The sequence below is a fragment of the Hippoglossus stenolepis genome, chromosome 3 (genome assembly GCF_022539355.2).
Source record: "Hippoglossus stenolepis isolate QCI-W04-F060 chromosome 3, HSTE1.2, whole genome shotgun sequence".
In the NCBI taxonomy this organism is placed as follows: Eukaryota; Metazoa; Chordata; class Actinopteri; order Pleuronectiformes; family Pleuronectidae; genus Hippoglossus; species Hippoglossus stenolepis.
The window spans coordinates 24,481,576-24,625,754 of record NC_061485.1 but is presented as its reverse complement, the minus strand read 5'-3'; the positions used below and the strand labels follow the sequence as shown (position 1 = coordinate 24,625,754).

General features: G+C 41.4%; 6 protein-coding genes across 13 annotated transcripts in view; all 6 read left to right on the top strand.

The window, feature by feature from the left end:
* The window catches only part of lrrn1 (leucine rich repeat neuronal 1), a 14,253-nt gene extending 11,569 nt beyond the window's left edge, over window positions 1–2,684 (top strand). The window contains exon 2 of the mRNA XM_035148445.1: window positions 1–2,684. This exon is cut by the window's left edge and continues 471 nt beyond it. Within this exon, the coding sequence (XP_035004336.1) occupies window positions 1–1,844 (1,844 nt within the window). The 3' untranslated portion in view covers window positions 1,845–2,684.
* Window positions 2,685–16,506: 13,822 nt separating this feature from the next.
* On the top strand, window positions 16,507–19,840 carry setmar (SET domain and mariner transposase fusion gene). Its single transcript, XM_035153342.1, has 2 exons — window positions 16,507–16,677; window positions 19,022–19,840. Exons 1-2 carry the CDS (start codon window positions 16,546–16,548, stop codon window positions 19,817–19,819), a joined length of 930 nt encoding a protein of 309 aa, XP_035009233.1. The 5' UTR covers window positions 16,507–16,545; the 3' UTR covers window positions 19,820–19,840.
* A 9,886-nt stretch (window positions 19,841–29,726) lies between these two features.
* itpr1b (inositol 1,4,5-trisphosphate receptor, type 1b) lies at window positions 29,727–117,808 on the top strand. 8 transcript variants are annotated; one of them, XM_035152059.1, is made up of 64 exons: window positions 29,727–29,905; window positions 31,070–31,183; window positions 34,510–34,580; window positions 45,723–45,838; window positions 46,294–46,380; window positions 47,146–47,304; window positions 48,654–48,752; window positions 49,287–49,370; window positions 49,559–49,705; window positions 49,810–49,914; window positions 50,111–50,155; window positions 50,278–50,307; window positions 50,844–50,998; window positions 54,926–55,025; window positions 55,110–55,270; window positions 55,416–55,557; window positions 55,651–55,809; window positions 55,901–56,073; window positions 56,488–56,607; window positions 56,690–56,881; window positions 57,450–57,701; window positions 57,845–57,986; window positions 58,080–58,233; window positions 59,430–59,623; window positions 59,706–59,844; window positions 59,925–59,979; window positions 60,069–60,234; window positions 60,361–60,528; window positions 60,668–60,739; window positions 60,823–60,960; window positions 61,075–61,200; window positions 61,992–62,192; window positions 62,292–62,543; window positions 63,212–63,337; window positions 63,512–63,640; window positions 63,738–63,755; window positions 64,245–64,271; window positions 64,588–64,708; window positions 64,819–65,003; window positions 68,154–68,302; window positions 68,900–69,011; window positions 70,242–70,277; window positions 76,336–76,371; window positions 77,343–77,390; window positions 78,143–78,272; window positions 80,696–80,880; window positions 88,201–88,384; window positions 88,751–89,013; window positions 89,661–89,861; window positions 92,270–92,380; window positions 92,860–92,955; window positions 93,029–93,163; window positions 93,676–93,783; window positions 94,134–94,365; window positions 97,916–98,038; window positions 104,029–104,204; window positions 105,361–105,525; window positions 105,889–106,078; window positions 106,579–106,668; window positions 107,577–107,725; window positions 108,444–108,609; window positions 109,540–109,700; window positions 114,762–114,923; window positions 116,228–117,808. In XM_035152059.1, the coding sequence occupies exons 2-64, from the start codon at window positions 31,092–31,094 to the stop codon at window positions 116,312–116,314; spliced, it is 8,397 nt and encodes a 2,798-aa protein (XP_035007950.1). In that variant the 5' UTR covers window positions 29,727–29,905; window positions 31,070–31,091; the 3' UTR covers window positions 116,315–117,808. The 8 variants fall into 8 exon arrangements, with proteins under 8 accessions (XP_035007950.1, XP_035007952.1, XP_035007953.1 ...); XM_035152061.1 differs by lacking the exon at window positions 50,278–50,307; XM_035152062.1 differs by lacking the exon at window positions 70,242–70,277.
* Window positions 117,809–120,218: 2,410 nt separating this feature from the next.
* bhlhe40 (basic helix-loop-helix family, member e40) lies at window positions 120,219–123,823 on the top strand. Its single transcript, XM_035152210.2, has 5 exons — window positions 120,219–120,677; window positions 120,789–120,852; window positions 120,949–121,056; window positions 121,440–121,563; window positions 121,693–123,823. Exons 1-5 carry the CDS (start codon window positions 120,601–120,603, stop codon window positions 122,544–122,546), a joined length of 1,227 nt encoding a protein of 408 aa, XP_035008101.1. The 5' UTR covers window positions 120,219–120,600; the 3' UTR covers window positions 122,547–123,823.
* A 6,362-nt stretch (window positions 123,824–130,185) lies between these two features.
* Window positions 130,186–134,547, top strand: LOC118104872 (N-acylethanolamine-hydrolyzing acid amidase). The gene is made up of 11 exons (XM_035152142.2): window positions 130,186–130,431; window positions 131,453–131,617; window positions 131,745–131,868; window positions 132,258–132,348; window positions 132,437–132,522; window positions 132,629–132,801; window positions 133,254–133,316; window positions 133,395–133,461; window positions 133,564–133,592; window positions 133,851–133,920; window positions 134,347–134,547. Exons 1-11 carry the CDS (start codon window positions 130,247–130,249, stop codon window positions 134,365–134,367), a joined length of 1,074 nt encoding a protein of 357 aa, XP_035008033.1. The 5' UTR covers window positions 130,186–130,246; the 3' UTR covers window positions 134,368–134,547.
* A 1,477-nt stretch (window positions 134,548–136,024) lies between these two features.
* Window positions 136,025–143,488, top strand: arl8bb (ADP-ribosylation factor-like 8Bb). The gene is made up of 7 exons (XM_035152143.2): window positions 136,025–136,246; window positions 138,556–138,636; window positions 138,851–138,924; window positions 139,179–139,272; window positions 140,207–140,274; window positions 140,531–140,601; window positions 141,568–143,488. The coding sequence occupies exons 1-7, from the start codon at window positions 136,124–136,126 to the stop codon at window positions 141,615–141,617; spliced, it is 561 nt and encodes a 186-aa protein (XP_035008034.1). The 5' UTR covers window positions 136,025–136,123; the 3' UTR covers window positions 141,618–143,488.
* The last annotated feature ends 691 nt before the right edge of the window (window positions 143,489–144,179 follow it).

The following is a 144,179-nucleotide window of genomic DNA, read 5'->3' as shown; positions in this document are numbered from 1 at the left end:
CCCAGAACAACTTCAGCAACATTCGGGATGTTGGCCTCAACAATATGACCCAGCTCACCACACTTCACCTGGAAGAGAATCAGATAAGAGAAATGCCAGATTACTGTCTGCAGGATCTCAGCAACCTACAGGAGCTCTACATCAACCACAATCAGATCAACACCATCTCTGCCAATGCCTTTTCTGGGCTCCACAACCTGCTCAGGCTTCACCTCAACTCCAACAAGCTGAAAACCATTATCAGCCAGTGGTTTGAATCTACGCCCAATCTAGAGATCCTCATGATCGGGGAGAACCCTGTTGTTGGAATAATGGAATTTAATTTTAAGCCCCTGGGAAATCTAAGAAGCTTGGTTTTGGCTGGAATGGATTTGACAGACATCCCCGGAAATGCCTTTGTTGGACTTGACAATCTTGAGAGCCTCTCTTTCTATGACAATAAATTGATCAGAGTTCCTCAGAGAGCTCTTCAGAAGTTACCTAACCTCAAGTTCTTGGATTTGAATAAAAACCCAGTGCACAAGATTCAGGAAGGGGATTTCAAGAACATGCTGAGGCTGAAGGAGCTGGGAATAAACAACATGGGAGAACTGGTTTCTATTGATCGTTATGCTTTGGACAACCTTCCTGAACTCACTAAGCTGGAGGCTACAAACAACCCTAAGTTCTCCTACATCAACCATCTGGCCTTTCGTGATGTGTCTGCCTTGGAGAGTCTAATGCTCAACAACAATGCACTTAACGCCCTCTATCAGTCAACAGTGGATTCCCTCCCTAACATACGTGAGATCAGCATTCACACTAACCCTCTTCGCTGTGACTGCGTTATCCAGTGGATGAGCTCCAACAAGACCACCGTCCGCTTTATGGAACCTCTGGCCATGTTGTGTGCCACGCCAACCGAGGTCAGGGGTATGCGTGTGAGGGAGGTGCTGCAGAAGAACTTAGCAAACCAGTGCTTGCCCATGATTTCTCATGACACCTTCCCAAGCCACCTCAATTTGGACATTGGCATGACCGTGGACTTGGACTGCAGAGCCATGTCCCAGCCTGAGCCTGAAATCTACTGGGTGACTCCTATGGGGAACAAGGTAATGATGGACACCCCATCTGACAAGTACAGCCTCAGCAGTGAAGGGACATTGAGAATTTCTCAGATCCAAGTAGAAGACTCTGGCCGATACACCTGTGTGGCTCAAAACTCAGAGGGAGCTGACACAAGAGTGATAGCGATACGGGTAAATGGCACTCTTTTAGACAGCACTCAGCTCATGAAGATCTACGTCAAACAGACAGAATCCCACTCAATCCTTGTTTCCTGGAAAATAAACTCAAACGTAATGACCTCCAACCTCAAGTGGTCATCCGCCACCATGAAAATAGACAACCCACATATCACTTACACTGCCAAAGTACCTGTGGATGTCCATGAGTACAACCTTACGCATTTACAACCAGCAACTGAGTACGAAGTGTGCCTCACGGTCTCCAACATTCATCAACAAATGCAGAAGGCTTGTGTGAATGTGACGACAAAGCAAGCAGCCTTTGCTGTTGAAATATCTGACCAAGGAACCAACACTGCTCTTGCAGCTGTCATGGGAACAATGTTTGCAATCGTCAGTCTGGCCTCTCTGGGCATGTACATTGCTAAGAGGTGGAAAAGGAAAAACTATCACCATTCGCTGAAAAAATACATGCAGAAAACCTCCTCAATACCGCTAAATGAGTTATACCCTCCTCTCATCAACTTGTGGGAGGCGGACAGTGAGAAGGAAAAAGAGGGCTCCTCGGAGACCAAATCCAGCCAGGTGGACACCACACGCAGCTATTACATGTGGTGAAACCTACTAACCATCCAGTCGGAGATACAGAGACATTTTTATTTCAGGAGCACAAATACATATATACATATTTGCTTCTTTGTGAAAACGTGGACTGAGTAGTTTTTTTCTTTCTTGTTTCCACTTTTCAACGGTTCTCTCAGACTTTCTCTTTGAAGCGAAAAAAACGAACCAACGTTTTTAGATCTTAAGTTTAGCACATTGTCTTTTTACCTTTTGCTCATTTTGACACACAATATGGCAGCTTTGTTTAGCTTCCTGGACTTAGTAGTCACTGTGCTTTATTTTTAGTACTTGTTTTGATGAACACAGCATGAGCATTGTCACAGATTCAGTTTGCGTGAGCAGAGGAGAAGCTGAAATCTGACCCATTTTTGACATGTTTTCTCTGGCAGAACTGTTAGAGACTGCAATCTTTCTTTCTCTTGTAAAACAGTTTCACTGTTGACTGTTGTGCACTGAAATATATATATATACGAATTTGTCTATCAACTGGAATATAAGCTGACAAAGTAAGTTTAGACTTGATATACTGTCTATTGAATAATGTTAGCAATTCTTCTGTAATGTTGTATCAGCTATAATTTAATTTATGTACATTAAATAACAGTATGTTTGATTTAGACTTTAAGTTTGCAGAGCAACTACTGTAAACCAGCAATAGAAATATGAATGTTATAAACTAGGTAGATGTAAAGCTTTTTAAATTTCTTAAATATTTCTTTTCTTATTTTGCTAGAATATGTCTACAATCACTGGTTTTGTTGTGGTTTCCACACACAAACATGTTGTTTATTGAAAAGCAAGTTCAATAAAATCTTCTTTACTCATATTTTTTAACCATGATTTCAACACCAAGTGTTATTTTGTCAAACATACATGTTATACTGTATATTTAATGGAGGTACTTGGGAGAAACAGATATTTACAGATTAACAGCAAAGGTTTAAAAGCTTAAATTGTTCGTGCATCTCATATTAACCTTTAGCATTAACGTTTTATTATTTTTAGAAGTGATGACAGAGGCAGAGAGAGAATAAGAGATGCAGACTTCAGTGTGTTTGCCTCTGCAAAGCAATTATCAGTGAATAATTTAAATTCTTGTCCTGGCAGAATATAATTACTGTACAAGTTGCCTAAAAGTAAATACAGTACATTCGAAAACAAAGAAATTAGTCAGTCTACACCAAGACGCCGGATATTATAGTGGCTGCATTTTTGTTCAGTGTCTCTTTTTATTGTACTAAGCATAACTCTGCATCTCCACAGCTTTAGAAAGGAAGCAACACAGGGACTGTAATGCATCTGAGGCAAGATTGAAGGAGATGGTGATTATAGATAATGGACTGTTACAACAAGTACAGACTGCAGCGTTATTTAGCACCAAGCAACCCTGCTGTAGTCATTTAAATGTCATATATTCTCTTCTGTATTGAATTTACAGCCCAGTCTATTGCTGCAAAATTAGTCATCATCGTGTCTGTTTGACTTTCATTTGATGTAAGATCTGTAACTTTTTTGCAACTGTCACTACAGTGACATTAAACAATCCCCTGTTCTTTTCTAAAGAAACTAGTGAGAAGGTAATGTGTTGAGTTACCGTCTCTGCATAGGGCCATAACTCCACCGCAATGCAAATCCAAATCTCAGTGGCTCGCTGTCTATAAAAGTGGATTTCCAGTGGGAGCCCAGAAACTCTGTTTGTTTCTGAAGTATGACTGACAGCTTTGAGCTTTGTGGTGCAATCAAACCATCTCCGTGGAGTCTCCCCTGACAACAGGCCCGCTCCCCTGTCTGCTCTCTCTGCCCCTCTTTTCCTCAATTATTGCAGGGATGGAGACAAATATTCTTCAGCGCAAAGGAAACACTGGCCAGTTCATCAGCCATTCGAAACTTTGCCTCCGTGTGTAGAAGCTGTTTTAACAGCATTATCCAGTGTTATCAGTGAGCTGTAATCAAATTAAGAGTTTTGTAAAGTAATAGATTTTGAATATGTGGGCGTTATAAGGACCTGATATCTGGGCAGAAAAGGAGAAAAATGCAAATTTGTAAATTCTATTTTTAATTTGAAGAAGGGTAGACAGAGCCTTCCAGAGCACTTATAATAAGTGTATAAACACTGAAGCATTTTTATAGCACACTATAATGCAGATTTAACTGTTTATTCATGTATTTGTTTAATATCGTAAAAGCATCCACAATATGTAAATAAATGTAAATACATGATTGGCAATATAATACAACACATTCCTTATCACATTTTAAATGGATATATATGAATTGATAACACCATAAATATGTGTTATTTATTTGTTTATGTATTTATCATTTCCACCAAACATTTTCCATCGGCTGATGAAGGCCAGGACGTGCCGCTGATATCTCCGGACTAAATCCAGAAGTGGATCTTGAGTTAAGAGTTCTGGATACAAAACTAATCATTTCAAACCTGTGTGTTTTTTTCGTGGATATAAATGCTTTATAGTATGTGTGATATAACGTTATATAAGTTTGTGTGTTATGTGTTATCAATCATTCATGTACTTTGTTTGGACCTGCTAGTTAAATACATTAGTAAAACCCATAATAGTTGCTGAAAGCCATATTATAGTCTGTTAATAAGCTGTATGTGCATAAATTGCTTGTAAATGCTAAAGGTTGATATGTTGCCCATACACACAATATATCTGGGATAAAGTCCCTTCATTCTAATATTATCCCCCTAATGCCGATCATAACATTGATTTAACCCTCTCTCTGTCTGCTGCGTTCCTTCATGTACGGAGATGTCAGTAGATGCTGCAAGAGAAATGTCAGTGAATGTCACTGTCTCTTCAGGGAGACCTGTGTGCTGCGCTGAGGATGATGGACGGAGGAGGGCAAACCAGCTGTCATCTGTCGGCATTTGTTCAACTTACACATTGAAACTGATCCTCTGCGTCTTTTTTATCTGCACCGAGCGAACAAACCTTTATACCAACTCAGCGTGCAGCCTAGTAACAGACCGGAAATCAGCTCATTGGGACAGCTATCAATGAAAGCTTTTCAAAGCGTGTGCCGGAGCCTGCACCGTGTCCCATCCCAGTGGCTTGTTTCCATGACAACCCCTCCCTCCATCCACCTGCAGGTGCTGGCAGCCAAGTGAGAGAAGTCCCCCGAGCCTGAAATACCACTGACAAGGTCAACACCCTGCAGGTGGGAAAGCACAAAAACATCATGTGCGCTTTCAAAGGTGTGGAGCGAAAAAAGCTCCGTCTTTGCAGTAAAGGTGAAGTAGAAAGGCACAGAGGGCGTCTCTGCCGGGCTCCGTTTTCCTGTGTCAGGTAAAAAGGCAGCTGAAGAGAGGAAGTGTAATGTAAGAAAAAAAAATTTCTCTCCATTTCAAGGATTAGATGTGTTTAATTTTTTTTTATTATTATCTTAACTGACAGATAGGAGACGAGGTCAGCTTTCAAGCAAGCAAACACTGACAAAGACCCACATTGAGTTTGGGTCGAGTAAGTTTCTCAGCTGACGTTCCACTGATGGGGTGTTGGGGTTGTGAGCTGCCTCTTGCTGCCCTCTACTCACTCACCTCCATTAATCAAAATTTAATCTTAGCCCAGAGGGCAGAAGGCAAGGCTGAGCCAGGCCCTGAAGCTGAGCAGCCACTTAAAGCCTAAAAGATTGAGTGCCTGCTTTAAACGAAGTGGATCAACTGAAAAGGCTAAATCGAAAACGCAAATGGACATGGACACCAATATTCTGATATCAACCAGTTTAAGTCTGAATAAGACAATGCTATGTAAACAGCATCTTCTAATAACCTCAATCTGATTAAGGTCATACTTGGAATAAGCAATTATCAAATTAAGACGTGGAGCATTACCACATTAGTTGCATCATGTAGACATGTATTATCATATCGTGTCTTAATTGTATAAAAATGTCTGAATGGAGTTTTCACAGCATTTTGCAACATCTTCACAAGACAGTTACCAACTGTTTGACGACTCACGTCCTGCTCCTGCATAAACCAGATGCAACAATAAAAAGAAGAAGTTGTAACTTTTGCAAATTTAGAAGGAAAACTCCCCAAATGGTTTATGATAGCATCGTACATTACAGTGTTTCAGGTTGGGGTTTTAAAATGTAGTGGCGTTGTAGCGTATAGAAGTGAGTCGTAATAAGACTATGATCTGTAGGTAAACAAGAATAAAATGAAATATTTTACTAGCAACTCATATAAAGACGATAATCGATAAATAACATCTTGTCATAATAGCTCTCTCTTGATTTCAGACAGAGGCAACAAAAGAATAAAGTTTTTTAAGGACTCAGGGTGAATTTTCTCAGAAAATGCAGGGGATGTAACATTTGTGCTCCTCCTGAGTGCCTCAATGCTCCCAATCCCCTACAGCACTAACAGTACAAACACCAGCTAAAATTATTTTAGATATGGAGTTAACACCAGAGAAGAATCCCAGCGCAGCACAAACTCCACGCAAGCACAAAAAACAGTTTTATCTCATGAAGCGTGTCACTGTTTTGACCAATGCCCAGGATATTCCCTCCTGAGCATGTGAGTATGCTGACTGTCGTTGGTTTAATGACCAGTGGAGTCGTGAATTATACATCAGGTGATGAGAACATGCTGAATATTTTCGCAGGTGTCTGGAGATCACTGGCTCTGGTTTTCACTTGCACTTCCAAAATAAAAGTTAATATTTTATCTATTGGCTCTATTATCTAATTATTAATAAGCATAATGGATGAAGTTAAAGTCTAAGTCTCACGTCTAAAAGTACGACCTGATTGAGGCGTAATCTACTAAGCAGTGATTTACGCCTCAATCAGGTTCTTGTAATGTGATGTAAATGAGAATGTACTGCCAAACAACACGTTTAATTTCCAGAGTTAGATTTAGCTGAAGAGAATATTGACAGTGTCAGTGCAGAACAACACATTGACATGTTAAGTGCTGTTGTTTATAACCAACCAGTGTGTTTCTGGAGCGAGAGTTTCCTGCCAGCAACCGATCCATAAGTAAGACAGTGGTAAATACCTCAGTAACAGGTTAAAGCTACTGTAATTGAAACTGCTGGAACTGTATTTACAGAGCTTTATTTCTCATAAGAAAAAATCTGAAAGTAATCAAAAGATTTGAAATCAATATAAACCCTTTCATATGTTATTAGATCAATAGATATTGGCCTCTTTATTATTACATAAAAAGTAATAAAGTTGTCCATTAGTCTCTTATCTTAGTTACGGTTTCCCACATATTGCTTCTCATAAATCCTGAACAAATCCACCTTCGTATCGCGCAGTGAGCACCGGAGTGAAATGCTCGCACTGGAATAAACGCTCGCAATTAAATTCTGAAAATAAAACCAGCAACTGCAAGTGAAACAGGTATAGCTGTTCAGTATGACTCCTACTCCAGTGAGAGGGAAAATGAAATGTGTTAGTTTTCCAACGTCTCCACACATGACACGCATCACCAGCTGCGCCTCACTCAGTCAGTGACAGACAGCCAACTTGACATTTTCTTCCTCTTCTTCTTTATCGACAGATGCTCTTTTCTCTCAGGCAGCACGCTGGGTTCATTTGCTCTATTGTTATTTTCTGTTTGATTCAACAATGTTTTCCTGCTGAGGGTCACAGTTAACAAGACTTTCCCTCTGCACATATTCCTTGTTGTGTATTTACTGTATTTCTTCAGCATGTTAGACTAATACGCTAAACATTCCAGTTCTTCCTTTGAATTTAAGACTGTACTTTAAAAAAAGATACAAGAGCCCCCTTCAAAGCTGAAGCGGTTTGCAGCTAAGTACATGCAACTGGAACGAGAAAAGCTGAAATCCTTCCTCTCCCGTCTGCGCTCGGCTTTTGATGGCTCCGAGTCCCTGGCTCCTACAGCAGCCTGGATCTGAGCAATGAGGTGAGGAGCTCCACTCTAACAGAAAACCAGGTTCAAGATCACATTGATGTTTCTTTATGCAAGCATGAGAAGACGAGCGTTACCAAAGTTGTCACGGCTTCTTGTTGGATGCAGCGATCACGCTCGGTTATTTTGGTTGTTGTTGGGGAAGATGTGAGTGGGACTTCACAGCTCTTCCTTCCCTGCAGAGAGATGCAGCACCTGTGAGCCTGTTCTCTCATTAGTACATAACTCTCACACATACAAAGTTTCATACCAGCAAAGAGCTTGATCCCCACCAAACAGCTGATGAATGATGTCATGCAGAAGAAGTTGAGGTTGAGTCGGTATCTTCTCATTGGCAGATTTCGGGCCTGTTTGTTATATCTCATCTCAAGTAATCTGATTACAAGTGGACACCTTGCAAGAGGCATTGAGGACACATTGGAGGTGGTCCAGGACACATGGGGTCACATGCTTTTCGGTGTGTAAACGCAAATGTGTCATGAGCCATTGACACACACACACACACACACACACACACACACACAAATTCATTGACAATGGTTTGTTTTCTTTCATCTCCTCTGCGTTTGGGCCTCTCGTCCACATGCAAATGGCATTTTAAGTTACTAAAGATATTTTTACAAATACCTTTTAAACTGCATATTTTCAAAAAGACTGGTTTCTGTGTTCATATAAAACAGAGCGTTTAGGAACTGATGACTGAACTGATTAGGTTTTTGCTAACAGACATGAAGCACATGTGTATTTGCATATAGAGAAGGTAGGTGAAATGCGATCCCTTATATATTTAACATATATGGAGTGCATTCTAAAGCCGGGTGAGAACTGATGAAATAAAAGATCAGATCACTCAAGACATATGTTGATTATTCCATTATGTTTGCTCTTTGTTAGAGAGTTTATTATTTGAAGGCATACAAACCCTTTCCTGGAAAGGCAAACTCAACTCTGCATCATTCAAAGCTACGTGCATACGGCACCTTCATCATTTTCATATTAGCTTTTCTATCAGAATGCAAATAGACAATTCCAGGAACAGTCGTTGAACAGCGGAACGAGCAGGAAATTGATGGTAAAACAAATGCAGTCTCTGCAGTATGAGAGCTATGAGGACACGAGTTCCATCAAAACAGGAGAAATGTCTTATTGAAGCCCTCCTCTGTGTTCTCTGCACAATCTGTAGAACATGATTCAGAGTTCAAGAGGGTTGGATGAATTTTCATGAATACATGTGGCTAAGTTGTTATTTTAGCATTTATTGTTATAAAATTTGTATTTGAATAATGTGGAATACAAGCACCAGCAGAGGAGGAGGTCAATTTCCCTTGTTTTTGTTTGATTTCTTCTCATCTGAATAGAGCAGGTGCACTAAGTGAAAAACAACAATACAAGTTTAGAAACATAATGTATTTCAGTACCGTTAATCATCTCTTAAACACATAATGAATTGTTGGCCGGATCGTTCCGGTGTTTTCTCCCAGGGCCCAATTAGAGAGCTGTGCTTTTTGCCTGCAGCGTTCTGTAAGTGTGAATGTGTGTTAAGTCTCAGCGCTGACACAGAAGCTTGAAGCTCATTTCCTCCTTCTCTGACAAAGCTACACTCCTGTCTTTATTCAAGCAGGAATATATTATTATTATATATATTACATGCTCTGCAGCAATTAAAGTCAACCTCCGTGGTAATAATTGTTTAAATTCAGAAACAAATTATACAAGTGCACAGAATAATCAGAAGACAGCTTTAATAAGCGTATACACACTGTGCACGATGGGAAAACATATTTTACAGACAACACAACGCTCTGTCATGAAGGTGAAACAATAATGGGACAATACAATCAAAGGTGGCCGCACTCCACTACTTTATTGATTGCCTGTTCATCAGAACACTTCACTTATATTGATTGCTCGGTTGTGTGTGTGTGTGTGTGTGTGTGTGTGTGTGTGTGTGTGTGTGTGTGTGTGTGTGTGTGTGTGTGTGTGTGTGTGTGTGTGTGTGTGCGCGCGTGTGTGTTTGTGACCCTATGCTGCTTCTGACTTTTCCTCAAGCACAGTGGTGACATTAGTAGCAGGTCAGAGAAGGTCAACCATCTGTTGACTTTTACATAAGAACATTAGAGACGACGAGTGTGAGGTCCCTGTTTACTTATTTCATTTGGAACAAGATGTGTAACATTCATGGAATACCAAATATATCTCCAAAGTTCTTGAGGGCTGAGACTAGACAAGATCTGGCGTTTCCAAGTTTAGAGTTCTGACTGGATTGGTTAAGACGACAGATACAGTGGTACATTTACATTTGCATCTTATTTGCATCTTGAAGTATCTTAACAACCCTTTCATAGACTAAACTTACATTGTCACCTATTAACTACACTTCTGGTCTTACTGACCATTCTAAGCGGTTTACAAGCCACACTCACCCATTCACACACACATTCACAGGGCCACTATGTGCTGCACTTATTCTGTCCTCCACCATTCACACACTGTCAGCACAGCCATCAGGGGCAATTTAGGGTTCAGTATAGCCGAGGGACACTTCAGCTCTTGGACCAGTTAGTGGACGACCCGCTCTACCTCCGCAACCGTTCACTACATTGTGTCTGATGGACAATTTTGAAAAAAGAAAAGCATTTTCCATTTGCCGTGATAATGACACAACAACATTAAAAACTGTTCATTGCAGTGTCGGTTGCAGTCATTCTCCATTGTGATTGGTGCCAATTGACTTCTCATAGACAGACTATTTCATGTGTGTAGCTGCTGGGGGCATGGAGCCAGTGTGCATGCATGATTACTGATGAGGGAATGAAGATGAACAGTGAGCGCGCACAATGTTTCCTGTTTCCACGACTGACAGTTACAGAAATAACAAGACACTGCAGTGAGGAAATGAGAAACAGACATAAATCAGATGAAGTGAAACCTGTGCCTTTGTTCCTCTGTGACCCAGGGATCAGCTAATCCTTCAGTTGAATATGTCCTCTGCTGTTCATAAGCCATGAATGACAGGTTGTCGTATAGGCTACAGCAACACTGGACCTGAGTTAACCGTCGAACATGAAAATGTTGTTAAATAGTGATTAAACAGCACCGGCTGAGGTTGTGACCCAGTGGATAGATTGTCTGAGGTAAGACGCTTTTGTCTCTCCACACTACAAGGGCCTGGCTGTCAAAGTGTCCACTGGTTATTACCCCCCATTTAAAACACAGACACTGACCCGCCTGAGTTGGCTAAGTGGAAACAGACAAAGGGTATCGATTGGATTGGAAGAATGGAGCCTCTTGAGAGATTCAACATCTTTTCAGGGAGCACGCCTGGCTGACTTGATTTGTGAAAGCTCTGCATCGGCTGCTGGAGGTTATTCACACTGATGTAATTCTCTTTTACTCAGTAAAGCATTGTAAGACTTGTGTTAGTGCTTGTTATTCTAGTGGGAGGGAAATGAAACTGTGATGTAACACATGTGAGTACTGCAGAGTCATTTGACACGAGAATTAATACTGATTGTACCTTTCACCGCTGAAGACAAAAGCCAGATGTTAGTGTTTTTTCTTTTTGGTGAAATGGACCTCAGTTGGCCAAATACAACATTATGTCTGCCAACAGCTTTGTGTGGAAATACGTGTGTGGAAAAGTGGTTTTCGGGCATTTAGAGTCTTGTGCATGACAGAATTGAGGGTGAAAGACCACCAACGCGTGCAAGAACACTGGTTTATACCTGGAGTAACACTTCAATCCAAATACTGGCAGAAATTGCAACATGAGGGATTTACATTCAACAGGGAAGCACTGAAGAAAGATGGCCATAGCCCAGAGATATACTTGCCTTTAACTATGTGTTTGTGAGTTCATGATGAAGTATCAGTTGTCATGTCTTTAGAAAAGATGCAATAAGTACATAAACAGTTTTAAGGTAAGCTAATAGACCAAGTCCATAATTCCCCACATCTCAATGTTCCATTGCCATTGCACAGTGACCAACATGCAAGTCAAAATGTCTGGTGACAGATCAGTACAATTCTAGAAGTTGATGTGGAAAGATTATATGAAAACAAGTCTGAGATGGCAGAAAAATCCTAGAAAGGTGTGCGGGTGGTGCCGATGGCATGTTGTGTCCACCAGTCCTCAGTCACCTCAGCTGGAATCCTGTCCATCACCATCACAGACTGTAAATAATGATGAGCAATGCGCTGCAGGGATCAAGGTAGCGAGGTCTCACTGATACACACGCTCGACCAATCGTGAGCTAGTCTCAGCTGTCAATCATGACGTTTCACCCCGTAAAAAGCAAACTTACTGGAAAACCAAGCACTTGGACAAATAAGTGATAAGAAGTAGCCTACCTAAAATGAAAGAAACATATTTTATTTCACGAGTATTTTGCCCTTTTAGTTTTGTCCGTGTCCCATTCGCTAACATGGATGAGGCAAGATTTATTACCTTTACTGCAACCAGCCACCAGGTGTCAAGCAAGACGATTGAACCTCACTTCTGTGAAACTGTCATGTCGTCCATTTTTATATACGGTTCGAAATAATATGGTGTCACCACGTTCATTGTTTACTTCATTTAAATGCAGTAGTTCTATATGGTCTGAATGCTCTGGAGTGCACTCTAGAGGTATCCTCCAGTAACGCATGTCATTGGCAAATATGAGAACAATTACATTCACCACTTAGTTGGCTATGGCAATGTATTAATAAACAGCAAGGATATATCTGGCCTATAACGTTTCTTTAGTGCTCGCTGAGATCAGCACATTCCACCATCATGTTGAATGTGAATCCATCATGCACCTTCATCTCTGCATGCAAAGTTTGTTTAATATTAACATACATTGTATTCTTTTACCTTAATAATTAATATCATAAAATAATACATTAAAGCAGTCAGTTTATGAACCCATAGGTTCATGCATATTTTTCCTTGTTGCATTTAGTCTCATTTAAAATAAGATCAGTGCGTTTTGATGGGAGCTAAAGTTATAAATTATAAACAAGTTCATTCCCAGAATTCCCAGGATAGAGTGCTTGGAAAGGACAGAAAATATCTATTCTTCGAGAAAAACACGAATCCCTCGTGAAAGGTCTTGACTAACTTGTCTCTTCGCAGATTCATATCAAACATTCATGTTTTAGTAACAAACTAAATATGTTGCGTGCCTCAGGGGGCTGATGAAACCCCTCGACTCCTCATTTAATTGCTTTGCAAAATCTTGTTGAAAGTATCACACTGTCACCACGGTTGCCTGGCAGCGGGGCACCCAGGGGCCTCGTGGGATGACTGCTGCCCAATGTGGGCTGAGGTCATCCAGCTGTGGGGGAAAACACAGTTTGTGTGAAGTGAAAGTGTTAATTTGTTTGTCCATCTGTCTGATAGTCAGCAAGATTACGTTAAAACTGCTGGATGGATTAGCACAAAACTTGCTGGAAGGATTCGGTATGGGTCAGGAAAGAACCTATTGAGTTTTGATTTGAAGGATCATGGGGCTGATCCAGGAACATTGTGAGACACAGCGTCTTTCCACATTTTTGTTATTTTCTCAAAGAATAATCAATCAATTCAATCAAATTTTATTTGTAAAGAATGTTTAGTGGACTGATATTCATGAGTGTGCGTTGGTGCAAATCCAAATATAAGTCTGGATCTAATGAATTTAAATCTGGTTACATGAGGGGACTGTTGGGCCTTGGTGGAGGGATGCATATTACTGCGTGTTATTTTGTGATTGAATTTCTTTTTCCACCAGGATTTTAACACAAAACCTTCAAGTTTTCCTTTTGCTCCTCTGTTTCTTCCTCCGTCTTTGATGGCCTTTGATGAACTCAGTGGAGCAGCCACAAAAAGACACTTTGAAATCTCCGGGGTCAGCTCATCATAATTATGCCTACTCGAGCTGACAAAGGCAGATGAGGGAGAGCTTTGAAATTTCCTTTGTTCTCCAGAGTCAGACCAGACAAGAGTGCATCCAGTGGGCTACGGCTCAGGCTCCCTCACAAGCTGGGGGAAGCATCGCAGCCAATTTGAGGCCAAGTCAATCAGCGCAGTGGTAGAGGGAGCGCTGGACTGTTGTTGATCATCTCCCCAGAGAACATGCTCTATCATGCCCCTGGTTCATTAACTCACCAACCAATTGTAGTCCAGCATCAAAGTTCAGCTGTGTGTGTGTGTGTGTGTGTGTGTGTGTGTGTGTGTGTGTGTGTGTGTGTGTGTGTGTGTGTGTGTGTGTGTGTGTGTGTGTGTGTGTGTTCTCATTAAAGCCAAAGGATCCCTGACAACAGTGCCCATTAAAGACCCCCAGCAACCTGCTTCTTCTGGAGCAAGGGAAGCTGTTTAACTCTTTTGTCAGCCAACACAATGAGAACCACAGTGTCAGGTCATATTATGGTCTCCATGACAGACCATATGTTTAATTATTTCATTAGGGAACAGACTGAAAATGAACTCGGAATATTAAAATGTTGCTTTAACAAAAACATGTTGTAAATATGTTGAATAATAATACTGATCATTGATGTCTTTATCAATATATGAACTGTTCTCAGTCTGTGGATATGTTGCCTGGAGCCTGCTATCTTTTGAGTCTCTTGACTGGCATGTTTATTTTTAGCAATACTAATAGGGCGACCCAAAGGATGGCAGTGTTGGTCTGTCAGGTCGCTCCCTCACTTTGTTCTGTCAGAGATTAATAAAGCTTCCAAAGGGTATTTTCAGAAGTTCTTTAAAAATGGATGGAGCAAATTTTCATTCTCAAACAAGGCTCAGGTTCAAAATGTGTTCTTTCATTTCTTGACACTGTCTTTTAATTTCCAACCCACAAAATATCAGGGGGCTCAAACAAATATTTGATATAGTTTCTTACTATTTACTGCAAGGGAAATCTTCGGTGTCTACAGTGCCTGACACATTATTATATTGTGGTTGTCTTGTGTATTTGTAATAATTATAAGATTAATATATAAGATAGCATTTGTCACTTTTTAACATCCGTTATTTTACGACAAAACATTATTTTACAAATGTTAAAATGAATGAATTCACAACAACAGCCGTCCACATTATATGTATTAACCATTTATTCAATACAATCTATTTATTTTTGTTTTAAACAAATAAAGTTCACTTTAAAGTGTGAAGCACTTTGTAATGGCTGTTTTGAAAGGTGCTACATCAACAAATATATAATTATTATTACTGTTGTTATTATTATTAGTGTTGTTGTTGTTGTTGTTGTTGTTGTTGTTATTTGTATTATCATTATCTCTGAAGTACTGATTGTGGAACCCAACAAAGAGGTTGAGTCACTCTGTTCAGCATTAACCTCTGTTGTTGTCGTATCAGTCACCTGTCAGTCAGTGTATTGTCAAATGCTTGTATCAGTTCTCTAACAACATCCTCGTATGTGTCAGTATCCAATCTGAAATCTGAATGCAGGACTGACAACATTCATTTTGCCCACAGACAAAGGTGAAGGCTCAAAGGGAAACTCTTGGTCACTTGTGTGCAGCAGTGAAATGTCAGCTGACAATTTGACCTCCCCCCATCTGCCTCAGAGAGCCACCAGAGAATAATCCATAATCACACATGACAACAGTGAAGCGCCACAGAAAGGTTGGACCTGGAGACTACACATCTCACTGAAAAGAAGTTTGACATTCTGACAAAAATACTTATTTATACAGAGGATGAATCATACAGCAGCTTTTGCTGATAGTAGACGTCATTTCAAGGAACACAGATAAATAGTGAGACTTCAGTGAGATGAGGCCATGAGCCCATGACTCCTCTATGAAGTCTTTACCCCTGGTGGCCATGTTTGTCTGGACTGCTATGAACTGTCAGGAACCCGCAGGCTAATCACATGTCCTTGTTTTCAATGCTGTTCAGCCATGTGGGAATTAAGGGCTTCATTATCTTCTTCCACTGTGGAGTCAAATGAGAGCTACAATCACTCCCTCTAACCTGGCCCGCCATCTGCAGGCTATATGACAAAACTGCAGATGTCTGAGTCGACGCCACTGGGTGTTACACCACTACTTGGGCTGCTTAGAGGTGATAATGGTGGACAAGGAGCGATGTGAGGATTATTATTGGGAAAGGAGAGGAATTTTATAACAAATGTGACAGCAAATAAATAAAGTCATGACAGCTCCCCAAAAGTGAAACCAAATTATCTTGGTCTGAGATATTTTTGGCTTCATTTCTGGATTTTGTGAGGAAGTGGAGATCCATCTTCATTTACAGCTTTTGTTTCTGCTAAGTAATGGTTTCATATTTTATCTTCAACATGGATCAGACAAAGCAGTTATGTCATACTGTGCTGTATTCATCCTTAAACAAGCTCCTGTCCACTTTCTCCACTTTCACTAAACCCGATGGTCAAACCATCACCTCACCTGGAGACCTTTTTCATTGTTGACGATTTGACATGTGACAGAAGGAAAAGCATTTGTATAAATAATAGAAATAAAGAAGCTGGATTTCTTTCAACTGCTTCAGTTACTGGGTGTTGAGTGTGTTTTACCTGCGGCCTCACTGTCACATTTCATAATGGGACACTTGAACTAAACAGACTCCTGCTTAAAGTTATCAGTGATACCTGTTCTTTTCATATTATGACAAGTCAAACATGTCTGCTGTGACAAAGGCCTGCTACAGGAGTGTAATGAACCCAACATGCCACTAGAGGGGGCTGATCTGTCATTAGATTACCGGAAGTAGCTGCTTTGTTTACATCCCCACTCTCCAGAGTGTGAACCAGATACATGCACGTGTCCGTGGACAGGACCATGCAGTCCACGGACAGGACTTGTGCTGTGGATTTGAGTCACGGTCTGGAGGATGTCCCTGTTCTGATTAACTGCAGCGCAGGCGTTCAGACGCTTCCTGAATTCCAGGTAACGTTAACGTAGCACCTCTGTGCTAACAGCTAAGCTATCAGAAAGTTAAATCTGTCAACAGTTTGTTTTAGCTCGTCAAACTTCTCAGTCTCTGTTTTGCACCCAAGCTGATGGTGTTTCTAAGTGTCACAATGTAAAATGAATCTAGTTCTATTATTCTCAAAATGGACGTGATTGACACAGACATACATTAATATCTATGTGATGGAAACTGACTAACCACCGTGGGAGGAAAAGCTCAGGTCTTACTAATGATTAGAAATGTCTGTGTTCTCTTCAACAGTCACACAGTGTTAGTAATGTTTATGTGATTGCACATATTCACCATCTATATAAGTGGAATCTCTAACGTGTACAATGTAATTAATATGTATATCTCTCTGCACTTGTATTTCATCGTACAGGGTAAACATAGAGAGCAGCTGCACACTCTACACTCACAGTGTTTTCACTTCTCATTCATTATTCTTTGAATGTCTTGTATTGTCTCTCTGTTGTCTTTAAGTACACTGAGAGCAACGCTGAGTCAAACCCCCTGTATGTGCACACATACCAGGCCAATAAAGCTGAGTCTGTTTGAATGAATCTCAGTAAGTCGTGATTCATTTTACTATTCACACATGACTGAGAGATATGTCAGAGTATCTGTAGTAAAAAATACCTTATGTTACATTGTATTATTGTATTTGACTGCATCAGTTCAACTTTAGGCTCATTTACAACAACTGAGTGTTTAACCTCATACCACTGGACGTTAAGGCCAAAAATAATATCAGTCGGTATTAATAATTATCACAATAGATGTCGCAATACTATTTCTGTTAAGTTTAAAGAGTGATTCCTGCTCCTGAGTGAAGGTTGTGGCTTTAAACTTGTCTGTATAAGCAGAGAATGACAGACACTTGATGAACAGCTGAACATTTTACAAGTCTGAGGTAGATAAAATATGTTATACTTCCCCACTGGGCTTACGCAATGTACACACAATATATCTATACATTTGTTATATTGCTATTGATTATATTGTAATAATTATTGATATTGTTTTATTTCCCAGCTCTAATACCTTATTTGACAGTTTAACAAATACAACACTGTACTGATTGATTGATTTTCTGTCAAATTTATCATAATCAGACCTTTTGGTGCTTTATAAGGCACTGTTATCACAATACATGAATGTATTTAGCAGTTTATTTTGTCAAAAATATTTTTTTTGGGTTTAAATACTGTAAACTTATGATTTTACCCTAAGTAGTCAGTACTGTTTTTACCTCATAACTGTCTTTGGCAGTTCAGTGCCACAGTTTCTTTATCAGCCAATAAAAACCCTGATACACTACATCTGCTGTAAAATAATATCTACTATCTATATATATATCAGTCAGGCAGATGTATAAATAATATCCCCTCAAGGTTGTGAAAATCAAGACCTTTGAAGATATTGTAATGTTGCTGTGATGTAGATCTGATGAGATGGGCTGTAACAGCACAAAGACACAGACATTCTAGAGGGAATATCAAGTTTGAGCTTTTTCTTTCCAGAAAATGTTCAAGGCCTTGCACTGCCACCATGCAAGATGATGAATACTGTACATACAGCTATAGGGATGCCACAACAATAGAATACTTCATTGACATGTGATAGGAAAACATATAATAATAATAATAATAAATACCATTTCCAGCAGATGGCAGCAAATCATCACAGGACACAGCCATATCACCTGGCTGCAGTATAGGGAAGAAGAAGAAAAAAGCCTCTCTAGAACCAAAGGAGTTGTCCTACTTTACTCTTCTCGCTCCTGAAGCTCTCAAATACCTTCCAGTCTGTACTATACACATTTTACAGATTCCTAAGGACATGTAAGTCGTACAGCATAATTTACTGAAACTGTGGTTTGTGGCTGTTAAAGTAGTTTGATGAGTTTTAAAGTAGGTAGTGGTAGGTCCTCTAATATTTTCTATAACTAAAAATACCTGTTCTGTACATTTGAATTAGTGCTGCAACTAATGGTTATATTTTGTATGTATTAATATGCTTAAAATAATGAAAAGAAATATGTCATGACCTCCTGATGCTGTACTTCGTGTCTTCAAATGTCATTTTCTACACATTCAGTTTACTGTAGCATAAAGTCAAGCAGCAAAATCACACTAACAAGCTGAAACCAGTTAATGTTCTGTATTTTGCAAAGAATAGATCAGTTTTACTTTTTAATTTTCTTTAAGTCAAATAATCATTTAATTGTTTTAGTGCAAATCTGAGTATTTGGAGATTTTTACCAAATTTTTTCAAACACTCAACATTCTTTAATGTTGACTACTCTTTACTCTTCAGTATTCCCCAGATAACGTTGAGGGACCTGGATGCACAGCTGACCCCAGTGAAGTCACCCTCCCTGGATGCTCCTGTCGTTCCCTCTCCTGCTGCACTGAGAGCTGCTCCTGCCTGAAGATTCACGGGCAGGCATATGACGGCACCGGCACACTACTGGACCTTAGCCGAACAGACTCTGGTTACTGCTCACCCGTGTTTGAGTGTAATACCCTTTGCTCCTGCGGCGACACCTGCTTTAACCGTGTTGTCCAGAGAGGACTCAGACTCAGGCTGGAGGTTTACAGCACCGGGAACAGGGGCTGGGGTGTACGGACACTAGAATCAATCCCACGTGGGATGTTTGTGTGTGAGTATGCAGGAGAGGTCATCAGTTTTGGGGAGGCCAGACGCAGACAGCTCAACCAGAGATCTGAAGAAAATAATTACATCATCGCTGTGAGGGAGCATGCAGGTACTGGCTCCGTAATGGAGACGTTTGTGGACCCAGCTGTGGTGGGGAATGTAGGCCGCTTTCTGAATCATTCCTGCCAGCCCAACCTGCTCATGCTGCCAGTCCGTGTGCACTCTGTAGTCCCCCGACTGGCGCTGTTTGCTGGACGGGACATTGAGGCACACGAGGAGCTGACGTTTGACTACTCAGGAGGATACAGTAACCAAACACCTGTAGAGGTGCTGTCCACACAGAGGGACACTGACGTGCAGGCCAATAGGACAGAGGGACTTCAAAGGAAAGCATGTCTCTGTGGCGCTAACAAGTGTGCAGTGTTCCTTCCACTGGATTTATCTATTCTCAAATAATGCAAAATCTGTTTTACATTCGTTTTGTTTCCTGTTTAGTCCCTCAGCGTTAATACTCTTTCCCACTCAGTGTAAAATTATGCAATGAAAATTGAATTTGAAGGCAAGAAAAAGTTAACCTCATTTACATTTCCATCTATTTTTACACATGTGAAATCCTTTTCAGCTATCAGGGGCCCTGCTCAGTATAGGACCTGTCTCTCGGGATTCACAGTCTTGTATCTTGTCCTCGCAAATATACGCCTCATTTCACACTATATGAATCTTGAAGGAGCTGAAGAATCATTTGCACTGGCAGACTATTGAGGAAGTTTAATAGGTTTATTTTAATAACTACATGGGCTACAGAATTGATCTTTACACCGTGTGCAAGAGAAGAGATTATGCTTACGTCATTCCACAAAGCAAAAATTCCTATGCAAAGTTACAACTGTCATGCGTCTCCATCACTTTGACATTTCTGTGTTCATGCGACGCAGCCTCCACATGTAGATATTCTCAGCTTCTCATCGCACTCCAGCCTCAAGAGGGATGGGACCAATTAAAAAGGGCCAGGGGGTGTTTTTATATAGAAGCAGGCTGTATTCCCCTGTCAAAGGAGGGGTGAAGGTGTCCCACTTTAGTGTGACCATTCCGATATCAGGACCACCTCCTCTCAATCTGCCCCATTTCTAGTCTAGACCTGCTTTCATCCTATTAATATCCAGATCTGGGTTAATTAGGATGGAGACCGTGTTTCATCCAGAATTGGGATCAATGCTCGAGCCACATTGGGGCAGAGAGAGATGAAGTTATGTCGGTGGGCAGATGGAAGTCGTCTGCCGAGTAGAGACTGCTGTCAAGTTGATTGGTTGTTTGTATGGCCCAGTATAGAAGCCAATGGCACAGGGTGTTGACCTGTATATTTTCCTCTGTGAGGGTTACCTGAATTCACTCTGTTCACATTGGGTTTTTCTTTGCACCTGATTTGGTTCACACCCAGGGATTAGAAACCAAAACAAACAGTTTAGCAGTTTAGGAAATAGTTAGATAAATAGAGTTAGATGAGAGGATCAATATCACTCTCATACACACCAAACATGAAGCTACAGCCAGGAGTTAGTTAGCTTAAAGCACAAAATCAATTAAAAACAGAGAAACAGCTCGCCTGGGTTTGTCTGTTTATTTTCATTGGTTTGTCTGTTCGTAATCAAGATCACAAAAAAACTCCTGGACAGATTACCACAAGACTTGGTGAAAGGATGCAGTGTGGGTCAGGGAAGAGCCAGTAGGACTAGATTTTTATTATATATATATATATATATATTTTGCACTTTCATTAACATTGCAAGATAGGGCTTTTCAACATTTTAGGGCTTTTCAACATTTTCATTGAATTATTTATGAATCTTTAGAATAAATATTTCAGGGGTTGTTATCAATGAGTGTGTGCAATGTTTGTGGATCCAAATAAAAATCTGTATCTAGTGGATTTAAATGTGGTTTTATAGGGTGTAGGCTTTTTTCAGCTGCTGTATGGTAAATAGAGTTAGAAACCTGGAACTACTGCCAACTTGTAGCTGAGAAACATAATGTGGCCTTTACTATAAGGCTTAGTTTAATTTTAGGAGACTATTTGCTCTTGGCAGGGATGTACGCTCTACTGAGTGCCATTCTATTCCCATTCAAAAGAAAATCTGCACAAAAACTGAAGTGTATAAACATGATGCAGTTTTATGAGAGGTTGTGCTTCATTTGTTACCAGTCTGGAGTGGTTGAGCTGAAATGACATAGTTATGACAAGACATGTTCATTCTTTAAAAAAGTTTAACGAAACCTAGCTAACTGTTTCCCTCTTTATCCACTTTTTATGCTAAGCTAAGATAACAGGCTGTTAGCAGTAGCTTCCTATTAAAGACATCAACAGATTATCATAAAATACTTTACAGCTATGAGGAGGAATGTGGCTGGATATTAGCGGTGTCTGTGGCCTTGGAGAAAAGTAGAGCACAGATTGTGGAGGATTTCTGAACACGATCAGCTAAATCCTGTCTGCTATTTTACACCTGCCAACTCTACGTTGAATTTAAACCAGATGTCACAAGTAATTTGTGTATGTAAGGCTCTTTGTTGTGCTTTTTTGATAAATCATCATTCCATAACAAACCTTCTATAAAGACATCAGTATGTCTTCAAACCTCATGACGTGTGTCACATGTCCCTGGAATCAGATGGCAAATGGTTTCATCAGGAGGAAATACGGACTGCATTGGAAAGTTCAGAGGTTCAGGCTGTTATCAAATCCTGACTGTTGAAGAGCTGGGCTGCCAATGAATGGCTCTGTTCCAGGATGGTCACCTAGCAACCACTATCTAATTACATGAGGTGAACTTCCCCACCAGAAGGAGTCTGATATGTCATTTCATGATTGTATATTGAGAGTGGTAACAGAAACTGGTACCCCACCAAACTAAAAAAAATAAATCATAAATAAAATAGTTTTAGCCAACGTTGACCCTCAATGTTTGATGGTGTTACTGTGTACATATGTTTGTATGGAGGCTTAAAATAGTACACCTTTGAAAATTTGGGAAAAATAAAAAAAAGTCTACCGAAAATGTTGTAGGCTAATATGATGCAACAGGACTAGGGCTTGTCAAGTTTTGATCATTTAAAGTGAGAACTGTCCTTAGTATTTGGCAATTCAAGAACATGCAAATATTAGTTAAACGGAAGTGGGGCATACACCGATCGATTTGAGTCCAATTTCTGAGTCGTGAACCTCATTTCAGAGTTGAACCAATTTTCAGCTTTGTCCTGCCCCATACCAATGTACAGGGGGGTGCAAGGAGCGATCATCAGATACTTCCCAACACTCCATTTAGGAATCTCTGTAATTTTGGTCAGCCGTCTTCAGACTCTCAAACATTTGAAACAAAGTCAAGAATCGATTCGCCTAAAATCTGCATCTTTTCCCTCACTGCGTCAGCGCGAAATATCAGAACACAAAGGTAGTTTATGACTGGAAGCAATTGCACTGCAAGAAAGAAAAAGAACGCGATGAAGGGGTTCTTCCAGTGCAGAATTCAGAGTGTAGCTAGGGATCAATATAGCAGCCTCAAACAGGTTTGTATTGCTTTCTGCAAAATAGTCAAACCAAAAATGCTCACATCTTCTAAAACATCTGTCTATATGCTCATGCCTCTTTTTTTCCCTTTCCCTTCTTTATGCAAAGGTGAGATAACTAGCTGCTGACTCTACCCCTCAAATGAAAGAATAAAATGTGCATGTATATTTAAGAAAATATTGAATAATTCCTTTAAAACAAGTTAATTAACATATTGGGAAAAATGAAGGGAAAACTCCTATCCCTAAGAACATTTGTTTTCAAATCATTCTTTGCAGCCCCACTTTGCTTTAGATGGACAAGGCTTTTTATTTTAATTTTTTTAAGTGCAGCTTGAAAGGACAAAAGATAAAGATGGACCTCATTCTTATGAGAGCCATGCATCACATTGATGACGGAGCTAGACACTATTTCGGTGACCAAATTACAACTGATGAAATTACAACTGGCAGTCCAGTTGTTGAAAAATGGAGCACCTCTCTGATGAGGGAGCAGACGTCCTTGCCTTGAATCCTGCTGCCAAATAATAAAAAAAAAGAAATGAAACCACAGTTATCTGCCAGGCCTCAGATGGCAAAGACATTTCAAAGTCCCATGTCAAACATTTCTTTTATTAACTGTTGACTTGGTTGTGATGTTGGCTGACAAGAGAAGATATTGGTACAAGTCACAGTCTATTCAGACAATAAAAGTCTTTGTGTGATATAACAAGAATTCTACTGTCTTGTAGAAGAAGCCATGTGTTCCTGCTTTTTTATTGTATAAGATGTAGGCCTATATGTGGATGCTGTAAATGATTGAACTGGGCCTGTTGTTATTCTGTCCTAATCCTATTGCAGCATCAGTGAACATAGCAGAATATATATATTCCGCTATGTTTCCTCGGCGGGGAATGTCGAGTACTTGGCATTGGGGTTTTGGTTGTGAGAGACACCTACTGCACATGTCAGACTCACACTAATCATGTGTGAGCTATTACACTTCAGGATTTTTCAACCTTGTGCAACAGTTCACTGTCAAATAGTCAATCCCCAATGTTTCTGTGCAAACTAAGCTGGGACAATCCCATTACCAGTCCTGTCTCAGCTCCACAACATCCAGCAGGCTCTGTGTATATTCTGGAAACATGCACTGCACTATTCAGTTCATGGTACCAGGGCAGCAATAGTTTTATTATATTAGAAATGCAAAATAGTTTATATAAAAAATGTTTTAAAAAAAAAGTCCTCCAATATATAATTGATAACCTTTGGTTAAAACCCAAAGCTTTATCTGAGGATTTCTTTTTTTAAAGATATAATGAACACTTCGTTACATATGTACACAGGTTGATTTATAGGCGACCAGGTAGGTTGTAACATGTAGTGATGCTGGGATCCATCCCACTGAGCCTAATGGATTACCTGCAGATAAAGCAGCTTACAGAGTTGTGCAGGTTAGGTGACTTCAGACGCTTCCTGCTTCGATATCGGCCTCCTTCTGTGGAGCTGCAGTGTCCAAACCTGCACTCAACTCACATCCGTCCCCACAAATCAAACACCGGGCGGATAATTTCCCATGGCATACGTGTGTGGCCTGGCATACTGATTATGCCGTAACCAAGGGGATGTGCATGGGGAAGTGATCCTCCACTCTCTGCACAGTGAATGAAACTGGGTATGTGATCACGTTGTTGTTTTCTGAAAAACATATGAGCCCAGATGTTATCATTATATCTGGCAGAAAATCAAAGATGTGGCACAGAATATGACACATATATTTTTTCCCCACATTGGTAAGAAGTTAAACCATAAAATCACAAGGCCTAATTAAAATATCTCTGCAGCCGGTCTAATCAGCCTTTTTCCATGGGGGATACGCAGGTCATTATAACAGCATAATTGTCTTTTATTTTTAGTGAGGCACATCTCCTTATACTTGGGTGCCATATCAAAACCTGTTGTAGTGCATCAAGACGAAAGGGGCAACCTCTTTTTTTAAAGAGCCATCAACATGATTAAAAGCCTGAAACTTGATATAAAAAACTGAAAAACACAAAAAAGTATTCCATATATTCTTGTGCATGATAGTTTAGCTGTGTGTTCTCCATCCCTCTTCTTTCTCAGTGGCTGATTTGGTCTGCAAAAGAGGAAGAGGAGGCTTCTTTGTGATAACGGCTTTATCAGGAAGGGTAATTGAGCCAATCCACTGGTCTGTGTGTCTGTGTGTATGTGTGTGATCTGATTAAATTGAAGAATGCTTAACCTCTTAAGCTTTGATGGTACAATTGACTCTCGACTCACCAGGGACCTTGATGTCATTTGCAGTCTGAGTACGTCACAGAGCCAGAGAGGTCAGCAGACGGTGAGCAAATAATAGATGGGTGTTCGTATGGCCTTGTTTTCACACTATGCCAGAAGGTCTGGCATTCGGTTAGTAATGTCCAAGTGTGTGTTTCTTTTACACCGCATTCGTTCACAGTGCATAATTCTGTTTCTCCAGTTGCGTACGTCAGATACTGATCCTGAGAAAGCCTGAGTCATTGTTACAGTTACAGAGCTCCAATCACACTTAGTTTAAATTGTTGGCTGTAACAGGTTTGGAAACAGGAACATTGCATGTGAGATTGCTCAAGTTAAAAGAAGTTGTAGTGTAATGGGTTTGACCTGTAAGACTATTTTTTTCCCATTGTCTTATGTTTTACCACATAGAGAATGTGAGGCAGTTTGTCAGACTCGCAGCCAAAACATCCCGAAAACTGAATCCAAAGGTTGTCAGGTTCAAAAAAACACGATGAGAAAAAGAAATGCAGACGTCTAAAGTCCATTCATCTGCTATTGAGATTAAGGCTGATAGAATTAATTCATTGATCTTGATGGAAAAAAAATCTGGCAGATTTGATCTGATATATATATGAGTGTGTGAAATTCGGTGCAGATTCAAATAACAATCCAGATGTCACAGAGGCGTGAATCAGATTGGCACCTGAAGTGCCCCTGTCAGTAGGCTTTTTCTTTTTTAATAAACGAGTCACTTGCTAACAATACTAACCATAAATATCAGAATTTGTTAAGGATTTTGATTTTCTAAGCATTTTTAAAGTACGTTATGTGTTGCAACAAGAAACTATTTTCTAAATATAGTTAATGATGTGTGGCTTTGCTCAAAGCTATGAAGCTAACAGTAGACAAGGAATGACTAAATTCCACCTTACTGAATTAAGAATTGTGCGTGAATGTTAGACACACATTAATTGGCCCCTATGTGTGAATCGTGGCCCCTCTATGGCCCCTGATTTAGAAAAATCACCACTGAAATCTATTGAAATGAAATGTGGTTTCACAAGGGGACTGGGGCCTTGGTGGAGGTATGCACTCCACTGAGTACCATTCTTGTTACCTGTGGTGTTTTACTCCCAGAAGTATCATGTCTTCAGTGGGTCACTGTCCCAGATCCAGAAATTTGGAGGCCATCATATGGTTTGGTACAGAAATACAGAGACCTGCTTTAAACATCACACACTTGGAACTGAATGTCTGATTTGAAATCAAGTGAAAATTGAAGTCCAACTGTAACAATAAGAAAGTCTTTGTTGTGAGTATTTTAATTCTGCTCTGATATTTCTGATGAATGTGGGGATGGGTTTGCATGCATGGCCCACACACAGGACTATCGGGGCCTCCGACAAGAAAACTACCAACCATTGTGCCCACTCATCATGGCTGCTGAGGGAAGGCCTGGATCTGCACTTGAGAATACTTACACATGCACAATGATGAATCTCAATCTGTGCACCCACACAGACGGTCGCAGTGTTTTGTCATCCCTCTGTCTCCGGTGCATTCCAAGCATGCAGATGCTGTATTCCTTAATGTGTTAGTCATTTGTTAATTCTGTTATTGCAAAATCTGCCCCTTGTTTTTAAGCGAGCAACAAGTCAGACAAGGATGAATCACCTCTTCTTCATGACCCTTAGAGTACGTGAGGCAGCAATCTGTCTCCTCACACGACACATCCCATCTCATATCTGTCTCTGTCAATGGTCCCGTTGTACTCGTGAACTGTATGTAGAGAAAAGCTGAATCTGGCAGATGAGACACTGTTCAGGTTCAAGCAGGGTACTATAATAAATGTCTGGCCAAAAAACAGCCAGAGAAAAAGCAAGTGTTAGGCTTTACAAGCTACGAATCACTGCTGCACTTCACAAAAACAGCAGCCGTTGTATTGTGCATGTGTGTGTGTGTGTCTGTGTGTGTGTGTGTGTGTGTGTGTACTAGAAGGGTAGCCAGTCATCTGTACTCTGTATCCATGACAACTGAGTACTCAGTGATCTGTATTCAACTTCACTTAATGTTAAGTTTAACCAAAGCCTGGAAATACTTATAGTGGGAAAGGGTCAGTTTCTCAGATATTGTCGTGAATATCCATGAATTTGACAGTATCAAATTTAGATGCACATACTTATTTTAAACAGTGGGACAAAGCACTTACCCTCCATCCTTGCCTTCACATTGATGATGCTTCAGTTCAGTCTGTTGTTTTACATAAAGGGTTTTTAATGAATTATTGATAGATAATTTGATACTGATATGTGGTGGTGAGTTTCTGCCACTTGCAGAGAGTGGCACATGCATAATAAGTGTTGTTTTTCCCAGTGCATCATATCAGAGCTGGATTTCATTTCAACAATAAAACATGAATCACACTGTAGAGTTCTTTATTCTACACAGCAACCTTCAGCTATTTGCATGTGAAGACCCCACTGTGTCCTGTGAAAAGCAAATTGGGAATGTAGACAATTTTGAGAAGCACTTAAATGGTGGTGGTTTGTGGCCACGTAACACTTGTGGATCCCCACTCTTATTATCCCCTTAGATCCTGTAGCTAAGAAACCAAATAAACAGCTAATCAGAGGGTTTTGTTGAAGCCACTGGGTCTCGATGAAAGTGTTCCCTTTGTGTCTCTCACTCATATTGCAATTAAATGTGAATAATCAAGCTTTTACCAATTTGCAAATGTAACCATCTACTTAAGGCCTCAATGGATAAATCGAAAATGGGATTTTTCATCTTCGTCCTGTTTTGGAAGTGCTACCAGGATCACTGTGAGACTGGTCTCTACATGTCAAGTTATTTGTGAATTGATATCGTACAAATCTTCTGAGTCTGTTCTAATTCCTGTGCATTTTTATGGGTCACCTGCAAATAAACCAGATCACTCAAAGTGGTACGACTGAGATTTTCAAAGTTTAAATTACAAACTTTGAAACATGGTGAAAGAAAACACACATATCAACTAAACAGACTCAGAGGGTGTGTCCTCATTACACACCCAGGAATCTGACTGCCAGTAGCCCAGTTAGTGTTTCTGACAGGAGACTGCACATCCAACTGACGTCTTTATCTCACGTCCATTCACACTTTGACACTCACAGCACGAGCCTCCTTGTTGCCAGGCGCTGTGTCTGCTTCTGTTTTTGACAGTGTATACGTCAGGTAAGGTTGACACTGACACAAACCTCCAGTCACATGGATTTAATCATGTTCAGTCCACAAATGTGACAGATATGAAGGAGTTTTTGTACATGGGAGTAAACAGCCTGATCTTACATAGCTTTATATTCTCCTCTGTTGTGTTGCAGTCTATCATCAGTGAGATGTCATGATAGTAGTAGTAAATAGTAGTAGTAAATATTATTTCAGGATTTAAACAATTTATTTGTGTGGCTGTGTGTGTGGAGCCTATACTTGTTTTTGTTGCTTCCCTGGGACCTTTTCCAGCATAAACACTGACTGGGGGGACCAAAGCCTGGTCAAATGAGGCAAAACGTCATTTCCGAAGCTTTAGTTAAGGTTAGGTGTATGAAGTGATTTGTGTTTGTGGGGATTTAGCGTTAGGCATGAATTGGTCATGGTTAGGTTAGGGATACAATTTTTGATAGGCTGTCTAGAATGAATAGAAGTCAATGCAGTGTCAGCTCTTAGTCCATCGGAGGATCTCCAGAGATTCCGGTCTGGACTTTGTCCACGGTTTGCCTTTTGCACGTGCTCACAACCGCAACAAATCCTCCTTTATTTAGGTGAGGGGTGGTGCAGCAGACAGAGGCAGGACTTAACGTATTAATTCCGCTGCAGAGATCACATGATTTTGTTTTCAGTACATCGCCACTGGCATCAGCCCGCACCACAAACTCTCTTGACATCTTCATGGGTATCTTCTACATGTATGGCACCACTGTTTATCCTGAGATATTTATATTCTTTTTGCTTGTTTTATGGGAACTATATACTACGGGGGCCAGGCGGAGAAGGTCCACAGAAACTCCAGAGGCTCTCACTCAAACATTTGCGTTCACACATGCACCTTTTCCAGGGAAACTATGTGGAGGATCTCCTATGTTATCAATATTATAATTTGACCCCATTTAATGATTAACGTCTCTGAATCAATGGTTGAAATGTTGTTTTGGTGACTTCTCCTAATTTATAGGGTAAACATAGTAATTCACATAATGATATGTCTTCAGTGTCCTGTATACATGCTGTGACATCGATGTTCTTTGGCTGAGTAAAACAAGAAGTATCGACATTTTACCCTCATTTGTTTATAATAGATTAGGATTATATCGAGGTCAAAATGACATGACATGTTATAACTCCCCCCTGCGTTGGGGCCCTAATCTGCCCAATCATATCTGTAGTGCAAGAACCACTGATCAGACTAAAAATAGCCTGTCGCTTCCAGAACTACACTTCCCAGAGAGCAGCGGTGCAGTATAAATAGCCACAAAGGGGCGTTCCCTGGGTGACATGTGGAGGAGGTAAGAAGCGGATTGTTGCCGAGGACGCGCTGAGCTGTCAGAGATAACGCTGCTCAGCCTGCTGCTCTCACCTGGACTTTCGCTAGCATGGACTTAACCGAGGATAGCGCCGCGGAACTGATCCTGTGCTGACCCGCTTCTCCCCTCCGCCGCTGACGCCCTTCTGTTGTATCTCTGACAGGTAAACTCTGCGTGTAGTTCTCCCCCCCCCACCCCCCTGCTCAGTGATGGTGTACCGTGGGGGTTCATCTGAGCCGCGAGCATCCCTGTAAGCAAGGAAGTGGCCCACGCGCCTATCTGTTGCTGCCGTTCTGCTGCAGCTCGTGCGATGCAAAACAAAGGAGCGAGAGAGAGAGAGAGAGAGAGAGAGGCGACTTTGATGTTCAGTTCAGCGCGAGACGAAATGTTTGCGTCCCATGTGGCATCTGTGAAAGGACTTAAAATGTCCCTGAGCGTTGAATCAGTGTATGTGTTTCGACACGGGGCCTCAAAGAATAACACAAAATACAAACTTTCTATTTGTTGTTCGCATGGATCTATGTGTGTAAATATAGCCTACAGCTAAACACCAACAACTGTTAGCCTATATTCAATGAAACGTGTTGTTGTTCCTTTCCCCATCAAACCTGTGCCTTTGATGGTTCAATGCTGCCATTCTGTGAGTTTGTCCACTGTCTCGAGTGAATAGCTGGTTTAACTGGGAATAACACAGACGACTTAGCCTCTGAAAGTGGAGCTGGGTTCTGTCACACAGGTTTATATCTTGTCTCTACCTGGGGGGAATGGTGACTCAAAAGCACTATGTGCTGTCCCGTCTTCATACAGCTGACAGCACAATGTGTACAATATATTTGATAGTTTCCTTAGTTTCGTTTCAAAACAAACAAAGAAACAAATCATCTCAACATGGCGTGTACACAATGTGGATAAGCCATAAAGTACTTGACTAACTCCTCATTCAATTTCATTATGGCTTTTTCATTTTTAAATTCTACTCCTGGTGCCACAGTAGGTGGTGCTCTGTGGATGGGCTGAAAAGAAATTGAAATGGTCGAAACCCAAATCACCACAAAGTCCATCACTTACCAAATCAATATCATAAACAGCGGATGATCATGACGGCTACTGTTTACAATGTACGCACAAGAAAACCAGCTATTTACAACCTTTTTAAAAGACACAACCTGTGAAATGGTGCACAACATCTTTAGTTAAAATGACTTGTACAGTTGTAGGAATATGTCTGAAATCCCATTGGTGAATTGTCTCTGATTGTTTCAGATAATCCATAATGGTGCTATTTGTCACGATGCAGTCAATGACCTGTGTTGTTCATCTTTTGCAGGTGTCGTCCACCCTGAGCAACCATGTCGGACAAGATGTCCAGTTTCCTCCATATTGGGGACATTTGTTCCCTGTATGCAGAGGGTTCCACCAGTGGATTTATTAGCACTTTAGGGTGAGTCTACTTTTCTTACCAGGGTTCGTGTGAGCTTTTCTCTGTGACTGCTTTCCATCCTGCTCTTGCTAACAGTTTCAGATGAGGCTGCTAGATGGATGGAGCCTCAGTCAATGTTGTCCAAAAGCACATGATACACAACTATAACACAGCACAAGCTACCAAATAAACACATGTAATAGTTACGTGGTTGCTGCTTTAAGCCAAAGAGGTGGTTTTGCAAATGGAGTAGTATCACGTAGTGGATGGATTTAATGCCTCTGTTTGCTTGGTGGCAGTTACTGTCAACATAAGCATCGCCCATTTGTTTGTCCACTTTTTATGATGAATAATAAGTCGCCTGATTTCAGTGAAACAGAGGAAACAAGCTCTCAGTAAAAATAAGTTGTTTTCATCTGAACATCTTTGGAAAACTATGACTACTATTGAGTTACGCAGAGAAGCACCTGAGCAGATGAAGATAAGACCTCGCTAACTTAAACACTGAAGAACCAGGTATAAGTAAATATAAGAGGGTGTCTTTTATTGTGAATTTGGGCAACATAAATAAAACTGACTTGATGTATTATATTGTAAGAGAAGTATATTTAATACAGCTTGTCGCTCAATATATGAAGTTTGCTTTCCACTGCCTTACAAGCCTGCCCACATATACTACCATTACTGGCAATACCCCGAATATTGTTATTTTGTTGACGTGCTCTGTTACACGCTACATCTATTGCACTTCTGTCCGTCCTTGGAGAGGGATCCCTCACATGTGGCTCTCTTTTGGGTTTCTGTGTTTTTCTCCCCTGTTATTAGTCGGGTGTTTTTGATAGTTTTTTTTCTGCCTCTTTAATCAAGGGGTTAAGGGCAGAGAATGCCGCACCTCGTTAAGCTCTATGAGGCAAATTTTGATTTTGCGAATATGGGCTGTACAAAAAACAATTTATTCGAAATTTGTAAACACAGGCCTGTACAGAGAACCAGATTCAACTTGATTGTCTATTCACAAAGATAATGACCCTTTAATGGACTGGTACATCTTGGTCTGTGGTCAGCTACTCAATGGGAGGACTGATTGCAGGCAAACCTCCATTTCCCCCTAAGAGGAACAGCGTTGTGAATCACTTTGAATAACGACGTCTGCTACATGTTATGAATGGGAAGACGAAGGCTGTTTTATTTTAGAAGTGGTTGCTAGTCTGGCCTTAAATTACCCCTTGTCTCTTCCTGCTACATGCTGAGCACCATTCATTTAAACACTTGACATCTCCCCTCCTCCCTAATAGCGAGTTAAAAGTAAGTCTCATTATGTGCAAATTGAGCCAACCTGGATGCACTGTTTACGGTCACATAGAAAACAAAAGGCCAGAGGAAGAAAAGAAGGTGATCACTGATGTGAATGTCTTTTTCCAGAACATCTGACAGCATGTCTCATATTAGATTACTGTACCCCAGCCTGTCTCTCCTCAGCTACCTCTCTATTTTCCACCCCAGGGTGTTTGTTTTTTCTCTACCAAGGTGGAAATAAGAACAGCATCTGTGTAGTCTCCTCCTCCTCCTCCTCCTCCTCCTCTCCTTTTTAAGTGCAGCAATCATCCTCCTCTTGCCGTGTCACTATTCAGTTTGCCACTTTCCAGAGGCCGTGCTGAGCTCTCCTCCTTCCCACCGTTCACAAACCATGCTTTCACAGTTTAGTCTTGTGCGTCACCTGCCATGGCAACAAAGCCTTTGAAGTCTGCCAGTGCCCGCATGACAGAGCTCATTTGTCAATTTTTACCATCATAAATCTACCAAATGAATCCCTGCCCCCCTCTCCATCACCACAAACACACACACACACACACACACACACACACGCACTAAAAACTGCTTAGATGGCATAACTATAAATAGCATTACTCTATTAGGTGTTGCTATTGCTGTCAGCATACTGAATGTGACCCCTGAGAGATGCTGCAAGCACCTGGACCACTGCTGCAAGCTCAGAGAGAGCGGCACCCGGCATCTTGATGCTTGGAGGCTGGAAAACACACGTGAAGCCATCACCCAGAATGCAAGGGGTGGCCTTTTTTGACCTTGGATAACTATCACTCTTATTGGAACAGGGCCAACCAGTGCATCAGTGTGATCAAGGCTATGAGAACGGGAATCACACACCCTGTGCTTTCTTCTTTTATCAAGACAGTGCTCCTGGGGTGCAGTGTGTACTGCATGAGCTATAAAAAGATGCAAACTGACTGGACTGGCCTTAGCATCCTACTGAAGTATTCTATTTGTGCTGAGCTACTATCTCACAGTATTCCCAGGGGTTTCCCTACAATTCCTGCATGTCTATGATTTTGCCATCAAGTAAAAGTGTTTCACCAAAATAATGAGAGAAGAGAAGAATAAGAGAATAATGAGGTAGCACTGTTGCTTTCATCAGGAAAAGCTGTGTTACAATCTGTAGTTCAAGTTATCACTAGTGGCCCAGTTCATGAATCTATTTTGTCATTCCCTTAATCAAAAGTTCAAATCGATTTCCTTTCATAAGGCTCTGTTATAGAGTGGTTTAAAGCAGGAAATGCTTGTGCTATTAATTTTAAGCTTCAGAAAAAGCTTTATGGGTCAGGAGCAGGTCGCCAACTAACTTGATGGTTGGTGGTTCAATCCACGGCTTCTCCAGTCCTGTTGCAATAGTGGACAAGACGCTGAAACCTAAATTGCCCCTGACGGCTGCTCCATCACAGTCTGAATGTGAATGTGCAACAGGAAAGCGCAGTAGTAGATCTGACTTGTAGTGTAAAGTGCTTTGACCGCCAGGAATAGAAAACGCTACATAGATATAGACATCTACAATACGATACATGAATACGTTTACATCTATGACTGACTAAGAAAAGGACGCAGTCAGTTCAGGCTGTATGATATTTTACACACTTTGAACTCCCCATGTCTCCACCTAATGTTTGCTGCCAATACAATCAACAGTGGCTTCATTCCATTGAATTGTTCCAGTAAGTCGGGCCAGTGAGTGTTCACAATAACAGAAACCCTGGAAGTGACACATCTAAATGGATTGCAGCCATTCAACAATTCATTAGATCAAATTTGATTTTGGACAACTGTTTTGGGTGTACGAGCTGCAAGATAATACAAATTGTATGTTAATTTCTATTGGCTAAATTATTGGCCTCAATAGCATAAACATTAGGCCTGTTGGTGATACCATGTTTTACTGTTTGTTTATGGATGGAAAATGTCATCTTTGACTATGTGCATTGAGGTTTAGACTAGAGTCCATTTAAGATGCCTGTGTTTGTGTCATTGACTCATGTTAATGTTGGCTGTGTCCTCAGGCTTGTGGATGACCGTTGTGTGGTACAACCCGACACAGGTGACCTCAACAACCCACCCAAGAAATTCAGAGGTAAGGTTTCCATATCTCTTGTATCTTACTCAATAATACCTTGATGTTTTTTAATACAAGTAAGGATTGATCATTGTTGCCTATCACATGCTTTTCTGGTTAAATTAAGATTACATTAAATAAAGGCTGTAGGAATATGGAAGACAGGATGACTCAGACACCTAATGCACAAATTGATTGTATCACTATTTGATCAGAGTTTATTGAGGGGCATAGAAGAGGCACTGGTTTGTGTCAGGCTTTTCAATATGCTGTTGAATGAGTTTAACGTTGTTTAGTTTGCTTTTTGGGCTGAACATATTGTATTTCTTGGCTTTTGCTCATTGCTTATAAATGAGTCTCTGTTAAGTTGTTTGGACATAGTTTGTGGTGAAGCAGTTTATATGTAAATCTGTCCACTCCTTCCTTATGTTGGTTTCACACGCTGTTAGATCAGTCCCAGTACGCTCTCATTAACACCCTGAATGACAGGCACACGCAGGGGCAAACGGGGGGTCAAAATGTAATGGAGAATTTTGACGGCCCACCAACCTACAAACATGGCATGATTTTTCCTGGTTCTCCTGCATGGCAAGTCTGACAATGACGGATGGGTCCATTGTCCGTGTGTACGTGCAAAAGGCTAATAAGGATAGCTGCACAAACCTCTGTGCGTGAGAGAGAGAGAGAGAGAGAGAGAGAGAGAGAGAGAGAGAGAGAGAGAGAGAGAGAGAGAGAGAGAGAGAGAGAGAGAGAGAGAGAGAGAGAGAGAGAGAGAGAGAGAGAGAGAGAGAGAGCAAATTAATGTGCACAAATATAAAATTATATAATTAGAAAGTTTAAATTAAAATCCATCAACCAATACCTGGGAAATCTCATAATGTTAAAGAAAGTAATGAAGTTCCTGGGTCTGGTAATCAAACAAACAAACTAATGGACAGGGGTGAAAACATATCCTCTTTAGCAAAGGTAATAAGATTTTACCCTTTTAAAATCCATATGTTATCCATACTGCTTATCCTTTGAGTGTCTTGGGCGGCTGGAGCCCTGGATAGACATCGGGCATGAGGCGCGTTACACCCTGGACAGGTAGCCAGTGTATTGCAGGGCCAACATATAGAGACAATCAACCATTCACACTCACATTCACACTAACGGTCAATCTAGAGGGTCCAATCAACCTAACCCCAATCTGAATGTTTTCGGACTGTGGGAGGAAGCCGGTACCCAGAGAAAACCCACACAGGGAGAACATGCTAACTCCCATCCAAGCTGGGATTCAAACCGGGACAGTGGCGACAGTGCTAACCACTGCACCACTGTGCCGCCCTCCTTTTTTAAAAATACAAACAAAGATCAATATGTGGTGGTCAATGTCACCTTAATGCGACACAAAATAAATCAATGTCTGTTAAGTAGCAGTGCCTTTGGGTGTTGTTGCATTCAGTTATGCTCACTTTGCTAAGGAAAGGTCTAAGAAAAGATTTGGCCCCATTATGCAACCAGCACTGGCCTGTTTGACTCCTAACAGGATGGAACCATATATTTGCAGTTTTAATGGCAAATTCGACCTTGTCATGCTGGAGGTTCACAGAAATGGACAGTCATCTTAGAAGGGGACATTATTAGTTGCCATTAAGTGGGCTTTCGAATTGGCTGCCATGTCCTCACAAATACACTTCTAGATGTTTTGGCAGGTTTCCTGGTGAAGTCTTAAGTAAATGAATTAAGAGTGAAATGGCACAATTGCCAATGTCACTCCCAACAACTTGGGTCTTCGTGTTCCTTCCAAATTGAGAAGACTAACTGATGCTCTCTTGTGTCATCCTTCAGTAATAACACACTCACTGACTGTAGATGTCTGTATTATTTCAAATCATGTAACATTTCAGTCACTACAATCAAATCTCTGTATCTTAATTCTGCAGCATGAAGCCAGTCATGACTGAAGATGCAGATAATGAGTAAAATCTTGTTATTATAGCAGGCCAGAAAATAAGTCATAGTTTATTTATGTCAGGGGGATATATATCAGCATCTGACTTGCTCTTGTCTTGAGAAACGGAAGTAAAAACTATATCAAGGCACATGACACCAGCACAGCTTCAGTGCATCTTGACATGGATATAAAGATATTCCCTTGTTTGGAGTTTTGATGATGATGGTGGTGGAGAGCTCAGTCTAACAGATTGAACCTGGTGCAGTTCTGGTGACTGCTAATACCACATGATTCACATCATTGTTATACTCGTGTTATACTTCAGTAGCCCCTCGTGCCCTATGGATGGAGGCACTGTTTTTCTGACTGCTCCCATCAGCATAGAAATGTTTTAAAAGGTCACCTAGGTCAAAATTATCCTTGAATGAAACATCTGCACTGACCCTTTGCTCTAAAGGGACAAGTGGACCCAAACCATGCAAAAAGAGTCCCATAGAATAACTGGATCCTTTCACTGGGGCCGTTAAGCATTCAGGCCTGTGTAGTTCTCATGGTGTGTGCCACATATGCACTTAATGTCAAGAATATGGTGACGAATGACTCATCTGACCATATCACATTTCCCTCTCTTCTCTTTATATCTCTGAAGTCTCAAACGTGAATCTCTGTAATGAGGGGTTTATGCACTGCTGCCCTACTAGGGTTGTCAAAAGCTCTAATACATCAATCAGTTTTCATTATCGTTATAGTTTTGAGGAGTACTGAAGCAAATCTACAATCAACCTAAACTAGGAAAATCAACTGATCCACAACCTGTGGCTTTTTAAAACCTGGTCTGGCCACTGCGTTTTGTGTACATCCATACCTTGTATTCATTTATTAATTGATTAAATGTATTGCTTCAAAGAAAATACATTTAGCATCACTGTCGTCCAACGTGAGCAGCAAACCACTCATTTCTAACCATATGTACTGATGACCTTTCATCATATCTATAAGGAAGCACATACAGTAACTTACAGTTCCTATTGAAACACCAGCCAGTTGAGTTTTGTGACATAGGCTCCTGAACAATGAGCCCTCTCTCATGTCACTTAGATATTTCCCTGCTGTCATCCTGATAAAATAAAAGCATTCACCTGCTCAGCACTTTCATACACACCACAGAGCCTGACTGCATGTTAGTGGCTTAATCATACCAGTGCCCCTGTGTGGAATCATCCACTTTCGTTTTGTTCCTCCACTCATTTATTGAGGTTTTCTATTTAGTTTGTCATCCTCCTGTATATGCCCTATACATTATATTCATTCAGTACAAGTTTGCATGAACAAGTGAACTGAACGTAAAATCTCAAAATCATCATTACAACTGTTTGTGAAACACAGCTTCTGTGACACACCGCATGAAACAACAGGATGAGCTAGGGGGAGCAGTTCAACCAGAGGGCAGAATATTCACACAGTCATTTGAACTAATATGCTTCTATCTCACTTATGAAGAGTTTTAGTTTTTGTTCCTGAATGACAGGATGGATGGTTTCTGTCAGGCACAGTGCCAGAAAGAGCATCAGGCCCATGACCGAAACCTGGCATTAAAACCAAAGTGCTAATTACACACTCTAACCTGACCGCATGAGATTGATATCACAGAGACAATGTCTTTTTGTTTTTCAAGCTCTATTGTTGCTTGGTTTCAGCTTCCTGTATCATTTTAAGTATTGTACAGGTTGTCACAGGTATGTCTCTGACGTGCAGGGACATGGGATGTTTTGGTCTGAGGTTGTCCCAAAGAGATTCTCTCCAAAGTTCATCTAAAAAACAAAGGAAATGAGAAATTTATTTAGATTTTTTCCGCCTTCTGTCCGATCTTCTATCTTATTTGTGATGCATGTTGCTTTCAAAACACACCTCCTCCGACTATACCTTGAATACAATTTTAAACTAACAATTTAGTAGCACTTAAATGGCACTTCGTATAGCACTTTGTAGTTTTGCTTTTTTGAAGAAATTGTACTTTCTTGATTCTTGTTGTTCTGGGTCTGTACCCTCATGGTTGAATGCACCTATTGTAAGTCGCTTTGGATAAAAGCGTCAGCTAAATGAAACGTAATGTAATGTAAGGTGTGTAGGTTCAGGTAACCATCAGCCAACAATGTTCATATAGGTTTCAATACTCTGGTTGAAACAGTTACTGGTTTCACTGTTTACTGTGGTAAAATTCCTGACGGTTAGTAAGATGGCAAGTCTCCAATACACAGGCGCAGCTAGCAACGTGCGTTTGTTTTGTTTTGTCGTTGGTCGACTTTGATGTCAGAGGGAACTGGACATTGGAAAATGCCGCTGTATTTACCATTTTAAGCATTATCATGATAGTCTGAAATGACTTCTTTAGCAGTGGTTTATATTTTTGGATGTTAATGTTGCACATTTCATATGGTGCTATATTCTTTTTATTTTAATAATTATTTTATTTAAATTACATCTGAGCATTTTAAGCACATCTTACTGGGATAATACTGATGAGCGTGATCATCCATCTCTACACAATACATATTATGCCTTATCATTCAGTTGGTCAAGGGGAAGATCGTAGTATTAATGGAATAAAAACATTGTTTTGATTTTTTTTGTCTCCAACATTGTTGGATGTCATCTGTCCTGAGTGATCCAATCACAGGTGGACAGCTCTCAGTACATGAATGGATGCACCTGGGACACATCGAGGACACACGTGAGATCTGATCACACATTCTGAGTTGGTGTGGGACGCATGTGGTCACATTCTTATCACTACGTGAATGCAAATTCTTACTGGGCCATATATGCAGGGCAGCCTACTCAGCAGACCTCTTTGACCTGCTACAGTTTCACAATGAACCAAATGTATTTTTACATTTCTCAGTGTCAAGATTATTTGTAACCACCGCCACAATATCAGCACTGACCACTACATATTGATTTTCAGTTATTTATCTACGTTGAGTAAAAACTTTAAAGCTATAAGTGCAGCACATTGATTGGCTTGGCTGCTCCTGGCTCTGATCCCTCCCTCTCTCTCTCTCTCTCTCTCTTCCGCTCACACAAACGCATACAGTGGGGCAAAAAAGTATTTAGTCAGCCACCAATTGTGCAAGTTCTCCCACTTAAAAAGATGAGAGAGGCCTGTAATTTTCATCATAGGTATACCTCAACTATGAGAGACCAAATGAGGAAAAAAAAATCCAGGAAATCACATTGTAGGATTTTTAAAGAATTTATTTGCAAATTATGGTGGAAAATAAGTATTTGGTCAATAACAAAAGTTCATCTCAATACTTTGTTAAATACCCTTTGTTGGCAATGACAGAGGTCAAACGTTTTCTGTAAGTCTTCACAAGCTTTTCACACACCGTTGCTGGTATTTTGGTCCATTCCTCCATGCAGATCTCCTCTAGAGCAGTGATGTTTTGGGGCTGTCGCTGGGCAACACGGACTTTCAACTCCCTCCACAGATTTTCTATGGGGTTGAGATCTGGAGACTGGCTAGGCCACTCCAGGACCTTGAAATGCTTCTTACGAAGCCACTCCTTCGTTGCCCGGGCGGTGTGTTTGGGATCATTGTCATGCTGAAAGACCCAGCCACGTTTCATCTTCAATGCCCTTGCTGATGGAAGGAGGTTTTCACTCAAAATCTCACGATACATGGCCCCATTCATTCTTTCCTTTACACGGATCAGTCGTCCTGGTCCCCTTGCAGAAAAACAGCCCCAAAGCATGATGTTTCCACCCCCATGCTTCACAGTAGGTATGGTGTTCTTTGGATGCAACTCGGCATTCTTTCTCCTCCAAACACGACGAGTTGAGTTTTTACCAAAAAGTTCTATTTTGGTTTCATCTGACCATATGACATTCTCCCAATCCTCTTCTGGATCATCCAAATGCTCTCTAGCAAACTTCAGACGGGCCTGGACATGTACTGGCTTAAGCAGGGGGACACGTCTGGCACTGCAGGATTTGAGTCCCTGGCGGCGTAGTGTGTTACTGATGGTAGCCTTTGTTACTTTGGTCCCAGCTCTCTGCAGGTCATTCACTAGGTCCCCCCGTGTGGTTCTGGGATTTTTGTTCACCGTTCTTGTGATCATTTTGACCCCACGGGGTGAGATCTTGCATGGAGCCCCAGATCGAGGGAGATTATCAGTGGTCTTGTATGTCTTCCATTTTCTAATAATTGCTCCCACAGTTGATTTCTTCACACCAAGCTGCTTACCTATTGCAGATTCAGTCTTCCCAGCCTGGTGCAGGTCTACAATTTTGTTTCTTTTGCCATAGTGGAGTTTGGATTGTGACTGTTTGAGGTTGTGGACAGGTGTCTTTTATACTGATAACGAGTTCAAACAGGTGCCATTAATACAGGTAAGGAGTGGAGGACAGAGGAGCCTCTTGAAGAAGTTACAGGTCTGTTAGAGCCACAAATCTTGCTTGTTTGTAGGTGACCAAATACTTATTTTACCGAGGAATTTACCAATTAATTCATAAAAAATCCTACAATGTGATTTCCTGTATTCTTTCCCCCCATTCTGTCTCTCATAGTTGAAGTGTACCTATGATGAAAATTACAGGCATCTCTCATCTTTTTAAGTGGGAGAACTTGCACAATTGGTGGCTGACGAAATACTTTTTTGCCCCACTGTACATACCCGACTCTAAACTCAAACTGGGTAAAAACAACATAATTTGGTCTGTGTGGACACAATCATACGTGTGTATTTGCATATTGAGCAGGGAAGTGGTCAAGTGGTCACATGAGTCACATTCAGGATGTATTTTAATGGCAGCTGTCAACTGTCTTACTAAAAGTTGACCAATGATCAGATCTCTCAGGGCAGATGCTATTTATAGATCTGTACAGGACCAATAAGTGAGCGTGTGCCCTGTTGACTTGATTTTGAAGTTCCAGTCATTATGCACTAGTTATTTCACAGCAGGTGCAGAGTAAAGGCTCTTCTTATGAAGCAGGATTGTTACTCATGGATTTTTCCTAGAACTCAGACACTTACATGTCAGCTGTGATGTCAGCTCACTGTGCCCGGCTGGAACTGAAATGCATGAACCACAAAGATTTATCTTCAATGATCTTAGAGTGAGTTGAAGAGAAGAATTTGCTTTGTCCACTTAACTTGGTAGTTAACCTGGAAGTGAAGGTGTAACATTGTGGAGCAGGATGATTTAAAATAAACTATAAAAAATCTGTCTTTTCCTTTTGAAGTAACTGAGTCATCAAATGTGTCAGATTACGTTTCATTCAAGGGTATAATTTTCATATCAACTCAGGACTGCTCAAACAACTATAATTGTAGTGTTCCCTGAAAATAGTAAGTTGAGTCTTTTACACAAAGTAAACATGGCATGCTGATCTGAACGTGGAATTGTAAAAGGGTACATATAAGCTTTAATTCAGTCTTTTCTTTGATTTTATTGTTGGAAACAAACAAGTGTGAAGATTCAATTTTCTGTTTGAAAATTAATCAGGTAAAATGTTAACTATGAAAGCTGAATTAAGGATATGATAATAATACAAATGAATGATTCAAGACCTAAATAATGTAAATTTGAATATGGTTTAATTCAGTTCAGTAATTCATTAATTGGAGATCAAAGGTCAAGGTCACAGTGACCTCACGTCCCTGTGGATGTGATGTATCAGGACTGAGTACATTACATCCGGTACAATTCACTTTGACTCATGGATGACCTGATTAAACTTTGGTGGTAAAAGGTTAAAGGTCACTGTGACATGTCAAACACATGTTTGCCCTGTGAATGTGATATCCCAGGAACACCTCAAGGGAACTCTTTCAAATTTGGCACACTTGTTCACTTGGGCCTCAAAAGACATGTTTTTGGCCTCTTGAATGTGATATCTCAAGACTGCTTGAGGGAATTTCTTTTTTTGATCAGTTGTCACTTGGACTCAAAGATAAAGTGATTACATTTCAGTGGTCAAAGGTCACAGTGACCTTTTATGAATCTAGAAAAAATAATAATAAGAAATATGTACATGGAAACTGAACTGGCTGGCAGAGGTGGTAATTCTAGTTTAACTTTTTACTTTGTACTTTTTTCCAACTAACAGCATTGTTTTGCATGATTAATGCATCAAGGTTCTATTGCAAACTTGCTGCTACAGTATGTGATGTGCTGTCCCAGCCGTGCCCTCATTGCCCTTTGTGCCACTTTCCTGTTTAAACTTAATTTAACCGCTGAGTTCCTTCAGAGTAAAATCAACTTTTTGAGGGTGACCAGGCCAAGGTATCAATAATAGTATTAATAGATATAGATAATAGATAATACAATCTCTGAATCCATATTTCATGGATTTAAAGAGGCTGCTGTCTTTTCAGGTGACGATGCAGAGAAATGACTTCATTTGTTTCTAACTGAGCTATTCAAATTCTATTCAAAGCTGTGCTTCACATCACAGGGCAGCAGTAACTGAACTAAATGTGCTGCACCATTCCCTTATTTAAATAAAGACGTTTACTCACAGACACAATGTCCACATTACATAGTAGCACATTTAGAATTCTGCAATTGAATTGAAGAGTTTTTTTTATTATTTTAAATTTAAGGTATCAGGAAAGTTTATTCAACCACAGGCTGCAGTGTCTCCTCTCTTATTGAGGCCAGTGTAGGCAAAGTGTACCCAGAGTAAATCCTAACATCCCCACTGAGTATTAATAGCACACTTAAGCTATTTAAAAAGTCTGTATTGTACTGTTCTGTAGCAACTCACGTCAAACCCTGCTTCTTCCCCTCCGATCTGAGCGGCTGATAAATAGTGTCATAACTGTCATGACACCTTACAGGAGTGTAGTTGGGATCAAAATAAAGGCAGAGTTTAAATAAATACAGAAGAAAAAACGGCCAAAAGTGACACTACAGCCATAAATTTACTGTCACAGGATAAACACCTTGAGATGTATTGTCTTGTTTTTCAATTTAAACTGGGCCAATGTCAGAGCAGGCCAAGCCTCTACACACAGGCCCATTTTGAGTAGTTTTTAGTATATATAACATAAAGAATACGGGACAATATATCCAATATTGTCGGTGGTTCGATCCCCGGCTCCTCCAGTCTGCATGCCGAAGTGTCCTTGGGCAAGATACTGAGCCCAAATTGCTCCTGTTGGCTGTGCCGCCAGTGAGTAAATGATGTGTGATAGAGAAAGCGCTGCATATAGAAGCACTGTGTGTGTGTGTGTGTGTGTGTGTGTGTGTGTGTGTGTGTGTGTGTGTGTGTGTGTGTGTGTGTGTGTGTGTGTGTGTGTGTGTGTGTGTGTGTGTGTGTGTGTGTGTGTGTGTGTGTGTGTGTGTGTGTGAGAATGTGACTGTGACTGTGAAGCCATTTGAATCGTCAATAAGACGAGAAAACTGCCATTTACAATATGATGCAAATGTTTCACACTTAAATTTGGACACATGGATAAAATGAAGGACAGTTAATATAATGTACTTCAACCAGTCACAGCCTTTAATTACCGCTTTCTCTGTTAACAATTGAAATGTGCTTCAGACAAAGCTTTGTGTTGTCACTACAGCATCAAGTTGCTAGCAGTGGCTTTATAGTATTTCCCCTGATGGATCAAGTAGCTTTGTCCTTCTCTGTGTTTTTGATAAATATGTAGACCCATACAATCTGTGTTTTCATTAATATACTATGAATATTTATGCTTTGTGCTATTTAAAAAAAACAAACAAAAAAACTAGATAACGTGTTCCCCCCTCGTTCGTCATCCCTTGGTCGATGTTGTATAACCCAAATACCTCCTTCTCCTTATTTTGTTTTGTCCCTCATTTATTCTCTTCTCTCCTCCCTAACCCCATTTGCTCAGACAGATGTTCTCCCAGTGCCCCATTTTCCACATTGGTCCTTGTCCTCCTTCTTCCACTGTGCCCCTTGAGGTCTAATCTCTGTGCTCTCGTGTTGGCTGCATGTTCAACAGAGGATGTAGCCAGGGTGGTTATTTTTTACCCTGGCTCCTCAGCTTCCCTGCTCCAGTTAACATACAGCAGTACCATATGTGTGTGAAACTACTGAACTCAAATTATGGAAACTTTTTATTATATTCATATCCAGATATTTTTAAATTGCACTGATTCTCAGAGCTACAATGTTCCTGTTGAGCTACACACAGAGGACGTACTATATGTGCACAGTTCAGTCATTCTGGTGGATGTCATCAGTACAGTATTTTATTGCTGGAGAGCTGAGCAAGAAAACTGGGAAGACTAAAATAACAGTCTTTTGTTAAAATGTGCATGTGTGAGATAAGGTGAGGTTTTAGTTGTAGTGAGTTGGTTTTGTGGAGACGCCAAACTTCAAAGATGTTTCTAAATATTTCATCCCTCCATTATCTATATCACTTATTCTCTTGAGGGTCGCAGGTCGAGGTGAGACAGATACAACCATTTCCACTCATATTCACACCTACAGTCAATTCAGAATCTCCAGTCAACCTAACCCTAATCTGTGGGAGGGAGCTGGAATCCCCAGAGACATGTAAAACTCCACACAGAGAACCGCTCTACCATGCCGCCCCATATATTATATTATCTCCAATTATTTCATATTAGACACCTTTTTTTTCTCTCAATAACATTAAATAATTGGTTTGGAAACAGCTTTGCTACATTAGCTAGGAGTAAAACGTGCAAACGGATTCATTGATAGAAACAAAAATCAGTTTCAGAAGAAAGTCCCCTCATTGCCCCAATGGCCTTGACTGGACAAAGTTTAGCACTTGTCCACTTCAGCTCTGTGGCCCTAAGGTGCTTTTTGTGCTTCACTCCACTGGATCTTTACCATTTCTTACCATGTGTAATATTTTCACTATAGGGCAGAGGAAAATAACGTATTACACAATATTTTGACCAGGAGGAAGCACAAGACAAAAGCCCTCGGAGGGTTCAAAGACAAAATGATTTATTCTTTAGGGAGAATGAACGTGCAAAGCAATATTTTAATTAGATCCTTATATTCCCTGTGTTCTAGTGAACAGGTCGATGGAGGATGAGGTTATTCAAATATTAAGATGTACATTGCAATACATGAGTATTCAGACATAATGTCCACATTACATAACACTGTCAGTGTCTTTTGAGTTGCACCAGGCAGTAATCATGTGTAAGCGTTAATATTATATGTTGAGTGTTGACTTTCTGCTTTTCTTGTCTCCTTTCCGCAGACTGCCTTTTCAAACTGTGTCCTATGAACAGATACTCGGCACAGAAACAGTTCTGGAAGGCGGCAAAACCTGGAGGCAACAGCACCACTGACACACTCCTCCTGACCAAACTCCACGTGAGACTAACATCAGTCTTTACCAAAATATTCAATACTCTAGTGCTGTGTTGAGGATCTGTCAACAAAAATCTGATTATCTGATTCAGAATCAGATTTGTTTGCCCAGTATGTATACACATACAATGAATTTGGCTCTGATTTTACATTAGAACAACAAAAAATACAAGAATTGTACAAAAATGCTTAAATGTGAAAAGAAATTAGGAGAATATGCGGTGTATTGGAAATACTAATGACCAAAACCATAAAAATAAACACCATGTCACAAGTCAACGGGTTGTGTTTGCTGTAAACAGTACAAGTGGTTGAAAGAAGCAATAAATTCAGTAATGAATACTTCGCTCTATAGATATAGGGGATAGATATGTGTGATTGAATGAATGCTGTGGAAAGACTACTCTGCTCTGTCTGTATTTTTTATTGAGTATTTCTGTTGCCTGTTGTCGTGTTAGCACGCTGCTGACCTGGAGAAGAAGCAGAATGAGTCTGAAAACCGCAAACTGCTGGGAAGCATCATCCAGTATGGAAATGTCATTCAGGTGCGTTCAGGAACCCATGAGATAAGTGCTTTTTACAGTGCTGGTTCAACATTTAACCCCCTGTATATGACACTGTGTGCTTGATAGTCTGTTTTAAATAACTGCTGCAGCACAAAGGCACACTGTGAGCTCCCCTGTTGAAAAGTCTTATCTACTGTTTTGCTCATTGCTCAGGAATGGTTTGCACACAGGTCAACTGTAGCATTCCTGCAGTTTGTTGTGAACCAGGAAGATGCACACATACCTTGTAGAATGTCCTAGTTGCAAAGGACTCACCTTACATTAATAAAGTGAATACCAGCTGGATAATGTTCTACTGCATGAAATAAATTGAAACATGCATTTAACCCTTGCAAATGTAGTAACATCTTTTATTAGCTTTATCCAGTCTAATATCAGTAACATCGTATTTTATGATGTAGGATTAAGTTGAGCAATTAGTCATCTGTGGGCCTGTAGGCCTTATACAGTATGATTACAGGCACATTTGTATATACATATATCATTTTTATTGAATGGGTGAAGCTGCAGCAGAGGTCATGAGAATCATTTTTGGATAGATCTCAAGTACTTAAGTCATTTAGAGGAGATATAAACATGTCAAAAAGATGCATATTTTCACTTCAGAGTTCCCTCTAGCCCTGCTGTGCCAGCCTGTGACATATTTCCTTCTTTTCTCGTTTGTGCCAGCCTCTGCAACTCTTTCCTCTGTCTGCATTGTGTCACTGTTGGTAGATATGTGAAATTTTATTCTGTTGCCAACAGTTGCTGCACCTGAAAAGCAATAAATACTTGACGGTGAACAAGCGCCTACCCGCTCTGCTGGAGAAGAACGCCATGAGAGTGACTCTGGACTCGGCGGGAAACGAGGGATCCTGGTTCTACATCCAGCCCTTCTACAAGCTCCGATCCCTGGGAGACAGTGTGGGTAGAGCGGGGTGTGGGATTCCACTTAAATGTGCTCAGCAGGAGAAATTAAGGATGTGCTTTTAGACAGGGTTTGAAAACAGGGGTCACATGCTGGTACGTAGCTTGGTGTTTGAAGACAAGGGGGAGCAAGACTTACCTTTCCAGATGCTTGAATGTGGTCGGTATGTTGAATTACCTTCCTAACAAGGCAAGGGAATGTGAAACAGCAGCTCCGTGTTGTTTGTTAAACGCCAACAACATCTTATCACCACAGTTCCTTTGCAGGCTGCTGGATCAGTTGCACAGATAATGTTTGGTACAGAAGGCATTTAGATGAAGACCACATTTGTAAAGAAAAGTGTCATCAGGCGTTTGCACTGATATTTTACAAGATCCATCCATCAGTTATCCATCCCCCTTATCCTTTGAGGGTCCTGGGGGAGCTGGAGCCAATCCCAGCCGACACTGTGTGAAAGGCGGGATACTCTGTGGACAGGTCACCACTTTATCCCAGGACCAACATCTCAACAACACATCTCACATTTTTATGCCCTTGACATTCTTGCCTGAATACGATGGATTTCTTGTCAAATTCATCTCAAATCTCCATCCACCCAGTTGTGAGAGCATCACAAATGAATGATGGATAATTCTTTTAATATTTTACAGCTTCACGCTGCTCAGGCCTCCTTGTGTCTATGTTGTATAAGGGATACTCAGGGTCAGTGCAACACTTAAATGGTTCAGTCTGTTCCAGTTCTTTCTCACTCAGTATGGTTTACTACTCCCCCTAGTGTTTATCTGGAGGCTAGCATGGTCCAATGTACCTGCCTATGCCTTGGTGAGTGACATACTTGTGATGTGGACTTTAAGAAAAGCTCTCAATCCCTCACAGTGGCCCCTTAGAGCAGTGTCTCCCAAATTATGGGATTGGATCCTCTGGGGGGGCTGGGGGACACAGAAGGAGGGTCACAAGATCATTTCCTGTGATCAATTTGCAATAGCATGTTTTAGCCATAATTGTTCCAAATTCTGAAACATACCTGTTAAAAATCTATTTTTTATATAATCATGCAAATAATCTTCAGACTTGTGATTTTCTTCATCTCCATGCAACTCTGTACTGATAATGAAAGATAATTGACACCATCAATTTGGAGCAGGTTAATTTTCAGCACTACAAGAAACACTGCATTGCAAGTCATTGTCCTTTGGGATATGAGGTCTCTGGTAGTTATTGTGGGGGTTATGAGCTAAAAAGCTTGTGAACCCAGTGTGTCATCTGGTTTCAAGATTTTGTATTGCTGAATATATGCTATATATACATATATTATATGTTCTGTCTATATTTACCGCTCATGTAGGTGGTGATTGGAGATAAAGTGGTTCTTAACCCAGTGAATGCAGGACAGCCTCTACATGCCAGCAGCCACCAGCTCGTGGACAACCCAGGATGCAATGAGGTACATGAACCCATGCTGCCTGTATAAATCTGCACAGTAAATAAGAACAATCTCTAATTATTGGAGGTTCCACGCAGCAGCCAAAAGGAAATCTGACAGGATTGATGAGGAATTATGCTCCAAAGTTAGGGAACGCACTACCTACAGATATCAGGGATATAGCTTTAGCATTTAATTGTCTCTGGATCTGCTGGTACAGGGGACTGCTGCATTTCCTTTTCTTTCAAATTGTTGTATTTGACTTGTTTTTATGTGCTGCTTTTAACATAATTAGTTTGCCATCTGAACCTTAATTTATTACTATTATTCAATGGTTTTATCCTTCAGACTCAGATTTTCTCTCACATTATTTTCTTCCTGGATTTTATTTCCATCTTATTTTCCATCACTTTTTACAACTGTTTCTGTAAATTCATGTATGAAAGGTGCTGTATAATTAAGGATGTATTATTATTATTATGATTATTACCATTATAAAGCCTGCCTTATCATTACCATTATCGTAACCTCTAAATTTCACACACTTCTCTCCAGGTTAATTCAGTTAATTGCAACACGAGCTGGAAAGTTGTTCTGTTCATGAAATGGAGCGACAACAAGGAAACAATTCTCAAAGGGGTAGGTATCCTCAGATATATTTCTTATACATCTAATTATACAAAATATCATTCACAAATGTTTAAACTGTGTTTTTACTGTATTTATATATAACAATATTTATATTTACGTAGTATTTCATACTGTGATTTACACATTAAACCAGTGTGTGAGACAGAAAATAACAATCAGTGTGTGTGTAATTGCAGGGTGATGTGGTGCGGTTGTTCCACGCAGAGCAGGAGAAGTTCCTCACATGTGACGATCACAGGAAGAAGCAGTATGTTTTTCTCAGAACCACCGGCCGGCAGTCTGCCACCTCTGCCACCAGCAGCAAAGCGTTGTGGGAAGTAGAGGTCAGCACAACACAATCACCTTCACAAAAACCTTCATTACGTTTTTGAAGCACTTCACTTAAAATTGATTTTGCCTTCTTTCTCTTGTCTTCTGCCAACACCAGGTGGTCCACCATGACCCATGCAGGGGAGGTGCAGGCTACTGGAACAGCCTGTTCAGGTTTAAACACTTGGCCACAGGATGTTATTTAGCTGCTGAGATGGGTGAGGTGTGTCATGTGTGTACCTGTGTACACCATTCTTTGTCCTTCACATGTATCTGCAGCATGAATAATAGTTTATATCAGCAAAATACTCTGACATGGTTGGTATAGTGATGTCAGATATGCAGCGCAGGGACCAAAATCCAAAGTTAACAATGTTGAGGATGATATTTTATATTTTGTGTGTGTGTGTGTTTCCCAGGTGAACCAAGACTTTGAGGAGGAGAATGCTGAGCAGCGTTCCTCTGTAAGTTGGCCTCATCTCCTTCTGTCTGAGTGCTTAGCAACGTCACGTTCGTCACATTGCTATTGATCTAATCTATTTCTAACCTGCTCACTTCTGTGGTGGGTCTTTGCTGTCTGGTCTAGGTGGTGGACTTTACACCCTTTAATTTCCAGGTACTGTCATATAATCCTCATTTGGCAGCAGCAACCTATAGCATAAACCACTATCATTGCCATGTCTGAATGCTCACACTGTCTTTGCAGCTTTTTTAAATAATTGATTTACTTTGGTCTTCATTAATGACAGAACTAATTTTCATTTAGGTTTCTTGTGACCTCATTTTAATCGCGCTAGATTACCACATGGTGCCTCCATGCCATCGTCACAGTTGATGCATGTCTCTCTGATAATCACCATTAGGTGGCAATGTTGTACCAACCTATACTGACGTTATCAGAGCTGCTGTGTGCACTTGTGGTTCTCATATATGTCCTAACAAGGCCCAGCAGTCTATAGTGATGCCTGAAGCTGATCTCTCTGACTTGTACAGCTTCGAGTCAGGTGCAAGAACTGATAAGTTCTATCAGCTTCTGTTGTGCCTGCTCCCCTGCCTCATCATGGAATATCAGTGGTCTCCATTCTTTCATATCCTTCACTGTTTGAAGCCAGTGTGCCGTGCGCCTTCTCACGTTGTGTTTTCTTGCTCTAGCTGGATGCAGATAATGAAGCACTGCGAGGTCGTCTGCGAGCTCCACAGGAGAAGATCATGTACACGCTGGTGCCTGTTCCCGATGGCATGGATATCTCCTCCATCTTTGAACTGGATCCTACCACGCTTAGAGGGGGGGACTCCATGGTGCCCAGGTATAATATATGTTAACACAACCAGGCGTATACACACACGCACAGAAAAACAGAATCGATTATTTAGGAATTTATCATAATTCACATAATAAAGAATCTTCATTCCTCCTCTGACAACTGCATTAAAACAGTTAAATACCAGAACCATCATTATATATAAGGTACGTACCTTAGAGAACACGAGGCAGAGGCAAAGACAGTGTCAGAGACCCCTCAAAGAGAAACATGTTTCTGCTAATGGTAATACAACATCTGGCATATTGGAAAATATGGCAGGTGTAAAAATGATCAATGTCTGAACATCATCAGAGAGACCACAGTGATGTCAAAACTACCACAAACAATAGCAGCAGTAAATGTTTGACTCATGTGTAGAGTTGAGGGGGAATTTGGAAAATCAGTAGGTCGGGATTTTTTGAAGTGATGAGAGTTTGTTCATTTTTTGCAGTTGTCGACAAAACTCCTTGACATGACGCAGAAGAATGGATTTTAATGGACGTTTTTTTCTTTATTCAAGAGTGTGATATTTCAGTTGAGAGCAGGATTTACTGATTCAGATTTTATAATGCTTTCTCTCAAAACCCTGCAATCACTCTCAAATAGCTCCTGCTTGTGGTTGGATTTGCTCTGCTTGCGCTTGAACTGTGTGCGTGCACTCACATTTCCTGTGCTTCAGCTGTTCTCCTGGCGCTCATGCTTCTTCTCTTCCATGTGACACGTCTGATCTTGGATTTTTTTTGAGTCAAAATTTCACAACCAATAGAATTTTAGGTGTCTTGTTGACAAGTGAAATATGTCCTGCCCTCGTTCTGGGTGTGTCAGCTGTACTTCTTTGAGAGTCCTGTATGGGCGGTTTCATGGCATGCACTCCCGTACGCAGGCGCTTCCCACGCACACAGAAGCTGCGTGACCACAAGAGAAGAGCTGAAGCTGGTAGGTAGGAAATTGGAGTGCAAGTGCACAGTATGAGCACAAGCAGGGGCCTGTTGAGTGTGAGTGAAAGCATGACAAATTCTGAATGTGAAATCAACAAGTACTGCTCTCAAACTGAAAGCTCAAAATCTTTATTAAAGAAAAGAAAAAAACAAAACATAGATTGTTCTTGTGTCTGTGTGTACAGACACAGACACGTGGTTACCTCCCAAGGACCTCTTGTGGCCTTGTCAGGACCTGTAGACTTCATGGGTCCAAGGCCTGGTCCTATTAAGGCTAGAAGTCATTTCTGAGCTTCTGGTCAAGGTTTGGGTTAGGCATGCATTGGTCATGGTAAAGGTTTGGGATAAGGTGTTGGTTAGGCTGTCCACAATGAATGGAAGTCAATGCAATAACCTGTGTGTGTGTGTGTTCGATACCTTTTTATGCAGACTTTGCCAAATGCTGTCCATTCACCTTAAGATATGTAAAGGTGAAGGCCGACACGTTAGATTGTCTTGTCTGTTCACTTATTACTAAAATAATCAACACAGTTGAGATCTGTGTGAAAGTGATGCACTTTTACACGTTAAGGTGCAATCACCTAAGGCGCCAAGGAGAACAAGGGCGTCTCTGTATGGCATGAAACAGGAAACCATTGTTGTCAGAAGACATGGATGGAAAATCCTTGATGCGTGTTTGAGCTAAAACCACAGATGTTGCATAAACAATTCATACGGTTTTGCAGATCATCTGACAGTTAAATACTTTCTCATGAAACCTGCTCTTTACTCCCAGAGTAGCGTAAAATGAGTCCTGCTGAATCATAGATTTGATACAGCAAAAACTCACTATTTTAGTTGGTATGAAGATATTGTAATATTTCATGCACTTGCAGATAAAAGCAGCTGCTGTGCAATGATGCGTTGGCCAAGCCATGTACCTGTTGCGTATTTTCATGCATCTATAATAAGCCTCTGCTTTGTTCCTCAATTCTCAGTATTGTGTTGGAGGGAATGTGTACTTCTAAAATGATAATAGTGTTATTGTCCCTGTCACCGCACATCAGATAAGAACACAAACTCTCCACCTTGTGTCAAAGCCCCTATTGTGTCACATCGTCAGGTGCGTGTCTGCACACTGCAGGCTACTGCTGCTGGCCCCGCCCACTACTACCTGAAATAACCCTGTCCTCAGACTTACGGCAGGGGACTAATTAATACCCGGGAGAACCAGTATACAGAGGTAAGCCTGTTAGCTTTAGAGGGCGGTTACATAACGCCTGCCAAGAATATGCCTACTGATGTCTGTGCTGAAAGCCTGAGAAGTGACACACACCTACTCACCCACACACGTGGAGCAGGCTGGGTGCTTTAAGAATGAAGGATGTTGTTGGCTCAGACGATACTATGCGTAAAGGTTTAGTGTTTAGCTGAGGAGAGACAACAGTGGACAGGTCACTACTGGATAATCTGTCATCAGACCACGCACTCGGTTAAGCCCATTGTAAGCGGTCTCTTCCCGACCCAGGCAATTTGTTTACATACCTCGCTCACGTGTTGCTACTGATCAGCAAGGCCAGAAACCGATATACTAACGTATACAAATATACCTCTTTATGTAATCCAACTGTATCACAGTATGATCTGAATGAAATCCTGTCTTCATGGTGTGCGTCATATCCTTCTGTTTTGCTGACACTGTTTCAGAGATGTGTTGCTTTATGAGCATTTTATCATCATTTATGAGGCCTTTAAAAGTAGTGGATTGTGTTATTCTATCCGCCTCTCTCATGTTTGTAAATTGAATATTCATCATGTTTATAGTTACAGTTATTGTGGTTGAAATTCAGCAAATAAGTGAAGAAAATGAGCTAACACATTTCAGTCAACTCCCGCTGTAAATCATTGTGGTATCATGATTCCTGCACTGTAGATGCTGAAAAGTCAGAGGCACACAGACGTGTGAGGTAGGCACTCTACCTATTGCCATTCTTGTGAAGGTTGGTTCTTAGGAAAAGACAAATAGTCATCTATTTCATTCAGCCATCCGTAACTGTGTTTCGTCTTTATTTTATTACATCCTGTTCAGGTTTGTTATTCATGTTAGTATGTTGTGAACTTAACACTAGAGGACAGAGATCAAGTTTTAAGATTAAAACAATTTTGTGTCCTTGGGAACATCAGTGTGTTATTTCAGTGTCTTGGCCTGTGGCCCAACAGATACTGAGATATGTTGTGGACTGAAGTTGATATTTTAACCTGAGGGTGGTTCTGTATTTAACCTTGTGATGTATCCTTAATGAAAACCATTCATCCTTTCATTTGTCTTCGGGTGAGTTCCTTATAAACACAGATGTAAATGGTGCAAAAACAAACATGCAAAGTTATTAAAAATTATTTTAGATAAGATAAAGAGAGATATTTCTCATTAAAGGACAATGTAGATTTGTGTAAATTTTATGCAAACTTTCAGTTGAACACAAATATAAACCGATTAGATTTTGGTGGTTGAAGGTCAAAGGTCAAGATCACTGTGACCTTGTGTTCTTGTGAACATGATACATCAGGAACTACCGTAGGGAAATTCTATACATGTGGAGCAAACATTCACTTGGACTCAAGGATGACCTGATAAGAATTTTGAAGGTCAAGGTCAAAGTGAACGTGTTATCTTTAGAACGCCTTGAGAGAATCGCTTCAAATTTAGCACAAATATTCACATTAACTTCTTAGATTTGTGTGCTCAAAGATCAAAGGTCAACTTAAATGGGGCCTCACAAGCATGTTTTGGCCTCTTGATATGTCAAGTCTGCCTTCAGAGAATTTCTTCATAATTGTGACTATTTGTCACTTGGACTCAAAAACATATTTATTAGATATTTTGTATATAGACTGGCAGAGGCATACAACCACAATGTGATAATTCTACTCAAAGCTCTACGACACTTGTTCTGTGCCCTGAAACTTGATATATTGCTTTGTCGCCTCAAACACTTTCTGCTGTTACTTGCAGGAGCTCATACGTGAGGCTAAGACACTTGTGCACAAACACGTGGGTCCACAGCACCAACAACCCTATCGACAAAGAAGAGGAGAAACCTGTGATGTTACAGGTGAGTGGCAGATGTGTTGGTCGAGATGTGTGGCACGGCTGAGCTGTTCTGATCAGGTAAACTAAAAACAATTGCTCACTCCAGATCGGAACTTCAGGAGTAAAAGAAGACAAGGAAGCTTTCGCCATCGTACCTGTGCCGCCAGCTGAAGTGCGTGATTTAGATTTAGCTAACGATGCAAGTAAAGTGTTGGCGTCTATTGCTGGCAAACTGGAAAAGGGAACCATAACACAAAATGAAAGGAGGTATGTGGGGAGAAATATCCATAGCAGAACATTCTAAAAAAATTGTTTGTATTTATTTGTAAAGGAAAACCAAATAGCACTGAAATAGCTGCCCTATAATGTGTTACTGAAAGTGTTTTGATGTGTGCATCTATGAATTTTCCAGGTTTGTGACGAAGCTTCTTGAAGATCTAGTATTCTTCGTGGTGGACATCCCCAACAGTGGGCAGGATGTTCTGGACATCATGGTCAACAAACCCAACAGAGAAAGACAGAAACTCATGAGAGAGCAGAATATTCTTAAACAGGTTGGTCTTAAACCCAGAGACTGTAACTGTACATATCCAATTTTAGGTTTAACTATATATTTGATGGTTTTAAATGTTCTATTTCCATTGCAGATTTTCAAGCTCCTCCAAGCCCCTTTCACAGATAGTGGTGATGGTCCCATGCTCCGATTGGAAGAACTTGGAGACCAGCGGCACGCTCCTTTTAGACATATTTGCAGGCTTTGCTACAGAGTCTTACGCCATTCCCAGCAAGATTATAGGAAGAACCAGGTGTGAGGACACAGCAGCGCCACTCTGATCCTGATAATCGTAGTCCTTGTTTAATCGTTTTCCTTGTTTTAACTGTTTAACTCTTTCTCAGGAATACATAGCCAAACAGTTCCGCTTCATGCAGAAGCAGATAGGTTATGATGTGTTGGCAGAGGACACAATAACGGCTCTTCTCCACAACAACCGGAAGCTGCTGGAGAAACACATCACCGCCGCTGAGATAGACACATTTGTCACTCTGGTGAGGAAGAACCAGGAACCGAGGTGAGGCTCACAGGAAGCCACTGTCCCAAGCTGGTATCATAAAACTGACATAGAAGCACAGGCTGTGGACAGTCTGGGTCAGAGTTGTTTGGATAACAGTCTAAAGATATTTAAATCTATGTAAATGTATTCAGGCTTTTGCTGAAGGGTGTGAGGGTGACTGCTTGTGCATGATCTTGGCTCGGCAGCTAAATTGTCGACAGTGTGCCTCTGCTCAGTCAAAGTCAAATGTTTTTAATGAAATGTGATTCAGGTTGATCCAGAAGGCTGAATAAAGGAGGCCTTCACAGTTTGAACTGTTGTATTAAAGACAGAATTTACATTTTTGACTTTTGGCTATATTATGATCTCAAATTGCCCGTTTATCTCTGGTGTCAATGAAAACATATGTCATGCTTTGTGATCTGCATCCAGGTTTCTGGATTACCTGTCCGATCTCTGCGTGTCCATGAATAAGTCCATCCCTGTGACCCAGGAGCTCATCTGCAACGCAGTGCTGGACCCCACCAACGCTGACATCCTCATCGAGACCAAGTCAGCTCCTCGCTTTTCTCACAAGTATCACGGCTGAAAAAATGAGCCTTCTGGAGTAACCAGTTTGCTTTTTACACTTCAGATTGGTCCTGTCGAGATTCGAGATCGAGATGACAACAAACGGGGAGAGCCCGGTGGAGGCAGAGGACGAAGAGGAGGTGTGGCTTTTTTGGAAAGACAACTGCAAGGAGATCCGGAGCAAGAGCATCAGGGAGTTGGCCCAGGATGCAAAGGAGGGCCAGAAGGAGGATCAGGAGGTGGTCAGCTACTACAGGTGAGATATCATTTAATTATTTTTACAACACCGTGCATGCTGTTGTAAAATCCTGTTTGACTGATTTTATTATAATGGCCTTCATGGCCAGAAGAAAAGCGCAGTGTCGAATTTGGTGCGATTTGGACACGCAAAACTTTAGATAAACAGGCAACCGGCGCTCTGTAGCAGTCAGTGGGGGGAAGGCAAAACATGAACTATAAAAATGTCACTACAGATAAACCAGGTAGGATGAGCACAAAGTTTTCTAACTTCCCTCTGCAGCATAGACTGTTTATATAAAGCTCTCCACACAACGTCCAGCTCAATCAATAGAAAGTGACGGTATATTGTGGAACTGTTTGAGGAGGACTCACTAATGACAAGGAATAATTCTGACGTAGCTCCAGAGCATCAACACAGGACAAGAGAACAGAACATTACAAACAGGCAGGTGTAGAGCGGGCACTGCACGAGTGTTTTTGAAAAACAATAACAGCACCACACAGGCATAAAGTATTATTCGAGAATATATTCATTTGGATTAAAAATACACAGTTCTAATAGCTGAAATAATATTTCCCCTCAGGTGTCAGCTGAACCTCTTTGCCCGCATGTGTCTGGACCGTCAGTACCTGGCAATCAACAAAATCTCAGGACAGCTGGATGTGGATTTGATCCTGCGCTGCATGTCGGACGAGGACCTGCCCTACGACCTGCGGGCATCTTTCTGCCGCCTCATGCTGCACATGCACGTGGACCGTGACCCTCAGGAGCAGGTCACGCCTGTCAAATATGCTCGACTTTGGTCCGAGATTCCTTCCAAGATCGCAATCGATGAGTGAGTTCATCTCGGGAAAGCATCTAACTAACATTTAATTAACAACCATTTTAATTAAATTAATCCACATTTAATTGGCTTGAATTTCCATGCCAGAGACGTCAGTGTGCATGATGTGATGTGGGTTTCCTCTTATTATGCAGCTATGACAACGATGGAACCACCAGAGACGAGATCAAAGAGCGTTTCTGCCTAACGATGGATTTTGTGGAGAACTACCTGAGAGAGGTGGTGTCGCAGAACATTCCTTTCTCTGACAAAGAGAAAAACAAGCTCACCTTCGAGGTACTGCCTCTTAGTGGATGGAATGAGCAGATAACTGACCAGCTTGTTTTGAATGAAGTTTAAAATCATGGTTTTGAATCCTCTTATCTTTAGGTAGTAAACCTGGCGAGGAACCTCATATACTTTGGATTCTACAACTTCAGCGACCTGCTTCGCTTGACTAAGATCTTACTGAACATTTTAGACTGTGTGCACGTCAGCACCATTTACCCCATCAACAAGATGGAGAAGGAAGAGGAAAACAAAGGTAAACATCCACCACCTTCATCCACAGCGTAACTCACTCATCTGTCAGTTTCTGTCCTTAGTCTCAGACTTGACTTGTCGTAACACTTCGTTGAAAAAACGATTTAATTAAATAAACACTGGTTCACTTCTCATTTTGTAGCTATTTACAGTTAAATTACATGCAGGGGTCTCTCTCTTACGCCAAGTGTAAGGCAGCACAGTTGTCCTTTCCCCGTCCTGCAGCCATGATGTTTAAATAGCAAATGCACTTGCACCCATCTGAGTGACCTTGGCCTGTTGGTCTCAATATGACGTCAGGTGCGTTGTTGGCTCCGCCAGCAGTCCGCTGCCTCAAAACAGGAGGTAACATTGGAAACTCAGCACTCCTTCACATCTGCACCATTGTTGACAGGAGGTACCACTCTGTACCAGAAACTTAACCATGACAAACTTCACCACCAATTTCAGACTGAGAACGTGTAAATAGTGAGTGGGACTGAGAAACTGACTCATGGGTTTGGGAGAACAGATCGGTCTGCAAAACCGTCTCGTTTGGGTTTTTTTTGGCTGCTATTTAAAAAATGTGTAGACTGTGAGTCTAGCCCCTTGGCTTAACCGCCATTGACCACTACGGTCTGTTGATGCAGCAGAAAGTGAAAGCAAAAAAATACCTGGTCTGGTCTCACAAAAAATAATTTGTGATTTTATGGCACATCCCCAACATAGGTAAAAGTGGATTTGCAAACGTCCTAAATGCAAGTCTGCCATGCACTGGAGAGCGTGTGCTTAGATCATTAGAATACAAATCTACATCAATCATAAATATTCACAGATGTGTAATAAAAAGCTAATTGACAATAAAGTGAATCTGACCCTTTGATACAGTGGACATGTTAGCTATGAATTAACAAAATGTTGGTATGTTTTGTACGTTCCATAAAAACAAATGGCCACCATTTCTATAATTTTTATTTTATTTTATTCAACCTTTACTTAATCAGGCAGTCTCATTGAAATGAACTGAGAACTGGAAACATTTACAATCAGCAAATAAATACCACACTATAAAGAGCTGATAAATAGAAGCAAGCTTTATTAAAACAATTACAAGAATCATGTAAAACATCTGATAAGAAACATTTAAAATAACCAAGTATAAAACTGCAGTCGTAGGACAGAGTGCAGCTCATTCCATTTTCCATTTTAAATGTTTAGCTGGCAGCAATGTGATGAAGTCCATCCATGGAGTGGGGGAGCTGATGACCCAGGTGGTGCTGCGAGGAGGCGGCTTGTTGCCGACCACGCCAACTCATCAGCCGGAGGGAGACGTGGTCAAGACCCAGACTGAACCTGAGAGAGAAGACATCATGGTCATGGACACGAAGCTCAAGATCATTGAGATTCTGCAGGTGGAGCATAAAAACTCTGGTTCCTTCACCCAGCCAAACTCTCAGCCTGTTTGTAACTATAATTCTTTTTCTTTCCCTGCAGTTTATTTTGAATGTGCGGTTAGATTATAGAATCTCCTGCCTGCTCTGTATATTCAAACGTGAGTTTGATGAGAACAACCCACAAGGAGACAACGCTGCCGGTCCGAACTTAACCAATAACGTCACAGGTCCGATGCCAGGTATGAAACCACACGATTTACTGAAAGAAATTCATAGTGACAGGGATTTATTTGAAGAAGTAAATTTGCTTTGACTGTAGGAAATCTGGACTTTGAGAACATCGAGGAACAGGCAGAGGGGATCTTTGGAGGAAGGTAATCCACAGCTTCCTCATCTTTTTTTGTTGAAGCAAGATAAAGCACGATAAAAGTTGATGTAATGTATTGTTGCACTGTCTTTACAGTGAGGAGAACACTCCACTAGACCTGGATGACCACGGTGGTCGTACCTTCCTCAGGGTCCTGCTGCACCTGACCATGCATGACTACCCCCCTCTCGTGTCTGGAGCGCTCCACCTGCTCTTCAGACACTTCAGCCAGAGGCAGGAGGTTCTCATGGCTTTCAAACAAGTAAGCCCCATCTTTTCAATGCTCTGTTGCAATATCTGACACAAAGCTTTATATTAGTGCAGAGCTAGAAACCTGAAAATCAAAGGGTTTTGTTTGAACATTTGTTTCTCTGTCCCTTCTCTTTAGGTCCAGCTGCTGGTGACCAGTCAAGATGTGGACAACTACAAGCAGATAAAGACAGATCTGGACCAACTGCGCTCTATCGTGGAGAAGTCCGAGCTGTGGGTGTACAAGAGGCAGGGAGAGGATGGGATGGACGGAGATGGACCTTCAGAGTCTGACAACAGAAAGAAGGTGCAGTGTCCGATCACCTGAAAACAGTTGTTGAATAGGACAAGTCGTTACAAGGCAGATATACCAGAGATATAAGACAGAGTATAGATCATGTTGGAGTATAAAGGATTTCTTCTTCTTTTTTATGCTTGTTTTGCAGGAAGAGTCACTTTGTTCTGACCAAAAGAAGTCAGAAAGCACCAGCAGCTACAACTACAGGGTTGTAAAAGAGGTACGGCCATTTGTTCACGAATCTATTTCCATGTTTGTGAACTGTTATGTGTAATTAAAGCCCCTCCTGCTGTTCTCCTTCAGATCCTGCTGCGCCTCAGTAAGCTGTGTGTCCAGGAGGGGAGCTCGGGGAGGAAGAGTAAGAAGCAGCAGCAGAGGCTGCTGAGGAACATGGGAGCTCACAGTGTGGTACTTGAGCTCCTGCAGATCCCATACGAGAAGGTTAGAAGAGTCTTAAGGATGCTCTGAAAGCATCATGTGACTTTTACACATTTAAAGTTTTCCATCAGTGTAATCTTAATGAAAAAATAACTCTGACTGTGTTATCTGTGTTAGGGCGAGGACGTCCGAATGCAGGAGATCATGAAAACAGCTCATGAGTTTCTGCAGAACTTCTGTGCAGGGAATCAGCAGAACCAGACTCTTCTCCACAAACACATCAACTTGTTTCTCAACCCAGGGGTGAGTAGCACAGGGAATGGTTTTATGCCTCTGCATCGGCGACAGCCAGTGGCCAAAGGCATTATGTTGTCTGGTTACCCATCCTTGGGTATGTTCGTATGCCCATTTTTGTGAACATATCTCAAGAATGCCTGTAGTGCATTCCTTCAAATTTGTTACAAATGTTCAGTTGGAATCACAAATGCAATGATTAGAATTTTGCGGTCAAAGGTTAAAGATCAAGAACAGTTTGACCTTACAAACCCCGTTTTTGGTCTGGTGAACACAACATCCCAAGAACACCTTGAGGAAATTTCTTTAAGTTTTGTGTCATCGTTCACTGAGACTCAAAGATGAACTGATTTAGATTATGGATGTCAAAGAGCGAAGTCACGGGGACCTCATGTTCTTGTTAACGGAATATTTCTGCAACATTCAAAGTCAATTTCATACGTCTTGCACAAACATTCACTTGGACTCAGGGATGACCCGATTAGAATTTGGAGGCCAAAGGTCAAGGTCACTGTGACCTCAAAAACCTTTTTTGCTAAATGAAAATGTTATTTTAAGAACGCCTCAAGAGAATCCTTTCAAATTTGGCACAAACTTTCACTTAGTCTCACTGATTAACTGAGTGAGTTTGGTGTTCAAAGGTCAAAGGTCAAGGTAAGTGTGGCCTGATGAAACATGTTTTTATCCTCTTGAAGATATCTCAAGTCTGTCTTTAGTTTGTAGACAACATTGCTGTATGTCTAGTCTATGTAAATTTGACAGACCGTCCTTTATGTCGTCCCTTTTTCCAACTCTGTCAGATTTTGGAGGCAGTGACCATGCAGCACATCTTCATGAATAACTTCCAGCTGTGCAGTGAGATCAATGAGCGCGTGGTTCAACACTTTGTCCACTGCACTGAGAGTCATGGCCGTCACGTCCAGTATCTGAAGTTCCTGCAGACCATAGTGAAGGCCGAGAACAAGTTCATCAAGAAGTGTCAGGACATTGTCATGGCTGAGGTGTGTTCCATGATCCATACTCCATACACACTGGTGAACGTGATTTACTGTATCGCTAACTAGACGTCTCGGTGCTGTGTGTTTTTTTCCCTCACTCAGCTGGTGAACTCAGGCGAGGACGTTCTGGTTTTCTACAACGACCGCGCCTCCTTTCAAACACTCGTCCAGATGATGCGCTCAGAGCGGGACCGCATGGATGAAAACAGCCCGCTGATGTACCACATCCACCTGGTGGAGCTGCTGGCCGTCTGCACTGAGGGCAAGAACGTGTACACTGAGATCAAGTGCAACTCCCTGCTGCCCCTGGATGATATTGTGCGGGTGGTCACCCATGAAGACTGCATCCCTGAAGTACGAACAATATTTGCTTTTCAATTCATATTTTAAGGAGAAAGTCATTCACTTTGTTCAGATATATTCAGAGTCTTTGTGCATTGAATCAAACAATGTAGTCTGTGTAGACAGTATTTAGCCACTGGCATTGATTTAGTTTTAGTTGTTTTGCCTCTGGAACTCGCAATGAATTGAAACCGTTATTAATAGGTTTAAGTGCAGACTTTCAACTTTGAATGGAGAGCTTTTAGATCCACAAAACATAACACAATCATTTCTTCTAACCTATTTTAAAAAAACAAACAAACTAAATTTTATGATCAGCAGTTGTCTGTGTTATCATTACATTGTTGGTTCATACATGTCTAATTTCAATTTAATTTCACTCTGAAGAGAGAGTGAATCAAAATTGACGATTGCATCAGTGTTGAGTCAGTATAGACCGACAATGGGAAGAGAAACATTTCCTGCATCTTATGAACACAAGTGTGTGTCTCAACTTGAAGTAGGCAGATATATGAAGATAAAAGATAAATGTTGGCGCTGTCTTTTAGTTTCGTACGTTCTTACCTGACTAATAAAACTCTTTGGAGGTGACGTGTTTTGAGCTTCTGTCCATGGATGACCAGTCTCACCCTGACACAGTAAATGTGTATCATTAAGTCTGTTCATTTGCATTCTGACAGGTTAAAATCGCCTACATCAACTTCCTCAACCACTGCTACGTCGACACAGAGGTGGAGATGAAGGAGATTTACACGTCCAACCACATGTGGAAACTGTTTGAGAACTTCCTGGTGGACATCTGCAGGGTAAGCCGTCGCCACGCCGTCGCCATGCCGTCGCCACGCCGTCGCCACGCCGTCTCATGCGTGCGCTTGACTAATGTCAAAACAGCGTGGGGCGAACATATCTCACCAGTCGCCCACATGCAGGAAGTGTGATCCAGTGGCCGTGCTAATATCTTTTCTGTCGCTGCTTCATAGGTTTGCAACAACACCAGTGACAGGAAGCATGCGGACACCATGCTGGAGCGTTATGTAACCGAGACGGTCATGAGCATTGTCACATGTTTCTTCAGCTCTCCTTTCTCTGACCAGAGCACAAGCCTGCAGGTAATCTGGACTGTGGCGTGACAAACAGCCTATAAATGATGTACATGCTCACATTTACACGTCTGCTACAAAATATGACCTTTTTCCCTTTGCATAGATGGCTCACTACATGTATGTAAGTAAAGGTGACTCTCCCCCACATTTGTTTCCCAACCTCTGGCTGTGTTATTCATCAACAGGCTGAGGATGTTAAGACGTGTGGGTTTGCACATTTTCATAGCTGAGTCAGAACACAGACTCTGTTGTTCCCAGATCTGTTGCACAACACGTAGCTGGGATGTGGTGCAGATGATGTTGCCGTTGCAGTGTGGTCACTCTCCTCGTTCGACCTTGGCCTAGCCGTGTCCTGTTGCCCACATCTTTCCTAATAAATCACACCCACCACCCTCCATAGAATTGTCAGATCCCTTGTGCAGCGGCTTTGTGGTGTGGTTTTAAAGACAATTTCCTTCTTGACCGACATTTTCTTGTGACTTGTTTCAACCTGGCTCTGGTAAACAAATGGCGATTACTTTAATATAACCTTTTGCGCATTCTGAGAAATCTGCCGACTGGCATTTTTCTAATACATGATGACATCACAACCCTCTTTCTCTTGCAACAGGCCAGCATTCTTGGAAAGATATCTGAGGTATTTATTGTTCAGCTGATAGATTGCAATTTTGTCACGGTGGTAGTTGAACACTGGTCGGGATTGTTGCGTTGGGAGCGCACATGATTGTAAACAGCTGGACCTGAACCTGTAGACCCCTCCACTGTAGGTGTTACTGTATCCTTACTCTGAAATGTTTAGCACAGTTGTGGTTTTGTGTTTAGGGAACTAAATAGTCTTTTGTTGTTTTTTTTATCATTCACTCTTTTTCTCCTCCATCTATGTGTTTTCCTTTCTTTACTTTGTCCAATTCTTTTTTTTTTTTTTTAAACGTATCTTTTCCCTTTTCTTGCAGACTCGTCAGCCAGTGTTTGTACAGTTGCTTCAGGGAGTGTTCAGGGTTTACCACTGTAACTGGCTGAACCCTGTCCAGAAGGCCTCAGTGGAGGCTTGCATTAAAGTTCTCTCAGACGTGGGTAAGACCCTGGGCTAATACCAGACCACCGACCTCAGGCTTTATGTTCGAAAAGTACATTGTGACACAAGTTAAAAACGTGGAATATCTACATTCTTATTTCCTACCCAGCTAAAAGCCGAGCCATTGCTATCCCAGTTGACCTGGACAGCCAGGTGAACAACCTGTTTGTCAAGTCCAATAATGTCGTACAGAAGACCATCCTCAACTGGAGGCTGTCGGCCAAGAACATGTCGAGACGAGACTCAGGCCTCACCACCTCCAAAGACTACAGAAACATCATAGAGAGGCTGCAGGTCAGTAGCAAGATATACTGGGGTTCATTTATATATGTTTGTGGTTTAAATAATGATTTATTTATTCATTCATTTATTATTTACCCAGACATATAACAAAGCACATACCCCCACCAAGGCCCAACATTCCTCTTAAATTCAATCAAGCTGCTCCATATTTCACACACTGATGTTAAAGAGTGAAAAGAAGGACCTCTTGGATCTGGATCTGCACCAAAACTTAAAAGGGCATTCACTGACTCATAACACAGCCTTCCACAAAGTTCTGTGGAAATCCACCCATGGGTTTTTGTGCAATCTTGTTTAATCATTCAAATCAACCAGCAAAGAAACGGATAGGGGTGAAAACAAAGGGTTAATATCACAAAGCAGATAAAAGCAACAAAAACAAGCAAAGCAGAGGAAAAAGTCAAAAACAAGTTACATCAAACATTGTTAAAATGATTTAGTTGAAATCTTCATATCTCCCTGCCAGCTGTGTGTGTGTGTAAAGAGAGTCAGCTTTTGGAGGAGAACAGGAAGCAGTAATGGCTTTTATATGAAACATTATCACCACGTGTAATGTCAGAGTGGAAGAGGACAACAAGTACTCTCAGGAGTGGCCACTTGTGCCAGAGTCAGGTCTGGTAAAGACTTGAATTGGAATAAAGAAGGTGCAAATACTCCCAAAAATAAACCATCCACTGAGCAGCAAGCAGGGGCAACTTCTGTTGGTTTTGTCTGTATTGATTAGATAGATGATAAAAACCTTATTTCTAAACCAAATTATAGTATTTTACATATTTTTAAATAGAAAAACATAAAATAAGAATAATGATCTTTCATAAAGTAACTGTACTTCACACTTACATGCTGTCTGTGAGTGAATACAAATGTGATTCAAGTTCAGAAGCAGAAAAAACATTTAGAATCAGTCCTAATATATAATTGTGTGTGATCATCACAGGCCCGTCCTGACTCAACGTCAGTGTCATTAAGTAACGTAATGGTTTTGGTAAGTGCGCCACAAGCAAAATTCTGTAGAAGTAGTTCCTAACTGCATCCTGGAAAAGCTGTGTTTCGTAATACGGTCTACACCCTTTTTTTCTGGAAACGCATGACTCAGCTTTCAGTGGAAGTCTGAAACGTCTTTGACCCATTTGGTTCCGTTATCTCAACTTGCACAGGATGCCACAGATCGGACTTTAATGACTTGTTAAAAAGAAACAGCTCCAGAAGAGAGACCAACACAGTCATTCTTTTGTTATCCAGTTTCCTTGGTTTTCTTGGGTTATCCGCCATCACATTCACAGATGTAATGCAGTTCCCACATGGTTTCCCTCCCAGTCTATGATTCAATACTAATCCTTGTCTACAATGTTTTTGTTCACATGTTCCTCTTTTTTGCTCTTTTGCCCTAATGTGTTTGGGTTGTCCATAGCGTTCTGGTGAACACAATATCTCAAGCACGCCTTAAGGGAATTTCTTCAAATTTGGGAAAAATGTTCACTAAAACTCACAGATGAACTGATTAGATTTGAGTGGTCAAAGTTCAAGGTCTCGGTGGCCTCCCCAAAACATGTTTTTTGGCCTCTTGAATTTGATATGTCGAGTCTGCCTTTAGGGAGTTTCTTCTTAGTTTGATCAGTTGTCTCTTGGACTTTGAGTGATAAGATTTCAGTGGTCAAAAGTCACCATGATTATTTATACTATTTATACTTTATGCCTCCATACCGGGGACAGCTACTGACTGGAGGCATTATGTTTTCAGGTTGTCCGTCCGTCCCATTCTCGTCCCTGTGAATGTGATATATCAGGACTGAAGAATTTCATTACATCTGGTACCATTCCCTTGGACTCACTGATTAACTGATTAGATTTTATGGTAAAAGGTCACAGTAGCTTCAAAAGACATGCTTTTGGCGTCTTGAATGTGATTTCTACAGACTGCTTGTGGGTATTTCTTTTGATCAGTTGTCACTTGGACTCAAAGATAAAGTAATTACATTGCATTGGTCAAAGGTCACACTGACCTGATATGAATCTGAAAAAAAAAAGCATGTCGAAATATGAACATGGAAACGGCACTGGTTGGTGGAGGCATACAACCGCAGTGCTAATTCTTGTTTTCCCTCATTTGTTACTGCTCACTAAACATCCCACACAGTACTGTAATCTCTACCAGACTGTCAGGCTTCATGATGCAACTTCACTTCTTTTCGTATTTTCACACTAATCATCAGCAGACGTGACAGGAAGTGAATAGAGAACTGGGACGTGCTGGTGCATCATGTCTATACAGTATGGTTTGATTTGATTTCACACAATATGTGGGGCCGGATACATTACCGTATGTTTCAATTCACAAATCAGTCACACAGATATTATGGCGACTGCTGGAATTTGTTTTATGATGGAACAATTCATTTGTATACATTATTATATACTGTCCATGTATCAGCTGACTAATCAATTCAGGTGAGTAATTCTTAAACTCTGCATAACAGTCTGGCTAATGTTAAAGATATAAATACATTCTTTAAAATAGTTGCTGCTAACATATATAGGTCGTATAATTTAGTACAGCTCTATTTTTCCAGTAGTTTAAATTGATACAAATAAATCTCATTGGAAATCAAAGCACAGAACAAAAAACCAAACCAAAGATTCGTGGAGTTTTCTTGTTGAACCCAACTCCCTCTCTTTTTGTGCTGATAACATTGTGAGTTCACGACTGCTGAAGTTCATGGAGGAAAAGTATCAAGTCCAGAGGCTCACTCTCAATGAACCTTAAGGGCCTCTTGCAGTGATGTTCTGTAAGGGTTGGTGTCCCGGATCCAGGGGGGGTGAACGTCCTGATTTTTTATTTTTGTTTCTATATTTGTAAATACAGTACCACTTCCTGCAGGTGTCAGAGGGTGTAGTAACAGTCTTTGTTCAGAGAGAAAGTTTGTAAGTCATCAAAAGCTTTAAGAATTCTTAGCATGAACTTTTAAAGTGTCATTTACTTCCACTGCAAAAGAAATTAAATTATCCAACTTTAATCCCTTTAAAAAAGGCCTGCTTACAGGATCATGGTTTTTTGTTGTAAAAAAACAAAGTTTTGGGTTGTTATTAATAATACTAATAATAATCCACACCTCTGGCTGTGTGTCACCATCTGCTCTGTAGGACATAGTGTCAGCACTGGAGGACCGTCTGAGGCCTCTGGTCCAAGCTGAGCTCTCGGTGCTCGTGGACGTCCTCCATCGTCCAGAGCTCCTCTTCCCTGAGAACACAGACACCCGCAAGAAATGTGAGAGCGGAGGATTCATATCAAAGTGAGTGTGAACGTCCAACCAACAAGCTCAGAGCTCTACTCAAGGACTTTTAAACAGTAAAAATTAAGATTGTACATAGTTAGAGTTAGAATTTAATGGGACAGCCTTAGAGGCTGATGAACTCAGGGTGTCAGTGTTCAACCTAGTTTTCCTTTGTATTATAGCACAGTTATCAAATTGTAAATCTAGTGCAGTTAGTCCCTTCACAGAATTTAACCCTTTGCTACAGTTGTAAATCTGGGAGCTCACATCTACACATGCAGATAGAATAACACACAATCACAAATCTATAAATTTGGTGTTATCTTACTCTTGGTAAACCACTGTACCTGCATTTCTTCATCCACCGTAGTGTGTAGGTGTAGTTTTCCAAATTCTCAGAATAATCCCTACTCACTTATATTTTGTTATTTTCATTTACATGCAAAACACTTGGACACACTGCCAAGCCCCTATCCCACTGCTGTTTTAGGTCAAAGATCTTATCATGGAGGAAATCAGGCAAAACCGTCTGGTGTGATTTATAATACGTATGTTAAGTGGCGGAAATGTATGAAGTTTGTATGTTCTCATGTTTCTTCCTCTCCTCCTGACCAGGCTGATCAAACACACCAAGCAGTTGCTGGAGGAGAACGAGGAGCGTCTGTGCATCAAAGTGCTGCAGACGCTGAGGGAGATGATGACAAAAGACCGGGGCTACGGGGAGAAGGTATGTTCTCTGTGCTCTGTGCTCTGTGTGTTTGACATTTCCCATCATCCACTTGTAGCCATGCCAGAGTTCCGCCCACACAAGATAAACCACTTAAATCTCAGGATACAGTGTTGCTGTTGTCCCACTTCTCCACACTAACCAGGAGACATGAGATCAAAAAGCAATAACACAGAAGAAGAGGCTCAGCTCTTTTTGATTACCTCTGGAGCCTGAACAGCCGAGAGAACAGAAGTGATCCTCCTTCAGCCGGGGAAGCGTGTGAATTCTCGCCGAGATGTTGAATTTTATCTTTGGAAAACACGATTCTTACTAAGAACTGATTCCCTCATTGCTTTCTCCCACAAACACTTACTACCTCCACTGTAAGTCTATTAACAACATGCAAGCTCCAGCTACTTTACACAACATTCATTGGCTATTAATGAATGTCATAGTCATTCTTGTATTGATCTCTCATCAATTGTTTACTATGTTTTATGTATGTTTTCCAATATAAGGCTTAATCACTAAAAGCTGTAAGGTTTTATTCCATTTTCTAACTTAATGTTATAATCATGATAAACGTCTCCTCCCTCATGGACTCTTATGTTCTATTGTGTAACAACATTGAACCACTGATCAAGTGAAAGTTCACTTGCAGTCGAAAAATAAAATTTTACTTAAAGTTCCGGTGAAGGGCACAAGAATAGAACACCTCCCCCAATAAAGTACGGTCAGTCACTAAGTTTTCACGGACACCAATATTCTGACTATTGACCTTACTCTGAGTGAAACTTTTAATTCATTGATTATGATGTTATTCTATTGCTGATAGGATAATATTCCTGTAAACGTGTTAAAGAGCGTAGTCTGATATTGACATCCAGCAGTTGGTAAGTGCTGTACATTTCAATGTCGCAAAAACTCGCAATAATATTATTATGGTCAGAATCCTCCACGTCCTCATTCTAGTATTGTTTATCCTGAGCAAGACCTTATTTGAGATGGGGTTATTACAAAATGCTGTTGTATGTCAACAGCATTTTGTCAATGTCGTAAGAGATGACGGATGAAGATGACTGATATGTTCTGAGCTTCATTATTCTGTCCTTCCACTCTTCCACTCTACGTGTGTGTGTGTGTGTGTGTGTGTGTTCTGAAGTGCTTCACGTGCACACTTGTGAGCGAGCTTGAACTCACTAATCTGCCTCTACTAACTCTGTGCCCCCTATACTTCTTCTCTTGCAGCTGATTGCCTTTGATGATGAGATGGATGTGGCTGAGGTCGATCATTTTACTTACTGTTGTGACGTGTCTGCCACTAACAGCATAGATGTGCTTGTGCTGCCAGTGTAGTCTCCGTAGCATCGCACTCTCGCTTGTGTCGCCCTGTCGGCAGCTCAGTCCGTCCCTCCCTGTTGTCCTCCTGTCGCTCAGATCTCCATCTTAAACTGTAGCTTAGAGCTAGCATGTCATGCTGTAAGCTTCTCTGTCGTGACTGTATATAGTTGTGTACGTATAAGGAAGAAATAGTTTTTTGGGAAAAACGTCACTGCATACAGCATTGTATTATTTATGCATTTAACCATTTGAACTGAATTTAAGTTTTTTATTATCACACATTTTCAGCAGCTTTATTTGGAAGTTGGTAACAGACCAGTGGTACAATTTGCCTCTAACGGCACATTTATACAGCTCATCACAAATCCTGTGGGACTTTTGGGCACTGAAAGTTTCATTGATGCAGAGTTTTTACTTTGCAATTCTTATTTAAACCATCCACCCACCCATCCACCCACCCATCAGTCTGTCTCTCCATCCACTCATCCATTCAGGTATTTTGTTCATGCTGTAGCAACCATTTGAAATCTCTTTAAACTTCACACTCCTTTGTCATCAAGGAGATTTGTTCCTGTTTAGTCACACCACTTAATTTTTTCATAATTGACTTCATAATCTTGACGTACAGATCTGAAATACAGGATAAAACACTCGTGAGGCACTGAATATGGAGCTGATGTACAATGGGTGACCAGAAAAGGGACATTTCTGTCGAATAAGAACAATACAATGTCGCTGTACAAAAAATACACTGAATTTATAACAATAATAATAACCAATCCCCAGAAAATATAACGAGGACATAATCCCAGTTTTCCCAGCTGTAGCTATGATGCTACCAGTTGTACCATTATGCTTAGTTAACATGTTAACATGGTCTCAATGAATTCTTAACATGGTCATGTGGTTCTTATTTCGTGTTACACTGCATTACATCATAGAGCTGTTTCCATTATTCTGGTCACCACACAGCCTCTTTATGATGGGTGACAGCGTCAGAACGTATTCTTTGACATCACAGCAGCAGGTGTAAATGTGTGTGTGTGTGTGTATATATATTTATAGCTGCATGGGTGATGTTCCATCTAACAGATAGAACAGGCCGGGCCGTGTGCGGTCATGACCTGTGGTCTTAAGGAAATGAATGAAACTGGTTCTTCATTTCTATTTGTGGTGGTGAGGAGACCTCTCAGGGTTGAGAGTATTGGTGTGACCACTAGGGTGACATGTCACTGACTAATATCCTCCGACATCCTCTGACATGTCAGAACCGTTTTGGTTTGGGCCTTTGACCTTTGGAACTTCTTTCCTGAGCAATTCCATTTAGAATCAATTTAAATCTAACAATTATTACTGTTATATTATTTTTTTCTATGTCTTTACCATGGTTGTATCAGGTCCTCATATTATATATATATATATATATATATATATATATATATATATATATATATATATATATATATATATTTTAACAGTTTCATTTATCTTAGTTATTATTATTTTATATTTGGTTGTTTTTTTATTTTTATATTTTTATTGCTTTGTCCTTTTAAACTGCTGTATTTATTCAAAGCTTTCCCTTAATCATTTTTTATTGAAAATTTTATGAAACTGTCTCAACTCTCTAGTTTTGTAATGAAACTTTTAACTGTATCGGAAGGTCTTCACAAAAGTTGAGGGTATGACATGTAAGCTCAGGATCTCGTATGATTTCATTCATGACAATTTTATGACTTTGTGATCCGTTTTGTCATGAAGTTCATTCTTGACCATTGAGCTTTTATATACAGTCTATGCCATAGCTTGAAAAATAAGTTTCAAATCAAGGTCCACTTTCTCGATTTTTGTTTCTTTAAAGCACTATGGATTTAAAGTTGAAGCCCCGACAGACACTGAACGCCAAGCGACTCCTCATACAGCAAATTCCAATAGCAAAGCATATTTTGATATTTAAAGCTGAGATTCTTTTGAAATCAGTATACTTTTGAAAACTGAAAGTCCACACTGTCAGACCAGGAGAACGTGCAGCAGCAGATGAATATCTTGGGGGCCCGGTCAAACATATTGGAATGAAACTCTGCCTCTCGTTCAGCTCCAGTCGGTGCGAGCAAGGAGGTGAATAAAACATTTGCCTCCTATGGTGAAGCAAATCACAGCGTGGATTTGCGTGAAGTTCAACTTAAAGTTTGACTCATGATATAGGCTTCATATTCATGTGTGGGTGACTGTGCCCTTAAGAGTGAAAATGGCGGGCGGTTGACTAGTCATTTCATCAAAGTTGTGGCGAGTGCAAAAGTGAATTATGATGTTAGTTAGTGAAATGAAGAAATTGCTGTGAAGGGTCTTTCCAGAGTTGTCAGGAAGCAACATGCTCTCAGTTTCTTTGTCCTTCCCTCCCTCCTTGTGCTTGCCGCCTGCTACTGAAGCGATGGAAATCCCCGGTTTCCAAAAAAAACAGAGCTGCTCTTCTCGGAGATCAGTGCTTAGTCTCATCGACTCCTCAAGAATGTACTCCCTAACCCCCAGCACATGCTGTATGTCACTCATTCATGCTCGCACTCATTTCAACAACAGCACTCTGTGTGTGTGTGTGTGTGTGTGTGTGTGTGTGTGTGTGTGTGTGTGTGTGTGTGTGTGTGTGTGTGTGTGTGTGTGTGTGTGTGTGTGTGTGTGTGTGTGTGTGTGTGTGTGTGTGTGTGTGTGTGTGTGTGTGTGTGTGTGATTCAGATGGAAGCATAAACCTCAAATTCCCCTCAGCAGCAAGATAAACTTCCATGATGGCCGTTACGTAAGCCCTGCTGCTCTCTGACCGACCACAACACCCACCCAAAGGTCTCGAGGACTGGGCGCAGCTGTCACTTTCACCGCTCTCTGACAGACCCTCGCCATACTTCGACTTGTAGCGTGCCAACTCTGTGGGCTGGATGCTGTGTATCCAGAGCGAGCGTGAAAAGAGCTGGAGTGACTGCTCGCCCATTAGCGGAGGTTATCTCACTCTGCCAGAAATAGAAACGTGATTTTAAAAAAAACAAAAAGAGCCAGGGAGAAAAGGAGACATGTCCAGCCTGCCACCCTCGCCTGATTATATCACCGCCGCCGCGTGTGTTTGTGTTTCCTTCACGTGCACGTCTTTGTTTGACAGACAGTACGGGAGGTTATGAGGGGTCAGATGGAGATGAGGTCTTTCTCTGGTGATGTAATACAGTTTGCTGAGGAGGGGGCTGAGTGTGTAACCCGTACATGGAGTGTTATATAAGGGAGTGTTTCTATGCAGGGAGAGCGTGGTGGTCTGTCGATCTGAGGGAGTGTGTGAACGTGCTTTCCAGCCTCTCCTGAACAATTAATGCTTGTTTTGCTTCACACTCCTCTTTTTCTGCTCAAGCATTTTTCCCCCCACAACCCTTTACTTTCACTTTCTCAGCCATGCCTTTTCTACTCTCCACCTCTGCCCGTGTGCAGCTTCTCCCGCTGCCACTCCTACCACTAACCCCTGCCAAGCTACCTCAGATAAACTCCACTTCATCTTTGTTTATCCTCCTGGCTCTCACCCCGGGTAGTCAGGACAAGCCGGCCCGTGCTGTACGTCTTCTCCCTCAACAGGGGGTGCTGCTGATGCAACACGCCGGCTCTGTCCCAGTTTCTTTAACTTAATGCTGCACGATTCTTGGGCTCCCGCCAGCTCCCAGACAGCAGTTACATAAGAGCCAACAATTTTCTTTCTTTCTTTCTTTTTTTCCTCTTTTATTCCTTCTCTGTTTTTCCTGGAATTTTAAACTCTCCACTGATGTGTGACCTTTAGTGGTAATTGGCAAATAAAAGTGCAGCAGAGACGTCTTCCAGGAGACGGTGGCATTGGTGCAGCTCAATCTAGGCAACAGAGGGTAGACGGGATGGAGGGTGGGGGTTTAACGTGTGTGTGTGTGTGTGTGTGTGTGTGTGTGTGTGTGTGTGTGTGTGTGTGTGTGTGTGTGTGTGTGTGTGTGTGTGTGTGTGTGTGTGTGTGTGTGTGTGTGTGTGTGTGTGTGTGTGTGTGTGTGTCAACACATGTTGATCGTTTGTGGTTTGACCCTGTCAAAGGGCCAGTTTTATATTGTCAGCAGACGGGCGACACAAACCCGCCGTTTTACCCTGCAGACTTGTTTTCTTACATTATGAGCAGTCACTTCACTTTATGACTCCCCATGAGATGAGGTAAAGCAGAGCTCACTGTGTCGGGCTGTTTTGGGGGATTTGGGTTAAGGCTCTTAGTTTTGTTATTTTAAACAGAGGAGCGGTTTCACTTCTGGCAGTCCTTCGTCTGTCGAGGAGTGAGCAGATTCACTGAGATCGACTGTCTCTTTCTTTATCCACAAACACCCTGAATCTCGTGCTTCTTTTTATAACATTGCCTCCGTGGACAGACGATTACGGGCTCAAGTCGTTCAACTGTTGCATGTTTGTTTTTGCACATGAGCAAATTAGGTCATGTTCCGTAAATAACAGTTTTCAAACTGGATTAAGAGACATTCGAAATAGACGGTGATTGATTTTCTGTGGAAATCAGAGTGTTGACGTAAAGAGGTTTGCTATAGGGAAATTCCGATTAGTCAGCATAAAGCAGCATGACTGGATCACAGGGGGAGACATTCGCCAGTGAGTTGCGTGTTTGTTGTTTAGTTCCTGTCAGTCGCTGCTCGCCCTGCAGGGAGATTTTACGTCCATGTGCGAGCATATATTTTTCTTTTACTTTTTATTAGTGTGTTAAATAAGTTGTTTGGTCTATTCTCTGTGTCATCAAATTGTACTTTATTCTGTGTTTTTGTTTAAAATTGAATTTAATGAATATTGAGGGACTTCTTTTCTTGATTGCCAATGTGCATTTTAAAATTTATTCTATTTCACTTATGTTATTATCTATCTTATATCATTATATTATTTATTTTAATCTGCTTTATTTCATGTTGCTTTGCTCTGCAGGTGACACAAATGAACAGCCAGTAGCCACTTAGAAAACCACTAAGTTAAATGTTAATACTTGTATTTGTTTTTCTTTTTTACCCACTTTCAGTAGAAGCCTGTTTAGTTAGTTCCAGTAGTTGAGGAAATGAAAATGAGCAGTTTTATGATCCGTCGCTACTCTGTCTGTACAAGCCGTCATTTACTGCTCAGGTATAGAAAGGTGATATTAATTCATCAGATCATTTATTCATTAATATAATTTTTACCATGAACACCATTTTCATTCGACACTTTTCTAGCAGCAAAAATTAAATTAACTATATTTCATTGTTTGGTATCGCATGTTAAGAAATCTGCTGGATAAAAAAAAAAAAATCCCCATGTGGCCTTTTTAGTAACCCTATGAATGTGAGTATTGCTACCTCAGATGTATATGCATATATGTGCTTTCATTGGCTCTTACCATTCTTGCAATATATGCAGTATCATGCAGGGGTTATAGGCAGCAACATGTTGCAGCAGCATGAAAAAAGGGAAGCTCACACCACTGAACAAACCACAGTGTAGCATCGTAGCCACTGGTAGTGAAATGAAGACACTGCATATTTTTATTTTTGTTGTACACAGCTTCTGCTTTCATGCTGCAATAAGTCACTGCTGTATTAGACTAGCTCACGAGACATGTCGTAACCAAATGCTTTCTAACACTCTGTACTGTAAGTTATCCATCATCACAGAACAACATGTTTATGTCCCCCGTCTTTCTGCCTCTGGCTCTTTAAGTCTCACATATTTATGATGTGCAGTTCTGCATGTGACTCGCAATCTTAGCGGGCACATATACACCTATCAGCCAGTGGACGGTGTTAATGCTGTGGCTCATTGGGATATGTGTAAATACAGTGCTGTCCAAAAGTCTGAGACCACTTCCTATGTTCAATACTGCACCTGGAAACATGAAGTTAGAGCTGTTAGAGAGGGAGCTCCTTTGGAGGCGTGTGCAACATGACTAATTCTACATCTTCTAACTGACTAACATCAGCCTTTTATTTCCAATCAGCTGGCACCTCCGCCCGAGCCCGACGTCCCTGCCGAGGTGTGTTTCAGACCCACATCTCAACTGCTGCACAGTAATCTTGGTCACTGCTGATCAATACCATCCCTCATATTTACAAGCTGTCCCATTACACTTGTTCTTAGGGTTTAACATTGATTTATCTAAGTGGATAAGGGTCACAACCCATTCCTGTGTATTCCCCCTTTTCAGAAGCCCCTCGTGCATCCCTGCCTCCCACGTGTTCACTCATCCATTCCTCCCTCTCTCCTTCCTGCCTTCCATTCATCTATCCTTCCACCGCTTAGTTTTTTGAGCCAATCTCGGCCAAATTTCCTTCCAGTGTGGTGTGACGGGGGTTTATGTCGTGGCTGAAGTATTTTTCCATGCCAGATTGGTTTTTTGTGTGTGTGTGTGTGTGTGTGTGTGCGTGTGTGTGTGTGTGTGTGTGTGTGTGTGTGGTGTGTGTGTGTGTGTGTGTGTGTGCGTGTGTGTGGTGTGTGTGTGTGTGTGTGTGTCACTGACTTCATTATGTAACCTGGACATGTAGAGCCTCTTTTTCTTTCCTCATTCCCATGGCTTGTGTTTCTCTCCCTCCGGCAGCAGCTTGTCATTCTCTTATGTAAATAAACTAAGCACTTTTGCCGACCACATGCCAAAGAGTACAGTGTCAGGTGATTTCCCACTGTCCACTGTCGAGAGCGAGCACCTCTCTGTAGATAAGAGATGTCAGACAAAAGCTATTCTTAAGAGTTAACTCTGAAGGTTTATGAGGATTTATTCAGAATGAATATCAGGCCTCCCCTGCCCAAAGCCTTGCATGAACTCATGTCTTTCCTCACACAACCACTCCCCTGTTAACTGCATGATCTGATTTATACCTGAGTCCTGCATGCTAGTAAAGTCACTAATTTGCACTGTATTAACTCCCTATTTTGTTTTCTAATTTCTTTTCGGCCTTTTTTTATTTTTTTTTTATTTTTTGCTTTCTGCTAACTCACATCACCTTTAAGGAGCTTGATCCCAACCAGCCTCAGAAGCAACTGGAGGATCAGAGGAGGGTAGGTACCTAGTTTGGTTTGTGGTCATGGTCCAGGCCTTCATCTTATTGATGGTCAACAACTGACTGACTGTCATGAAGATGCATCCCCAGCATGGCACTCACTCACTCACTCACTCACATGCTCCCCTACGTCAGTTATGTGAAACGTAGCATGTGGCAGGAACATCAGCGGTGGCTGGAGACCGCTGGAGACCTTTTGACACATTTGGTACAGAGGGAGCATCGAGGTCACTGTGAAGCACCGATTTACATCAAACTTATATAGTGGGACACTGAATGTCAGTGCATGTAGCGGTGGGAGAGTCCACGGTGCAGACGCTGAGATCAGGAGACAAAGTTCAAATAAGTTTCTCCACAGGGGACATCAAATTATGTTTAGACTTCAAGGCTATGGACATGGCATTCTTGGATTTTAGTTTCTGCCAATTTTTATTTCTTTTATTTTGTTATTTTTATTTATATTAAAATGTTGTAAAATTTATAGTAATTCTACAGCTTTATTTTATTGAGCAGCTGTAAAGGGACTAAAATAATATGGAAAAACTCAAGTGAAGTAAAGTGTAATTGTAAAATACACTTTACAGCAAGATTTTCTAAACAGGCGTCTTTTTTAACCATCCTTATATTGTTCACTCTCTGTTGTGAGATTTAAAACTGCTGCTTTAGCACAGTTACACTGACTTTGGGTTCTGTGACATGTTTTAGCTGTAACTAAGACTTCATCTCCTAACGTCCATGTTTCACTGTCAGGGAGAAGCTCTGCGGCAGATCCTGGTGAATCGATACTATGGGAATGTCAAACCTGGCCAGAGGAGAGATAGCCTCACAACCTTCAGCCACGGTCCGCTCGCCTCCGGAGCACAGGGAAAATCCCCTACAGGTGTGTGTGTGTGTGTTGTATAACAGTACAGTATCTGTGTTGTGTGTATGGTGTACTCATAAAGATAAGATTTGATGATTTCAACATCACTTACTGTGGGAAACTGTGTCAGTGCGGCATCGAGTATGACACAAAAACAATCAAATCAAGCATTAATATAGTTCATTTCATAGCTGTCAGCTGATATGTGGCAGCCAGGAGTAGATTCAGCCTTTTGAACATTGCTCAGATAACAAGGCGTTGTATAGTAATGTATAAGTAACATGTATATAAAATGGTCAAGTCATGTTTTGTTATCTTTCTTCCTCATATAAGTATATGGCTTAATGTCCAACATAAAAAACAGTCCAGTGTAAAATGAAATAATGCTATAAAAAGGAATAAAACATAAAGGCAGAGCAGGTGGCTGGAGTTTTAAGGTGCTGTCTGGACACCTGATCTGAACCCTGTAAAAAGAAGTCATGGCTTTATGATAATAATTAAATAAATAAAGTAAATAATGATACTACTGACAATAATAATAATTAATAATAAGAGGAGGCACAGACGTGAGGTTGTTACATTACTTAGTTTGAGAGTAGAGTGAACATAATTAAAACCATTTACAAGCAGATGTTGATGTACATGAATTCAAAAGATCTGTCCCTTGTTGTGGTTGTATGTTTATCATTTTTTATTTGTGATTTGCCAAAGAAAATATGAATCTTTTTTTTTTCATCCACAACTGCACCAAACTGTAAAGGGCTCCTCCGAAGCTCCACATCCCTCTACCAAATTTTGTGAAAATTGGTTTAATCGTTTTTGCGTCATCCTGCCAACAAATAAACAAACAAACAAACAGTGGGTGAAAACATAACCTCCTGGGTGGAGGAAAGTGTTTACAGATGATATGAATGTTCCAATTGTGCTGGAAACGTCTGTTTAGTCACACACGCTCCGAGCGAGAGTCATAGTGACACTGAGAATTTCCGTGAATCAGTAAACACCAGATAAACTTTCACGTGGGTCAACATCCCACATCGAGCGCACCACGTTAGTCTACAGTGCGTTAGTGTGCTTATTGTGCATAGGTCCATTACATTCACAGCAACGATTCTACAGAAGTCATTTAGTACAGAGAACTAACTCAAATGGTCTCTGCAGCTGAGTGACTCCATCTTTGCTCAGTTGCGGCTGACATTCACAAATTGAAAAGATGATTGGAAGCTGACATTTATTCATTACAGCGAGTTGCTGTGAGTCTCTCATCACAGATATGACTCATCGTTCATCTCTAATGCTTCAGAGGAGAGAGAAATAAAAAGACATCTTATTCACAGCCATGGCCTTGTAGTCCTTTTTAAGCCCTTGGACCTTGGCTGTGCTCCTGAGCACGCTGGCTCTCTCCTCAGCATAACGTAGGCCGTGTTGTTGCCAGGCGACCAGGGAGCCAAGCTCTGTCTAGAATGGGATGTGTTGTTGATTCAGTGGCTCGTCCAGTCAGAGATGGCTCTGGTGGGTGCTGTCATTTCCTCACTGCGTCCCTGGCTGGATGTGGAAGCAGCATCACTTAAATAAAGACAAATCTAATGTTTAATTATTATAATTTCTTTGTAGTCGTTGAATGGGTAAATAATTCACCTGTGGTTTCCATGCATCAAAAATATCCCATGGTCTCCTCATTAACACCATTTATATTGGCGCAACATAAATGGTGCAACTCACTGCACCAATGTGAGTTGCATGCGGGGTTTTAAGTGTCATTGGGTTTGATCTATAGAGTGGAGAGGAACGATTGCATTGCTCTCGACGACAGTTGCATAGTTATTTTACACATTTCTCTACAAATACCATTTCTGTCTATAGTGAAGGTGTATATTATGTAAATATTCTCTGTATTCTTTTAATTTTAAACTTTCACGTGTTCTCTTGTCTACCCCATGCTGACTATGTATTTATTTTGAAATGGGCGGAGGTGGATGATGTGTTAATCTTGTCTGTTTTCTGGTGTGTGTGTGTGTGTGTGTGTGTGTGTGTGTGTGTGTGTGTGTGTGTGTGTGTGTGTGTGTGTGTGTGTGTGTGTGTGTGTGTGTGTGTGTGTGTGTGTGTGTGTGTGTGTGTGTGTAATCTGGGGATGTTTCTGTTTTCTCCAGTCTCTTGTCTGAAGTTTTATTTTTTGTTTAGTGATGTATCTGCCATTTTCAGTTGATACATTTATTTAGTGTATAAGTAGGCCATGACTAAAAATAACATAAAGACATTGTCCTAGGTTTAGGATAAAGCCATCAACCAAGTTGCCTAAATGGTGTAACTCTTCAGTTATGTAATCAATATTTAAAAAATAATAATACATTGTGACCTATGTTCGATTTTGCATGCTGCCTGAAATCTGAATAAATCAGTATGAATGTGGTTGATGATTATTTTTATGTCTCTGTCCGTAGTTGTCAGCCCCGGGGTCGGAGGTCGTGGGGACCTGAGCTTGGCGGAGGTGCAGTGCCATCTGGACAAAGAGGGGGCGTCTGATCTCGTCATTGACCTAATCATGAACGCCACCAGCGACCGGATCTTCCAGGAGAGCATACTGTTGGCCATCGCACTGCTGGAGGGTGGAAACACCGTCATCCAGGTAAGTCGAGGAGACTGGCTTCAAGCGTTACCAGTGCAGATGGGTCTACTGAAGATATATCATCTGAGAGCCATAAGCAGAATCCAACAAAGAGATGTTATCTCAGAGGTTCAAAGCTGAGGTGTCAAAGAATTTAGCCACAGCCCCGGAGCTCCACAGCTGTCAACAGGACAAATACAGGTGAACGAGGATGATTTTAGTGTTGTGTGACTTGTAAGTGTCTTGCAAGTGGGATTTCACAGCGTGGTGCAGAAAACATGCCGACATGTTTGAACTCTCTGACAGTCTGAGTTGCTGTTGAATAAGTGAGTTTGAGGCATAGATGCAGAGGACAAAAGGAAGTCAGCGAGGAAGAGGAACAGCAGTCTGCTGGGAGACGTCCAAGCTGTGCAGCCAAGTACGTCATCGCCTCCCCACCGCCAGGCTGCCAGTGGTTGCTACAGCAACGCTAACTCTTTGCAAACCTCACAGCAAGCGTTTAGAGAGCTGAGAGAACTCCTGCTTTATTTCATCTTTGCAGGGTGGTGGGTGTGGGTGTGTGTGTGCACGCACGTGCATGCATATGTGGTCCAATTATTACTCATTTTTTGGGGACCTAAATTTGTTCACACAGCCAAATTATGGTAACTTGCCTTCCTCAAGGAGACAAAAAGCAAGTTCATATAATGTAAATCATTAAATTTATTAAATAAAATCGTGCGTGCATGCATGCATGACACTGTGACTAAATGTGCGAGTGCGCGCTGCTTGTATAGACTGTCTTAGAGTGCATTCTGGTTTGCGGTTTGTGTATACGTGCTCCTGTATGTCGCCTTGGATAAACAGGCTTGTTGCATAATAGACTGGTATTTGCATAGTGTCGTTACCTGACAAGGCCTGACTTCCCACAGGGTACACAATGGCACTCACATGACTCCTGTTACATAAGCTGCTGCCTGGGTAAATGACGCCCTGTGCCCTGGGCCTCCTTACATTCCAACTGGGTCATGTATTGCCGCTGAAAGGAGGGCAATAAAAGAGACAACCCCTCGAAGGCCTCAGGAGAGATTGACAGATTTCGGCCCCTTTCCGTTGCCACTGAGGAAACGCTGCCCCCCCCCAGCAGGCTCCCTCAGGACAGAGCCAATCATCTGACTTGTTGAGTGTTGCTTCATGTGCTAATTGACCTTCTCGAGGTCAGGGCATGACGAAGATGCTCCATGTCCCCTGCTGAAAGTCGCCTGGGGCATGAATATGGCACTGGGTGTGGTTCTTTTCTGATTCTTTTGTGAGCCCCAGGCCATTGCAGATGTTTCCAATTATTTATCTATGTCTTGTTTGAGTCACCGTTTCATTTAGAACACCATAGAGTGCTTTTAATCAGAGTAATTAGTCACTGTTATTGTTAGAAACTTGCACTAGAGTTTTTTGCGTGCCGACGACTGTAACAACGTGTTTTTCCTTTGCCTCCAAGTGAACTTGATAAGCAGAGCAGTTGATGGCATAAATGATATTTGTCTCAGAGCTGAAGTTAGTTAGTTGTTTTTCTCTTCCTTTGACATGATACGGGGGACAAGTGAGCCTTGTTGGAGGCTCGTGTCTGGTCCAGAGAGAATTTCCAACATATCAGCAGATGCATCACATTTCCCTGTCTTACATAACGATGGGTCGCCTGCCCCCCTTTTCAGGACAGAAGGGTTCTTGTTGTCTAAATGAAAAGCAGGACAAAAAACATGCCCACGGATTTCTCCAAGCAGCCTATTTGTTTGTTTTTGCGGTAATCTGAGGTCGTAGCCCAGCCAACAGCATTTCTGGGAGAAAGAAAAGTACGAGCTGCCGGGGCCCACAGCTCGACTTGATGTGGCAGAGGTGGGGGCGGGGTGAGCGTGATACACAATGAACTGCGTGCTTCCTTAGAGACAGTTACCTGTTGGGTGAAATAATTGGAGACTTCGTCATGACGTCATTAGATCGACCATCAGGTGAAGAACTTTAAAGCCTCGTGAATTGAGTTGAAGGATTCAGGCCTTTCTTATTTATCCTCCTATTAAATCTTCATTGATGTATTTGTTGGCTTGTCTGACCACATCCTTTACAGCCGCAAACTTTCATTTGGCTCTAACAGCAAACTGCAGCTGAAGATTCTGTCCCAATTTTACTTGATATGAATTACACTTGTTTGTCCATTAACTGTAAAATAAAAAATCTATTTAAGTCAGGGCTGGAAGGTTGTCTCTGAAACACTTAATCTTATCTGTTGAAATCCACGTCCCGATAGCCAATAAATAAAGTTGTCTAGAAAAACAATAGAAAAAAGTCAGTGTCTGTGGCCCTCACAGGACTGTAATAAACATATCCAATGAATTTATTTGGACTGAATGAAATAATTGGCTGAAGTACCTGTCTGTCAACCTGCCAGCCTGCATGTCTGGCCCAAGGCGGTTCAGCAAATTAAAACCTATGAAATTCTGCTGCTTAAATCCCTGCTTAAATATAAAGATTAAAAAAAAAGATTAAATACCATCAAAGGCACATACGAATATAAGGAGCCCTAGGACTCTGTAAAAAGGCTACATGGGTTCTTTTAAAATCAGGGGTGAGTAGAGTTAAAACAACAACTGAAAGTATATTTAAGTTGCCCCTTTTCCATTGGTCAAAAAAACTCATTAACACCCACTCACATCTGATATTGTCTGCAATGGGAATGGAGACAATCAGGATTTACTCTTGGGTCAAATTACTCTGCAGCATAGACGCAGGTTCTAATCGGCTCTGGCTCCGATCAGCAGAGCTGGAAAAGTGACACCCGGGTGAACACACTAATTTGGCAAGACAGCGAGGTGAGAGAGCGCCTCAATATTCAGACGTTAAAGATGACACACAGAGGAAAACAAACTTCTTTGCTGGAAATTAGAAAAGGAGTCAACTGCCATTTTGGATCTGGTTTACCCACGTTTTATCAATCTGCATATACCAGTTGAACTTCGTCTCAAAAAAAGAGGTTTACCCGAAGGGCTGAAAAGTTTTCATTGTTGCCAAAAGATCTGCCACCAAGGTTGCCAAGAATTGTGTTATGCATGTTTTTTTATTTTGTTGAGCAAAGTTTTGCAACATAACATGTTGAGTGGCACGTATGCTCCCATGCTCCAGGTTGTTGTGCAGTGTAACTTGAGAGCAGACACATATCACTCATACTGTATCATAACATGAAACTGCACCTATGCATGCTCATCTGCACACCCCATCAGCACATGCGCACACACACCACACACACACACACACACACACACACACACACACACACTACAGGATATACTTAGAGGCTGGGAAGATTATTCCAAAAACAGCTCTTCGAGAGAGAGATAGTGTATGTGTGTGTTATGTAAGAGTGTAGATGTTCTGCTCCTTCCTGTCTGCCATCCATCTACTCAACGCGACCTTCGTGACCTCAGATCCTCAACTGTCACAGGAGCGAACAGGTGCCACCACTCTTACTCAATAGGCTTGTTGTGGCACGCCGCTAACCCTCAGCCCCTTCAGAGCATAATTCACCCCCCCACACATACACACACCCCTCCCCCCACGTGCCCGTCGCCACTTGGTTCAAGTTCACTTTACAACTACCTCTTGGAAAGCTTTAAAAAGCTTCTGCAGAGTGAGCTTCCCGGCATCTGCGTCATCAACAAGCCAGTTATTCCTGTAACCACAGAGTGGGCAGGGGGAATCTCCTCTTAAATCCCACTTTATACTTTATACTATATATATACTATATATACTTTAGAGTTACAACATTTACATTTTGTTCAATGTTAGAGTAACTACATTTGTTTTAGACTTTGCATGACGTCTTGGGCATTCAACTTTTATTTCGACCTCCTATCGGCAACCTTGTCATAGCTTCAAAGTGCACATCTCCTTGGTTACAGGCCGGGCGGGGGTAGAGTACACAACAGAGATAGCTTTGTCACTCATCAAGGTGTCGGGCTGGAAAGGCGGGAGATGGATAAATAAGAAAGAGAGCTGTTGGTATAAACAGGCCTTACATAACTGGCCCGTGTTGATGCCAGGGTGGCAGCTGACGGAGGAAGGGAGAGAGGAAAGTAGAAGCGCTTGGCAATCAGAAGCGAGGCCCCCCCGTCGCGCAGCCATGTTGAATCCGTACAATTACGAGTCGACCTAAACCCGCCGTGCCGAACATGACTGACGGCAGCAGGATCAGCGGAGCTCCCAGGAGGCTTAGTGCAGCTCTGTTGTGGGACACGTAGAGGGCTAAGCTGCCTGGGGGAGGAAGCTGAGGATGACCACTTACTTTGTGGAATGACTCAGCAGTCAGTGGCGGAGAAGTGGGGGTTACAACCCTGGTACATAATGTTCAACAGTGAGACCTGAGCTTGTTTCCTTATGTAAGATGGTGCATCTTTACTCAGGCTCATCACATGTTGTGTGATTTCTCATCAGCTCTGCTAGGAAGTGGGATTACACAAACACAAGAGCAGCAGTGGTGATAAAGTACCTGTGCTCGTATACTCACTATTGGACAAGTATTTATCACGGAGGTCGTGTTGTCCTCTGTTAGTTTGTAAGCAGGATTGGACAAAAACTACTCAACTATTTTCATTTCATTTTGTGGAGCGGTTTGGGCATGACCCAAGGAAGAACGTAATACATGTTGGTGTAGAGCTGGATCAGGGGGCGGTTTTAGGATTTTTTTTCACTTTGAAATTGCGAGATCGATTGTTTTTCAACATTTTCATAGATTTCTCAGAGATTAAATCATGGATCAGCCATAGGCAGAAGACTGATATTTATGAGTGTATGAAATTTAATACAGATCCAAATAAAGACTGGATCTAGTCAATTTAAATGTGGTTTCATAGGGGTATTGTTGGGCCTAGGTGGAGGTGCTTTACTGAGTGACAGTGTTTAATTCAGGCCTGGGATCCGTGAGCAAATTACCTAAAACCATGATGTGATGTTTCACGGCCAAAAGAAACTTTATCGCATTTATTCTTTATAGAGCTGATTATCATTTACATTATTTTGCAGTGTTTCTCATAAAATATCTTTGATGCCGCACAAACTTTTATAGTTCAAACTCATAAAAAAGGATTTTCAAAACACAAGGAGCAATGCAATATCTCTGTCTAAATTAAATATAATAAAAAATTAAGGAAACTGTGACTTAAAGGAATAGTTCACAGAAAAATTTAAATCACTTCAGAGGTAAAGAGCTTTGCAGCCAAATCCAATACAATTGAATTAAATTTGAATGTCGGGGCTTGTGGACACTTGGATGACATTTTATGTTTTTTTATCTGTCGGTCACCACTTACTTCAATTGTATTGGATTTGGCTGCAACACGTTTACCCCTCAAACTCCAAAAGTGTTTTGTGGACTCAAACCCTTCGACCACCCCTCCATCGGAATAGTGGTCAGTAGATAATGAGTGAATTTTCATTTTTGGGTGAACTATCCCTTTAAGTCTTCCGTATAAGACAAACAAGTTTACAAAATGATTCCCATTGCATGAGTGTGTTTCTACGGCCACAGTCATGAGGTCTGTTTTTATATGGTAACCTTGTAAAGCTGCTGTCCTGGAGCTGTCGGCTCGCTCACTTGCATAAGTCTGCCTCTTAATCAGATCACTAACGGTCCTCATCCCGTCAACAACACGGCGGCTGGAAAAACAAGCGAGAACAAACTGTTGACTAAAAAGAACAAGCGGCAAAACAACTCGGACTGTTAAAGCATTAAGTGTTCTGCATCCCTCAGGACTTGGGTCGGGTGACTCTTCTTCTCTGAGTGGCTTTCACTGTTTACGTATTATGAACCAGTCTGTGCAGATGATAAAGTCACTGCTGTGCCGTGCGTTGGACCTGCAGGTTCTGTCAATGTTTACACGTTTTTCTAGTCTTTTCAGAAACTTGACAGAGTTGAGCTGAACCTGGCTCCAGTCTTATGTAACAGTCTTTCAAAACTGCCCCAGAATCGAAAAAGCATGTTTGCGATAACTCCTGCTTGCATTGACGTGACCCCCCCCACCCCTCCCTTTTTTTTTTTGAGACCCTCCCTCCTGCCCTTCACACCACATTCAATCCGTGCCGCTCTGGCACCGACAACAAGGACAGGGTTTTCCTCTCTCCCTCTCCCTTTCCCTCTTTCCACCACTCGCTTTCCGCAGGCTGATGTAACAGCGTTCGAGCCAAGACGCCGTGTGCCCTCACTGTAACCACTCAGCTGATTACAGGTCTTATGTAAGGAGGGATTGTCGAAGGGAAAAATGGGACAGAGTGTATGAGCCTGCTGGAGAAAAACAAGCTCCGTGCACAAGAGTGCTCTTTGTGTGATTCATATATGCAGAAATATTTCCGCCCTTACCTCCTCTTCACAAACCTGTGGCTCACGCCGTTGTAAAACTCTAACTGTTGCATAGCTGAAATGCTGACGTAGGCAGAAACGTGACGACTGTTGCAATCACGCAAATGTCGAATTTGTAAAATTTTTATGAACATGTTTCTACAGCTGTGTTTCCTGCAGGTGTAACTGTCTCATGTCGGCATGCCTTGTGTTTATACACACAGCAGATGCATGTACATCAGGTCAAAGCAGGGACTGCAGCATTACTATCTGCAGGAATTTGAGTTTGGCTACATGTAAAATCCCAATTATTGTCTTTTGCTGTTGCTTGTGTGTTTGTATGAGCTCACACCCTGTGTAGTCCTCGGGTGCCATGAGCCTTGTCGTGCCCTGAGGGGGGAGGGGAGGGGGGGGGGGGGTGAGAGAGCAGATGGTGTGAAATCAGGTGAGCACGAAGAGGCCTCAGCGTTTTTTCCTGCCAATGTGAGGAGCCTTATGTAACAGCGGCTCATCAAACATCTGACTCTGTGTTTGCACGCTGCAGAAACTGAGGCAACGGGACACTGAAAAGAAGTTACTGAATAACAAATCTTCTGACTTTGATCACCTTGTTCTCGGATTGAGGTGATTTTTGAAAAAGAAACATCACTGGTGAAATGTTGGTGCATTTGCTGGGGATAGGTTGTAAGTCAACCACCTTGGATCAGCAAGTTGGTAGAACAAAAAAAAAAAACACCTTCGCTGACATCGTAATTAAAATTTTAAAAAACTTTGTTTTGTTTATATACATGTGTGTGTGTGTGTGTGTGTGTGTGTGTGTGTGTGTGTGTGTGTGTGTGTGTGTGTGTGTGTGTGTGTGTGTGTGTGTGTGTGTGTGTGTGTGTGTGTGTGTGTGCATATATATAGTGTGAGACAAGAATATAACTGAGCGTGAACTGCTGCATTAATCACACACATTGTCCTCTCTCATATTCTTCTTCCAGCGGTCATTGTTCCATCGTCTGACAGGAGACAACAAGTCAGAGAAATTCTTTAAGGTGTTTTATGAGCGCATGAAACTGGCGCAGCAGGAAATCAAAGCCACCGTAACGGTCAACACCAGTGACCTGGGCAGTAAGAAAAAGGACGAGGAGCTGCCAGACAAAGACGTGCCAACACGCAAGAAAGGTCAGGGGTCTGGAGTTTAGGTCGCCAACATAAGAGTAATATGAGTGAGATCATGGTCTTTAAGGGAATCACGCCTGACACCATAAATGAGCGAGAATGAGAAGAATTCCCCTCGGTTGACTTCTGTGCCCTAAAGGCCTTTTGTTTTTGAGTTTACTCTTTAATTTTCTCTATTGATTTGAAGTCATTTATTACAGCATGAAGTCAAACTCTTCCTGAATAAACACAGGTTAATAAAACGTTATTTGTCCCTGAAAAAACTCCCTATGCATGTCAATGATTATAAGAATAGGTGCATGAATATGTGACTTCTTCAAATGAGGACTCATTGTGATGTTTTACTCACTCTCCTCTACCTGTGGTCAGTCAAAGATGTAGCGGTGGTGGCCGTGGTGACCGAGGAGGTGAAGGAGCAGCTGGTGGAGGCCTCCGCCGTCACCAAGAAGGCCTTCACAACCTACCGCCGCGAGGCTGAAGCCGAAGAGCACCAGGCTGCTGCCGAAGGCACGCCTGTCCCGACCGTCGACAAGGGCCAGGAAGAGGGCGAGATGAGCGTCATCATCACCATCATGCAGCCCATCCTACGCCTCATGCAGCTGCTTTGTGAAAACCACAACAGAGATCTGCAGGTCAGCCACTGCTGCAGTTTGTCAGGGCTTTCCCCCCCCCCATGGTCCCATGACACGCTAACATTTCCTGACCCGCAATCTGATTTTCAATCACCACACTCGTTTATACAGAAACGAAACCAAGCTGAAAATAGTCACCTTTTGCATAACCTCCTGATGCAGCTGTTTCCATATCTAAGCCTGTCTTGGTCTGGTTTCAGTATGAGGAGTGTGAGTTGTGTGTGTTTGGTAATGGAGAGCTCCTGCAGGCCCAGACAGAAAGACTTCCTCCTCGCACTGATTCTGTTTACACCTCAAACCGGGACAGGCCTCTGTTTGATATTTGTTGGATCAGTGCTGAATTACTCCAACTTGCCCGAACAAGTGTGGGTGATACATTGATTCACTGCAAACCACGCAGCACAGATGATCAATATAATGTTTTTAATCCTTCCAAAGACACGGCTGCAGTAACTGTCTGGCTGCTGCAGAGGTTTGCATGCTTAAACAGAAGACAAGGCACGGTTGATGAATTACATGTTTACATAAGAGAAGGAAAGAACATTTTTGGGGGGATTTCTTGAGTAGAAGCTTAAAAGAGAGTTTCTAGTACCAATTGTCTGGTGTGCCTATAGTGAGTCTTCATTTTATCTCCGTCCATCATCCAGAACTTTCTGCGTAACCAGAACAACAAAAACAACTATAACCTGGTGTGCGAGACGCTGCAGTTCCTGGACTGTATCTGCGGTAGCACGACGGGAGGACTGGGGCTGCTGGGACTTTACATCAATGAGAAGAACGTCGGCCTCATCAACCAGACCGTGGAGAGCTTGACCGAGTACTGCCAAGGTCCCTGTCATGAGAACCAGGTGATACACGTGCGCACAGAACATATTTATTGAGGCTCATAATCCTAAAGTCTTATTTATTCTTATTCTTCATCTACCGACTGATTCCACAAATGTCCGCCTGTCTGTCTGTATGTGGAACATATATATTGTGAATGGTTTATCTTATTGGCTTCACGCTTGGCATTTATTTAGTAAAATGCCTGAGAAACCACAGTGCCAATTTTGTTGCAATTTGAAAACCTGATCCGTTCAATACTAATAAAAATCTCTGTCATGGCAACAACTGTCATACAATCACTTCCTCTTTGGCAATTTGTCTTCAAAGTAAGAGCACAGCATTGGTTTTATTGCCACAATGCTTTAAATTAAGCTGAATTACAGAGCTTTTATTTTTGAAAAGTTGTGGACGTGGGTCTGAAGGTTGTGTCGGTTACTTATCAGACCTCTGAAATAACAGACATCAGTTGAGTCAATTAATTCAAACTTATAAACACACTAATAAACAGTAATCAAGCAAAATCTGTTTCAAATTACTAATAACTTTACTGCAGATAAACCAGGTAGGATGAGCACAAAGTTTTCTAACTCTGCACCATAGACTGTTTATAAAAAGCTCTGCACACAACATCCAGCACATAAACAATATAAAGTGACAGTATATTGTAGAACTGTTTGAGGAGGACTCACTGATGACAAGGAATAATTCTGAAGTAGCTCCTGAGCTTTAACACAGGACAAGAGAACAGTCCATTCCAAACAGGCAGGTTCAGAACAGGCACTGACCTAGTCGATGTAACTTTTTCATTTGTCAATTTCACTATTACAAACTGGCCTCAGTTTACATCAGAGTGACCTTTTCATTCTAACGGGTCATACTTCATGGCGGTTTTGTTTGGGTGGTGCTGTAAGTAGTCCTGTGCGTTCACTCTCTTCATGCCCAGCACCCTGCTGCTGCTGCGATGACGCTACCCAGCCGCTTGTCTTTCCACAGCAGTGTTAACTCCAGGCTGCTGTGGGCAGCGTGCCTGTGTTTGTTCTCTGGCATGGAGCCGCTCTGCTCGTTCTGCTCACATGATGGTGGCATCCTCTGCCGCTGCGGGGTCATTCGATGGCAAGTGTGACTGGCATGACTAAATAAGTAACTGGATAAAATGCAGTTTGCTATTTGAACTGACAGCTCCTCCAAAACACTGCTGGGAGGGGGGATTGCCAGAGCAACAAAGCTCTCTGTTCATATCCATTGAGTGCTTGTATTGTTTCTGCTGGTGTTTTATTTGTGTGGCATCAAGCATCTTGATCAAATTGTATCAACACGCTGGGACTGAACCATTTGGCCGCCACAGGCCACGGATTCGTTTTGGGGCGTGGCACATGTTTTGGCAAAATAAACAGGAATCTGTGAGCACAAAGCCAATACTCATGAAATTAGACCAAGAATAATAAAATGTGACCCACCTCATCAGCACATGACCGGGTTGAGGTTGCTAAAATTTTGAAGCACCATGAAGGGAACAAATGCCAGTGAATTAAAATTCTATTAGTTTGCCAGATACAGTTAAAATCTGACTTTTTCTCCCGGACAGAGGTTTGAATTCAGCCTGATCCAGGATGCTGTAAATCAATCCCATCTCAGAAAGAGACAAAGTATCCCAAACTTCTTAATACTCAGCTTATCTGTGTATTTTATTGTTCAAACGGTTTGAGAATTGTTTTGATGACTGTAAGGATCACAATTTTCCCCTCCACCAAAGTGGTTATGTTTCCATCCCTGTCCGTTTGTTTGTTTGTTGGTTTGTTTGTAAGCGTTGGGCGGTACATGACACAGCACATGTAGTGCAATTACGAGTTATACTTTATACAGTTATGAGGAATAAATGGTGGTATGGATATAAACATGTTTGCATATACATTCACACAAATACCTGAAACCACAGATACATACATGATACATGATCCTTGTATGTGACTATATTCCATTGCACACACACACACAGATAATCATGCACATGAAAGTGAGAACAGCTGCATGCATGCCACCCTCAGCTCAAGAGTCTCCTGAATCCCAGTGACCAGGGAATCAGTTCTCTATTAATTGAATTTAAGGGGACACTTGGGTCTTGGCGGAGGTAATCCAGAGGCTGTGGCTCAGGAGGTGGAGCAGGTCGGCTGCTGGTGTGTGTGAGTGATGTGTGACAGATGCACTGTGTGAATGTGTGTGGATGGGTGAATGGCAAAGCTGTTAACCCTTAAGTTTGTTAAAGATAATGTCATAATTTAGCATCAGTAAAAACAGTGAGTAAACCATGGGAATTTAACTTTTAGATTGAACATATTTACCTGTCATACTGCTGTGTTTTTACATCAGAAAACATTGTTACAGAATATAAAAAACACTTTAATTTACTGTCATTTCATTGGTTCTTCAGAACTGCATCGCCACTCATGAGTGCAACGGCATCGACATCATCATCGCTCTCATCCTCAACGACATCAACCCCCTCGGCAAGAAGAGGATGGACCTGGTGCTGGAACTCAAAGTGAGTTATTACCGGTTTGATGAGAAGAAACACTTCAAACTGCAAAATGAGTGTTACACAAGACGTTTTGTGTCTTTCCTGATTGATGCTGTTATTTTTCTTTCTCCTGTGGAAAAACTGGTCTCACGCTAACAACACATCGCATGAGTTTGTTACGAAAACACCAGAGATTAAAATCAGTGAGAGTTTTAAAACATAAAAATCTGACATGACATAAACTTGTGGAATTATTGTGCTAATTAAATCACAGACAGTATTCAGAAGTGTAATGATTGTGATCTCCGTCACATCTCCAGGCTAAACTGAAGACACACATCTCTTTAGAGATTATCTTTTATAAGAAATCAGTGAGTTGAGAGAATCTTGTAACAATGGTGGCTAAAAATACACATTTGACGCATTGTAAAGTGTAATTGTATGAATGATCCTTGTGTTCTGTGTGGAAAACTGAACATCAGTTCTCTATTATCTTTCTGTAGAATAATGCTTCCAAGCTTCTTCTTGCAATCATGGAGAGTCGCCATGACAGCGAGAACGCCGAGAGGATCCTGTACAACATGAGGCCTAAAGAGCTGGTGCGTATGACCTAATTCAAATCAAGACATGGTCGGAAGTGGATGTATGTGACAGTCTTCTGTCTTGTTGCAGGTGGAGGTGATAAAAAAGGCCTACATGCAGGGGGAGATCGAGGTGGAGGAGCCACAGGAGGGTGAGGATGGCGAGGAGGAGCACTCGGCGTCCCCACTGAACGTCGGCCATAATATCTACATCTTGGCACATCAAGTAAGCCGCCGACTATCCTTAACGTCAGCAGAGGATGTCACACTTTGGAGCAAACGCTGTATCACATGCATATGGTATATAATAACATGGTACATAACCGATGGAAGTTCAATGGCTTCACTGTTTCTGCACGTCGATGTCGTTTCCTATGGCTGCTAAAGACATGTGATAATCGCCGTTCTGCGCCTGTCTCCTCTTTTTCAGCACATGCGCTGCTCGCTGGCAGCGCATGTGCTCACGCCATGATTTAAGTTAAGAACAACAGTTATAGTTATGCATCAACCAATGTCAGTCCACACCCTGCAGCCTTGTGGTTGAATGGAAAGGAGGAATTAATGGCATGCATTGTTAAATAGCAGCTCTTAAATACCAGCCATGTTTCCTCAGTTGCTGCACATGTAAAGCTCAAACATTTACTGTCAAGCAAAGCAATGTTGATAATAAATCTTGTTCTCTGGGATGAATGTGTGATGTGTTTGTCATTGTTTCGATGATGGTGGTTGTCATTTCAGTTAGCGCGTCACAACAAGGAGCTGCAGGCCATGTTGAAGCCGGGGGGGACGTACGGAGAGGGCGACGAGGCACTCGAGTTCTACGCCAAACACACGGCTCAGATCGAGGTTAGTTTTCTGAATAAGGCTGGATCATGTTTGCATTTTATTTTTAAATTAATATAATTTTTATATTTTAAGAGATCTGTGCCAGCATGAGACGATTGTGCCTGGGTTGGCATTCAAATTAAGTCATGTGATGCTGTTTTTGCTGGCATGCTTTATTAAGTCTCACCCTGTACCCTGACAGAATGACTAGCACCTTTGGCATGTGTGCACGTTTTGTTGTGCATAGACAGTGAAAAGAAGGCATGCTGATTTGTGGCAGTGTTCTGAACCAAAGAAGCTGTCAGTTCACTGTCAGGGTTTACAGTGACAGGGATTCTGTGATTAGTGGCCTCTGCTGTGCTTCTGTCCAGATCGTGCGACTCGATCGCACCATGGAGCAGATCGTCTTTCCTGTCCCGAACATCTGCGAGTTCCTCACCCAAGAGTCCAAGCTGCGCGTCTACTACACCACTGAGCGGGACGAGCAGGGCAGTAAGATCAATGACTTCTTTCTGAGCTCCGAGGACCTGTTCAATGAGATGAACTGGCAGAAGAAGCTGCGAGGCACTCAAGAGGCCACTGGTAACACCAACACGGTTCCCTGTACGTCTTTCTACTCAACTCTTTACCTTCAAATGCCAAGTTTATAAGCTTTCCTCGTCCTATCCCTCCAGGGCCTGTCACTGACAAGAAAAAAAGCTTATTACGTCTGTAATGGTCATGTCTTCTGCAAAGAGCCTTCACACATGTTCCATCTACCATACATAGAATATTGTTCAGTAGAGGACAGATCTCCATCAAGGCCCAATAGTCCCCTCGAGGCCACATCTTAATTCACTAGATCCAATATATGTTCCAGAATTCATAGATACCAATGCCCTAAACATGATTTCATATAGCAAGATCTATGAATTATTCCCAGGTGAAAATATTTTTAAAAAAGTAAAAAGAAACTCCCGGATTTCTGTTAAGTAGGTTTTTGCTTAATCCTGGTGACAAACAAACAAATCAACAGAAAAAAGATAACCTCCCTGACAGAGATAATAAACTGTTAACAAAGCGCACTAACTCGATCTGTTTCTACACTGGTCTGTGATTGGCTAATGAGAGCCAGTTAAACTTAACAGTTCTAGCAGTTCATTATTGGTAAAGCCGTGAAGACAGCTGCTTATCTCATTTTCAAAATAGTCTGCCAAATAGTTTTATTTCATTTCTGTAATTTGATTATCTGACTGAATAAAGTTTTTATTAGCTCTCACAATAACAGAAAGATCCAAAGTTACAATAAACTCTTGTTAATATACATGAATTTTGACTCTACTTTTTAGACTTTTTTAACATTCAGTTGTTAAACTATAGTAGCACTAACGGAGAAATACATAAAAACAAAAGATATTGATAAGCAGACGTGACAAACTTGTTCTGATGATTGAACTGGGAAATATATTGTAGGATTCACGTGTGAAAAGGGGCCGAACTCTGCTCCCTCATCTCTGAACCCTGGAGGAATGGAAGTGAAGAGAACATGTAAACTGTTTAAATGATAAGTTTTATTATAAGTTAATGAAGTGTTTTGTCTGGGGAAAAAAAGCTGTGGCTGGTGTGTGCCATTTTTCTGCTTTATATGGGCATTATGTGGACAGAAAACTTTGAACAGGCAGGAAAGATGTAAAGAAAATTGATGTGACATGTGATGGAGACAATTGGCCTCAGATGAGAGTGTGAATCCTGTCAACGTCAGCTGCTTTCGGACTGAACTCCGGAGATCCTCTGCAGTTTCTCCAGAGGAGGTGCATGTGTGAACGCAAATGTCTGAGTGAGAGCCTCTGGAGTTTCTGCAGACTTTCTCCGCCTGGCCCCCTGTAGTATAAAGTCTGCAGGAAGTTTGGAGGAGCCAATGTGAGACCCCAGCAGAGGATCCTGCGCTGGAGTGGGGAGGTTGATGTCTAACATGCAACAGAAGCAAAAATGAAAAAAATGAAAGAAAAGAAATGTCACCAGATGAAAATGCTGAGCCATACACTTACATGACACTGATGTAGGTGTCAAGAAGGTTTGCGGTGATAAAAGCAGATGCCGGTGTTCATGTGCTGTAAACAAAAACATGTGATCTCAGCAGCAGAATGAATATGTTACATCCTGCCTCTGTCTGCTGAATCCTGCAGTTGATTTGTTGCTGTTGTGAACTTGTCTGAGATGAGAATCTCCCGTTGTTCATGTGTGAACAGAAAACTGCGGAGAAAGACCAGACCCCATTCTCCAGATTTCCTCTGCAGGTCTTGTCTGAAAACAGCTTGAGTCACCAGGTTGCTCCATGTCAGTCCCTTCCTACAGGGGTCAATTTATGTTCAGTCACATGTTTTACATCTGAAATGGCACCACCAACTGGAGACTAGTCGAGGCTGGGTAGTGGACACAGGTTATCTCCTGAGTCAGGAACAGAAAACCAGTAGAAAGTGTTTGCAGGTGATCCAGAAAAATGTTCACATGGAATAAATCCCTAGTTCTCCTTGTTTTAAGCTTTTGTTTTTTCACTAATCTTAAATACCATAGTCTGGACGGCCAGAGCACTATCCTGAGTTCATCTATAACCAGGGCACGTCCCTGTTGACCCGGTTAACCCTGACTCATTCTCTGTCTGTGAAGTGGCTGCTCTCTTTGTCTGGCTTTTGGAGCGTGACCTGTCCCATGGTCCCGCCTGAAGGAAGATGGTTTAGAGACCATATTTTTTCACTGGTGTTAATCCACTTGTCATAAATATATTGACTTCTGCTGCTAAAAGTGCCACCATCAGTTCTCCTCTGAAGAACATCCGGACTCAGAATAGTGTTGGCCGGGCATATATAGATGCAGATTCATGTGCTTTTACTCCTCAGAGTAGAAAATCCTTTAGAGTGTGAAATGTGCATGACAGTGGGTTCTGTGTCCTAAAATGGGTTCAAGCTTTGCCTGATTTTACACTTCAAAGTGAAGCCTTTGTTTACAGATTTGCTGCATGTTATGGGACTTAAAACCACACAGACCCCCTTTTAACATTTGACCCCAAATTGACTACATTTGTCTAATCACAAATTTAATGCTCGACTTAAAATGATTCAGTCCGATAGAGTGTTGGGGCAAAGTCGTAATATTACAAGAATGAAGTCGTAATTTCACGTGAATAAATTCTCTCGAAAGAAGTTCTCTATTCCAAAGAAAGACCCACATGGATTTGGAGGAAGTTGCCTCCTTTGTGGAGGAAGGAGGAAATGTTGTCACAACCTTTTTTTGTTAAATTAGGAATTTATTCTTGAAATATTATAACTTTTCCTACTTAAATTACAACTTCTATACCTTTAAAATAAGACTTTGTTCTTTTAATAATACGACTTATTCTCCTAATTTTTACCTTTTAATAGAATTAATAATAACATATTTTTGCTAAAATAACGACTTGTGAGTTAAAACTTTATTCTCGAAAATCTCCTTTTTTTCCATATGGCCCTAAAACCCTGTTGTATTAGAGGATTAAAGTCTAGTTGGACAACAAAAACATAGCAACATTTTTCTGCTGCTGTGAAGAAGCACACGGACAGATGTATGCTGTTGAGTTATTTATTTAGAGCCAAACACAAAAGTAAGACTGTTGCATCTCAACCCTTAACATTTCCACACCTCATGATTTACATCCAGAGCCACTGGTCAGTATCAGTGCAGGGACTAGTTAAGACATCTGGTTGATGCTAACTAATTGTTTACGTTGCCCAACCTTAACCAAACTTTACTCGTAATCAATCTGTCATATCTATGATCTTTAACCTGACCTGAACTATACCACAGCTACAATGCTGAGATATTGTCCAAAGTGTGAATGTTAAAACTGTTGGCAGCACTGGACAAGGTGCGATCAATGAATATCAGTGTTTATGTCGGACTGGCTTTGACTACATTTGACTGGAAATGGCATTTAAGTCACAAAATCTATGCACGTTTCACCTCTTTGTTTTCATGTGTTTTACTTTTACTGCAAAGTGAAACGGTTTGATAAATTGTGTTTGCTCTTTAGCACGGTTCGTGTGGAGTATAGTGTGCATGATGTTCCTCTGCTGCAGTGCTGACTCTCTGCAGGACAACAACTTATATGAATCTGCCTCTCCACCCTCCTGTCCTGCAGCCCAGCCCATCTTGTACTGGTGCTCCAGGAACATGTCTTTCTGGAGCAGCATCTCCTTCAACCTGGCTGTGCTCATGAACCTGCTCGTGGCTTTCTTCTACCCTCTGGAGGGCATCCGCGGAGGTCAGTCACCTACAGTCTTCACCGTGTGCGTGCGTGCGTGCGTGTGTGTGTGTGTGTGTGTGAGAACAATGTGGTTAATAATAGTTCAACTATTACAACAGGAAATTGGAGTGATCGACACAGACATCAACACTTCAGGAAAGGCCTGGGGTGTGGCCGGAGGAATAGAGTACATACTGTATCGTGCATTACCAGAAACCTGTACGGCAGTGATAATTTAAGAGAAGAAACAAGGTCAATGGATTGTTAAGCTAATTGACAGGTGCAGCTGCAGGGCGTGAAAAAGTGGAAAAACCATCCAGCGGCACAGTGTGTTAAAGCCAAGTGGTTGTTGTCGTGTTGTAAGAGGGCAATGCTTAACTGACGGACTCTTTACTCTAACAACAACAACTTGACCTCCACCTTGAAAAAATCCAAATTAATCATGAGCCAAGTTTTATCAAGACCTCAACACAGATCATTCTCTGCAGTTAGGGGGATATTTGCTTTCCCACTGGACACTTGCTTCCTCAGCTCCTGATCCGGCTTGAGCCTTTGTGTCCCAGCACATGCAGTCATACAGGAATACGCTGCTGCTGACGTCTAATCAGATCACTCACGCTGAGATGTATTATTAGTGTTACGTGTGTGCAGGACTATACAGAACACTGTGTGCTCCTGTGCCTGTGGTTTGGGTGTAGCCTCACACCTCCCTAACCAAAGTGAGTTTCAACACAGGTGGAGGACTTGTGATGAGAATGTATTCCTAGCTGACAGTCTACATGTGAAACTGCAGCCCTGTCGCCGAGGGCCAAGATGGATTTGCTCTTAATTTGGTCCTTACCTGATAGATACTGTTACGTTTCCGAGATACGACACCAAGACATGACTTCACATGTTATCAGATTTCTAGTGTCATTCTCTGGCTGGTCTTTGGTCTGAATCTGCTCCGTCACTTGTGGTAACCAGGTCTGTATCTGTGTGTATTTGTCAGTGTATAGAATGACATAAAAACTCCATCTCCCGATAAGGCCTGGGTTCCCAGCTGGAAACATAATCCCATGTCTCGAGATGTCTGAAAAGGGACACCTGATAAGCTACAGATACACAAACAGAAAAGTCAGATGTCGGACATCTTACTTTACTCTCATGTAACCCACAACACTTCATCTTTGATTCAATCTGTTTATTTCCTGATTTTCTGTAAATTATGTGCAAGGGGTATGGTATGATCCAAAGAAGAATCCATCAAATTTTGGTTCGGATCTGGATCAGGGGGATCCAGAAATCTTCTTTTACTTTCTTTGCAACGTTTCCCACAGAATGGGGGGTGCACATGCGCAAAGGTTGCTCTCACGTGCAGCAAAACCCGAGTGACAGGTGCACAGACTAAAGAGTGAAAGAGAAGATCTCACGAACTGCATGACATGCCACTTTGGGGTATAGGCAAAACTGCAGCTGAAACTGAGATGTGATTAAGGGATAGCATGAGCCAGCCCACAGCAAATACCTCTGTACCCAGCTGTACAATGCAGCAAACGGAGCAAAACACCAAGCTAGAGATCATTTATGTTATTATGGGAAGTGTATGATACCGTGGTGGGAAACATTAGAACATGGCGTAGTTGATTAATGGGAAATCTCTGCTTTGACATGGCGAGAGGGGGAATTAGCCTTGGCGGAGGTATGAGCTCGCAGACTGCCCTTCTAGTATATTTATTTGTTTGTTAGCAGTACTACATGAAAACCACCTGACCCAAGGAAGAACCTATTAAATGACGATTTACATTCACGTTCTTTAACATTGTGAGATAGGGTGTTTTTCACCTCCGAGAATAATCCAGGGATTTTAATGACTGAATGAGTGAATTTAGATGTGGTTTCATAAGGGGACTGTTGAACCTTGGTGGAGGTTTGTGCCGTCCGAGTGCGAATATAGTTTTGGTCTTTGGGTCAGTGTCATGAAATTTGAGCCTTGACTGTAAAAGTGGCCACCTCTGTGAACACCAGAGCAGATTATCGAATAGTCACCCTACCTCATATCCTCAGTTTGACTTGTCTCTTAGGGAAAGTAGAGAACCACCCACAAACCTTTACTGAGCAGCCTTTTACGAGACAGCCCAATGTTGATGTGGTGACAAACATGTTTCAAAATCCAGCTCTCGTCTGACAACATTCATTCTAATACTGAAAGTGCAGGTGATGTCATCTATTGCTTAACTTTAGTTTTTCTTGCATCCGATCCTCCTTTCATATTCTGAGGTACTTCCCAGTCTTAATTATCAGTTTCTGACTGGGCTCTGCATTCAGTTTGTATTCATGACTGGAAAGAGCTCATGACTTGGGGCTTAATGGTATTGAAGTGCATTAAAACCAAACAAACCGTTAAATCATCAGCTGAAGTCGATCAGTTGATCTAATGAAATCCTACATTTTATGGATTTGGTGTGATATTTGAATTTGTTGATCCTGACATGAAGCATTGGAGTTGTGTGACAATCCATTTGAGAATAGACCAATGCCTACCACCCCTCCCTTATGACCTGAACATGCGTAATGAAACTGAAAAGTATTTTGAAAACAATGACATAAATCCAGTCTGTAATAATTGTTTTGATTGGGTTAGACTATCTTATCTACTGATGTTTGAATTTATTTAATAATTAATAAGAATGTTAGGCGTTAATTGTTAGTAGATGTAGAAGAATGGCACTCAGTAGAGTGTATACCTCCGCCAAGGCCCAACATATGTATGTGCACGTGTATTTTTATTTTTCTTCTTTAGCCTTTTTTTTATTCTCTGCTCTACCTCATTCTGACTTGTGTGCTGCTGTAACAAGGGAAGTTCCTCACTATGGGATCAATAGTTTTATTTTGTCAGATCCTATCTTTAATTCACTAATCACTTCACTTAATGTACCTTTTTGTCAAATCCATGAATAATTTTTTGGGAAAATGGTGACAATTTTGAAAAACACACTATCTTGCAACGTGAAGGAAGTGAAAAGAAAATCCTCGGTCAGTCCTCTTATCTGGATTCACACTAAGATTCACTGGGCTTTTCCATGAACACCACCACATCCTTCCTTGTTTTTTTTTAATCTTCCTTACAAAGAAACAGGCAAACTGGGCTGAGAACATAACTTCCTTAACTAATAGTTAATAAAGAACATAAAGGAAAACAACTCTCCTCTAACAGGAATGACCAAGAAAAAAAGGGATTATTGAGCTTCTTTGTGGGATCTACATATTTGACCTCGCTGCCCACACCATATTAACCCCTGGTCAGTCAGCTGCTGTCATATGACCTACATTTTCAGATTTAGGTTGTGAACATGTGTCTTGTGCTGGGTCACGAAGTGTAAGAGATTACTTCAGAGCTGGGTGGGTGATAACATCGGGACATAAGGGACAGACCTGAGCATGTTTTCATACACAGTTTCAGTTTTCTGTCTGTTTCGCCGTCGTTACGCCTTCTCTCAGTTCTCCTCGAGGGCAGTGTTTGTGGGGATGTGAAAAGCCGCAGCCATTAAGGCCTCCATTGTTCTCGTGCAGGGCAGCAGAGAGAAGACACACATTGTGATTCACATAAACTTTCAATTGTTCTATCTGGGGTCAAACGGCGAGGTCCCTTTTGTTTGAACTTCCTCAAAGCGACACAGAAGAGACCAAAAAAAGAGGTTGTTAGCTTAACTCTAGAAACTGCATGTGGTTTTCAGTGTCAGAGGTCATGTGAGAGCTTAGTGGTTCATGCCAGGACACGCCAATCAGTGCGAGGTGGTTTGAAGTGATGTTTGCTAGTTATCAAGCGAAGATTTTTTTATTTCACAGTGGATATTGAATGTGTTTTTAGTTTGAAGACAAATTGCCAAACAAAGTAATTCAATTAATGTTGTTGCCATGACAGAGATCAGCACCCGTGAATGTCCGTGTCACTCCAACATGGTGAAATAAAAGGACGTAGATGTTCAAGTCGCTCCATAGTCTGACTGTGAGCACAGACCCCCCCCCCCACTGACAGCTACAGTGCGCCTGTCGCCTGTTTGTTACATTTGTATTAATATTGAATGTATCACGTGTCCAAATCACACCAAACCCGGCACTGCATTTCACTGGCACATTAACAAAACACATTTCAAGCGTGAAGCCGATAAGACAAACGGTTCTGAGATATGCATTCCACACGCAGACAGACATTTGTGGAATTATGAGGGAAGATGTGCAGGCAATTTTAATCGTGAATTTTATTCGTGAAGAAAAACCATGTCTCTCAGTGAATGTTCCCTCTGGTTGGTTTATTTGAAAAGAAACTGGTTGTGAACACCTTAAGTAACCCCAGGCTGCACACCTCCTGAAGCTTAATGCTGTGCTCTAAGTCAAACAGTGGCAGAATTGAGGAGAAGTGAAGTATAACCAGTTTTCACGGTGCAGCAGACAGATCCCATCAGGCTGCACTTGGATTCACTTTGGTTTAATGTGAGCGGTTTTAGTGTAAAGGTCACTGTCTCTATCTTCATGTATCTGCAGAGTAAGCAGAGACGACTGATCTTAGACTGTAGGTGTTTGTGTATTCCACGCCGCTTCGTCTGGGTTGGCTGCCAAGTCCGCGAGCAGTGCCCAGGACCGTCCCCGGTGAATTCAGATAAAGCCAAGTGTATTTTTAGCCAGTCGGGGAGTTATGCAATGAGTACCTGTCATGTGATCTGTGCCCGGAGAGGCGAGAAGAAGGAGGCCTCAGAACGGAGGGCACAGAGGGAGACATTGAAAGTCCTCATGGTGCCTCGAGGAAAGAAAACCTGACTGATCTTTCCAGCTTGATAAATGTGTTGGTGTGTGTTAACAACACAGGGAAATAATATTAACAGTGAGTGAATTGGTATTGCTGCTGCATGCTCCTCAGGACTTGGCTCTAAACGGTGCCCGGTGAGCTCATCTCATGCTTTGCTGATCCACAATGATTGATGTGGAATACATAACTGCAGTGTAAACCCCTCAGTACTCACACACACACACAAACACACACACACAGAGAGTCGTGTCTCCATGACTTCAGAGGGTGTCACATTGACTTACATTGATTTCCTGGACACTAACTATAACCTTAATCATAGTTACTTTTTTGCTTCCTTACTTTACCTTAACCCTAACCTAACTTCAACCCTAACCTACAGTCAAGGAAGACAAGTCCCAATAACTATGTCCCTACAACATGAGTAATACTTGGACCACATGATGACACGCAAATTTGTGTTTTTGTACAATAGTTGTGGTGACCACAAACATAAAATGAAAATATATGTTCTATGGAGGCCTTACTTTCTTTACAAGACATATGCACTAAGTGCGACCTGTCACATGCTTACATTTTCTTTACTTGCAAGTCCTGTCGACTTTAAGAACAGTGTCCAGAGTCATTACAATGTTATACACATATCACAGATATTTTCATGTGTTCTGGGATTGTGCCCAGAATCTGGAAGACGCCTCTAACCTCTCCGAGCTGTTTGAAATCAAGCTGCCATGCTCACCTGTTGCCCTCGTTCTGAATGACTTGACAAATTTGGGCCTTACTTTTAGCTGGGCTAGCAGAAGCTAATGTTTTGGACATCATATACTTGGAGATTTTAACCACTTAAGTCCAACGAGTGAAGGAATCAGTTGAGGCTTTGTCTCAATAAACCTAAATAATACTTTACAATGATATTTTATCAGATCGGGTGGCCTTGATCTGGGGGATTGGCATTCTTGTCATGGCAATTTTACTGTATAAGTGAATATATATGGCATTGCTGAATACAGCCTGCATGCTGAAAATGTGCATTTATATTGATGTCACAAATCTTTCTAAATATGCAAAAAGCTTGAACTGGGGTGCAGGTGTTTTTACAATTTTAATTCATGTTAAAGTTTAGTGTTGTAGAAGTATGGTGTGTCTCTTGTTGACATGGTTCAAAAGAGAAGAACTCTCAGTTTGCACTGTCCCTCCCTAATACGACCTCCTTCCACCTCAGGAACCCTGGAGCCACATCTGTCGGCCCTGCTGTGGATGGCCATGCTGGTGTCTCTGGCTATAGTCATCGTCTTACCTCAGCCTCACGGCATCCGGGCGCTCATCGCCTCCACCATCCTGCGCTTGATCTTCTCTGTCGGCCTGGAGCCCACTTTGCTCCTGCTGGGTGGTTTCAATGTGAGTGTTCCTCAGTGTTACATCCATATGTTTCATATAATAAGGTAGAGTGTTGACTTAAATTTGCCTCACCACAAGATGCCAAACATTCATTTAACATTAAACATATTGATACAGGACTAATACCATGATGCTCAGGAGCATAGTGTAACATTTAGCATTCAGCTAAGATCTGATGAAGTCTATTTATTATTATGAAGTTGTCCATGATGCTAATAGTATTTCAGTATCTCCTCTGAAACTGGAGGACTGCCCTGACTGTGGGAAAAGGCTTTGTTCAAACTAGCTGGATTAATGATCCTGTTTTATATGGGATGATTATCCTTCCAATTTCTCAAACTGAAAAAATGCTTTGAAAGGTTGAAATGTAATAAAAATGGTTTTCCATGAAATAAATTCAATGTTGATAGGCTGAAAAAAATTCACATCCCTCCAAACATGATTTTGTATTTAAGTTTTTTTACACTGTCTCCCACACGTTTTTCACAGTTTCACACCTGTCACTGTTCTCCCAGTGCATGAGTCTGTTTTCCAGGTTTGAAACCTTGTAAATGTTGATCTAAAAAACAGGTGCTCGTTCATTGAAAAAAAATCTCAGAAAAATCTTTATTTCAAAACTTTGCAGACGTACACCTGCACTCCTACTGCGGTCTGTTATTTCTCACACCAATTTTTCTGACATTTCACATTTGTGAGCTTGCAAATCACATGATCTTTGGCAGTGTTGTCCTGCAGCTCTGATTAGAATCTCTGAAACTGATGGTGTGAAAACAAGTCATGATCCGGAAGGCAGGGGTATTTTTCAACCTATCAAAACATTTGTCAAGGCTTTAAAACTTAATTTAAATCATACAAAACCTTTTTAGTTCATTTTAAGCTTTCAAAGCCTTTTTATTTTAATTTGGTATGATATTTATCCCATAGTTTTCTCCCTTCACACCCACCACTCAACACTGGTTTAACGGTGGAGGTATCATTTTAGCTCACAAACGTCAGTCTTTGCCGTTTAGTGTTGATGCACAAGCCCGGGAAATTCCCGACTACACTGGTGGTCAACCACATGCACTTTATTTTTCATCCTGCTGTGACTACAAATGATTACTGTCTTACTTTGAATAATTCTGTATGTTCGCTGTGTTTGTCAATATCTCTGCAGTTATGTAATAAGGTCATCTTCCTGATGAGCTTCGTTGGCAACCGGGGAACCTTCACACGAGGCTACAGAGCCATGATCATGGATGTGGAGTTCCTGTATCACCTCCTCTACCTGATCATCTGCAGCCTGGGGGTGTTCGTCCATGTCTTCTTTTACAGCTTGCTGGTACGTGAGCACACACACAAGCTTTATAATCTAAACCCAATATAGACACTGACTAGCAACAATGTCCAGCTGGTCCTGAATAGGAATATAGAGGGTAGGCTGTAGTGTAGGCTGTATGTTTTCATTGTCATTTGCATTTGAACACATGAGAAACATGAGATCAAATGGATTTAGATGCCATTTGATTGCTCTGAAACGTTTCATTTAACCATGAGATGTTGGTAATTAAATTATTTAAATGAAGACACGGATCTGAGGAAATACTGTGGCCTTTTTTTGCCCTCATGCTCATGTTTGCGCACACACTTCTCTCTTTTTCATGCACCTTGTCCACACTCATCTGTGAATGCGCCCTCTCTCCAGCTCTTCGATCTAGTTTACAGAGAAGAGACCTTGCTGAACGTAATAAAGAGCGTGACCCGCAACGGCCGCTCCATTGTCCTGACAGCCGTGCTGGCTCTCATCCTCGTCTACCTCTTCTCCATTGTGGGCTACATCTTCTTCAAAGACGACTTCATTTTGGCTGTCGACAGAATACCCAACAAAACACTGGGTACGTCGAAATGCAGGTTTTTTCTCAATCCCTTTCTGGGACAGACATAAATTACTTGCCCTCTCTTGACTCTCTGGGTCAAGAGAGGGCATGGAATGTTTCACACACACACACACACACACACACACACACACACACACACACACACACACACACACACACACACACACACACACACACACACACACACACACACACACACACACACACACACACACACACACACACACACACACACACACACACACACACACACACACACACACACACACACACACACACTACAATTCTGAAAATGCATGAAATCAAAGTGAAGCTAAGAAATACAAATGGAAATACAGGAACCCTCCTTTACTTCCCTGAATGTGGTTTTCCTTGCTTTAAGCATCAGCTACAATCTCACCATATAAACGATGTCTCTGTTAATAATATGCATTGTGAAAAAATCATAATGTGCTGATTGTTCAGTCGCTAAATGTTTTGTCTTCGCACTTGAACAGAGCATGGAGCCAGTATGGTGGGAGAGTTCTTTTCTGGTGGAGCGTGTCAGAAAGAAAACAGAGAAAACTGCTCAGAGGCCCTGGTGGATGGTAGGATGACAAAAGTGGAACATAAGCGTGCGTGTGTGTGTGTGTGAGTTTGTGCGTGTGTGTAAGTGGGGTGGAGGTTGGGCGACAGGGTCGAAGGGTTCTTTTGAGTTTGAGTTCACATGTCGATGCATTCCTGTTTCTCAAGAGATTCCCATGTGTTTGTGTGACCGTGTGCTTGTGTCTGTCTGCCTGAGTATGTGAATGTCCTCGCTGACATCTGACTCAGTCAGAGGGGATTCGTTCTACTGAGCTGCAAATCTGGGCAGTGGGGTGGTCATGGGATCACCTGGCTGGTCCGACTCAGGGGAGTTCAGGGAGCCGGGTGAAACGCCGAGGGTTTAGACTCCTTGTGTGTCTCAGGAGAATGAGCTGATGTTGGGGCCCAGGGTCACAAGGTCACGGATTAATTACCATCACGTACTAGTAGGTCAATGAGTGCACCCGGTGAATGGTGCAAAGGGCGTCTCGCTGCAAACAGCGAGTTCTTGCAAACTCGTTGACCTTGATGGGAAAAGCTTCCAATCAAAGAGGGCCACCTTAAAATTGAGCAGCTGACCGTGTTGAATCTTCAAACTGCCTGGAGTCTGACCTCCTCTGGGCTTCCCCATCCATCACCACCATGCTGGCCAATTATGTCGGTCTGGTGACTTGTTTTCGTGTGAATGTTTGAGAAATATATCAGTCTGGTTAGGTTTTCTAATGGGGCTGATTCAATTAACTAATAATATATGACAGATAATCTAATAAGGGTTTAAATTCAAATAGTGTATGGGATATACATTTTTAGTTTTTCCTGTTTTTGCTGTTTTCACTCTGTTTGCAGTCTTTTTGTGTTGCAGCTGAGCGATCAGACAAAGTTTTGCATTCAGCTGAAAATTACTATCTGACCAGTGCTGGTGTTTCCATAGCTCCCATTGCCATCCAGCCGTCAGCGGTGGTCATCGAGGACAAGGAGCGATCCTGTGACTCCTTACTCATGTGCATTGTCACAGTATTGAGTCACGGCCTCAGGAGTGGAGGAGGTGTTGGAGACGTCCTGCGGAAGCCGTCCAAAGAGGTACAGAGAACAGGAACGACAGTGAAGAAATCACACCCAAGTACAGTTTAGGAACAAGAACCTAGAGTCATTATACGTCCAAAAACATCCTTATTATACCCCTTTTGGGAATTGTAGTGTGGAATCTGTTAGATTACAATTAAGTCCAAACTCTACTAGTGACAACAATAGAATGAAATACATATCGAAATCCTTAAACAAGCTCCCTCCTCAGGGTGAACAATTAAAGTATGGATGGAGATCTAATAAGGACATTTTTGTTTAATGAGCCCATGAGAGGATTGATGTAATGTGTATTTAATTATAAAAAGACTATAAAAAGATACATATTTGACCCAATAAGCAAACATTGTCGGCCAACTCCATATCAGATGGATGCCCCGCATGGTGTGAAGGGGCGCCGGCTTTATTGTGTCTGCAGTGGCTCTCAGACAGGAATGATGTGCTGGTGGGTGAACGAGGCTGCACCGAGGACTTTCAATAACTCAGAACAAGCCAGAAAAAACAACTATACTATTTGTCCAGGGTGAAGACAAGCTTGTATTCTGCCACAGCATGTGGTGGCTTTGCTGCTTTGACCCATAGAATGAGGCCATGACTCATTAGACTCATTAGCACATCAGAAAGTAAATCTATTAAATCCAAATAACTCGTCTGTGAACAATTGACATCGCTTTATTATATCATATCAATAGTTTGTCTCCCCTTGCTCCAACAGGAACCTCTTTTTGCAGCCCGAGTGATCTACGATCTACTCTTCTTCTTCATGGTCATCATCATCGTCCTCAACCTCATCTTCGGTGTCATCATCGACACGTTTGCTGACCTGAGGAGCGAGAAGCAGAAGAAAGAGGAGATCCTGAAGACGACGTGTTTTATCTGCGGTGAGGGATTCAATAAAGATGCATTTTCTGAGTTTTTCTAAATGATGATGTTGAAAATGACATATTATTATTATTTAAAACCATAAAAGCCAGTATGCGTGCTAACTAGTTGAAGACTGACTCTTATTATGGGAGTGTGACTCAGTGACCTTTGACACACATTGTTCTTCTTTTACCGATCATCTCGCAATTGTAGTCGTACTCCCTTCTTAGCAGAAATGCCTCCCAGTTCAAATTGAGTCGATGCTGCAAAAGATACCGGTGCAGTATAATCAGCAGGTCTGAATAACGCAGCTCACACATGACGACGAAATCAAAAGAAATCAAACCAGTGGTCCGCTGCAGGTGCTGTGTGTGTTCCTGTGTGAACATGCGACTGCTGTGATGCAGCTTCGCATCAGGGCTGTTTTTCTAGGTAATACAAACAACAAAACGCCTCCTCTTTCCCAGAATGAAGGGTTAGTCATGGCAAGTGCGGCTGTGGAGGAGTAGTGTTTCTTCCTGTTGCTTTATGGGTCTTGACCATGTTAGACTGCACACTCACTCAGGCACTCAGTGGCTAAGCACTCACTTATTGGCACTTCGTCTGAACCATGTTAACAGTTGTTTGTTAGTTGTGGTCATTCTTACTGCTTTGTGTTGGGCAACTAGATTAAGGGTTATTCCTCTTTTGCAAACGCGGTGCAAACAATAGGTGGCCATTTTTAGCAAGTCTCACCTCTGACGTTTTGTCTGTCCATTCTCTTGTGACCCTGTTTCCTCTTGGTTTTTTTTCAGTCAGTCATCGTCATTCAGGTCACAAGAACCTGTGTCATGTTGTAACACAAAGAGCATTTCTTCACTCTTCCAGAGAAATGGGAGCACTGATCATACTGTGTGTGTGTGTGTGCGTGTGTGTGTGTGTGTGGGTTGTTTTATTTTGTCTCCTAGGTTTGGAGAGAGACAAGTTTGACAATAAGACCGTCACCTTTGAAGAGCACATCAAAGTTGAGCACAACATGTGGCACTACCTGTTCTTCATCGTCCTGGTGAAGGTCAAAGATTCGACGGAGTACACTGGCCCGGAGAGCTATGTGGCAGAAATGATCAGGGTAAGGATGTTTGGTGCACATGTATTTTGACTTTTCACTGATTCAAAAGTCGAACATGGACCATTTTCACACAAAAAACATTTTCTTCTGACATCAGGGTGGAAAGCTCAAATGCTGATATGAGCAGAATATTGTACTACTGTGATAAATGTATAAGTCACATAAAAACAGAAAACTCTTTTCATTCCACATACACCTCTTTTACAACCAAATTAGCAGGTATACTCGTGTAACCCCCCCCCCAAAAACAGGAATTTTGACTCCTTTCCCATTGCCAGCAGAGGAGGTTGCCTTTCAGTTTCTTTTTAAGTTGCGAGCTTGATTACATGTAGTAAATTTGACTTACAGTTTCATATAAATGTGTCCAAAATCTGCATAGATACTTCAATTGAATTAAAACGTTGTCCCATGTCTCACCTGATTTTAACTTTCCCCTGTCTTTTCAGTAGCTTGTCAGTTTAATCTCTTTTACACCAAAATTTGTGGTTAAAGGTTAAACGCAGGTAAAAAGGGGGATTGACTCCTTTCCCATAGCCTCTAAAGTTATTTTTTTACCCAGATGAGTCGTCTTCGACGTCACGAACATGCCGGAAACATTTTTTTTCCAAAAAGAGGTTCCTGTTGGAGCAAGGGGAGAAAAACTATTGATAAGAAATAATAAAGTGATGAACATAGTTTGAATGTCCTTCTAATAGATTTTAACTCTATTGTTCACAGATGTGGCTTATTTGGATTTTAATAGATTTCCTTTCTTATGTGCAAATTGGATTTTACTTGATAAAAAATTATATTACACATGTAGAACTACAGTTCAAAACTGTGTCTGTGGCCGTTTTAGTCTTTGCTGAATAACTGAATTTGTTTCTCAGGTTTAAACGGGTTGATTCCTGCATCCCCTTTACGTTTCTCTGCAGCAGCAGTATAAACAATATTTTTACCTCATCTGCCCCACAGTAACAGGACTGCCTTATGTAATCCCCGCCTCTGTGACCTTGTATCCTTCCAAAGTATTATCACAACAGTCAGCTTTGAGAATGGGGAATTAACATTCAAACAAAGTCTTCCATTGGCATAAAATGTGTTAATCCGCTGAAGCAGCCATGCCTTGCTTTAATCATTAAGCGCACACACACACACACACACACACACACACACACACACACACACACACACACACACACACACACACACCCCCTCATGGTAGGCACTTAGCCAGAACAGGACTTAGTCTCATGAGTGTTGTTAAGCAGCAGTGTGACGAAATTGTGTTTATCATTCTTTATTCATTTATACGATATATATTCTTTTTTTTACAAGTTGAATTACAAGACATTGCTTTTAACAGTGCATTGGAAAGTGATGAAATCACAAAACGTTATAGGCTATTATCAAAAATATTGAAATCTCAACTAGTAAGTCTGTGTGTTTTGCACAACACACCAAATACACACAGGTCCATTTCAGCTTTTTACTGTACAACTGATTAAACCGGATGAAACTAACCAATAAAAAAACTATAAAACAGAAAGAAAAAAGATTGTTTTGATAGTTGCATCATAGTTGTAGCCTGTGAGCAATTAGAAAGCTTAACTGCCGAAGGAAAGCCCCCTCTTGTGAAGTGGTTGCTTCTCTGACGCACTTGTGTCGCTGTCAGCTTCTGAAACAGTTTCTCATCAGATGTCATTCAGCCCACTTCACTGCCTCTTGATCTGCTACACTCAGTCTTGTGAGCAACCACCTGATTTTGGATTAACCCCCATCCCCTCTTCCATTAACCTTGCACCCCGCTGAGCCAAATTGAGTTTGTCAAGGGTGCATTCTGACCAGCGGTTTTTGAGGTGTGGCCTGAGCGGACAAGGCACACATGGTGCAAAAGACCCTGATGACCCGTCAGCTGACCTAGTCATCCTTCACATTAACTCTCAGCTTTACATGCAAGTGTTTGATGCCTCTGTGCAGTGTTGTCCACAAAGATTGCAGTGTTTAGTTAACTTTCAGGTTCTCTCCTGAAACATGTTTATAACATCATTCATGAATATATGTTTTTTTCCGGGATTTCCTCATGTTACTTACAAGAAATATATTTAATAGAATTCATTCCCCCCCTCGATTTTTATAGTGCATTTTTTGTGATACAGATGGTCAAAAAAGAGTGAGAGCTTCGTACCCTGAAAATGTAAAAGTAAAGTAATACCAGTACAAAAAATTAAAATCACAATCATATACTAAAGGGAGTGTTCAAGTTTTGTCCATCTTAATGAAAATACTTAAAATGTATATATTTCTAATTATCAAGACACACATTTTGAATTCTTTGAAGGGATGAGGTTGGTTGGAGCTAACGTCATCCATCGTGTGTGTGTCAATTGGCCATAGACCATTATTTGTGACTTCACAGGTTACTGACTGGGTTTTATAGCCCTGTTGGTTGGTTAGTATTTGTCACACAAGTAAATATATTCCTCCATATAGCCTCTTTGTAGATTAGTGTATTACTGCTTTTATTTTATTGTAAACTCATGATTTGCGAGTCCAACTTCTTCGGTCTGAGCTGCCCCTCCCACTGGACCCACCAGGACTGACGGGGGTGTAAAAGTCAGACTACTCTGACAATGACTGGGACTGACGTCAACGAAGGACTCTGAGTGAAGTGTCACATCGAAGGTGTAAAAAGGATGATGCTCAGCTCACACTTGTTGCCCTAGTTTTCTTTCTGTGTCCAACACTGAAAAGATGTCCGGGCTCCGTGAGTGAACTTAAAACACCCGTAGCCACAAACATTCAGAACAGATACAGCTTATTAAACTGTACCTGCCTATGTTTGTCAGGGCATGTGATCATTTTTGGCATCAATTTGTACACGTATAGACCATGGGCCTCCTCTCTGGCTTGTGGCATGGCTGTGACATTTTCTGCTGCTGGTTTAACCACACAGCATCCTGTTTCTCAGTGGTTTTAGTAATAATAAACTTCACTTCTGTCATTTCCATTGAACCATCATGATGTAGAATCTTAAGTTGGGGCTGTGTTTCTCAGTTTACTGGAAGTGTTTTCACTCGTAAACACCAGGGAAAGTTGGCAGCTCTGCTGGTGACACTGTCGTCTAACAAACATGTGTGAGCCTTCTGGTTGGCGGGCCGAGTCCTGGATGAGGAAATGACCTCTGCTTTATTTAGAACATAAATTTAACAGCATATGCACATAACTGAGTGTGGGAAACACTGCTGAGAGAAATTAGTTCTTTTAAATATCTTATCTCTTAAGCTGTGTAAATGAAAGTACCGCTATGATAGAAACCACATTATACTCACTTTCTCATGTAACACATATATTATAGAGCATAAAGATATTACAGTAAGTATATTGTGTGGAGCTGGAGCCGTGTTCAGATACAGTAAGTCGGTGGGTGTTGGTGGAGGCGGCAGGTGAAGTGTAGGTAAACATAACCTCTGTATCTTTGCATTCAGGAAGTGGAACTTGCTCAGTCCTCATACATATTTCAGAATGACTTGATGCTGCTCATTATCTTTGTGTTGTGTGATTCCCCCGCTGGGGCGCCGTCTAACCCAGGACTGGTTTGTGGTTCGGACACAGCCACCCCACTCGCCCCCTGTGTCTCCAAAATCAACCGCTGAAACCTGGGGACTTTTCCAGCCCAGTTCTTCAGCACTTCTTCTGCTGCTGTTTCTACACACTGACCTCAGCAGCTGTGCAGCATCCTTCCTTTTCATTCACGCTGCATTAACACTGATGGCTATGATTGAGTTCACATGACGGCGGCATTCCTGTGAGTGTGGGATGTGTGTGTTTATGTTGTGAAGAATTAAACACGGATACGTTCACATGACTTTTGGCTCAGCTGGGAGTGGGTTCAGACAGGACACAATAACAATGGCATGTGTTGGTGGAGTGCCAGAGGAGACAGAAGCATGAAAGAATGCACCCGAGTGACCCCTCGGCCATGTTTGAACACAACCAGCCCTGGTGTGGCTGCTGTGTTTCATGTCTGTCATTGTTGTATATGTAGACATGTAAATTACAATAACACAGAAATATAGTATCAAAAAAGTACTCATGTCTGTTTATGCCTCATTATTTTGTAAGACCTGTTTTGAATAATCCCTCACCTCACACTCATCAGTTTAAAACATCAACACATTATAAAAAACAATTGGAAATGTGTTGGAAACCTGTCAGATCATGGGTTCTGATAGGAAAACAATAAATCAATGAATCTGTTCCCAAAAAAGCTTTTCACCGACGTAGTGTATCTTCAGAGGAGTTAGCAGCTCCTTTGACTCGGTCTGTGCAGCAGTTTGTCGCTTTACAAATATGAAAGCGCTGATAAGAATCCACACATTAAACTTTAGTGTTTCTTAAGTGCTGCAGACACCAGTGAGTGTCAGAGGTCTTGTTCGTGCCGGGAGATATTGTGCTGCAAGTTCTCCTCGGGAGAAACCACTGGTGCAGCTAATATCTCATATAAGTGTACACCAAGTTCTAACCTTCCACCCCAGTGCTCATGTGAGTCACCGTCAGTGGCTCACAGGAGCTTTCAAGAGCTGCGGTTTTTTTTGTGTCCGTACGACATGTCAGGTGACGTGGGTTTAATCAAATAGGAAATTAGTTTTCTACACTTTGTTTCACAGGTTTTTTTAAGTCAGGTAGATTTGCCAATGTGCATGATAAGACTGGACGTGACAGAAATACATCATCGATAAATAAACTGCCTGAAACAAGTGATTTTCAAAATGCCCCTACAGCCCATGTGATCGTAAAACATGCAGTCAATAGGCATAGAGTCACTGCACGCAACCAGAGAGAGGAAGCGGGGCCGATGAAAAACACAGATCAAATGGGGCCTGGTGGTAACACACACTTGATTCCATTTGTGTTTTGTTGTTCTACTGCACTGAAAGATTGAGGCCAGATTATTTGATGGAGTACAAAGAAAAACAAATCACTGAAAACTTTTAAGAGGATGCTACAAAGAATGTAAAAGAATTAGTTTCATTCTGTTTGTATGTACCTGCCCTAACAGTCCAGATCTCTGTTTACCAGGATCACAACTTGGACTGGTTCCCACGGATGCGGGCCATGTCCTTGGTCAGCAGCGATGCAGACGGGGAGCAGAATGAGATCAGGAACCTGCAGGAGAAGCTGGAGTCCACCATGAAGCTGGTGTCCAACCTGTCGGGCCAGTTGACGGAGCTCAAAGAGCAGGTCGGTCATTGTCAAGCACAACACTTAGACTTTGAAACTTTGACTTCGAGGCATGGGGTTTTCTCGTATGTGGACGATGTGGTTTGTTTGTTTGTTGGCGGCTCCTCGCCCTTTGGCTGCAGAGCTTACTAAATGCAAAACGCACTGAGTCATCATGCACAACGCAGCTCATGAGGCTGTCAGCTCTGTGAGCAACAGCCTATCTGCTTCCTCTGGAATTCATTACTGACCTTTTCGGCTACGATTGGAGTTTGTTTTTGTTATCTATGTATTGATCTGTGTATTTACTGGATAAAGCCTTTCTCAACATTTAGAAGAGCAAAGTGATAACTTTTCATTCGGCTGGTTTAGTGAATGTTTCTGCAGTGATCAAACTGACAGATTTAAGTACTAGTAAGTTGTGTAATAGTCCTCTGGAGCACTTTAATTGCACAATGTCTGCAATCCACTGTTTCTAGTAAACAGAATTGTAAAAATGTCTTTACCCTTGAAATGAGAACTATCTGTGAGGAAGTGAGTGTTACCAAGACATTTTGACCCAGACAGGGGGGAAATGATTATTGTTGTTGGTGAAAGCTGCGAAGGGCAGAGCTTCACATTTTCACTCCAGATTCAACGGCCGGCTCTGACTTCAAAACAATGAAACAAAAGTGCGGGTGCGTAGAAGTGGCCATTTTAATTCTCTACCTTCGCAGGATCTAATTTCAAAATAGCGTGAGCAGGAAAGCTGTGCCACAAGTCCTCTCTGTGTTAAGTAATTTAGTATAATTTGTAGTATAAAAAATGTCACCATTCTTCCCCTAACTGAGTTTAAACTGTTCACCTACTGGACTTTTAATGACATTTTATTTCTGCCAACACATCACTCCACGCAAAATTATTTCTCTGGGACACTCATTACGAGACCACTCTGTCCTCTCACTGTTTCAGTGTTGAGGGGCAAATCACAACTTTAAAGTTACTTCTGAGTAGAAAAGCCAATCTTTTTTCTGCTGGTATAAAGGTTAACACCTGTGTTTTGACTCATGCGCTTTGCTTGATTTCTGAAATTTCTTTTCGACTCAGTTTCAGTATTAGTAGTTTGGTTGTGTTGCTTTCGTCAGAGGACGGAGCGCTGGGACGAGAGTGCTGGCACGATTTCAGAAGAATGAGTTCGGCAGTGTGCGGCGTTTCTGTAAAGTGATGTAAAAGGTTGAATCGATGTGGGGAGGCTGCCGACATGCACAGCAGAAGAAGAAGAGCGTGCCAGCAGAGGAGCAGGTGGGAGGATCTTTGAATTAATCTGTTATCTCTATTCTCTTCAGATGACAGAACAGAGGAAGCAGAAGCAGCGGATCGGCCTGTTGGGGCACCCTCAGCACATGAACGTCAACCCCCAGCAGCCTGCGTAAGGTCAACTGACGCGCCTCTGAAGCAGCTCGCCGCCGACTCTGTGTCACAGCCACTCAGAGGCACGTACACTGTACTGAGTGTGAGTTTAACTTAGAATGGTAGGGAACCACTGTAACGTATAGGTAGACATAAGGCGATGTGTAGCTCCGTCCCATGCACGTGTTACTACGCGGAGTAACATTCACCCACCTCGTTCTGTTCAGTCCAGTCACACTTTGTGCCAAATGTTTTCTGTGTAGAAATAAATGGGGATTCCTCAACCCATGGCCTTTAACTTGAAACATGGTGGAGCAGACTGGACAGGAGGAATTACACCCATTTCTTTGTCATTTTATTTGAATGTTTTCTATTTATATTTCGGTCATAATGAGCAGTATTACATGTCTTATTTTCATGCATTTTTGTGCAATATATTAACTTAAATATGCAACCTCGCTGGTGTGTGGATTTAAGTTCCATCAGTCATTCCTTACTTCAGCCGTGGGCCAACGTTTTTGTTTGTACTTTACTGTCACTGGATAAAGTAGGGAGTTGTCAGTTGTCTTTACTTACGCAAATATAGAGAAAATATTGAATAAGCTGGCCTTCTCAATTTTACTTTTTTCTTTCTTGAAAATGTGCATACTTCTGGAGTGTCACCTGCACTCGATAGTAAATTGTATGAGAGCAATATATACAGATAGTTTCTGCAGATCCAGTGGTGTCACATCTCTGTGCATCTTAATAGATTTACTTTCTTATTTAATTGACATTTAGAATATTTGACCTGTCTGTCAGATACAGTGTCACTCATGCTTTAACAATTTGCTCAGGAGTTGCGTATATTTTACTTTGATGAACATCCTTAGCGCCATTTCTCACTTGTGCCTGCCGTCCCTCATTTGAAGTCTGATTCATGCTTGTGCCGAGTCTCTTTTCTCTTTTTATGCTCATGTTCACTAATATGTATTAGTTGATTTAGAAGTCTCTCTTTTTTGGGGACTACTGTGTGTACATAATATTTGTTGCTTACTTTTGCTTTTGTATAGAAAAATGAGATGGAGAGAAACAACTTTGGCTCAAAATGAATGTTAACATGAATTAAAAATGTAAGAACTGTCAATTTGTATATTAAAGTAGGATTATTTATTAAAATTGATGTAATTATCCTTTACTCATTGTGATGTCTGTTTATTATAAGAAAGTCTCCATATATAGTAAACTAATAATGCTCTTTGTTTAAAAATGTTTAACAGTTTATTTATACAACCATTCAGTGATCAGCGGATCCAACATGAGTCCTACTGGTGTTGTAGAATTATCATAAGCCAGTAAAATTGATGGGCATACCATAGACAGCATGTAAATATCCCCAATAGGATATATATGTATATCAATGTATATTTGGACAATAATATCAGCAGATATGAGCCTTGAGATGAGACATATCGGTTTCAGCATTTATGTTTGCCAATATGAAAACTTTTATTTCACAAAATAAACAATGCAAAAGATGTGTGTTTATGTTTATTTTATGGAAAAAAATCAAATAATTTTCTTAATTTAAGTTCTATAGATTTGGTTGTATTTGTGTTTTCTTTTTATTTATAATTATTTATAGAGGAGTCTATTTGGCTAAACAGTAAAACATCAAACCTCTGTCACATTTCTTTGTCATATGAGTTTGATAATGACATCTTAGGAATTGTTGAGAATTTTTTTAATGTATATAAATATTGGCATTTATATTGATAACGGAAAATGTTTACTACCTAAACTTGGCTTCGGCCCCCAAAAATAAATGTCAATAGGGCTTACATAAATAGAAACTTTAACCCACGTGTGTGTTATTTATATATATATATATATATTATGAAAACCCAATGTTAAAACTGTAAGATGCATATTTAACTCAAGCAGAAATCCACTACTTCACACCTGTAAGACCAGACTTACAGGTTCCAGTCAGTGTTGTGTGTTTTCCAGTTCAGAGATGAAACCAGGTCATGTCCTGATATAATCTTGAAGGATCTCAGACATATGTACTGGAAACACCTGAACATCTTTAAGCAGCAAATATCGTCAAATATTTATACATTAATAATGATAATCCAGTTTTACTTTTATGAAGGTGCACTTTGTTGATAATACAAAGAACCTACATGTCTCTGACCTGCTAATAGTGACATATATACTTTTGCACAACATCAACAGTAATGAGAGCAACTCAGTTTGAGATGCTCGCATTTTTTATTCATCATTTTGAAAAAAAACATACAAACATAAATACATAAACTTTAAAGATCTGAAATGATAAAAAACTAACTGTCCTGACTTCTTCATGAGACACCGTGTTTCCGGTGTATTGGTGTTTGGAACAGGTGCAGACAGAGAGCCTGTCCTCTCTCCATGTTTCTCTTTCAGCGGGGTCTATCTTTAGTCTCTGGCTGCTTCGGGACATCGGCGGAAGGAACCGACAGAGCAGTCGGCCACTCTCGGCTTGTCTGTGAGCGTGACGTCACCGGCAGGGATCTGCCGCTCGGCTCTCCTTCTCTCTCCCTCTCGTTCTCTCCCTCTCTTTCTCTCCCTCTCTCTCCTCTCCTCCTCTCCCTCGCCCTCTCTATCTCCCTCTCTCTCTTTCTCTCCTTCTCTATCTCCCTCTCTCTCCTCTCCCTCGCCCTCTCTATCTCCCTCGCCCTCTCTATCTCCCTCTCTCTCTATCTCCCTCTCTCTCCTCTCCCTCGCCCTCTCTCTCTCTCTCTCTGACTCTGCCTCTCCCCCCACCCCCCTTCTGCCATGAGGATCTCAACGTGACATCCAGTTTATACGGTGTTAGTACTGCAGCCTTTATAAAACACAACAACACACCGCCCCGCCTCAGTGTGCGCACGTGCCACGCATCAAATGGGTACAGTGTGAAATTACACCGTGTCCATCCCGAGCGCGTGGCACATGTCTGGCAGCCGAACGGAGAACATATAAAAAGACTTGGCGGACCAAGCTGTTTGTTTGTAACAGTATACGCAGTTTTATAAAAATTATACTATATATATATATATAATATGGAGTTACCTACATGTCACCATGGATACTTGTTTGTTACAATATGCAGTTTTAGGATTTTTGTGTATTCCTATATATATATATATATATATATATATATATATATATATATATATAATTGCAGAATGAATTTGTTACTTGTTTGAGACAATATGTTATAAATATATTATTGCAGAATGAATTTGTGGTCACCACCCTACTTGTGTGTGACAATATGTAATATATATATTGATATAATGATATACACAAAACACATAAAACTGCAAATTGTAACAAACAATTTATATATATATATATATAAAACGTTTTTATGGCAGAGCTTTTTATGGCAGAGCTTGACTAGACTACAATAAATAGATAGATGGAGGATTGATTGGTTGATTGAGTGATTGATTGATTGTTTATTATTTAATAATTGAATTGAATTTAACTGTTATTATTATTATTGTTGTTGTCATCGTTATTCTTGCTCGTTTTACTTGTTTTTCCAAATCTTCCTGTAGACTTTTTCCAATCTCGTCTGAAGTCCCTGCACTGATCTTTAAGCCTGAAGCTTAGAGCTGCTCCACGACGCTGAACCCTCTCTCCCTGTCTGTTGTTGTCTGTGCTCCTGCCCGGGGCTCTACAGTGTTGTCCTCAGTGTAATGTGCAGCCATATTTGCAGTGTGGCGGCTGATAACGAGGGAACTGTTGCTCTACTTCCTGTCTTGTAAACACGCTCTGTTCTGCAAACACGCCTCTGCCCCTGGAGCCGGAGCATGGTGGTACACGAGACTCAGCCCCGGCGGAGGAGCAGCCACTACACAGGAGGGAGGAGGAGTGTGTCTGCGTGCGTGTGTGCGCGCGCGCGCGCGCGCGTGGAGGGAGGGGAGGGGTGTGTGAGGACTTGAAAGCGCCGTCCAACACGTGAGGCTCATGTGACGGAGCGGAGTCAGTGTCTCTTGTGGAGAGACGTGCCTGTAGTCACAGGGTTTATTTAACACGTAGTCAGAAACCCACCCAGCTCTCACACTTGTTCCAGCCGGGCGTGGAGCTTCGATCACAGACACACACACTCACACAGCAGCGGAGTCCGGACCTGAGGTGACAGCGCTGCGCGGCTCCCAACAACTCCAGCTCCGAGCGGGAACTCACCGACACGCACACACACACACAGGCTCTGGATAACGGGAGATACTTTTTGGATTTTCGTGGCTGCATTTGAAGGCTTTTTGAAGTCATTCGGGGTTTGCAGTAAAACGACATGGAGAGGATTACGAGTGCGCAACCACCTCCCTGTGTACCCAAACACCCATCACTGGATATAGCTGACATGCCAGGGTAAGAGGACATTTTTTATATATATTTGATCATCTCCCATTCTCTCCAGCTGTATGTAAAGCACGCTTAGCAGTAAAGTAAAAACTAACTAATTCTGTCTTCTCTCTAAAGAATGGACTTTCCCATCTATGTATACAAACCCAGGAGGGGCATGAAGCGCGTGGATGAGAGCAAGGTAAATAAAAGTTTAAAAAAAAAAAAAATTTAATGCATCATATTCCTGCATTTAGCAACATGGATTTTACTGACAAAACATGTCCTCCTTCTCCAGGAGACCTACAAGCTGCCACACCGACTGATCGAAAAGAAAAGACGGGACAGAATCAACGAATGCATCGCCCAACTGAAGGATTTGTTGCCTGAACATCTGAAGCTCACGGTGGGTAATATGTTCTACATGTGGCATGTGTGTGTGTGTGTGTGTGTGTGTGTGTGTGTGAACGGCCAGGGAACCTGAGACGCCACATGGTTTTGCTGGACTCAAATTTGGAGTCTCAAAAAATATAAAAGTTTTTGGATTTTAAAAGGCGAAAAAACATGAAGAGATATTTTTTTCATGATAGTATTTTTTTCTATTTAATGTTTTTATTTAGTTTTGAGATGTTTGAGCTTGTTGTTGAGAATTTTCCCATGTGTGTGTGTATCTGCGCCTGTGTGTGCGTACGTGGATTGCATGACTACCCGAGGCTTGTCCTCTGTTCAGCTGCAGAATGTGTTACATAAGAAAGATCAACATGCTTATCGAAGGTCTTCCTGTTTTAGACGCTGGGTCATTTGGAGAAAGCCGTGGTCCTGGAGCTCACTCTCAAGCATGTGAAAGCCCTGAGTACCCTCCTGGACCAGCAGCAGCAGAAAATCATGGCGCTGCAAAAGGACCTGCAAATTAGTAAGTCCCATGTCCGTGGTGTCTTGTTGACATGAAGCAAAGGCAGATGTTTTGCACGTGGCAGACCAGTCAGTTATTGCATTAAAACTGTGCGAAAAGTTTCTTGACCTTGTGTTTTTAAACTTCCAGGTGATCATGGAGGTGATGGTGCAGAGAACAGCGAGGAGATGTTTCGCTCTGGGTTTCACTTGTGTGCAAAAGAGGTCCTGCACTATCTGGCCAACCAAGAAAGCAGCAGGGACCTGACCGCTTCCCATGTCATCGGCCACATCCAAAAAGTAGCAGCCGAAGTCCTGCAGCATCAAAGCAGCCTGCATCCAGAGGAGTCTGTCCCTCAAGCTACAGTGAAGGTGAAGCAATCTGCAGGACAGCCCCCGCGGGCCTCCGAGGGCACCGCCAAGAACTGTGTTCCTGTCATTCAGAGGACTTACCCCCACGGGACAGGGGAGCAAAGTGGAAGTGACACAGACACAGACAGCGGGTACGGGGGAGAGCGCGACCCCAAAGCCCAGTGGTCAGAAAGCCACGCGAGAGAGGGGGGACTCAAGCACGCTTCATCTGAATGTACGACCGGTGTCATCAAGCAGGAGGGTGACGAGCCACATGCCAAGAAGTCAAGGTCTGATTCGACAGAGGACGAGATCCCCGCCGGTCACACGGCAGGAGTCCCCGGCAGCTACATGAGCTTCTCACCCAACCAGCCCCCGTTTTGCCTCCCCTTCTACCTCATACCCCCAGCAGCTGCTGCAGCCGCAGCGTATCTGCCCATGCTGGAGAAATGCTGGTACACAGGGGGCATGCCGGTCATGTACCCAGGCATGAATGTCTCCTCAGTGAGCCTACCCCTAGAAACACTTCCCTCATCCTTGGTGATGTCCTCAAGGGGAGGGTCTCCGGTCCCACACCACGCCGCCATGGACTCCCCTGCTCTTCACAAAGCTTTAAAGCAGGTCCCTCCTTTGAACTTGGAAACCAAAGACTAAACAGAAGTCTTTCTGTTGGAACCTTGCCCTTCAAATGTGGAACGGGGTTAAATAGTCGGCTCAACTGAGAAGACTCTGAACTGGTTTCCCTTCAAACCACCGCTGTTGTTTGGCCCATCAGAACACTGACCCCAGCAAAGAGCCCCAACTGGAAACCACCATATATCATCAGCTTCTCACACATTCAAACAGGATCTCTGGGGGCAACCTGCAGTGTCCATGCAGAGGCTCGTATATTACCTGCTGCACGGCTCTGAAACACTGTGAACGTGATCAGATTAAAGCGTTTTTCTTTTTCCTGTTTCTAGCAAGGTTCGCCTTCTCCACGCACATTGTTGAATGTCAGAGGTAAACCCAGCGTGTAGGACACAGATACACCAACCCCCTCCCAAAGAAACATATATTTTATTTGGACCTACTTTTTTACACACACAGCAGTCTGTAATGAATGTAAAGATTGAACAAAAGCCCCATGTAGATGCTGCTTAAATACCTGCTGTAGGTCTGTGAATGGAGGATCTACCCTCAGTGTTTTTCACTTCTGTAACTGCAACGAACCATTGTTTAGACTAGAATGTTACCAAAAAAAAAAAAGGATGTCAACTAGACACGTCACACGAGAAGACTTCACTTCTCTCACCCTTAAATTACCTTGGAGCTAAATGAACACAAGTGTTCACGATGTTCAAAGAATGTCCAGGGCGTTGTTGGCGTGCAGGGCGTGTCACTCATGTCTGTTGACGATGCGGCCGTATGTGCTTTTTTTATGATTTAATCTGTGAGTCACGACTATTTGTGCATCTAGATGGATGTCCTGTGAAGTAATGTCTTGTAATATGTTGTTGTTGTTTATACTACTCATACATCTCTATTTTTGATACGTGACCCGCTGAGTGTATCCGCATTGCGAGAGGAAGGTGGAGGCAGTCTCTTTGCTGTACACGGCAACAGAACGTGTACAGTGTTTAGCGTATGTGCGTCATTGCCCGTAAATTCCCAGTCAAGTTAAGGCCTGACCTTCTAGCTCATGCTGTTGCCTTTACTCGTTTAATGCAGACACAACGACAACAGGTGTTTGAACTGTATTTGCTTTAAATGTTGTGTCTGTGGCAAAGAGAGTGAATGTAAAGTTCAAACTAAAATAATAGTTTTGTATAGATAGAGGTATTTGGGATTTATTTTGAAAAATGTAACACAAGGTTGTTTGTTGTACATATTTTGTATATAAAGTATTATTGATAAATATTAAAATATTAATAAAGCTTTTTTTCCCCCTCCCCCGTGGAATTTGTTTTTTTTCACTGCCTGATGGCTTAAACGTGTTGTAGCCGGCCGAGCAGACGGCTCCTCATAACAACACTTACTTACATAACACTTACATAACCCATAAAGCAGCAGAGCCTCTGTAAATCAATAGCATGTCTTAGATTACAGCCTGTAAACATATCAAATTCGAGAGCTTTTCCCAGGAGTTATGTGTGGTGAGCATTTATATATCCATGTCACTATCTTTTATCACTGCAACGTTTATCTCAACACATAATCGCGGAGTTGATTTTGTTTACTACATACTCTCACGAATATGAAAACTGACCCTGTGAGCCACGATATTAGCTCAGAAACTACAGATAAAATGTAGACATAATCAATAAATTCACTTTATTCACTTTTATGGTTTCCTGATTTCCCTCTCATACAGTTTATATGGTACGTATAAGGTGTGACAGCAACGGCACCATGATTTAAAGTGTGATGAGTAGAAGCAGAAATAGGTATGGCCACTTGAGAACACCACAGTGGATAGAAGTGCTATTTGAGGTTGTGGCGGCGAGGCCCGTAAGTCTTTGATTAACGTCCATATTTCACAATACGGATGTTTAATCACCGCCAACCTGCTGTGGCTTGTTTGGCTGCTGTTTCCTGGGTGCTTACATTGCTGTAGATGTAGTAACTGTGAGAATATAAGAAGCATATGCCATGCACTACTTACTACCCACACCATGCCTCTCTGAGAAATGTGGAAATGCCAGTTTTTTTCTTTTGTTACAATCACAATAGTGTTTTGTCATTTGAGCTGCAGATGAGTGAAGTTATATCAACACACTAGTGTGTGATTTAAATTCCTCAGGCCTCACGGTCCTGATCAGCTCCAAAACGCTACACTGGCACCATCTTGTGGAATTGCACTGCACTTAGCTGCTGTTTTCACACCAGTGAGCCTGGTTTGTTAGAGCACACAACCAAAGTCATTGTCCTGTGTGTTGAATACAATAGAGATTGAAGAGGACATAAGTCTTTGTGAGCTGATCTTATCAGTTTAATAATTTTCCACAAATATATTTTGTTGCATTTTGTTAGAAATAATTATTATAATAATAATAATAATAATTAAAGTAAGTATAATTGTTGTTGTTATTATTATTATTATTTTTATTATAATTTCACAGAGCCTTTCTTAACACCGAAGGAATATATATTATAAATAAACACATCAATAGTTAAAGTAAAACTAAATGTTAGTATTTTACTTCTGTAGCTGCAACGAAACATTGTTTAGACTAGAATGTTACCACAAAAAAAAGGATGTCAACTAGACACGTCACACAAGAAGACTTCACTTGTTGTTCTGGTTTGTACCCTCATGGTTGAATGCACTTATTGTAAGTCGCTTTGGATAAAAGAGTCAGCTAAACGAAATGTAATGTAGTATCAGATTAGGAGACACAAACACCTTTTAATACAACATATGTGACACAAGAATAGTTGAAAGTAAAATCAGAGTTAAAAACAGGTTTCGAGGCACATTTGTGAACAAGAACAAAACAAACAAAATCAACACATTGAAGTCACACCTGAGTTAGTGAAAGTAAAACCAAAGGTTGACAATGTATTAGTGGGGGACACAAGATGTTATGAAGGGTAGACTGATACAAACCCTGTGTTTTGCGTTGTAATGTGGCAATAGAGGTGGCAGAGCCGCTAAAGGCTCACTCTGATAGAAACTCACTATGGAACCCACAGAATTGGGATTTTGTCAAGTATTCTTTGTTGGACCGGAAGCTGGATGAGATGTGTGATGTGGTCTCTCGATTTGGTGTGGCGGATGATCCTAGTGGCAGAGTATTGGATGGTTTGGAGTCATTTTGTGAAAGTCAATCATTTATATTATAATAGATCATATATGAAAAGGATTGTATAGTGACAATCTCATATAATATAATCAACCACCTCTTTAGTTCATCTTGGCTCTATGGGGCACTGGCTTTCACTTCATTGTTTTGTGTTTCACTGCTCGCAACTCTACAAACATCTGTTAGTCTGGTTTCCACCTGCAGCAGACAGCTGAGGAAACCCAGCCTGTTCACTACCTGCCCGATACCACACAGCAAACAGACAGTGTCAGCAGCAAGCAGGTGAACATTTAGCAGCTCAAGAGACAGATATATCTCTCAGGAGTTGGTGGAATATTGGACGGAAATGAACGCCACTTTAATTGGGTGCTAATGAGTCTTGTATTGGCTTGATGTATATATAAGTCACTCTTTACAAAAAAGTTCATCAACTCACAAACTTCAATGGTAAATACATGTCAGTGTTATGTTTACAGCTTGTTTCTGCTGCCCCCAAGTGACTACAATTGAGTATAGGTTGATTACTGACATGATGAGGCTACAGCCACAAGAATCTGTTTGTTTCTTGAGAGTCACAGACACTCTGTATTTCATCCATCTAATGCTTATCCTTCTCAGGTCACAGGGGACTGGAGCCAACCCCAGCTGACATTGTGTGAGAGGTGGGGTACATCCTGGACAGGTAGTAGGAATCCTCATCATCCCAAACCCTCACCCTAGTAGCTAATGCTTCATTTACATAGTTTTTTTTCTTCATCTTCACTTGGTTCACAGTCTTATTCAAGCGTATCCTCTACCAACTGGCAGGATGTGGGCTTGCCTTGGCCTCACTGTTCACACACTCAGAAAACAGTGACACCAGTGTAAACCAAGCAGTGAAAAAACATCGTCATGAGATAAAGACCGGCAAAACCACAGAAATATGATAGCATCAAAAAGAATGACTTTGTTATTTAGCTGGCAAATAAACATCTAACTATGAACTGGGTGTCACAGAGGCTGGGATAAGTGTGGAACTAATGTGCATGGACTTGGCCTCCATGGTGACTGCTGCTGAGAACAGTGCATGGACTGTGGACAAGGCAACAGCGAGAATTGTCATGGTCAGGAAGCTGATTTCTCAAAAGTCTCAAAATACTTCATGAGCACCCATCAAAGAAAATGGTGACCTAAAGAGAAAGGTCGTAATACACCCACTCATCCAGACACACAGAGGGCGGGAAGACAAGAAAACTTCAGTGGAACCAGATGCAGAAGCTTCTGTCAATATACACTACCGTTCAAAGTTTGGGGTCATTAGAAATTTCCTTGTTTTCAAAGAAAAGCACTGTTTTTAATGAAGATAACATTAAATTAATCAGAAATACACTCTATACATTGTTAATGTGGTAAATGACTATTCTAGGTGGAAACGTCTGGTTTTTAATGAAATATCTACATAGGTGTATAGAGGCCCATTTCCAGCAACTATCACTCCAGTGTTCTAATGGTACATTGTGTTTGCTAATCGCCTTAGAAGACTAATGGATGATTAGAAAACCCTTGAAAACCCTTGTGCAATTATGTTAGCACAGCTGAAAACTGTTTTGCTGGTGAGAGAAGCTATAAAACTGGCCTTCCTTTGAGCTAGTTGAGTATCTGGAGCATCACATTTGTGGGTTCGATTATACTCTCAAAATGGCCAGAAAAAGAGAACTTTCATGTGAAACTCGCCAGTCTATTCTTGTTCTTAGAAATGAAGGCTATTTCATGCGAGAAATTGCGAAGAAACTGAAAATTTCCTACAACGGTGTGTACTACTCCTTCAGAGAACAGCACAAACGGGCTCTAACCAGAGTAGAGAGAAGTGGGAGGCCCTGCACAACTCAGCAAGAAGACAAGAATATTAGAGTCTCTAGTTTGAGAAATAGACGCCTCACAGGTCCTCAACTGGCAGCTTCTTTAAATGGTACCCGCAAACGCCAGTGTCAACGTCTACAGTGAAGAGGCGACTCGGGATGCTGGCCTTCTAGGCAGAGTGGCAAAGAAAAGCCATATCTGAGACTGGCCAATAAAAGAAAAGATTGATATGGGCAAAGAACACAGACATTGGACAGAGGAAGATTGGAAAAAGTGTTATGGACAGACGAATCAAAGTTTGAGGTGTTTGGATCACACAGAAGAACATTTGTGAGATGCAGAACAGGTGAAAGATGCTGGAAGGGTGCCTGACGCCATCTGTCAAGCATGGTGGAGGTAATGTGATGGTCTGGGGCTGCTTTGGTGCTGGTAAAGTGGGAGATTTGTACAAGGTAAAGGGATTTTAAATAGGAAGGCTATCACTCCATCTTGCAACGCCATGCCATACCCTGTGGACAGCGCTTGATTGGAGCCAATTTCCTCCTACAACAGGACAATGACCCAAAGCACACCTCAAATTATGCAAGAACTATTTAGGAAGAAGCAGGCAGCTGGTATGCTGTCTGTAATGGAGTGGCCAGCACAGTCACCAGATCTCAACCCCATTGAGCTGTTGTGGGAGCAGCTTGACCGTATGGTACGCAAGAAGTGCCCATCAAGCCAATCCAACTTGTGGAGGTGCTTCAGGAAGCGTGGGTGAAATCTCTACAGATTACCTCAACAAATTAACAGCTAGAATGCCAAAGGTCTGCAATGCTGTAATTGCTGCAAATGGAGCATTCTTTGACGAAAGCAAAGTTTGAAGAACAAAATTAATATTTCAAATAAAAATCATTATTTCTAACCTTGTCAATGTCTTGACTATATTGTCTAATCATTTTGCAACTCATTTGATAAATAAAAGTGTGAGTTTTCATGGAAAACACGAAATTGTCTCGGTGACCCCAAACTTTTGAACGGTAGTGTAAATCAAAGATAAAACCATTTCAGCTTTAGTTGATAGAGAGCACAGTTCATTTTTGTTAGAAGTTCAAAGGTTATGTCACAACAGCATTGCTGCATTTATTGATTTAAAAAGCCTCTTCCTCGCTGTTAGTAACAAATGTAATGATTTGTATAGCTGCAAACAATTATTAACAGCGAGTTACTTTTGAATTGCACATTCAAAATTTGTTTTTCAAGTTCGTGAATGTAGCACAGTACACATTCATGCAGTGTAATAAACTTGTAAGTCCTGTTGTGCCCTACATATCAGCATTTTGGAGATCTTTTTTACTTTCCATCGTGTGTGTATGTGTGGATGTGTGTGTGTGTGTCCCTGTGAGGGTGGGACAACCTGGTGGGGCAATAGGAAAACCAGCCCATCCACTGAATGACAAACCGGAGTTTCGACCCCGTTAACGCCTGCAAACGTCCCTTATTCCCGGCAGTTAAAGGATGTTTGCAGCCTCTGAAGTCCACGGTCGCCTGTCGCCTGTGTTCGTTCTGCATTGTGGAGAACGAACCTCTGGTTTTGGCACGCAGTTGGGATCCAGTTAGCACATGAATAGCAGTGAAACCCCGGCCAGGAACTTCTCTCACTTCACCATTGGATGAAACCACAGACCTTTGAAACGAAAAGTCACCCGTGATTGTCTGGTAGATCTGTTGCTATTGCTACACTAGGCCTTTATAATACAGACTTAAATACATGTCATGTGTAACTATAGTGGTCTACTGTATGTCTGCATTCATTTCTTTGTGGAATCAAACACTACAACAGAGTATTATTGTCAATTAAAGGGTAAAATATCAGATATTTAGAGAATTAAGTCGTAATATTACGAGAATGATGTGGCCATGTGTCATTTTATAGGGGTGAGCAGCCTGTTCTACTTTAATAAAAAAACTAATAATGAAATCTTTTGGTACATCAGCACCACATTATCATAAGTATCAGGACTGAGAATAAAGTCATAATTAAAGGAGAAAATGTCATAATATTAGGGGAATATGTCGTAATCAAGATTAAAGTCGTGATTAATAATCAAGTCGTAGTTAAGAATAAAATAGTAATCAAAAATAAAGTCGAAATTTAATGAGAAAGCCTTAATATTGCAAGAAGAAAGTTGTAATAAAGTTCTAACATTATGAAAATACTCTCGCAATAAATTACTTTACTTAAATAAAAGTTTTAACAAAGTCGTGATATTATCAAATAAAGTCATTGTAAAGTAATATTACCAGGATTGAGTCGTTATTTAATATTTTAAAAGTCCTTTGACAAAGTATTTCGAGAAGAAGAAAAAAAAGCTAATTACCAGCGGGGGAACCAAAGTCCTGAATATGCTGTCATTAACTAAACTACGACACTTCTCACAATAACACACAAACTGATGACAACCTCACAATCAACGACAACAGACATTTAATTCTCCGTAAAATAGACACGTCTGTGCTCTTCCTTCTCTAGAACAGACACAACCAGCAACAAAATAAATGTTCCTGTTGCACCTGAAATAAAAAAGTGAATCTCCTGATGGAGATTCACTGAATAACCTGTTTGGTAAACTACAAGACCCAGCTTTTATTGTGAAAGTCCCTGAGCGGAAGTCGCCCTGACTCTTTGGCTTGTCTTCAGACCTCAGCAGACTCTCGTCAGTTCAGGCTGCGGGACTCGTTCGGGGAATAATGGTCCAGTGTGCGCTGCTGCTGCTGCTGGGACTCCTGCACGTGCTGGGGGTGCTGTGCCGGGCAGAGCTCGCTCCTCCCACCCTGAACATCAGCCTGGATGAAGATCCAGAGGTGCGCTGGAAACCTCTGCTCACCGTGTTCGACAAAGACTTCCTCAACAAAGCTGGAGCTCAGGTCATCGAGTGAGTTCTGCTCCTCTCACACACACGACCACCAAGTTTGTAAACACATTAGAAATGAGAGCAATACGTGTTTGACACTGGAAAATACTCTATTGCACTGTAATGACAGGTTTATCTAAGGTTTAACTTTCTGTTACATTATCATTAATGATTAGTCATTATAAAGTGGGGGGGGATAAACATCAGGGAAGGAAACCACAAATATCGGAACACTCCAAACATTTACTTTAAGAGACAGTTCACCCAAAAATGAAAAAACAGAAAAAATCTGGAAATGCCGCTATACTGCTCCTGTGGTCATTCAAATTCGACTCGAAATGGCATCATTTATTTACACATGTTTTAAGCCTGAATGTCCATGTTTAGCCCAAACACTACGGTGTAAATGTACTCGTTTTGAGTCGAATTTGAATATTGGGGCCTACAGACACTTGGATGACAACACAGGAGCAGTATGGAGGCTCTTTATGTTTTTTCCTGTTGTTTTTTACACGTTTGAAGAAGTGGTCCACAGTTACTTCAATTGTATTGGATTTTTGCTGAAACACTTTTTACCCGTGAGTCTCCTGAAGTGTTTTTTGGACTCAAACACTTCACACCTCCCCCCATCGGCATAGTGGTGAGGAGATAATGAGTGAGTTTTTGTTTTTTGGGTGAACTATCCCTTTAATATAAACACATCATAAAACAATATATTTTAATTATATAGTGCTTGTAACACTGCTGAAAGACATTTAATACAGGTTATAAACCAGGGGAAGCAAATAAAAGCTAATAACTAGACATTTATAATACATATAATTGATCACACATTAAAAACAGTTGTGAAGTGAGGTGGGTTTAAAATGATAACATTTTAACTTCAAATATACCAGGCTTTAATCGTTGGGTAAACTAACTTCTAATGGAATCATAAATCATACCTTTGCTGACAGTGATTATACACTCAGGTTTCTGTCTTTTAATAATTTATTTGTTTTTCTATTTTCATTCATTCACATGTTTATTTATTTTCTGTAAGCTCTACCGTTCCAAAATGGGTGCATCATGCGATTGCCCCTGTGGTGTCGGCCTTGGAGAAGTACGTCCCTCAGCCTTACGCCGGGGAGATCCGCGGCATGGCCTCCCACTTCGGGGGAAAGATCTCGGACGTCATCCTTCTCAACTTTGCCTATGAAATATCTGCGTAAGTATGGCGTTAAATCGACCTCAGCCTTCACAGCTGAGACACGAGCACCACGCAGAATTGTTTGAGTGTGCAGGATTGAGACAAAAGGCCACTAATGCAAACAAAACTCATGTGCGTCCCCTAGATTTTGCACCAGCATCGTCGCTCAGGACAAAAGTGGGAACGTGTACCACGGCAGGAATCTCGACTATCCACACCCTATTCTCATGAATCTGACCATGAACGTAGATTTCCTCAAGAATGGAGAGGTACAGTATGTGAATTTAGGTGAAAGGGTTCTATTGGCAGAAACTGAATATAAAACAATCCTAGTGATGTTTTCACTAGTGTGTAACATCTAAATTGTACAAATTATTGTTTTCGTCACCCTAGAATGGGCCCTTTATATTTAAAAAGTTTATATTTACATCAGGAGCGGGTCCTCTCTACAGAGGGCGCCATGTTTTTTACAGTAGCCCAGACTGGACAAACTAAACACCTTGTGAGTTTTTAAGACAACTGAAGGTTACCACAGTTAACAGCTCGTACCTTCTCAAACTAAAATAGCTGAGGAGGATCAGTCTGTAAACTTTAGCAGGTGCAAGTTATTGCATGATGATGTGATGTCCAGGATAGACTAAATATACCTTTTGTTCAGGTGATGTACCGTGGAACTTCTTTTGCGGGCTATGTCGGACTGTGGACGGGACAGAGTCCTAACAAGTTTACTGTCTCCGGTGACGAGCGACGTGAGACCACACCTCCTCTCAGCAGTCAAGTTTGTCCAATAGTCCTCCTCTTGTATTTGTTTGAATTGTTTTTGTTTGTTATCCTCAGGCTCTAAACGCTGGTATAACTGGTGGAAGAATATTGTATCCGCTTTCCTCTTGGGGCGGTCCCCAGTCAGCTGGTTGGTGAGGGAGGTGAGTGTGTTATCAGTTATTAGCGTAATGAGGAAGGTTTCGGTGGGAAGTGGAAAGTGAACACTTTCACAGGGAAGTGAATGACTTGTTTTTGTGACCTATGCAGACACTGGAGGGAGCAGAGGACTTCCAGGATGCAGTGATGCATCTTTCTAAAATCCCCATCATCACTGGGGTGTACTACATCGTGGGTGGAGTACGACCCGGGGAAGGGGTCGTCATCACCAGAGATCGGACGGGCCCCGCTGATATCTGGCCCCTGGATCCCCTAAACGGGAGGTAGGCTAAGTACAGGATCTGAGGGGACTCTTATGTCCTGTCCACACTATTGCATATAGTTCACAATCTTAAGTTACTACAACAGAGATTTTTGCTAACGCCTTCCAAAGTGCAGATTTTCTAAAACGTTGGGTCCTGTGCATCCGTGTGTACATGTAAAATGGAGCGTTTTGGCAGATGATGTCACATCTCACTTCGCGCCCACTGTTTGTAAAATGAGCATGTGCCAGAAACAATGGCAGTTATTTACTGGTTTCTCTATTTTTGGTTAGCACTCCTAGGTCTAATTACAAGTTAGTACAACGTTACCTCAGCATTCTTCTTTGGTATATGACATTTTTTACAAAACAGAGAGGAAAATATCCCTTCAAAAATTATATCTGCAGTTGTGTAAATGAGTTGTGTGATTCCACAAGTGGAACCGAACATTGCATGGTGTGTTCCTGTTCTAGATGGTACAGAGTGGAGACAAACTATGACCACTGGCTTCCTCCCCCAGCCACGGACCATCGAAGGTGAGTCAAGTCACATGACGACCACATCCAGTGTTGTTGTTACTGTTATAAAACTGCTGCTGTGTGTTAATCTCTCAGAGAAGTCGCCAACAAAGCACTGAACGCCACTGGCCAGGAACAAATAAACCTGGAGACACTTTATCAGGCAAGTGTGGGCCAAAGTCCACGTGATACGAGGAGATAATATATGGTGCACATTTTTAAAAAGAGAAAAAAGAGACTATGTTTATTTGTGTCGTCCCCCCAGGTTTTGTCGCTGCCTCCAGTGTGTAATGGGTAAGTGCTGTCCATTTAAGAAGGAAGTTATCTATTTATGTTCTCATTTTTTTGCTCACAGAATCACATGACTGTTCAGATCCCTTGCCCTCCCCTCACCAATCATCCAATATAGTCAAAAGGCTTTTGTTTGACACCATAGTTCAGCAGTTGAGAGTTTCAGTCAGGGTGCTTAAAATATTGAGTACATGCTTCACAGTTATTGTAAGAAACCTTTACATAGCTTGTGTGAATAAAGTTTATGCATCTATCTCCCAGAATTACCATCTACACAACAACAATGAGTGCAGCACATCCTGACGAGTACAGGTCACTCATCAGGCAACAGGTAACATCACATCTTACATGTATATCCGTTTGTTTCAGGGCTGGATGATGTGGCCCAAAATGATATCTAAATTAATAAATAAAAATAATTAAGAAAAAAATCGTAGTCAATATTGATAATGGTCATTTCACGTTATTATTTATTTTAAGTTTAAAGACTGTTTTTTGCTGCTGAGTGAAGGTTGTGGTTTTAAACTCATCTTTATGAGTAGTTCATGATAATGATAATGATAACACTTGATCAACTTAAATAGATGTATATTGGACTTTTGTTATGTTGCCATTGATGAAAATTATATTGCTGTAATTATTGATAGTGTTTTATTTCCCAGCCCTAGTTTGTTTGCACTCTTCATTTCTCTCCCAGCCATTTTATAATAAGAAAGGAAGTAATGATAATGACTCATCCTTTCTAATCTTTTTCCAGAGCTGTCGTGAGATTGACTGAACTTCCTGCAATCAACAACGCAATTATTTTTCTCGTGTATCCGAACTACACAACATTTTAATATGCACATTCACGATATATATATGTATATATATATATATATATAGGTGAGATTAGAAGGGAATTTGACATGTGTGTATGTGATTTATATGTCAAGCTTAATAAAGTTTTGAATACTGACATGATTGTCATAATCTGTATTGTGAGCAGAGGATCATTTCTGGAGTATGGAAAGTAAAAGTATTTTCTAATTCTGGTCTCTCAGACCACTGTACCACAAATTCCGACTGAGCTGCTGAGTATGTAACCAGCTATACCCATTTTTTCTTTCTCAGAATTTACCCTATGTATTTTTTTAAGCTACCATGTCATAAAGGAGAGAGAGCTCCTACCATCCTATTCATTTATAAAAGTTCAAATCTTTCACAATCTATGTGTTTATGAAGAAAACAGAAACAAGCTAATGTTATTGTGTATCTGGCGCCTGAGGCTAAAGTGGGCAGCAATAAAGGAAAGTGAGCCATCTGCATTTATGCAACCCATTCCTGCTTCAGTGTCATGTAAATTTAAACAGGACAGAATAGGTTTCATGTCATCTGAAATGACCCTTTTTTACTACTGCCAAGGTCTGTTCGTTGGTTAGTTAGTTGGTTTGTTTGTATGATTACACAAAAAACACTTGGTGGAAGTAGGAGGTTTGGGTCGGGGAAGAACCCGATGTGGATCTTGATCGGGGCAGATCAAGAGGTGAATAAGTAAAAAGCGACTTTGCCAGCTGAAGTGGAGACCTGGGAGCTACTGTAGAAACTGTTTTTACTCAACGTTGATAACAGGACTGATATTAAGAGACTGAAGGAATATACAGCCTGGGCTTTGTAGAATATTATAAATATATGCATAACTCATCCCCCTTCTGCAAGGAGGACCACTGGTAATCGGACAATGAGAAAATAAAATTGTGCAATATTTATTTTTTTCATGTGCAATATTACTTTCACATTTCTTACTCCTACTATCATTGTTAATACTAGTTTCTATTGACACTACAGTTTAGTATTATTTTACAGTCTCTTTATTTCTATTAGGTATACTGTTCTGCATTTACACTATATATTTTTATTTTCACATATTTTTCAAGAATTCCCTTCAGGATTAATATAGTCTCTGTGATCCTATCCTATCTTAAAGGTTCAGTGTGTAGAATTTAGTGACATCTAGTGGTGAAGTTTGCATGTTGCAGCTGAATACCCCTCACATCACCCTCCACTTCCAAACATGAAACAGAACCTGTGGTAACCTTCAGTTGTCATAAAAACCTATAAGGTGTTTAGTTTGTCCAGTTTGGGCTACTGTAAAAAACATGGCGGCCTCTGTAGAGAGGACCAGCTCCCGATGTAAATATAAAGTATTTAAATATAAAGGGCCCATTCTAGGGTAAAGAAATTAACAATCCATACAATTAAGATGATCACACACTAGTGAAAACATCACTAGGATTATTGTATATTCAATTTCTGCCAATAGATCCCTTTCACCTGAATCTTACACACTGGACCTTTAAGTGATTGTCTGTCGTTCACATGAATCAACAGTAGAGGGCAGCAATACGCCTGTGCAGTGTCTCATGTGCCAACCCTCAGGCAAGAGAAGAAGGCAGCAGCAGCAGCAGCACATCACATGACACTTCCTGTGTGGACACTTCACAACACCACCGACACACATCAGCAGCCTCGCAGCCTCTGCTGTGTCATCCAACATGCTGGCGCTCATCAACAGGCTCCTGGACTGGTTCAGGGCGCTCTTCTGGAAGGAGGAGATGGAGCTCACGCTGGTGGGACTGCAGTACTCCGGGAAAACCACATTCGTCAACGTGATTGCGGTAAGTGGCTAGCAAACAGGCAGAGTCGGTCCGGGCTACTACCTGGAAGCGGCTGTATTTGGACGTGTTACATATTCGAAAGAGTGAGTTCGGACAGTCAGGGACGTGGCTAAGGCCTGGACCGCTGTGGTGCTTCATTAACATCACATAATGCTGTGTTAGCAACACTGCTAGCCCAGCTGTTGTTGGGCTAAAGCTACAATGACGAAGTTGCTGGCGTGACTGTGCGCGTGCACATGAAGGTAGTCATGTGAAGTGACGCGGCGGTGGTTGTAAACATCAGCAAAAATAGTGACAAACTACATTTAGAAAAACAACCTGTTGTGTTTAAGTCATCTAGCTGCATGGGAGGCCTGGGGCCACTGTATAGCCTCTTTATATGTATATAAATGTATATCTATATCTATTGTTTGTCAAGCCTATAAAGCAGAGTTTAGATCGGCCTTTACATGTGTGTAAATATATATATATATTTGTATCTTACTGTATGTTAAACCTATATAGCAGAGTTATATTGCCTATATGTATGTATATATTTAGAACTATCTATCTTATTATATGCCAAACCTGTATGGCAGAGTTTAGTTTTCAGTTTTCTATATCTATATATCTGTGTCTTGTTTAGTTTTGCCTATCTATATATATATATCTAGATATATATAGATATGTCTTTATCTTATTGAATTTCAAACCTATAAAGCAAAGATTAGTTCTCTCTCTCTCTCTCTCTCTCTCTTTCTCTTTCTCTCTCTCTAGATATTTATAGATATATCTATATATATCTGTCCTATTGTATGTCAAGCCTATATAGCAGAGTTTAGTTTGGCCTATCCATCTACATATATCTATATTTGTATCTTATTGTATGTTAAGCCTATATAGCAGATTTTCTTTTTGCCAATATCTATCTCTATATACCCTATTGTCTACCAAGCCTATGTGGCAGAGCTTAGTTTTGCATATATATCGATATCTTGAACTATATCTAATTGTATGTCAAGCCTATATAACAGAGTCAGGTTTTGCTGCTGGCTCTTGTTTATGCTTCCTCTGTTGATAGATCTACATGTATGGAACCCTGTCTGTCCTGTTTGATGTTAAAACTTTCAATATTTCATGATACTTGTTGCAATCCTTGTTCTAGTTGATGTTTTTATGTCCTCATCGGTCTTGGCTGGGTGAGGGTCCAATTGGACCACTGTTGTTTATGTCTGTCATGACAGTCCACTCTGTGTCTTAAGGTGAAGCCAGATATTAGGTCACAGTTCTGTAGATGCTCCATTTCCTGGATTCGTCATAATACTCAGTATTTCCCAGCCTCTGTTGTGTTCATATCAGGTGATCTGCAGTGAGGTTTGAATAAAGCTGCTTTCTCCTTCACACACACACACACACACACACACACACACACACACACACACACACACACACACACACACACACACACACACACACACACACAGAAAGGCTGCTCAACTAGGCCACATCTAAGCCACACAACCAAGGCTTTGTAGAGTGATTGATCTTTTCATGGTTTGTTTTTCAAATAGTTGACTTTACTTATAAGACTGGATAGTGTGCGTATCTATGGATGACACAGCTTAATGTTAAATACCTGTTTTCTTTGCACTTCGAACTTCTCGAGTGATTCGTCAGAGCTATTGCTGGTTGTAGAGTTGCTGAGTGGAAGCTGATGCATAGATGGCATCATCTCAGCAGCATGAATCATAGAGTGAAATGGCAAAGTGTTCAAAATGCACCTACAGTCTTTGAGTAGCTCATATTGTCCCTGTGATCAGATTATTTTCTAATTTCTTGTGGCCCCGATGCACAGAAGTGATTCAACTTCTCCAGACATCTCATGTGACCTGAATGAGATGAAACCAAACTGACCTTCTGAAAATTTGGCAGTAGAGCTAAAACAGTCACTTCACAGCTTGGTCATTGAATGGTTATCATCAAACATGGAGTGACAGCTAGTGGGTGGAGGCCTTATCTCTTCAGGTTGTCTGTCCCATTTTTGTCAACATCATATTCCAACACCTTGAGGGAACTAGTTTAAATTTGGTACAAATGTTTATTTTGGCTCACGGATGAACTTATTAGAATTTGGTGGTCAAAGTTCAAGTTCTTTGTAATGTGATGTGTCAAGTCTGCCTTTTAGGGAATTTCCCACCTCCTATCAATCTGGGAAAAAATTATCTAGACTGAAACTGCAGTTATTGGCAGAGTCATACAACAACAGTGCTGTATTTCTAGTTCTAACAATGTAGCATGTAACATTTCCTCTTCACGTTTGTCTTGTGCAGTCAGGCCAGTTCAGCGAAGACATGATCCCCACAGTCGGTTTCAACATGCGGAAGGTCACCAAAGGCAACGTGACGATAAAGGTAGGCTGGCAAGTGTGCAGCTGGACGCTTTCCCTGCTCAACAGAAATCAATTTCATACTGGACTGGTGCCTGCAGGGAGCTGTTCACTCTGCACTGCACAGCAGTAATTGTGCAATGATTAGTTTATAAAAGGAACAAAATGGTGCACTGATGTTTTTTTTGTGTTCTGCTTATGACTGCACTATTGACTTTGTGCTCTTTTTTTTGCTTCAGATATGGGACATAGGTGGACAGCCCCGCTTCAGAAGCATGTGGGAGCGCTACTGCAGAGGAGTGAATGCAATTGTGTAAGTTTGTGGTGCGGCATGTAGCACATGGCCTTTGTGCGGGGAACTTGACAGAACAGGGGGAAAAAAATCTTTGCCTAATAAAATGCACATTCATCCTGTTAATGTTTGGCTTGTTTTGGTATTGTCTCGTACAACAGTGTTTATACATAGTTGTAGATATTATGCTGCTGTTAATACTTGAGCAAAGTATTTCATTTGGCTTTTTGAAACACATTTCTGTTCTAAATAGTGTAATTTTTTTATCTTTGCAGTTACATGGTGGACGCGGCAGATCGAGAGAAGATAGAAGCTTCCAGAAATGAACTGCACAACCTTTTAGAAAAGCCACAACTACAGGGAATTCCTGTAAGAGACTACTTGTTGCTATTGGACCTACAACTCATGATGTTTCCGGCTCTTTGTGGTTGATCGCATTGATTTCTAGATTGTTGATCTAGTGACTATCGGCACAAACGGATATATAGTAATCATTGCAATTAGTGCAGTGACTCAGGCTGGATGACTTTACAGTGACTCAGGCCTGATGACATTTTACTCAGCGGCCATTTGAAGCCCAGATGGAATTTTAAAGTTAGTTTTCAATATCTAAGCCGACATGATAATTGACTTGACAGGGTTTAATGTGCTGAATCAATAAGATTCCAGCTGCCGTGACTTGACACCACTCTCTGGCATTTAATTTTGTCCTAACAGTAATAATCTGTGAAGGGTGAATCCTGTGGGGGAGACGAATTCTTTTTAGATTGTGTTGTCACAGTAAATGATGACTATGGCTGGGCTGAACCGATGCAGGTACCTGGAATTCGGTACCGGTACCCAATGGTACTCTCTCTGTATATAAAAAAAATGTCCGTCTAAGGTTTTTTCTGCATCTAGAATTCGAGGTGTCTCCCTCCATCAAATTTCGTGCCGCTTCTGCCTCCCAACAAAATTCTAGTACAATGGAAACCGCCGATAGTGATCACGTTTTACTCACTCTCTCACTCACAGACTCAGCTGACGTCTCTGACAGTTTAAACCTATATTTGTTAAAAATGGCGCCACAATATCAACATTGATCAGCACATAATGATCCATACTTTTTTATTTTATCGAATATTAAATTACTGACAGAGCCAGTAAAAACTGTAAGAAATTACTTTTTTACCGTCCGAACTAGCGACGTAATTCGGTCGGTACCCTTGATAGTACAGAGTTCGGTAACTAACCCTAGTGATGACTCTGGTACGTTTGTGCTGGATGTTGAAGAGCTCTTTCTCCCTTTTTTCTTATTTTCCAGGTTCTAGTTCTGGGCAACAAACGAGACCTACCCAACGCACTTGATGAGAAGCAGCTCATTGAAAGAATGTGAGGCACTTGTACTCATATTGATAATCCAGGATAAGGATGTGTAAAACCTCCATGTGCTATTTCTTTCATAAGTTTATTTAGTCATGTGTATCACATCAGTCAATATCAAAGTGTGGGACATTATTCCTGGTGGTTCTGGAATGAGATGCTCATGTAATGCCCCCAGCATCCACGACTGGAAGGATTTTATGCTCTACAAAATAAGTGTCTTAAGAGTTTTGAAGATTTTAATTCTATGTTTCCCACTTTGCAGGAACCTATCTGCCATTCAGGACCGAGAGATCTGCTGCTACTCTGTCTCCTGCAAAGAGCAGGACAACATAGGTAAAATCTGAGTGAAGCAAGTTTACTTCAGTAACTCAGGCTTTTTTTAGGAAACATCATGAATTTCTGTTTAGTTAAAGAGGTTTTAATTAGTTTGCCTTACATTGACACAGAAATGCATCCTCATTGGTTAGCCTGGTCCCAGTAGAGAGAGTTTTCAGGCTTAGCATCACTTCAGGCTTATCAAGTGTTTCACCTTGGCACATTGATCACATGATCATATCAAATGTAAGGAGCAGTTTCACCATTTTTCTCTCTTTGGATGCTACTGACATAAAATGTAAGGAAACAATGGATTGTGATACTTTTCTTTATTGCCTCAAAAGAAACCACCTATCTGAAGTCATAGTTGGTGCTCCAGAGTTCAGCTGGATAATGTCACGTTGTGTTTTGTACATTAATCCCCAATCAGTCAGTCCAATGCTTGTTGTGTTGCACCTTGCGTACAGGGTGGTGCAAGTCAAAACGCTTTTTACTGATTACTGACCAGCTAATACTACACAGATGTAAGAAAAATTGAAATATAAATAAAATGATGAAAATACCAAGAAATAATACATGAAAATAGATAGATTACAGTAAAACAGATAATGACAATAACATAATAGATGATATGGAGTAAGACCCTGTAGAGCTTAACAACAATGAAACAAACAATGGACATAAAACATTGACGATACAAGGAAAGGTCCCATTACTACCGTAGAATTTGAACCTGTAATGATGAGGTAACAGTCGACCTAATGGGTATACATGTTAAATGCACACACATACAGAGGTATGAGTCCTGCAGTGGCAGCGGGTTCGATTCTGACCTGTCCCTTTGCTGCACTTCTCTCTCAATTTCTCTTTCACTGTCCACTGTCCTAAAAATAAAGGTGGAAAAAACCAAAAGATATCTTTACAAATTAATAGTATGTTCTTGCTGAAGTCTCTAAATGTCTTAAATGTCTTTCCTGCCTGCAGATATCACACTGCAGTGGCTCATCCAGCACTCAAAGTCCAGGAGAAGCTGAAAGTGACGCTGTCCCCAGTCGCAGCTCTGGCCTCAGCCCTCTAGTCACGGGTCCTCGACAGTCATCCCCTCCACTGTCTCCGTGAAGTAATCCAGCTCTCTCGCTCTCTCTCTCTCCGCTCACTACTGTCACCACCTGCACCACCTATTACACTACCATAGATGTGTTGCCCCCTGTACAGCACTACCAACCCTCCCAACTATCTGGAGTCCTGAAAAGTAGTCTCAGTACTGTGCTAGAAGGTGGATTGTCCACACCCATCATGCCTTATTGCATCATTACGGACACGCTCTGTGTCTGTGAACATCAAAGCGTTTGTCTTTCTTTTATTTCCTTATTTTCCAAATGGCTTCTGTTTCCGTCGACAAAGGAAGGTAATGATGATGCTGTGCACTTTTCCACAGCTCGAGTGGAGCTCCTCCAATCCCACAGTCCAACATCTGTTTCGGTGCCTGTCAACATTTGGTTGTTTACATTGAGAGATTGTGCGATTGTAGTTTTTAAACAGTTAATTGCCAAAACGACGATGGTTGCTCGCGGTAATGCCTTCAAGTCCTGATAAACCCTCTGCAATGTAGCCGGCGTGGCATATGGAAGTATCCATTTTAATAAGTGACTTAAATCAAAGTTTACACACAACATGAAGATCAATGGAAGGTGAGACTGTGAGTGGTTGTTGTGTCTGAGACAGAAATCTTATAACAGATCAGCAGATTTTTAAGTGCCTTTGACTAAGTGAGTGTCCCAATCAGACAGTTATGGCCCAAGGCAACTTCTAACTCATATATAAATAAAACAAAACACTTGGTACAGACAGCATAAATCCCGTGATTACACTTAACACCACCTCTAGACAATCTCATTTTATGTTTTCTAATCATATAAACACATAATGATGTCTGAGAATAGACACGACTGTACCCACAGTGGAAAATGAGGAATGATGACGGGAACGTGCGATGAAATAAGAAAATGTTACATTTTGTGTGGTTGATTTTTAATTGTTGTTTCACTTGTAGCCTGTGACTCGTATGTAGCTTGACATGTGGGCTGACTCTTGCTTGCACTTCTCAGGTTGTTTTCAAATTGTCTGAAAGCTGTATGGGTGTGTGTCTGTGTCATAATCCCTACTTTGTTCGGGTTGGACAACAGAAAGCCGGTGTTAGTCACGACGACGACGACGGGACAGTCCTTCAGTTCAGTAAAGTGCTGGATGCTTGATATCCGCCACGCCTTGCCACGCCCTCGTCTGGAGCCCGATGTCTTTTTTTGTACAAGTCTTAGCAGTCCCAGGACGACGCTTTGCTCCTCTAAAAGCGACATATTGATTGACTCTTCATTTCCTTTCAGCGACAAGACAATGATTTCTCCCAGATTCGACCACTGTACATCTATCTGCCCCTTGCTTGGCCAGTGCATCTTGATCTGTTAATTTTTTGTGTGTGTCACCAGATGGGGGTGAGGTATCCCTTCTGCTTCAATACTATATGTAGGCCTACATGGCTTATGTATTCCACTGTAATGTTAGTTCTACAGATCCATCGCACACTCTGTTATCACACATGTTGTGCTGTGTCTGTCTGTGATCGTCGTAATCCTAGATGTCGATTGTTGGGACCACAGCAGCAGTGAGGGGCTGTATAATTGGGTGACTGTGTGGGTAATTTGGGGAAAGCTTTGTTACCTGTGTAGTAGTAATCATGATAATATAGCCTATTTGCAATTTGTATGTGCATGTGCTGAACTTATCCACATTCAATTGCAGACTTTGTAAATAAGAAGTTAGCGTTTTTATTCCAACAAATGCGCCTATAGATGTTATGCATTCTCTTCCTGTGATTGCTAATAAATTTGTTTTTATTTTTAAGGATGCCGAGCGTTGTGTCCACATTTCTTGGTAAGTTTTCAGTATGTCTTGTCACCACTAGGTGGAGGCAGAGGGCTTTGGAAGGATAATAGTAAAAGGGAGCTTTAAAATATTTTCAGACTGTTGGCTCACAAGTTTTACCTGAGGTTTTCTTTTGGTGAATTGTGAATATGCTTTCAAATATATATATATATATATATATATATGCGATTGTTGTGATTAGTTTAGGGTAGATGTGAATGTGTTTTTCAGGTATTCCTCATGTTGTGGGGACCTGAATCTGTTTGCAAAGTCACACTATGAGGACTTGTCTTCCTTATGGGGATAAAAATACATTCCCCATAACGTAAATCATTAAGGTGAAGACATGTTTTAAGGTTAAGGTTAGAGTTAGGGTTCAAGGTATTAACTGGTTAAGGTGAGAGTAAATGTCCAGGAAATCAATGTAAGTCAATGTAACGCCCTTTAAAGTCATGGGAACACGACTGTGTGTGTGTGTGCGTGTTTGAAAGAGATATAGAATTGTACCAAGTCTAAATGAGCAGGATACATTGCAGGTCTTGACTTAGAACCTCACAACACCTTCATTCACAGCAGATCCCATGGCAGGCAGCCTACCTGCACCCACAATGCACTTGTTTGTTGTAATTTCCATATTGCACAGACCTAACTTCCATTGTGGATAGATGGGGTTC

Coding starts and splice junctions, on each gene's coding strand:
- LOC118104872 (XM_035152142.2), top strand. CDS start 130,247: ATGGTCCAGTGTGCGCTGCTGCTGCTGCTGGGACTCCTGCACGTGCTG. Junction 130,432..131,452: donor GCTGGAGCTCAGGTCATCGA/GTGAGTTCTGCT, acceptor ATTTTCTGTAAG/CTCTACCGTTCCAAAATGGG. Junction 132,802..133,253: donor CTGGATCCCCTAAACGGGAG/GTAGGCTAAGTA, acceptor TTCCTGTTCTAG/ATGGTACAGAGTGGAGACAA.
- bhlhe40 (XM_035152210.2), top strand. CDS start 120,601: ATGGAGAGGATTACGAGTGCGCAACCACCTCCCTGTGTACCCAAACAC. Junction 120,678..120,788: donor GATATAGCTGACATGCCAGG/GTAAGAGGACAT, acceptor TTCTCTCTAAAG/AATGGACTTTCCCATCTATG. Junction 120,853..120,948: donor AGCGCGTGGATGAGAGCAAG/GTAAATAAAAGT, acceptor CTCCTTCTCCAG/GAGACCTACAAGCTGCCACA.
- arl8bb (XM_035152143.2), top strand. CDS start 136,124: ATGCTGGCGCTCATCAACAGGCTCCTGGACTGGTTCAGGGCGCTCTTC. Junction 136,247..138,555: donor CATTCGTCAACGTGATTGCG/GTAAGTGGCTAG, acceptor TGTCTTGTGCAG/TCAGGCCAGTTCAGCGAAGA. Junction 140,275..140,530: donor AAGCAGCTCATTGAAAGAAT/GTGAGGCACTTG, acceptor CCCACTTTGCAG/GAACCTATCTGCCATTCAGG.
- setmar (XM_035153342.1), top strand. CDS start 16,546: ATGCACGTGTCCGTGGACAGGACCATGCAGTCCACGGACAGGACTTGT. Junction 16,678..19,021: donor AGACGCTTCCTGAATTCCAG/GTAACGTTAACG, acceptor TTTACTCTTCAG/TATTCCCCAGATAACGTTGA.
- itpr1b (XM_035152059.1), top strand. CDS start 31,092: ATGTCGGACAAGATGTCCAGTTTCCTCCATATTGGGGACATTTGTTCC. Junction 68,303..68,899: donor AGCGGAGGATTCATATCAAA/GTGAGTGTGAAC, acceptor CCTCCTGACCAG/GCTGATCAAACACACCAAGC. Junction 105,526..105,888: donor TCTTCTTTTACAGCTTGCTG/GTACGTGAGCAC, acceptor CCCTCTCTCCAG/CTCTTCGATCTAGTTTACAG.